Source organism: Ahaetulla prasina, chromosome 15 (assembly GCF_028640845.1).
Source record: "Ahaetulla prasina isolate Xishuangbanna chromosome 15, ASM2864084v1, whole genome shotgun sequence".
Taxonomy (NCBI): domain Eukaryota; kingdom Metazoa; phylum Chordata; class Lepidosauria; order Squamata; family Colubridae; genus Ahaetulla; species Ahaetulla prasina.
In genome coordinates this window covers 15,712,468-15,844,314 of record NC_080553.1, presented here as the reverse complement: position 1 = coordinate 15,844,314, position 131,847 = coordinate 15,712,468, and the positions used below count along the sequence as shown (strand labels likewise).

Below are 131,847 nucleotides of genomic sequence, written 5' to 3'. Positions count from 1 at the left end.
TATCTATCTATCTATCTATCTATCTATCTATCTACCTACCTACCTACCTACCTACCTACCCTGTTTCCCCCAAAATAAGACATCCCCTGATAATAAGTCCAATCGGGCTTTTGAGTGCATGGCAATAAGGCCGAGCGCTTATTTCAGGGTTCAGAAAAATATATAAGACAAGGTCTTATTTTCAGGAAAACACGGTATCTGTCTGTCTGTCTGTCTGTCTGTCTGTCTGTCTGTCTGTCTGTCTGTATCTATCTATCTATCTATCTATCTATCTATCTATCTATCTATCTATCTATCTATCTATCTATCTATGGCTGAATCCCATCTATCTATCTATCTATCTATCTATCTATCTATCTATCTATCTATCTATCTATCTATCAATCTATCTATCTATCATCCATCTGTCTGTCGATCGATCGATCGATCGATCTATCAATCTACAGTATCTTTTTATCTATCTATCTATCTATCTATCTATCTATCTATCTATCTATCTATCTATCTATCTATCTACCTATCTACCCTGTTTCCCCCAAAATAAGCCCAATCGGGCTTCCTCCCAATACAGCCTTATTGTTCTAACCAAAGGTAAAACTTCCCCTCGCACATACGTGCTAGTCGTTCCCGACTCTAGGGGGCGGTGCTCATCTCCGTTTCAAAGCCGAAGAGACAGCACTGTCCGAAGACGTCTCCGTGGTCATGTGGCCGGCATGACTCAACGCCAAAGGCACACGGAACTCTGTTCCCTTCCCACCAAAGGTGGTCCCTATTTTTTCTACTTGCATTTTTTTAACCTGCTTTCGAACTGCTCACCCTGTTACGCGGGAGCGGGAGCTCACCCCGTTACGCGGCAGCCAGGGGTGGGTTCTACTTATCTTTACTACCGGTTCGCAATGGGAGAGCGCTGAGGTGGGCTGGCCAAAGAATGATGGGCTGGGAAAAGTCACCCACCCCTCTTTCAGGCCTAAGGGCAGGACTAGAACTCACAGTCTCCTAGGCCCAAAGTCGCCTAGCCTGCTTTGAGGTCTAAGGCGGAATAGAAGTCTCTAGTTTCCTGGTTTCTAGACTAGAATAGAATAGAATTTTTTATTGGCCAAGTGTGATTGGACACACAAGGAATTTGTCTTGGTGCATACGCTCTCAGTGTACGTAAAATAAAAGATACCTTCATCAAGGTACAACATTTACAACACAAATGATGGTCAATATATCAATATAAATCATAAGGATTGCCAGCAACAAAGTTACAGTCATACAGTCATAAGTGGAAAGAGATTGGTGATGGGAACGATGAGAAGATTAAAAGTAGTGCAGATTTAGTAAATAGTTTGACAGTGTAGAGGGTTTCTAAGCCAGCGCCATAAGCCCTACACTAGTGGCTTATCAGGTATTGAATCAAGTGACCTGCCACACCTGGGAAACAAACCTCTGGAAATCATTTGGAACCCATTAGCCCCTGTGATGAACAGTTCAAAGAACTTTGACCGGAAGTGTCCTGAGTTATCTATCTCCTCTGCATCAAAGCATGATACGATTGTACAATGAAGGATACTTCATCCATCCACAGATCATATAGCACCTGCTCTACGAAAAAACAAACAACCAAGATCAAAGAACGCTCACCTAGATAATAATATTTGAAAGCCACGGTTGTCATGGCGTCTATGACAACCCGTGTTTTACCACAAGCCACGGCAAGGCACGGAGTATAAAGGTAAAAGTTCCCCTTGCACATAGGTGCTAGTTGTTCCCGACTCTAGGGAGCGGTACTTACCTCTGTTGCAAAGCCAAAGAGCCAGTGCTGTCCGAAGACGTCTCCGGGGTCATGTGGCCGGCATGACTCAACACCAAAGGTGCACAGAACACTGTTCCCTTCCCACCAAAGGTGGTCCCTATTTTTCTACTTGCATTTTTTTTTTACCTGCTTTCGAACTGCTAGGTTGGCAGAAGCCGGGACAAGTCACGGGAGCTCATCCCATTACACGGCAGCACTAGGGATTCAAACTATTGAACTGCCAATCTTTCAATCGACAAGCTCAGCATCTTAGCCACTAATAATAATAATAATAATAATAATAATAATAATAATAATAATAATAATAATAATAATAATAATATTTTAATTTGTATACCGCCCTTCTCCCGAAGGACTCAGGGCGGTGAACAGGCAAATAAAATATACATACACACAATAATTAAAAAACATCCCTTAAAAAACCAATTTAAATGCCCAAAATATTAAAAAACGTACTTCCCCACCACATATATTTTATCTCAATACAGTCTGGTTCTAGTCTTCCTGTGGAATCACATCCTCCAGCCTAAGTCGACACCTTGTAGAGCCAGCCGGCTGGCTCAGTGTGACGTGTTATCCAAACCAATCTGGCTTGCTTGGCAAACCATGATTAAAACTACAGACCATCTGTTGATAGTTACGAAATCAACACAGCCTACTGCCTTGAGTGAAGATAATCTCAGGCTGTGCATTCTTTGAAAATGAGGTCAGAAGACTTCATCTCAATTCTCCTCAAAGCCCTAGTAGAAACCATCAACCAATGTCCAAGTATTTTGATGGCCCATAATCTGGCTTGCTTGCGTACCCCAACATTTGCCGCTTGTAAACTTGATACGTTGGGGCCAAGCTCAGACAATTGTGGCTTCCTCAATAAACCCTGGCTTAGCATGAGATGGTAATCCACCTGCTCATAAATTTCCTTCTGTGCCTTTCATAAAAGCATTTATAGCAGAGGTCTCCAACCTTGGCAACTTTAAGACTTGTGGACTTCAACTCCCAGGATACCTCAGCCAGCAAAGCTGGCTGAGGAATTCTGGGAGTTGAAATCCACAAGTCTTAAAGTTGTCAAGGCTGGAGATTCCCTGATTTATAGCACCAACTACTAAAGGTAGAACAATAAATGGTTGTGAAATGAAGAGGGACAGTCGGTGGCTGACTAATTTGAAAAACCATTGTAAATGGGTCACCGATCCAGCTGATATGTCATTCTGAGCAATGGTTAATTAAACCCTGGCTTGTCAAATCAAAGTTGACTGCAGGGTTCATATATCACACTAAGCCAGGGGCTCTCCAAACTTGGCAACTTTAAGCCTTGTGGACTTCCACTCCCAGAATTCCTCAGCCCTGCTTTACCTTCTAAAATGGCTTCAAGCCATTTCTATAACAATAAAATCATTCTTAGAATAGAATAACCGAGTTGGAAGTGACCTTAGAGGTCTTCTAGTCCATCCCCCTGCTTAGGCAAGAAACCCTACATCACTTTAGACAAATGGTTATCCAACCCCTTCTTAAAAATTTCCAGTGTTGGAGCATTCACAACTTCTGGAGGCAAGTTGTTCCACTGATTAATTGTTCTCACTGTCAGGAAATTTCTCCTTAGCTCTAAGTTACTTCTCTCTTTGATTAGTTTCCACCCGTTGCTTCTTGTCCTGCCTTCAGGTGCTTTGGAGAATAGCTTGACTCCCTCTTCTTTGGGGCAGCCCCTGAGATATTGGAAGACTGCTATCATGTCTCCCCTAGTCCTTCTTTTCATTAAACTAGACATACCCAGTTCCTGCAACCGTTCTTCATATCCAGTTCCCTAATCATCTTTGCTGCTCTTCTCTGCACTCTTTCTAGAGTCTCCACATCTTTTTTTACATCGTGGTGACCAAAACTGGATGCAAGTATTCCAAACGTGGCCTTACCAAGGCATAATAAAGTGGTATTAACGCTTCACGCGATCTTGATTCTATCCCTCTGTTGATGCAGCCTAGAACTGTGTTGGCTTTTTTGGCAGCTACTGCACACGGCCGGCTCATACAGTATTTCTAACTGTCAAAAAAACCAAATCAACATTTATTTTTCTCCCCCAGTTTTGAGTAACCTGTCATCCTTTTTTGATCAGCCTCTTTGCTGGCCCCTCCAGACCAAAAGAGCCTTCAGCTTGGACCCTCCTTATATTTATTTTATTTTTTATTTATTTATTTTATTTGTCACAACATTATATATATAAGCATAAGCATGAAATAACTATACGATATATAAGCATATATATAACCGTAAGTATGTAATAACTATATGAAATTGGATACAATCAAAGGGAACATTAGGACAGGGACGGTAGGCACCTTGGTGCTCTTATGCACGCCCCTTACAGACCTCTTAGGAATGGGGCAAGGTCAATAGTAGACAGTTTTTGGTTAAAGCTTTGGGGATTTTGGGAAGAGACCACAGAGTCTGGTAGTGCATTCCAGGCATTAGCAACTCAGTTACTGAGAGTTACTGAAGTCATATTTTCTGCAATCAAGATTGGAGCGGTTCACATTAAGCTTAAATCTATTGTGTGCTCATGTGTATTGTTGTGATTGAAGCTGAAGTAGTCTTCGACAGGAAGGACGTTGTAACAGAATAGAAAATGAGGCTGGGTTCTCCAACACCTGTGTGCCTCTGGGTGGGGCTTTCTGTGGGGAGGAGATAAAGAGATGGTCAGGAGACAGCACCTGGATTCCTTCTTCTGTGTTGCGAAGTGGAGGGCCAGCAAAATGGGGCTTCAGAAGACCATTTCCACACTATTGGTCTGGATACTGCTGGAAGCCACAACAGCTCAACAGGGTAACCATGATGTTTTCCTCTAGGTCAAAACTGTGTTAGGAGGAGGAAGTGGTTGGAGGTCCTCCCCACACCTCCAACCAAAGTTTCTTTCTGAATTGGAGAAAGATGGTGGTGAAGTAGAAATATATCTCCTGCTCCTTCTCTTCTTCTGATGGAGTTTTAAGGAGGAACTGAACCTGGAATTGTCCACCATAAACCATCAAATTTGCTTTGGGTGTATTGTGTGACACACACACCTTAATCTATGGTCTAGTACAGGGGTCTGCAAACTTGGCTCTTTTAAGACTTGTGGACGTCAACTCCCAGAGTTCCTCAGCCTGATGAGGAACTCTGGGAGTTGAAGTCCACAAGTCTTAAAAGAGTCAAGTTTGCAGACCCCTGGTCTAGTATGCCTTGAAAAGCTTAAAAAAAACAAACCACCAACCACCCTAGATTAATGGAATAAACTGGTTTAACTAATTATAAGCATGTGTGGCAAGTGAGTAGAAATAGTGGCTGGACAATTTACACCAAGCCATAGTTTCCAAATGCTACTAATTTGTGGTTTAACCACGGTTTATTGAATTAACTCAAGTGACCAGCTTCATAATGCATGTGAGATAAAACTTCCCTTGAGTCCAGCTTGAAATCTGATGACTACATGAGCCCAAGAAAAAAAAAATGTTTGCCCCCCCCTCCCAAAAGTCTGTAGTTTGTAGGTTGTTGTTCAACCATGGTTTATTGAATTAACTCAAGTGACTAGCTTCATAACGCATGTGAGATAATTTCCTGACAGTGAGAATAATTAATCAGTGGAACAACTTGCCTCCAGAAGTTGTAAATGCTCCAACACTGGAGGTTTTTAAGAAGATGTTGGATAACCATTTTGTCTGAAATGGTGTAGGGTTTCCTGCCTAAGCAGGGGGTTGGACTAGAAGACCTCCAAGGTCCCTTCTAACTCGGTTATTCTACATTATATAACCATAACACAGCATGTGTTGCCTTCTGCTTAGGGTGTATTTTGGTCTTCTTGGGTGGATTACGTTCTAGGATTCCTTGATGTTCTCCATCCAGACCCGTGATGATAATAATAATAATAATAATAATAATAATAATAATAATAATAATAATAATAATAATAATAATAATAATAATAATATCAGAGTTGGAAGGGACCTTGGAGGTCTTCTAGTCCAACCCCCTGCCCAGGCAGGAAACCCTACATCATCTCAGTCAGATGGTTATCCAACATTTTCTTAAAAATTTCCAGTGTTGGGAGCATTTACAACTTCTGCAGGCAAGTTGTTCCACTGAATAATTGTTCTAACTGTCAGGAAATTTCTCCTTAGTTCTAAGTTGCTTCTCTCCTTGATTAGTTTCCACTCGTTGCTTCTTGTTCTACCCTCAGGTACTTTGGAGAAGAGCTTGACTCCCTCTTCTTTGGGGCAACCCCTGAGATATTGGAACACAGCTATCATGTCTCCCCTAGTCCTTCTTTTCATAAGTTTTGTCTCAAATCAACCTTGATCTTTCCCATAGTCCCTGAAAACTCCGTTATCTACACGTGCAACAGGACCGGTATCCACCTGGCTGTCAAAGTAGACCTGTGGGGAACAGGCCTCGGGTTGGACTCAGAGTTTCTATATCTGGGCAGCTGCCCTTCTTCACATGCGAATGATGCCTTGGGCTTCTTCCATTTTAAATATTCATTCAAGGAGTGTCGCTTCGCCCGACTGGTAAGGGGATGTTCAGATTTTCCCTTGATGTCTGGAATGGGAATTTGGGGAAAGTTGGTACCGAAACTCAAAGGCTGGAGGTAGACTTGGGCATCTCAGTCTTAGGGCCCTTTCCCACTTGTGCCCAAGACCCTCTCCTAGGTCTTCATGAGGTGGATCTATAATAAAGTGGAGAAATACACAGGAAGACAGAAAGAAATCTTGCCTTTCTTTTAGTCCCCAGTGAGAGATTTAAGATCAGGGATGAAATCCAGCAGGTTCTGGAGAACCGGTAGCGGAAATTTTGAGCAGTTCAGAGAACCGGCAAATACCACCTCTGGCTGGCCCCAGAGTGGGGTGGGAATGGAGATTTTTCAGTATCCTTCCCCTGTAGTGGGGTGGGAATGGAGATTTTGCAATATCCTCCCCCCAGGAGTGGGGTGGGAATCAGAGGTGGGTTTCAACATTTGTCGTACCGGTTTGCTCGTGGGTGCACGCGTGCAACACTTTGGCTAATGCACAGAAGCAGTGGTGGGATTCAAGTAATTTAACAACCGGTTCTCTCCCCTAATGATTCCTTCCAACAACCAGTTTGCCAAACTGTTCAGAAAGTTAATAACTGGTTCTCTCGAAGCCGGTGCGAACCGGCTGAATTCCACCACTGCACAGAAGCATCTGGGTGGGTGGGCGGAGCCTCCCACCACCGCCGCTATCGGTTCGGCCGATCCGGGGAGAACCGGTAGCAATCCACCACTGGTGGGAATGGAGATTTTTGCAGTACCCGTCCCCTGCCACGCCCACAGAGCTAGTAGTAACAAAATTTGGATTTCACCACTGTTTAAGATGCCCTTAGCTCTACTAGGTTAAATAGAATAGAATAGAATAGAATAGAATTTTTATTGGCCAAGTGTGATTGGACACACAAGGAATTTGTCTTGGTGCATATGCTCTCAGTGTACATAAAAGAAAAGATACGTTCATCAAGGTACAACATTTGCAACACAATTGATGGTCAATATATCAATATTAATCATAAGGATTGCCAGCAACAAGTTATAGTCATACAGTCATAAGTGGAAAGAGATTGGTGATGGGAACTATGAGAAGATTAATAGTAGTGCAGATTCAGTAAATAGTTTGACAGTGTTGATGGAATTATTTGTTTAGCAGAGTGATGGCCTTCGGGAAAAAACTGTTCTTGTGTCTAGTTGTTCTGGTGTGCAGTGCTCTATAGCGTCGTTTTGAGGGTAGTAGTTGAAACAGTTTATGTCCAGGATGCGAGGGGTCTGTAAATATTTTCACGGCCCTCTTCTTGATTCGTGCAGGATACAGATCCCCAATGGAAGGCAGGTTGGTGGCAATTATTTTTTCTGCAGTTCTAATTATCCTCTGAAGTCTGTGTTTTTCTTGTTGGGTTGCAGAACCGAACCAGACAGTTACCGAACCAGTAAAATGAGTTTCCCCTCCTTTACCATGACATTTTCAAGATGGATCAAATGTAGTTTGTCCCACATTATCTAGGAAGGGACTCTGGGGATTGCCAGTCACGGGGACCAAACTAAAGAATTTGCAATTAGTTTCCAACACAGCTGAAGAGAAGGGGTGTTTCGGGGCGAGGGGGCATTTGAGACCGTGCTGGCTGGGGAATTCTGGGAATTGAAGTCCACCCATCTCCAAGTTACCAAGTTTGACAAACCCTGGTTCAGTAAACATCCTGACATTCACATAAAGTTCTGGTTCTTGCAGACATCGGGCCTCATGGTCGAGTACACAACCCATCTGGTGTACAGGCCAGTATCCAGCCAGGACAGCCCTTTCACAAAGAGGATTAACTGTACAACCTATGAGTAAGTGCTGAGTTTGCAGAATTGTACTCAAGGGGTAATTGATGGGATACTGGGCAGCAGAGCTGATCTGGAAGAAATCATTCCAAATGTTCCTTTTCAAAAACGGCTTAACCAAATTGCTGCTGCTGTCCAATCACATCTTTTTGGCTTTGCAAATTTTAATCTCTGGAAGTTGTGGATCAATAAAAGTGTTGACATTCATTGTTGAAATGTATTTTTATGCAACAACAACAGTAGTATTAAGCCAGTAGATGGCAATGTTTACAAGTTTAGATCTATGGTATATGTTCTACCCCTTTTTGTTCTAAGAACAGTTAGCTGTTAAAGTTACAGTTAAAAACCGTTGAGCAGTAAAGGACATGGTGATTGTACTCTTTGTTTGCTCTGTGCTGCTATATATAAATAGAATTTCTAACAAAAAAAAAACCCCTGTAAAATGCAAAATGTTGGAATTGATTTCTTTTTTGAATAAACCACAATTGGCAGGGCTCACTGAAAATTAACACTAACATTTTGGGAGTTGAAGTCCACAAGGTTTAAAGTTGTAGAATACCCAGAGTTCCAGCATTTTTTGGCCTGCCTGTTTGCTGAGCTGATCAACTTTGTCCAAACACCCTGTGATCAGTTCATGTTTTGGTGGACAAATCTTTTTTCCTCCCCTCCCCTGCCTTCTAGGACACAACGCCCAACTCCTGCCCAAGTTACGGGATCTGGCTTGCTTTCTGCTTCCAGTGGATTAATGTTCCAAGGGACATTTATGAATGGTAAGCAGATATGTATTTAATTACTTATTCATTGAACCCCAGAAGTGACTTTGGGCAGTATACCACAAATACAACAATGATCATTAAAAACAATCATTAAAATACAATCATTACTAACAGAATAACAGAGTTAGAAGGGACCCTTGGAGGTCTTCTAGTCCAACCCCCTGCTCAAGCAGGAGACTCTATACCATTTCAGGTAAATGGCTGTCCAATCCTCTTGTTAAAAACCTCCCGTGATGGAGCTTAAAAATTACTAAAAAAAAAAAATTAAGAGTATTTAAAAATAAGAGTACGTGTCATTAAATAAACTATTGATTTAGGGCTCCCTGCATACGGTGGGTTTTTTAAATTTTGTTTTTATTTTTATTTATTTTGTCATAACAATATATGTAGGTATCATACAAAAAGATTATATAGTATATAAACACATATATGAGTAAATATTAGGTGGTATAAGCATATATATATATATATATATATATATATAGGAAGAAGAAAAGAAAAACAATAGGACAGGAACGGTAGGCACATTTGTGCTCTTATGCACGCCCCTTATGGTCCTCTTAGGAATGGGGTGAGGTCCATAGTTGAAAGTTTTTGGTTAAAGCTTTTGGGATTATGGGAAGAGACCACAGAGTCAGGTAAAGTGTTCCAAGCACTGATGATTCTGTTACAGAAGTCATATTTTCTGCAATCTAGCTTAAAGCGGTTAACATTAAGTTTAAATCTATTGGCTGCTCTTGTATTATTGCAATTAAAGCTGAAGTAGTCTTTAACAGGAAGGACATTACAGTAGATGATTCTATGTATCCCCTCGGACTCACCTATGTATAAGTTGGGCAGCTATATATAAATGGGTTCAATCAGAAAATTAAAACCTGTTGCAATTCTCTTGGCTTCCCTCCGACTGCAGAGGACTTCAGTGGCCCTTCGGATCTGTCGGTGTTCCTCTTGGGGTCACAAATCCATATTGAATTTGCAGTCCAACAGTTCTTCCATCAGCCGCTTCGGCTTTTTGTGGATGAGTGCATCGCAGCCGATGGGGAAGAACTGGGCAGCTCCTTCAGAAATTACACCGTTATTGCCAACCACGGGTGAGCACCTTTCTGGAAGCTTCTTGCTTTTTGGCTGGCAATGAAAACGAGGCATTCACACGTTCAAGATTTGTTTGCTTAACCTTGGTTGGTTGAGTAAGCCATTGATTGAGTGTGCATTTCAGGCTATCTCAAGTTTTAACTTGAGTTGGAAGAGACCTTCCAGGCAGTGGTGGGATTCAATTTTTTTTACTACTGGTTCTGTGGGCGTGGCTTGGTGGGCGTGGCAGGGGAAGGATACTGCAAAATCTCCATTTCCTCCCCACTTCAGGGGAAGGATACTGCAAAATCCCCATTCCCTCCCCACTTCAGGGGAAGGATACTGCAAAATCCCCATTCCCTCCCCACTCCAGGAGAAGGATACTGCAAAATCCCCATTCCCTCCCCACTCCAGGGGAAGGATACTGCAAAATCCCCATTCCCACCCTACTCCAGGGGAAGGATACTGCAAAATCTCTATTCCAATCCCACTCCAGGGGAAGGATACTGCAAAATCCCCATTTCCTCCCCACTCATGGGGGAAGGATACTGCAAAATCCCCATTCCCTCTCCACTCCAGGGGAAGGATACTGCAAAATCCCCATTCCCACCCCACTCTGGAGCCAGCCAGAGGTAGCATTCGCCGGTTCTCCGAACTACTCCAAATTTCCGCTACCGGTTCTCCAGAACCTGCTGGATTTCACCCTTGGTTGAGGATGCATGTGAGTTGATCCCTCATCCAGCAGAGACAAAAAAATTGATTTGTTAAGCTAAGATCACTCTGATTCTTCCTGATGTAAAGTAACCTGAGACACTGCCTGTAAGTTGGATTTCTGGGAAGATGTATGAATGCTGATGAGTGTTTCTTCCCTTGCTTTTTTTTTTGGTGGCAGCTGCCTGCTGGACAGCAAGTTTGCAAATTCGCGGTTCCTCCCTCGACACGCTCCCGACGTGCTCCGTCTTTCTCTGCAAGCCTTCGAATTTGCGGGGAGAAATACCGACGTAAGGAACCGATTTCATCGGTTTTTTTTTTTTATCTTTTCTTATTTTTATTTATCGATTTTTTCTCTTTTTATTTATTTTTTATTTTATCTTTATTTTTTGTTTTATCTTTTCTTATTTTTATTTCTTATTTTATTTTTATCTAATTTTTATCTTTTTATTTTTTATTTTATCTTTATTATTTATTTATTTTTGTTTTGTCTTTTTTATTTATTTTATTTTTATTTATCTAATTTTTATCTTTTTTATTTTTTTATTTTATCTTTATTTTATTTTTATATTATTCTTTTGTTTTTATTGATCTAATTCTTATTTTATCTTTTGTTTTCTGTTTTCTCTTTTCTTGTTAGTAGTTACTTTTTTAATTCTTTTGTTTTTATCTAATTTTTATTTCATCTTTATTTCTTATTTCATCTTTATTTTTATCTTTTATTTTTTTATTTTTTCTTGTTTTTATTTACTTTTGTAAATTTGTGATTCACTTAATGAGTGTTGGTGCAGGGGAAAGATAGTAAAATTTAGTGTTACTCACTTAACAAACACCTCACTTAGAAGTTCCGGTTCCCAGGGTCATAAGCCAAGGACTGGACTATCTGTAGGGGGATTGATTTGGATAGGTAGAGTCCCAAACCAACTTTATTCTCTCAGCTGCTATTAAAAATCTTTGTTTAAATGCTGTGGATAAGACACAAGTCAGAATACAAGGCTGCATAAAGGTAAAGTTCTCTTCACACATACATGCTAGTCATTCCTGACTCTAGGGGGCGCTGCTCGTCTCCGTTTCAAAGCCGAAGAGCCGGCGCTGTCCGAAGACGTCTCCGTGGTCATGTGGCCAGCATGACTCAGCGCCAAAGACACACGGAACTCTGTTCCCTTCCCACCAAAGGGGGTCCCTATTTTTCTACTTGCATTTTTTACCTGCTTTCGAACTGCTAAGTTGGCAGAAGCTGAGACAAGTCACGGGAGCTCACCCCGTTACGCGGCAGCACTAGGGATTCGAACCGCTGAACTGCTGACCTTTCGATCGACCAGCTCAGCGTCTTACCCACTAAGCCACCGCGTCCCTGTTACAAGGCTGCACAGAGCCGGACAACCAGACAAGAAAGGATGGCAGCTCTGGATGAAAATCTAAAAATGAGTTTTCTCGAATACCCTTTAATTTTCAGATTTACCTGCATTGCCAAGTTCTCGTCTGGGAACCAGCAGTGGTGACTAATCCCACGAGGAAGGCCTGCTCCTTTAACAGGGATACAAACAGGTAAAAGTGATGGGAAGAAAACCAACCTTCTCTTCTTGAAGGAAACAGGCTTTGCGTTTATAGTGTTATATAATGTCTCCAAATTAAGGTAGTTTTACATTCTGGTAAACAGGTCGCCCTCAACTTACAATGGTTCATTTAGTGATCGTTCGGAGTTACAACCATGCTGGAAAAAAAATGACTTCCCGGTGTTTTTCACACTTACAATCCTTGCAGTATTCCCTAACGGGCCCTAGTGGCACAGTTGTTGGAATGCAGTCCTGCTGACTGCCAGCAATTTGGCAGTTCGATCCTGACCGGCTCAAGGTTGACTCAGCCTTCCGTCTTTCTGAGGTCGGTTAAATGAGGACCCAGATTGTTGGGGGGGCAACATGCTGACTCTGTAAACCTCTTAGAGAGGGCTGGGAAGCACTGTGAAGCGGGATATAAGTCTAAGTGCTATTGCTATTAAGAGCTGAGGTAGCGTAGTGGTTAGAAGGCAGTATTGCAGGCTAATTCTACCGACTGCCAGCAGTTCAATCCCAACTGGCTCAAGGTTGACTCAGCCTTCCATCCTCCTGAGATCGGTAAAAAGAGGACCCAGATTGTTGGAGGGCAAGAGGCTGACTCTGTAAACTGCTTAGAGAAGGCTGGAAAGCTCTGTGAAGTGCTATATAAATCTAAGTGCTATTGATATCTTCCTTCCTTCCTTCCTTCCTTCCTTCCTTCCTTCCCTCCCTCCCTCCCTTCCTCCCTCCCTCCCTGTGGTTAAAAGTCAGTATTGCAGGCTAACTCTGCCAACTGTCAGCAGTTCGATCTTGACCGGCTCAAGGTCGACTCAGCCTTCCATCTTTCCGAGGTCGGTAAAAAGAGGACCCAGATTGTTGGAGGCAAGAGGCTGACTCTGTAAACCGTTTAGAGGGGGCTGGAAAGCGCTGTGAAGCGGTATATAAATCTAAGCGCCTTTGCTGTTGCTAAGGAGGGGGCGCAGCAAGCGAGGGCTTTGTCACAGGGGTGTCTTAAATTATTCACCCCCAACAAAATCTTTGGGATCTGAAATGGTCTCCTCTCTTGCAGCTGGGAAGTTCTGGATGGGACGGCCAATGAGGTCTGCAGGTGCTGTGACTCGGTGTGTGAAACTGCTGGTTCTCGTCACAAAAGAGAAGTGAAAGGTACTTTTCCCCTTCCCTTCCCTTCCCTTCCCTTCCCTTCCCTTCCCTTCCCTTCTCTCCCCTCCCCTCTCTTCCCTTCCCTTCCCTCTTGTCTCCTTCCCTTCCCTTCCCTTCCCTTCCCTCCCTTCCTTCCTTCCCTCCCTCCCTCCCTCCCTGGGGTTAAAAGTCAGTATTGCAGGCTAACTCTGCCAACTGTCAGCAGTTCGATCCTGACCGGCTCAAGGTTGACTCAGCCTTCCATCTTTCCTTGGTGGATAAAATGAGGGCCCAGATTGTTGGGGGCAAAAGGCTGACTCTGTAAACCGTTTAGAGGGGGCTGGAAAGCGCTGTGAAGCGGTATATAAATCTAAGCGCCTTTGCTGTTGCTAAGGAGGGGGCGCAGCAAGCGAGGCTTTGTCACAGGGTGTCTTAAATTATTCACCCCAACAAAATCTTTGGGATCTGAAATGGTCTCCTCTCTTGCAGCTGGAAGTTCTGGATGGACGCCAATGAGGTCTGCAGGTGCTGTGACTCGGTGTGTGAAACTGCTGGTTCTCGTCACAAAAGAGAAGTGAAAGGTACTTTTCCCTTCCTTCCTTCCCTTCCTTCCCTTCCTTCCCTTCCCTTCTCTCCCTCCCTCTCTTCCTTCCCTTCCTCTTGTCTCCTTCCTTCCCTTCCCTTCTCTCCCTCCCTCTCTTCCTTCCTTCCTCTTGTCTCCTTCTCTTCCTTCTCTCCTCCCTCTCTTCCTTCCTTCCTCTTGTCTCCTTCCCTTCCCTTCCCTTCTCTCCCCTCCCCTCTCTTCCCTTCCCTTCCCTCTTGTCTCCTTCCCTTCCTTCTTCCTGTCCCTTCCCTTCCCTTGACTCCCCTCCCCTCCCCTTTTGTCTCCCTTCCCTTCCCTTCTCTCATATCCCCTCCCTTCCGCTACCAGTTCTCCAGAACCTGCTGAATATTACCCCCTGAATGGACCCCAGGTTAGATAGACTTCAGGTGGGAGCACGGGGAAGAATTCCCTTTTTCAATCTTGTTCAATTTCAGATCCGGTTTCAAAAGTCGATCCCTTGCAATCCAACTGGTTGGTGGTTGGTCGCTTGACGGTTCGGCGATCTGCAGCCAGTGGGGGCGACTCTGAGTGGGGTTCCAATCACACCCTCCTCATTGAGAGCCATCAAGACAAGATAAGTGAAGAGCTAACAATTTAGAGGTCAGGGTTTTTTTTGCTTTGATTGTTTCCTGATTGCTTATTTGAACCCTATGACTATCATTAAGTGTTGTAAGTGTTGTACCTTGATGAAGGTATCTTGTCTTTTATCTACATTGAGAGCATTTGCACCAGGACAAATTCCTTGTGTGTCCAATCACACTTGGCCAATAAAGAATTCTATTCTATTCTATTCTATTCTATTCTATTCTATTCTATTCTATTCTATTCTATTCTATTCTATTCTATTCTATTCAAATAGAGGAGAATATAAAAGGGTCCTTTTTGCAGTTTAGTTGTCTGTATTCTGTTCTCAGCCACTGTGGCTCAGTGGCTAAGATGCTGAGCTTGCCGATCGAAAGGTTGGCAGTTCAGCGGTTAGAATTCCTAGCGCCGTGTAACGGGGTGACCTCCGGTTACTTGTCCCAGCTTCTGCCAACCTAGCAGTTCAAAAGCACTTAAAAAAATGCAAGTAGAAAAATAGGGACCACTTTTGGTGGGAAGGGAACAGCGTTCCGTGCGCCTTTGGCATTGAGTCATGCCGGCCACATGACCACGGAGACTTCTTCGGATAGCGCTGGCTCTTCGGCTTTGAAACGGAGATGAGCACCGCCCCCTAGAGTCGGGAATGACTAGCACCTATTTGCGAGGAGAACCTTTACCTTCATCTATATTCTGTTCTCCGGGTGTCCATAGGTTATGATAAAAAGAAGTCAGGTGAAGTATGACAAAAGAAATACATATTTGATTTTACATGTACTAACTACAGCCAGAATTGTATTTGCCCAACAATGGAAAAGCAACAGATGATATTTAAATATTTAAATATTTATGGAAGCTACGACTGATGACATATTAACACGGGCAGTTGTGGCTTATTCCACAACTGTTCAAATAAAGCATTATTGATTCCATTATTCAGTGGAATAATTTATTCAATGATCCATTATTCAGTTTAATCATATTTTCCTCTTCTTTTAGCAGGAGGGAAACAAGCTCTGATGCCACCCAGTGTGGGCACCCTTCTTCCCGGAATCGTTGCAATCGCCATTCTCGCCTTTGGCCTTCTGCTTTTACGACACTTTTCAGAAAATACTGGGCCTACCCAGCAGGGATGTTGTTGATTTGGGAGCTGGACAATCCTGACCGGAACTGTGGCTATATCTATCTATGCTGCTGGGAACAGACTAAATTAAAAGCAATTGAAATAACTTTGCTTGAGTTGATAATGATATCCTTTCTTTTCTTTTCTTTTCTTTCTTTCTTTCTTTCTTCCTTCCTTCCTTCCTTTTTCTTTCTTTCTTTCTTTCTTTCTTTCTTTCTTTCTTTCTTTTGTCAATCATCTATAAGATAACAGGTAAAAGCATAAACATAATTTGGATACAGGAAAAGAGTAAGTTAAAAAAAGGAATATTAGGACAGGGACGTCCCAATGCACAAAACACATTTCTAGAAGGCACCCAGCCACCAAAGTTTTTAAAAAGTTTACCTAATTTAATCCTGATTTCCAGTTTCCTTTGCCTTCACTGAAGGAGAATCCTAGAATACTAAACTTCTCAAGAAACCAGCTGCACCAATTTTGTGAATCTGTTTTGCACACCAAACAAAACATCGAAATCCAGCTATTAGGTGCCCATGTCACACAAATCATTTGGTTATTTAATTTCTGCTTTGGTTTGTTGTATGAAGGTGACAGTGGGTTGGTAACATGTTGGTGAGCCCAACCAGTGTAGCTTGTAAATCACAGTTTAGTGCATTATGTAAAGGGAGCCAATTCTGGCATTCAACAAACTTAACTTTTAATTTTTTTTATTTCATTACCTTTTTTTAAAAAAAAACACAAAAAATGAACTAATGAAAACACAAAAACTATCAACACAAAAATTAATAAATAGAAGCCAAACGAAAAGCATCATCAGGCTATTTATGGATCAAACTATATACGTATGAACATTTCAAGTTTTTAAAGATGTAAAACACCATGAAATTTATGCCAAAGGGAGACAGAGCACATCATTTTTAATTAATAGAAAATAATGCCTTTTTGGTAGAAACAAAAAAGTTAGCCATCATTAAAACAAACCAGCCATTGTGCGAGAGAACTGATCAGGGCTAGAGACCCGGTTCTCTTCAGATAACATGGATCACGATTCCCAACATTTCTTCACATTGGCCATGTTGGCTGAGAACCATGGGATATGAAGTCCAACATTTTGGGAAGGAGCAGAGTCACTTTGTCTTGCTCCAGTGTAAAAGCAAAATGTACACACACAGTAGCAGAATTATTGTATAGTTGCACATCTTTCACAATTCAGGGATAGGTTAGGGTTAGGGTGTTAATATCACTTTATCAGGCCTTGGCAAGTCCACTTTTGGAATACTTGCATCCAGGTTTGGTGGCCACGATGTAAAAAAGATGCTGAGACTCTAGAAAGAGTGCAGAGAAGAGCAACAAAGAGGATTAGGGGACTGGAGGCTAAAACTTATGAAGAACGGTTGCAGGAACTGGGCATGGCTAGTTTAATGAAAAGAAAGACCAGGGGAGACATGAGAGCAGAGTTCCAATATCTCAGGGGCTTCCACAAAGAAGAGGGAGTCAAGCTATTCTCCAAAGCACCTGAAGGCAGGACAAGAAGCAACGAGTGGAAACTAATCAAGGAGAGAAGCAACTTAGAACTAAGGAGAAGTTTCCTGACAGTTAAGAACAATTAACCTGTGGAACAACTTGCCTCCAGAAGTTGTGAATGCTCCAACACTGGAAGTTTTTAAGAAGATGTTGGATAACCATTTCTCTGAAATGTTATAGGGTTTCCTGCCTTAAGTAAGGGGTTGGACTAGAAGACCTCCAAGGTCCCTTTCAGCTCCGTTCTTCCCTTAGAGGGATTGACCAATCAGCATTGAGAGAAGCAGCATCAGGTGAACTCGTTTTGTTCCAGGCAATCAATGGTCATTTAAGGAAGCCCGAAGAGGACAGCTGGGTTTTGGATAGGAGAACTTCCTTTGGAGGCAAGATGGTGCTTTGTAGAAGAGGACTCTATGGAGTTTGGGGTCTTCTATTCCTGGGTGAGTCCAAAATGGGGTTGCGGTCAAAAATTAGTGTTTTTTTTCCCCCTCCCTCAAGTTCTGAATTTATTTGGGAGCTGCCTGTTGGTCTACACTGTCTTTGTTGTCTCCAAGTTCTTTGCTATTTGTGGATTATATATTTTTGGGCCTTGTTTTTCGGTAGATATGGGGGTGGGAAGCCAAAAGTTTGATGTAAGTTTGTAGTTTTTGTTGCTTTCTTTTTCTTTTCTTTTATGTACACTGAGAGCATATGCACCAAAACAAATTCCTTGTGTGTCCAATCACACTTGGCCAATAAATTCTATTCTATTCTATTCTATTCTATTCTATTCTATTCTATTCTATTCTATTCTATTCTATTCTATTCTATTCTCCATCCTTCTCTTCTCTTCCTCCTCATTCTATTCTATTCTATTCTATTCTATTCTATTCTATTCTATTCTATTCTATTCTATTCTATTCTATTCTATTCTATTCTAGTTATGTTAACAACAGCCACCAGGATGTATAGTGGTATCTCTTGATTTTGTCTAATTGGAGAAGGTCTCTATTTCTTGGGTCTGTGATAGTCCAGAGCAGGGGTCTCCAACCTTAGCAACTTTAAGACTTGTGGACTTCAACTCCCAGAGTTCCTCAGCCAGCTTTGCTGGCTGAGGAACTCTGGGAGTTGAAGCCAACAAGTCTTAAAGTGGCCAAGATTGGAGACCCTTGGTCCAGAGAAGGGGGGAACACAAACGTTGGGAGATGCTACCTTAGATGAGAAGGTGGGTGGTGATGGGATCTTGCCATGCATTGGACTTAGCGGTGGAGACACCAATATGGTGGAGGAGCAGATACCATCTGCTGCTTGAGTTCTTTCTTTGAGCCCTATTATGAGACAAACTTCCTTGTTTTCAACGCCTCGCTGAACTTTCCAGAGAAATGTCCCCGAAGTGCTTGTTCCAAAAGCCACTTGGACTTCCTTGGGGTTTTGTGTGTGTGGATGCAACTGCTGAATTTTTAAATGAAATGCAATATTTTTTTACATCCAATTTGCCTCCTGGGTTGGTATGGAGATGTTAGGCCTTTTGGCCTCGTCAAAATGGATTCTTTCCTCAAATGTCCTTTCCCCCCCCCCCCCCCGTAAGACTCAACCGGACTTTCTTGTTTTTAGAATAGAATAACAAGCGTGGGAAGGGACCTTGGAGGTCTTCTAGTCCAACCCCCTGCTTAGGCAGGAAACCCCTACACCCTACATGTGCCTTAAACACTGTTTCACATCCCTCATGGCTTGAAGTTGCGTGGACTTCAACTCCCAGAATATCTGGCTGGGGAATTCTGGGAGTTCTAGTCCACGCCTCTTCAAGGCGCTGAGGTTGGGAAACTCAGCTTTAGTGGTCTATCTGCAGCATCTTTAGTTAAACCAGTTCCTTATCTTTTGGGATGATTTAAATTAAAGATTAGGTGGCTTTGCACCTCCTTCTGTTCACCTTGTTGAACTTGCTGCTAATCCTGGCTTACACACACCATGCTAAGTGGGAAAATGTGTCCGCTGGTTGCTCTTGGCTTAGTTTGCTGTGAAAACTCCACCTCAAAAAATAAATTTCTTTTGGGGGTTGGACTAGAAGACCTCCAAGGTCCCTTCCAACTCTGTTATTCTCTTCTCTTCTCCAAAGCACCCGAAGGCAGGACAAGAAGCAACGGGTGGAAATTAATCAAGGAGAGAAGAAACTTAGAACTAAAGGAGAAATTTCCTGACAGTTAGAACAAACATAAACAGAGGGATAGAATCAAGATCACGTGAAGTGTTAATACCACTTTATAAGGCCTTGGTAAGGCCACCCTTGGAATACGGCATCCAGTTTTGGTAGCCACGATGTAAAAAAAATATTGAGACTTTGGAAAGAGTGCAGAGAAGAAACTCAGCTTTAGTGGTTTAGTGGCATCTTTAGTTAAACCAGTGCCTCGTTTTTTTGGATGATTTAAATTAAAGATTAGGTTGTCTTTGTACCTCCTTCTGTTCACCTCACACCATGCTAAGTGGGAAAGTGTGTTTGCTGGTGGCTCTTGACTTAATTTATTTATTTTATTTATTTATTTATAATTGAATTTGTATACCGCCCTTCTCCCGAAGGACTCAGGGCGGTTAACAGCCAGTTTTAAAAAAACATAATAAATACAAATTAAAACCACAATAAAATTAATATAATTTGTGGCCGAAATACTAAAAAAGCTAACAATAGTAATAAAACTAAAACCCCATTAAAACTACATTTTTAGGCTATTCATTTGATGTGAAAACCCCAGCTCAAGAAAAAAAAAAAATCGGGGTTGGACTAGAAAACCTCCCAAGGTCCCTTCCAACTTCTGTTTTTCTCATCCTAATTCAAATTGTCCTTTATAAACCACGATGGATGGTGTTTCTAAAGGAGAAGGTTAAGTCTTGGTTGTGACAAGAGAAGCAGGCTGAGGGAGGGAGTGAAACCACAGATTCCGGATTGGCCATTTTGTTCCTTTGTCTTTCAGTAACTCAATTTTTGGGCCAAGGAAATGGTGGCTTTTCCTCCCCGGCCACGACTCCCAACTTTCTTCCGAAGACCACGGAAGAAATGAGCTTCTTCAAAAAAATCTATCATGGTAAGCAACCTGTTCCGCAGGCACAAGAGAGCGTGAATTTTGCGTGCAGGAGGGGCTCGGCTCTGGCTGATGAGCTGCGTTGCGTCTCACGGAAGGGATGGGAGACCACTCAGTGCAGTGTCAACCAGCCAATCGGCATAGAGCTGGAAGCAAGGGTGAAACTCAGCAGGTTCTGACGGGTTCTGGAGAACCCGTAGCAGAAATTTTGAGCAGTTCGGAGAACCGGCAAATACCACCTCCGGCTGGCCCCAGAGTGGGGTGGGAATGGGGATTTTGCAGTAGCCTTCCCCTGGAGTGGAGTGGGAATGGGGATTTTACAGTAGCTTTCCCCTGCCATGCCCACCAAGCCATGCCCACCAAGCCACGCCCACAGAACCGGTGGTAAAAAAAATTGAAACCCACCACTGGCGTGGATAATGTTCATGAAGGCCCATCTCTGCAGGGCCACTGTGTTCCCCCGGCTTTGAAAATGGCTGCGAACATCTGGTCCAGTTAACCACCTCTTTTTTCTTTTTTTTTTGCTACCCGCTTTTTCATTTCCAGCTGCAAGAGGACTGGTGTGGCGGGATTCCCACGGTGCCACCAAACCTACAGCAAGCGGCTTGCTGATTCTCCCAAGTCCCACCAGGAAACCAATGGAAAGGCAGTTCTTGGAAACTCTTGAATTCAACGCAAACCTGACTTTCTCCCTGAGAGTCCTGAATGGTAAGGCTGGTTTTTTTTCAGAGATCCTGGATTCATACAAAAAGCCATAAGCTGCAACCCAATTACGCCGTTCCATTTACTGTTCTCTCCGTTAGACTAGACATACCTTGTTGTTGTTAGTTGTGAAGTTGTGTCCGACCCATCGCGACCCCATGGACAACGTTCCTCCAGGCCTTCCTGTCCTCTACCATCCTCTGGAGTCCATTGAAGCTCATGCCGACTGCTTCAGTGACTCCATCCAGCCACCTCCTTCTTCGCCGTCCCCTTCTTCTTTTGCCCTCCATCTTTCCCAGCATTCGGCTCTTCTCCAGGGAGTCCTTCCTTCTCCTTAGTGTCGTGTCCCACTCCTCCGCTGACAGCCGGGTCAGGGAAATCCGAATCAGGTGTGCCTCTGCAGCTCTGCCAAAGTCCTAGCAAAGTCCTCAGGGCAGGCAGGAGACCAGAAAGTGACTTCAGCAAGATATGTTTAGACTTTGCCTGACTCAAAGAATGCCAGAAAGCAGATCCTTTATATAGGCCATGGGGTGTGGCTCCATGACTCAGCACTTATCCAGGCCTGCCCCTCCCTTCCTTCTGTTGCCTCCGTCTATCAAGTCTTCTGACGCGAGGGTCACTCCAGTCTGCAGCTGTTGGCAATTGACCTCCCTCAGGCTCACATGCTGTGGAGGAGGGGGAGGGGTCTAGTTGCTCCGTTTGCCTGGGCATGGAGCCAGGGCTGGGGGCTGGAGGTATTTCTTCCTCTTCAGCCTGTCTGGGCATGGAGCCGGGGCTGGGGCCGGGAGGCATACTAGGACATTCCTCCGTGTTCGGAAGCAGATAAGAAGGCCCCGGCTGTGGTGAGATCGGACGAGACACAACACTTAGGTGGCCAAAAGATTTGAGTTTCCTCTTCAGAATCTGGCCGTCGGCTGAATAGGTTGTAAAAAAAAATGCTTTTAAAAGATTGCGCGCCACAGCTGATCACACCCTCCCCTGCGCTGTTCTACTTACCCCGTGCCTCCTTTCATTTGGTGCGTGGTGCGCCCTGCACACGCAGTGCGAATGCGCAGCCAGCGAACCGGTAGCAAACTGGTCCAGATTTCACCGCTGGGTCCATCTCTATTAATTAACCTCTTTATCCCAGATCTTGGTTTAAGGAGGGGGGGGGAGACGTGTTAAAACTTGTTTTCTGGCTATCGCTTGCCGGTTGGTGGAGTTGAAGGTTTTGTGGTTTTGGTCTCGCCCTCCAGACGACTTCAGCGCTGAAGCGGTCCCTGAAGAGGTCCACATGGAAGGTTCCGTGATCCACATAGAAGCGAGCCTCCAAGCGAGCCCAGGCGTGTTCCCCAAACTCTTTATAGAGGAGTGCTACGGAGCCGACGCCCCACATCATAGCCATGCCAGAAGGATTGACATCATTGTGAACAACCATGGGTGAGGAACCGTGGATTATGGGGCCTGGCTAGTGGTCTTTCTCTCTAAACACAGTAGTGGCCAAAATTGTGGAAACCTTTTTGGGAAAAGTGTATTTTGGAGGTTTGATGGCTGCTAATACCACTCTTTTTTTTTTTTTTTTGTGGAGTTTCAAGTTAATACTATTCCATTGCTGGAATGGCCTAGGAATAGCCCAGACCTTCACCCAATGGAAAATCTATGGAGACGAAACTGGTTAGTCAGAAGCGACCCAGCAATAAAACCCCGTTAATCGAAGCCATCATTCAATCTTGGTTTCCTATTAGAACAGCTGCAGCAGAACCTAAAAGACTCGGTTCACTCCATGGGACGACATTGTAAGGCCGTCATTCGTGCTAAACTAAGTATTAACTGACATGGCGATCATTTTTTTATATAGCTCGTTTTTTCAATGGCGATCATTTTTGTATAGCTCGCTTTTTCTGTATGTTTTGTTTTTCTTCTTTGTAATGTTGTAAGGCCATGAATTACTTGGGGGTAATTCATGCTACCCCCCCAACTAAGGATTAACTGACATGGTGATCATTTTTGCATATCTCGTTTTTTCCGATGGCGATAATTCTTGTCTATCTCGTTTTTTTCTTTGCGTTTCACTTTTCTTTATGGCGTAACCGCTATTCTTAATAGCAAATCCTTCATCGAAGTTATTGCAGTACATTCTTGATTAAATTATCTTTCCATTGATATATAATTTTATGGTACTACTCCCCCCCCCCAAAAAAAGTGGTGTTATTAGCTAGTTTTAGAAAAAACACTTTTCCCCAAAGGTTTCCACGATTTTGGCCAATACTGTATATTCTCCAACAAGGCAGCTTTTGGTGAAATTGAAGGAGACCCAAGAGAACTACTCTGCATGGTGCTGAGGAGTGCAGTCTTCCCTTGAGCCCACCTTCCCTTGCCCTGGTGTCTTGTTATAGAGGCTCTCTTCTTCCATCTCCCATCATCCCCTGCTGTTGGCTACCGTTGGGTGGGAAGATACAACAAAATACCTTATGCCACCAGACTTGAAATCCTGGGTTTAGAAAACTTAGAACTCTGCCGCCTCCGACAGGATTCTATGTGTTTAACTCATAGAATCATCTATTGCAATGTCCTTCCTGTCGAAGACTACTTCAGCTTCAATCGCTACAATACAAGAGCAAACAATAGATTTAAACTTAATGTGAACCGCTCCAATCTTGATTGCAGAAAATATGACTTCAGTAACAGAGTTCTTAATGCTTGGAACGCACTACCTGACTCTGTGGTCTCTTCTCAAAATCCCCAAAGCTTTAACCAAAAACTATCTACTATTGTCCTCACCCCATTCCTAAGAGGTCTGTAAGGGGCGTGCATAAGAGCACAAACATGCCTACCGTCCCTGTCCTACTGTTTCCTTTCATTATATCCAATTAATATAGTTATTACATGCTTATACTCGTATATGTACTTATACATTGTATAGCTACTTCATGCTTATGTATGCTGTTATGGCAAATAAAAATAAATAAATAAAAAATAAAGTTGGAGTGCAGTGGGTCATCTAGAAAGCACAGATCCCCTGATTTTACTATTAAAAGGGCCGCGGTGTGGCTCAGGCTGTAAGAAGCCTGTTATTAAAACACAGCTGCCTGCAATTACTGCAGGTTCTAGTCCCACCAGGTCCAAGGTTGACTCAGCCTTCCATCCTTTATAAGGTAGGTAAAATGAGGACCCAGATTGTTGGGGGCAATAAGTTGACTTTGTATATAATATACAAATGGATGAAGACTATTGCTTGACATAGTGTAAGCCGCCCTGAGTCTTTGGAGAAGGGCAGGATATAAATGTAAATAAATAAATAAATAAATAAATAAATAAATAAATAAATAAATAAATAAATAAATAAATATGCTTCGGCCCTTGCGCTCTGGACTTCGCAGGTGTCTGCAGGCTGGGGACCCCGAAGTAACCTGGTTTCGTAAAACAGACACTTCCATCATGTTCAAGCTACCCGCTTTCCTGTTGACAGATGACTCGGAAGAGGTAGGTAGGAATTGGTGGGACAGCTAGGTCTCTTGTCCTCAGATGGAGATTGGGGGAAAGAGATGCAAACTGGGAGTAGCTAGGGAAACGCACATTCTTCTCAAACGCAGCCCTGCACAACCACCTGGGGTGACCGCATTGCAAGCTGAACTGTATACACACATACACACACACACAGAGCGCCGCAGGGGTGGAATGTAAAATTTGTTACTACCGGTTCTGTAGGCGTGATTTGGTGGGAGGGGGAGGTAATGTGGCTGGGTGGGCGCGGCCAACTTTTTTTTTTTTTTTTTACTTTTAAAAGCATTTTTTTCTACAACCTCTTTGGCAGAAGAGGCCGTTTAAAAGAATGCTTTTAAAAAGTTCTGGCGATCGGGCAACTCGGCTGGGATTGCCAGAGGAGCCTTTTAAAAGATCGTCGGAACTACCGATTCGCCCGAACCGGTAGCATTTACTACCGGTTCAGGCAAACCGGTCCGAACCGATAGCATTTCACCCCTGATCGCATGATTTCCCCCAGGACACTCACAACTGTCTCATATCTGTGTCAGTTGTCATGCACAGCCGGATGAGGAATTCCGGGTTGCATTTTGAAGTCCACCCCATCTTAAATGGATAAAAGTTGAGGGCTGCCTCGGCTGTAAGATTTGGGTCTGGGGAACCAGCCATGGTGGCGTCTCCTAATCCCAAGGGCTTGATTCTCTTCTCTTCCAGATCTATCTTCACTGCCTTCTCACCGCGTGGAGTCAGAAGCTTCCCACAAACCCTGGGAAGAAGATGTGCATCTTTGACGGTGCCTCCTCCAGGTGAGCTCCCAACCCTGAGCATTTGAGGGTGAGCAAAGTCACGTGAAGTGTTAATACCACTTTATATTGCCTTGGTAAGGCCACACCTGCATCTAGTTTTGGTCGCCACGATGTAAAAAAGATGTGGAGACTCTAGAAAGAGTGCAGAGAAGAGCGACAAAGATGATGAGGGGACTGGAGGCTAAAACATATGAAGAACGGTTGCAGGAACTCGGTATGTCTAGTTTAATGAAAAGAAGGACTAGGGGAGACATGATAGCAGTGTTCCAATATCTCAGGGGCTGCCCCAAAGAAGAGGGAGTCAAGCTATTCTCCAAAGCACCTGAAGGCAGGACAAGAAGCAATGGGTGGAAACTAATCAAGGAGAGAAGCAACTTAGAACTAAATTTCCTGACAGTGAGAACAATTAATCGATGGAACAATTTGCCTCCAGAACTTGTGAATGCTCCAACACTGGAAGTTTTTAAGAAGATGTTGGATAACCATTTGTCTGAAGCGGTGTAGGGTTTCCTGCCTAAGCAGGGGGTTGGACTAGAAGACCTCCAAGGTCCCTTCCAACTCTTGTCATTCTGTTCCTCTTCTCTTCTCTTCTCTTTTTTTTTTTGTTTGTTTGTTTACATTTATACCCCGCCCTTCTCCGAAGACTCAGGGCGGCTTACAGTGTATAAGGCAATAGTCTCATTCTATTTGTATATTTTTACAAAGTCAACTTATTGCCCCCCCAACAATCTGGGTCCTTCTCTTCTCTTCTCTTCTCTTCTCTTCTCTTCTCTTCTCTTCTCTTCTCTTCTCTTCCCTTCCCTTCCCTTCCCTTCCCTTCCCTTCCCTTCCCTTCCCTTCTCTTCTCTCTTCTCCTATTCTATTCTGTTCTGTTCTGTTCTATTCTCTCTTCTCTCTTCTCTTCTCTTCTCTTCTCTTCTCTTCTCTTCTCTTCTCTTCTCTTCTCTTCTCTTCTATTTTCTCTCCTCTCCTCTCCTCTCCTCTCCTCTCCTCTCTTTTACTCTCCTCTAATCTACTCTACTCTACCCTATTCAATTCATCTCTTTGACCCTCCATTTCTTACCCAACCAAGGGCAGCTACAGGAATAGGTAATGTCTCTCATGGACCAACTATAAGCACCTGACAACTTGGCAGCCCCGTGGATGAAGTTTTCATAGCAATAACATGGAAGTTCCTTGCCACTTTCGCCCCTTCCCAAGGTGTGTGCTGTTTTCCGCAATCCTGGCCAACAGCCTAGAAATTGTCTGGAGTTTCTCGTCTGAGTAGCCATCAAGTTTAGCTTTTCAAGATCAGTCTGCGGAGATTCTCGGTCATTCAGGTCATCCATTGTCTCAAAAGTGCATTCCCCCCCCCCCCCCCGCATCTCTCTCACTTCAAAAAGCAACTTTTTTTTCCCCTCGAGGAAGAAAACATTTCGCTTCTCATCCAAGAAGCTTCATCAGTTCTTACAGCGAGTGGGCGGGGAGGGGGGAGATGGAAGGATAGCAGCTACTAACCTAATACCCGCAGCGCTTCGCTTAACCCCTGCAGCAGGAAAGGTCACAAACCGGGACCGAACTCATTCCACCACTGTCTCGCTTAGTGAACAGAAATTGTGGGCTCAATGGCAGTCGTAGGTTCGAGGACTATCTGTACACACAAGGACTTCCAGAGAAGTCACGACCTTCCGGAAGGCCACAAGGGTTGGGAATTAGCGTTGGGATTCAGAGGATAAGTGTTTCCTGGGGATTTTTCTGCCTGTGCGGCTTTTTTTGACAATGGCCTTAGAAAATAGTAAGAGAGTTGCTTGGATTATTTTCCAAAGGTGGAAGAATCTGGATGAGCCGTCCAAGTCGTCCATCTGCAACTGTTGCGACAGCTACTGCCGCCACGAACCCCCACCTCGTGGGCATCTCAGAGGTACCCGCCGGTCTTCTGTATCTTATCAATATTCACGCCGCGCGGCAGCAAGTTTCACCCAACGTGCAAAATTACGAAGCGATTTCCATGTTCTGAATTTTGTGTGTGGTGTGAACATCATGCCTATGGTGTATAAGCCATGCTTTGTGTCGTCTCCTTCCCCCCCCTCCCCTTCCTTCTCTCCTTCTTTTTTTCTTCTCCTCCTCCTCCTCTTCCTCCTCCTTCCTCTCCTCCTCCTCCTTCCTCTCCTCCTCCTCTTCTCTCTTTCCTCTTCTCCTCCCCCTCCTCCGCCTCCTTCTTCTCCTCCTTCTCCCCCTCCCTCCCTCCCTCCTTCTCTTCCTTCCTTCCTCCTCCTCCCTCCCTCCTTCTCTTCTTCTTCTTCTCCTCTTCCTTCTCCTCCCTCTTCCTTCTTCCTTCCTCCTTCTCCTCCTTCTCCTTCTTCCTCTTCTTCTCCTCCTCCCTCCTCCTCCTTCTCTTTTCTTCTTTCCTTCTCCTCCCTCCCTCCTTCTTTCTTCTTCTTCTTCTTCTCCTTCTCTTCCTCCTCCCTCTTCCTTCTTCCTTCTTCCTTCCTCCTTCTCCTCCTTCTCCTTCTTCCTCTTCTCCTCCTCCCCTCCCCTCCCTCCCTCCTTCTCTTTTCTTCTTTTCCTTCTCCTTCCCTTCCTCCTTCTTCTTCTTCTCCTCCCCTCCCTCCCTCCTTCTTCTTCTTCTTCTTCTCCTTCTCCTCCTCCCTCTTCCTTCTTCCTTCCTCCTTCTCCTCCTTCCTCCTTCTTCCTCTTCTCCTCCTCCTCCCCTCCCTCCCTCCTTCTCTTTTCTTCTTTTCCTTCTCCTCCTCCCTCCCTTCCTTCTTCTTCTTCTCCTCCCCTCCCTCCCTCCTTCTTTCTTCTTCTTCTTCTTCTCCTTCTCCTCCTCCCTCTTCCTTCTTCCTTCCTCCTTCTCCTCCTTCCTCCTTCTTCCTCTTCTCCTCCTCCTCACCTCTCCCTCCCTCCCTCTTTTCTTTTTTCTTCTTCCTCTTCTTCCTCCTCCTCTTCTTCCTCCTCCTCTTCCTCTTTTATCATTCTTGGTGTTGAGGAAATCCTTATATTTGGATCTGGTTAAGAACCAGTTTGGTTATTACTGTTAAAGGCATCGGGCTAGATACTGGGAGACCGTGAATTCTAGTCCTGCCTAAATTCAGCTAGGTGACCCTGGGCCAGGTCACTTCCTTTCAGCCCTAGGAAAAATTGTTTCTCACCCTTGACCCCCGCTTTAAGATGTGTGGACTTCAACTCCCAGAATTCCCCACTCAGAGCTCAGAATTCAGCTTTAGTTCCTACAGAAATTTAGGCAAATATCTCATGCTGTGATTTTTCCTCAGTTTTCCCTTCCCCGCCACTAAGTGAGGTGTGTTTTGTCTCATTCAGGGTTTCCAGGTGAAGGGATATCGCACCGAGAACTCCTTGGTCCACTCAAAGTCCACAAAGAAGATGTCTCGTGGGTAGAAGGTTGGCATCTTTCCGGATTTTTACTTATTGGTCACTTATGGGGCGAGATGGAGGCAAAAGAACTGAACTAGGAGGTCTCTGTGGGGACATGGAGACCATTGGAGGAACCGATGTAGCAAAATGACCCACGGCTTGGATCTGAACCAGGGGTGAAATACTCCCGGTTCAGACCGGTTCCCCCGATCCGGTAGCAATGGCGGGGGGGGGGTGATTCGTAGAACCGGTTGCAAAAATCCCTGCCCCCCCCCCATGCCCAGCTGAGCTGCGTGATCATCAGAGGGGTGTTTTTTTTTTCACTTTTAAAAGCATTTCTTCAGCAGCCGAAAAAATGCTTTTAAAAGTTTTTTTTTAAAAAAAAGCCTCTGACGATCGTGCGGCTCAGCTGGGATCCTCAGAGGCTTTTAAAAGCATATATAATCCCTTGCTGCCGTTAGTAACACTAAATATGCGGTGGTTTTATCATAATTTTCCGACAGTATACCTAAAAGGCACGTTTCTGGTTTAAACTCAATATTTTGCTCAGTTATCATTTCCAGCCGGTTATGTATTTTCTCCCAATTGCTTTACTGCATGTCCACTACATGTGATAGTAGGTGCCTGGAGTCTGGTTGCATTTCCAGCATTTAGTGGACAGCGAGAAGAAATTTAGTTTAAGTTTTTTGGTTATACCATTATAATTAACTGTTGTTATATTATTCTTATTATTAGTTTGTGTGTTAAGATCTACTATCAACTTTTCTTTGGTTTTGCCCTATTTGTAAATGTTATCTCGACTGTTTTTCGAAAATGTTTATGAATAAAAAAAAATTTAAAAAAGAAAGAAAAACGGGGAAATATAAGAAATGGACCAATGAAAAAAGGGAGTTTTGTTAAAATGGATAAGCAAGCATTATGATGAGGATGAGGATGATAGAATTAATATCAATATAATGAACACTGAGAGAGACGCGGTGGCTTAGTGGCTAAGACGCTGAGCTTGTCAATGGAAAGGTTGGCAGTTAAGTGTCGCCTAGTGTCGCCTAACGGGGGTGAGCTCCCATGACTTGTCCCAGCTTCTGCCAACCTAGCAGTTCGAAAGCAGGTAAAAAATGCAAGTAGAAAAACAGGAACCACCTTTGGTGGGAAGAGAACAGCATTCCTTGCGCCTTTGGCGTTGAATCATGCCGGCCACATGACCACGGAGACGTCTTAGGACAGCGCTGGCTCTCCGGCTTTGAAACGGAGATGAGCGCCGCCCCCTAGAGTCAGGAACGACTAGCACATATGTGTGAGGGGAACATTTACCTTTGATGAACACTGTGGCAAACACTTTTGATGATTATTTCCTAAAACCGTTTGTACCCGGACAATTTCTCCCTCCTTCTCCTCCACAGGGAAATGCCGCACCGTGAAGAGGATGTTACTGGTGACCGTGGCCTTTGTCTGCAGCTGCATCTTGGCTGCCTTTTTTGTCGGGCTCCTCGTGGCTTTGATCCTGGCTGTGCTGCGCTATTACGGAGTGGTGGCAATGCCCAGGCGCCTGAGGACCCAGAAGGAGCAGCCTTTCCACACGGAGCTGCAGACGATGGTGGGCGCTTGCATAGAGACGGAAGAGATCGAGAAAGAATCCAACGTGGATTACTGCAAGCTGAAGACCGAGAGCCCAGAGAAAGAATAACGGTGCGGGTGAGAATTAAAAAGCACCAGGCCGAAAAATCACGCTACCTAATAAATTCCCCCGGGGAGGGGGGATGTTTCATGGCTCCTGCGTCATTTTGTCTGGACCCCCTGCAACACATTCAACCATAATCTAACTGATAACCGCCCCCCCCTTTTTTTTTTTGCTGAACTTCTCGCAGGAATGCAGCCAACTGTGGTTTATTTAATATACTACGACATAAATCGATATACTACAGTTTTTTTGTCGGTTCTGTTCTTCGAGGGGAGACTGCTTTTTATTGTAGTTGACACGTTCCCCTTAACCAGAGGTGGCATGCATTTATTCATTTATTTTATTTATTTCTTTGGTCAAGCACAACAATATATATAAGTATAAGCATGAAATAACCATACAAGTTGGATACAACCAAAGGGAACATTAGGACAGGAACGGTAGGCACACTGGTGCTCTTATGCACGCCCCTTACAGACCTCTTAGGAATGGGGTGAGGTCAACAGTGGGCCTCTGGTGGCTCAGACTGGTAAGACAGTCTGTTATTAACAGCAGCTGCTTGCAATTACTGCAGGTTCAAGTCCCACCAGGCCCAAGGTTGACTCAGCCTTCCATCCTTTATAAGGTAGGTAAAATGAGGACCCAGATTGTTGGGGGCAATAAGTTGACTTTGTATGCAATACACAAAAGGATGAAGACTATTGCTTGACATAGTGTAAGCCGCCCTGAGTCTTCAGAGAAGGGCGGGATATAAATGCAAAAAACAAAAACAAAAAACAGTGGATAGTCTTTGGTTGAAGCTTTGGGGATTTTGAGAAGAGACCACAGAGTCTGGTAGTGCATTCCAGGCATTAACAACTCTGTTACTGAAGTCGTATTTTCTGCAATCAAGATTGGAGCGGTTCACATTAAGCTTAAATCTATTGTGTGCTCGTGTATTGTTGCAATTGAAGATGAAGTAGTCTTCGACAGGAAGGACATTGCAGCAGATGGTTTTACGAGTTATGCTCAGGTCATGCCGAAGGCGGCGTAGTTCTAAATTTTCTAAACCCAGGATTTCAAGTCTGGTGGCATAAGGTATTTTGTTGCGAACAGAGGAGTGGAGGACTCTTCTTGCAAAATATTCCTGGACACATTAATGTCCGAAATGCAGTGTGGGTTCTAGACAGATAAGCTGTAATTTAGCTGGTTCGTACCGGTTCGGGCGAACCGATAGTGGAGATTGCGAGTCGGCCCGCCCATCCGCACTGGTTCTATGCCGTCCTATTTAGGCATGGTTTTGAGATCGGGCGCATGGTTGGAAGACACACACACGAGCAAAGGCGTATGCGTGTAAGATGCGCACACGGCGCGAACCGGTAGCAAGAAAATGTGAAACCCACCGCTGCCGTTAACATTTTTTGGGGTGGCTGGAGGGGTATATGGAAAAGACATTTTAATTCGGGAAGGTGGGGAGGGAGAAGGGAGTCTTCCCTTTTCTCTATTATACAGGCAGTCCTTGACTTACAATTGTCCGTTCGGTGACCGTCCACAGTGGCAACGGCGCTGAAAAATGTTGACTTACGACCGTTGTTCACACTTACGACCTCTGCAGCATTACACGATTCAAATTCAGATGCTTGGCAAACGGTTCGCGTTTATGACGGTTGCAGTGTTCCCGTGTGCGTGTGCGTGTGTGACGTGACTCCCTTTTGCGACCTTTGGACAAGCGAAATCAACGAAGCCAGTTTCACTTAATACAACCGGGTTACTCACTTAACGACGGTTGCAAAAACAAGGTCGTGAAATGGGAGCAAAACTTCCAACGGTCTCACCGTTGGCAGCAGACATTTTGGCTGTAAGTCGAGGACCACTTGTACATGACAGAAATCTGTTATTCTGCGCTACGGTGCTACGATGTAATGCAGTGGTAGTCAACCTGGTCCCTACCGCCCACTAGTGCTGGGCAGTAGAGGTTTTGTCCGATACTGAAGCACTTTCCTTTTCTTTAATTTAATTGACTATTTTTAAAAAAAATTCATAGCATTATTTAAAAACATTTTCATTAGGTTTTCATAAAATTCCCCGTGACAATTTAAATTTCTGAAAATAGACTATTTGTATCGCCCGCGCATAAGTTTAGTTCACGTTACGTAAGTGAAACTAAATGGCGCTATAGTGCGACCGCAAACAAGAGAGCCTCGTCCCAGAATAGCTCGCGCATCTCCCCCCACACCATCCAGCTGTAAAAAGACAAGCAGAGCGGGTAGCCGGCGCCCCCCACCCCCAAACCCAATCCACGATGCGTGAGAGGCATCTGCAGACGACGATACACGGCGCATTACTGTGGAACTGGTGGGCGGTTAGAAAATTTTACTACTAACAGAGATACAAACAAATTTTACTACTAACAGAGATACAAACAAATTTTACTACTAACAGAGATATAAAAAGGTTGACTACCCCAGATGTAATGCAAGGAACAGCCGATGTCAATTTGTTTTCCCTTTATTTTTAAGACCGCTAAAAGAGAGAAGAAGAAAAAAAACCCCCACCAAACTACAGCGAATGTGGGTGAAAAATCAGTGGCCCTGAAACAATTCCATTTGTTGCAAATTTCAGGGCAATTAAATCATTAGCTAATTAGTGCGATTCCCCAGTGGACTTCACAGTGTAGGAGAAACTAGTGTGCTGCTTTCTTGCTCAGTCCTGGCTACCAGATACTTATTTCACAGAATTTAAAGGTCCCCCAACTCCAGGTAAATTTGGGTGGCTTACGTTAAAAAGAAAAAGAAAAGTAAAAAACAAAAAAATAAATCGATAAACATGTGGGAGCCGCTGCTCTAAAATCTCGTTCTCAGAACTGTACCTTATTTTTATTTTTAAATTAAGTAAGACCCGTTTCTTGAAACAAGATCTGAAGATTGGAGCTGAAATCAACATCCGGCTCTTTGTTTTGCTCCCCAGCACCTGAACATAGTTTGAAGGAAAATCTCATCCAATGCTTGATTTGCTCCCGTCCCCAAAACCCAACCGAACGGATCTGTTCCTCTGATCCGCCACCGAATCCGTTTCTGTGTGGATTCTAGACCCTGGAAGGAGAGGTAGTGCAGGTAGATCTATAGAAAACTGGACCGGCCCTCTCAAAATGAAGGCGGCTTCTCGTCGCTTTTGTAAAGTTTACGGAGGCTGGAATCCATTAAGAAATCGACGGACCTGTATGACAGCCAAGGAGAGGGGGGAAAGAGAGAGAGAGGGGAGAGGGAGAGAGAAGGAATTAAAAGCAAGGTTTCTCTTAAAAGGAATTCATACTTCCAGAAAGACAAACTACAGTATATAGGTAAAAGGTAAACGTACTACGTGCTAGTCGTTCCCGACTCTAGGGGGCGGCGCTCATCTCCGTTTCAAAGCCGAAGAGCCAGCACTGTCCGAAGACGTCTCCGTGGTCATGTGGCCGGCATGACTCAACGCCAAAGGCACACAGAACGCTGTTACCTTCCCACCAAAGGTTTTTAGCACCTGTTTTTCTACTTGCATTTTTTACCTGCTTTCGAACTGCTAGGTTGGCAGACGCTGGGACAAGTCACGGGAGCTCACCCCATTAAGCAGCAGCACTAGGGATTCGAACCGCTGAACTGCCGACCTTTCGATCGACCAGCCCACGTCTTAGCCACTGAGCTACCGCATCTCTTTATTATATATCAACTAACTAACTAACCATACATACATACAAAAGTATCCCACACCATATGACGAATTCCAGAATCTGGGAACGCAATTTGGCCTACAGCAGGGTTTCTAGACCTCAGGAACTTTTAAGTGGCGTGGACTCCAACTCCTGGAATTCCCCAGCACGACTGGCGACTGGTGGATGCTGGGAGCTGAAGTCCATACCTCTGAAAATTCCTGAGGCTTGAGAGATTAGTGCTGCAGTCCGGATATCGCAAGCTCAGGAACTTGAGAATCACTGCAGTACAAACAGTTCTTCACTTACAACGGTTCGTTTAGTGACAGTTACAACGGTACTGAAAAAAGTGGCATAGGACCGTTTTTCACACTTGTGGCATCCCTATGATCAAAATTCAGATGCTTGGCACAGCTCTTGAGGCCCGTCGGCTGCCGGACCCTCCAGCAGCCGAATCAGAGAAGGAGGAGGTGTGGGGGTCAACATCAGGACAACCCGAGGGGGAAGAGGGAATGGAGCTGTGTGAGAGAGAGAAAGAGACAGAGGCGGAGCCTGGGCCGTCCGTCAGCCCTCAGATGGAGACTCAACAGCCCTCAGGTCTGGAGGTGGCTGATGAGGAAGAGCTGGGTCCAGTGCCTGACGCGTGGATGTGCAGAAGGCAGAGGAGAAGAGAGCAGTGGAAATCTATGGGCCGGTCCTCGGGACGGAAGAGCCACCACTGCTAGCGAAGCCCCACCCCTAGCTCTGGGGGTTAAAGGCAGGGGGGCGGAGATGAATAGATGTGGCAAACAGCTATTCATCTCCCGGGCGGACGGACTTGTTAGCTTGCGGTGAGAGGAAACTTTTTGCTGGCGGCTCCTAACGAAGGCATCATTGCTTCAACTACAGAGGGTTTGTCGTGTTTGGGGAGCTGGGTCAGAACAGCTCTGCTCCTCTTAACCAAGAGGCCGGCCCAGCCCATACCTGTCGATAGGTTTGATGATGAAGGGAATGGCCGTCAGTCCGACGGCCGTCGTCGTCCATTTCCGAACAGGGAGGGGCCAGCGGGTCAAGGTGCCCATGAGGTAGAGGGACCCTGCGCAGATGCGGTTGATGGTGAATCCGGGGATGGCCACCGAGGCCAAAGCTTGCCAGATGAACGTGTCTACCACGGCCACGGCCGCCTGCGTGGCCCTCCCTTCCTCCTGAGGCTTTGCCTGGTCAGAGAGAAAGATTTAGAGACTTTAGTCCTTTTTTTTATTTTTTTATTTGCATTTATATCCTGCCCTTCTCCGAAGACTCAGGGCGGCTTACACTGTGTTAAGCAATAGTCTTCATCCATTTGTATATTATATACAAAACTTTTTATTGCCCCCCCAACAATCTGGGTCCTCATTTTACCTACCTTATAAAGGATGGAAGGCTGAGTCAACCTTGGGCCTGGTGGGACTTGAACCTGCAGTAATTGCAAGCAGCTGCTGTTAATAACAGACTGTCTTACCAGTCTGAGCCACCAGAGGCCCTTATTTCTCCTTATTGAACTAATCACCGCAGCATCCTTACACGGTGGTCTCACAAGCGCCGGCTAGGGAATTCTGGGAGTTTGGGGGTTTAATAATTTTTTTTTATTATTTATAAACAAACAAACTTTTATAATAACATTGGTCATTTCTTCCGTGTGACATCTTGGGTGATTATTCCATTTTCTGACATATTTATCCATTTACTTATATCTTTTTTTTTTTCTAAACAATGCAGGGGTGAAATCTAAATTATTTTGCTACCGGTTCTGTGGGTGTGGCTTGGTTGGGTGTGTGTGTGGGGGGTGTGTGTCATGTGACTGGCTGGGCGTGGCTATGTGACTGGGGGATTCAAAAGACAGAAACTCACTAGCAATGTCCTGCTGGAGCAGGGTTAGATTAGATGACCTCCGAGTCCCTTCCAGCCCTGGATTATCCTCTGAAGCTGCGTCTAGTGCCAGATTTGTACTCACTCCTTCCTTCCTTCCTTCCTTCCTTCCTTCCTTCCTTCCTTCCTTCCTTCCTTCCTTCCTTCCCTGCCTCTCTCTCTTTCTCTCTCAAAAACTGCCCCCCACGCCCCGTTTTTCCTCCCAGCAGGCTTCCCTGATAGCCAAACTAAAAAACAGGGAGAGTCCGTTTTTCCTCCCAGCAGGCTTCAGGGAAGCTTCAGGGAAGCCTGCTGGGAGAAAAAACGGATCCCCCCCCCTTTTTTTTTGGTTTGGCTAGCAGAGCCAGCTGGGAAGAAAAATGGACTCCCCCCCCCTTTTTTTTTGGCTAGCACCCAGCTGTGCCACAGAGGCTGTTTTTTCACTTTATCAGAGGCTCTTTTTTCACTTTTAAAAGCATTTTTTTCGGCCGAAGAAAAAATGCTTTTAAAAGTTAAAAAAAAACCTCTGATGATCGCGCGGCTCAGCTGGGCATGAGGAGGGGGGGGCAGGGATTTTTGCTACGGGTTCTCCGAGCCACCATCGCTACCAGATCGGGTGATCCGGTCCGAACCGGGAGCATTTTACCCCTTGAACCAATGGTGAAATTGATCCCCATATCTTAAAATATTCTGAAGCCTCTCTTTTTTTCAATCATCAAAGTTAATCTACTCGTTTCTGCACAATCTAAAAAAATTGTTTTTTATAACTTCTTCTTCCAGGTAGGTGCCTTTCCAGTTTTGTGCAAAGACGATTCCTGCTGCTGTTATTACGTGTATAATCAAATAAATCTTTTCTTTACTAGTTTTCTCTTTCCCAATAAGAAACAGCTCCGGTTTTAAATCAATATATTGTTGGGTCATTTCTTCTAACCGTATCTTTTATTTTATTCCAATAATTTTTAGCTTCTGGGCACGTCCACCACATATGAAAATAAGATCCCGGTAACTGGTGACATTTCCAAAATTTAGCTGATTTATCTTTAAACGTTTTTTTGCCAGTTTCTCAGGAGGCATGGGGGAAATCTGGGAGTTGAAATCCACCCCTATTAAAACTCGCCGAGGTTTAAAAATATGATTTTCCTGCACTAGGAAACCTGTCCAAAACCAGGATGTGTGTCGTGTCCCACTCCTCCGCTGATGGCCGGGCAGGGAAATCCGAATCAGGCGTGCCTCTGCAGCTCTGCCAAAGTCCTAGCAAAGTTCTCAAGGCAGGCAGGAGACCAGAAAGTGACTTCAGCAAGATATGTTTAGACTTTGCCTGACTCAGAGAACGCCAGAAAGCAGATCCTTTATATAGGCCATGGGGTGTGGCTCCATGACTCAGCACTTATCCAGGCCTGCCCCTCCCTTCCTTCTGTTGCCGCCGCCTATCAATTCTCCTGAAGCAAGGGTCACTCCAGTCGGCAGCTGTTGGCAATTGACCTTCCTCAGGCTCACATGCTGTGGGGGAGGGGGAGGGGTCTAGTTGCTCCGTTTGCCTGGGCATGGAGCCAGAGCTGGGGGCTGGAGGCACTTCTTCCTCCTCAGCCTGTCTGGGCATGGAGCCAGGGCTGGGGCCGGGAGGCATGCTAGGACATTCCTCAGCGTTCGGAAGCAGATAAGATGGGCCCGGCTGCGGGGAAAGCGGACGAGGCACAACAATGTGACCCTCCGGCCTTCATACTTACAGCTGCTGTGGCTTTTTTACCCTTGTCGACCGCGTCTGCTGTCACGTAAGCCATTGCCACGCCGTAACTGGCCCAGACCATGGAGACGGGCACCAAGGCCCGGAAGGATTCTCCCACCTCATTAGCGTAGCCTGCAATAAACACCAAAACCCCCTCTCAGCTCTTTTTCCCCCCCCCACCCTCATCCGCATTTTAATCTGCTTCACAGCCCTGCAAAGTAGGCTGTCCTCAGCCGTCGTGACCCGGATCTTCCTCCTGCTACGCCATGCCTCAGTGGCTAAGACACTTGAGCTTTTTCGATCGGAAAGGTCGGCACTTCGGCAGTTCGAATCTCCTGCGTGCGCAGGGGGTTGGACTAGACGACCTCCAAGGTCCCTTCCAACTCTGTTACTCTTTACCTTGCTTCTTGGCTTAGCAGAAGGTGCAAAGCCAGCTCCTTCGCGATTCAAAATGCAACCACGAGCCCTAATGGGGGCTTGGTTGAACAAACCACGATTAAACAAATGATGATTGAGAACCTGATTATTTTTCCCCACGGAGGTTGTCACCTTGCCCTTTGGGTCTAGCAAACCAGTTCTTTTGTTTTCAATATTCAACAGTTGTTTAAGTTTACAGGTAGTCCTTGACTTATAATAGTTCATTTAGTGACCAAAGTTACCATGACATTGATAGAAGTAATTTATGGCCCATTTCTCACACCTATGACGGTTGTGGCATCCCCACGGCCAAGTGATCGAAGGTCGTAAAAGGGGGCAAAGCTCACTTAACAAAGGGCTCACTTAACAACAGAAATTTTGGACTCCACTGTGGTTGTAAGTTGAGGACGATCTGAACAGCCGCTACTTAAAACCCCCCGAAAATAGAGAACCTGTATTCAAAATAATGCTTATTGATTGACGGATTCTGGGGCCAACAAGTCAATGTCACCATCTTTTGTGAGCACATACATTTCTTTCACGAAATAAAATTTATTCATCAAGCATATATGACTGCCTTTAATAACCATTTATAGATAACTTTGGCCACTATTTGACCTATAATTTGTTTAGACAAGGGTTTGTCTACTCACCTACCTCCATGGGTTCAAGGCAGTTTGGAATATGTCAATCAAAGCATAAAATAACAAATATCGGTTCTGATAGAATAAGTGGGCAAACAGGCCCAGTCAGGGGTGAAATCCAGCAGGTTCTGACAGGTTCTGGAGAACTGGCAGCGGCACTTTTGAGTAGTTTGGAGAACCGGCAAATACCACTTCTGGCTGGCCCCAGAGTGGGGTGGGAATGGAGATTTTGCAGTATCCTTCCCTTGCCATGCCCACCAAGCCACACCCACAGAACCGGTGGTAAAAAAAAATTTGGATTTCACCACTGGGCCCGGTCCACGCTCCAATTTAATTTAATAATAATAACAACAACAACAACAACAACAACAACAATATCAGAGTTGGAAGGGACCTTGGAGGTCTTCTAGTCCAACCCCCTGCCCAGGCAGGAAACCCTACACCATTTCAGACAAATGGCTATCCAACATTTTCTTTAAAATGTCCAGTGTTGGAGCTTTCACAAGTTCTGCAGGCAAGTTGTTCCACTGATTAATTGTTCTAACTGTCAGGAAATTTCTCCTTAGTTCTAAGTTGCTTCTTTCCTTGATTAGTTTCCACCCATTGCTTCTTGTCCTGCCTTCAGGTGCGTTGGAGAATAGTTTAACTCCCTCTTCTTTGGGGCAGCCCCTGAGATATTGGAACACTGCTATCATGTCTCCCTTAGTCCTTCTTTTCATTAAACTAGACATACCCAGTTCCTGCAACTATTCTTCATAGGTTTTAGCCTCCAGTCCCCTAATCCAGTCCCCTAATTTCTCCTATCCCAATTCAGCGATCAGCAATTTCAATTTCAATTGAATTAAAATCAGAAATCGAATCTGGATTGGACAGCTGCTCTTACCCTAAGGGGGCATCCTTATAGTAGGAGCAGCTGTCCAATGCAGATTAAATTTCGTGATGTAGTTGCACAAAGAAATGTATCAACTCTGCCCTCTGCTGTGCCTTTCAAAACACAGCCTTTTCCTCCTCCTGCCTCATGCAGAGCCCTTCTCGGGATCGAGAAAGTCACCTTGAGCCACACTTCCACGTCCAGCTGTCGCCAAAAATCCAATTCTCACACTTCCTGGGCCTTCTTAAGTTGCACTCCAATGCCATCCTGTCTCCTGCCCCAAACGGTGCCTGCATCTTGCCTGATTTTTGTTTTGTTTTTTTAACCTCCGAGGTTTTCTTTAAAAACAAACCACATTCACACAACCCAGCCAGAGGTGGGTTTCAGCAGGTTCTGACCAGTTTCTGGAGAACCGGTAGGGGAAATTTTGAGTCGTTCGGAGAACCGGTAAATACCACTTCTGGCTGGCTGCATCTAGTCTCTGCCTCCCGAGTCCCAGCCGATTGGGAGGAAATGGGGATTTTGCAGTAACCTTCCCCTGGAATGGGGTGGGAATGGGGATTTTGCAGTATCCTTCCCCTGCCACGCCCACCAAGCCATGCCACGGCCACCGAACTGATAATAAAAACAATTTTGAAACCCACCATTGAATTTACCCAGCCAAGAAATCTAATTAAGGAACTCTGGAGTTAAAGCCAACAAAGGGTTCAAGCTACACACAATCACACACAAACACACACAGAGGCACACACACAATCCCAATCAAGGTTAAAACTAATTCAGTTCCAGACGTGCTCCAAGAATAGTTAATCCTCGACTTACGACCACAACATTTTTTTTTTATTGCCAAGGGAAACATTCGTTTTAAGGGAATTTTGGCCCCTTGTGGGCCACAGTTGTTAAGTAAGTAACCCGGCTGTTAAGTGAATTTGGCGTCCCCATTGAGTCTGCTTGTCAGTAGGTCTCAAAAGGGGAATTATGTGATATTTTTTTTAATTTGCATTTATATCCCGCCCTTCTCCGAAGACTCAGGGCGGCTTACACTATGTTAAGCAATAGTCTTCATCCATTTGTATATTATATACAAAGTCAACTTATTGCCCCCCCAACAATCTGGGTCCTCATTTTACCTCCCTTATAAAGGATGGAAGGCTGAGTCGACCTTGGGCCTGGTGGGGCTTGAACCTGCAGTATTGCCTGGGGGAATCTTGCAACCGTCATAAAAACGAGCCCGCAGCCAAGCATATCATAACCCAGGCATCCTAAACGGTCATCAATATAAATCCGAGGCCAAGCATCCAAAATTGGATCGCGGGGATGCTGCAACGGACGTTAAGTGCGAACGGCGGACTGCAACGGACGTTAAGTGCGAACGGCGGTCCTAAGTCGTTTTCCCCCCCCCCACGCCATCGTTACTTCGTCAGTAACCGAGCTGCTGTAAGGCGAGGACTAACCTGCGCAGCAGATTTGATTCTAACGAGGCTTAGGGGGGAAAAAAAGTAAAAAGATTTGTCGTTCGGCGGTTCGAATCCCTAGTACAGATCTCCTGCGTGAGCAGGGGGTTGGATTGGATGACCTCCAAGGACCCCTTCCAACTCTGGTACTGATTTTTGCCTCTATCATCTTGGGGAAGGTCGGTGAAAGTCTCCTGATTACAAAAGTGAAAGCAACACCGATCCCCTTTCACTTTCGGCCCAAACAACCCACCACCACCACCAAACTCTCTTTTGCTCTGGAAGGGTCCCCAATAGACCCCCACCACCACCTCCCCTCATTCCTTGCCCGGGATCCACTCGGGTTATAGGATCTCCCCTTCTGCTCGCACCCCGGGCGCCTCGTTGTTTTTTTCTCCCCATCGCGGCGGGCACCGGGCCAGCCTTTCTGGCCCCGCAGCCGCGGAGAAAGCGGCGCCTCTTCGCGGAACACTCACCCAGGTAGCGCACCCAGGTGTCCCGGTAGAGGTCAGGCGGGGGATCCGGGGCGCCTGGCCCGGCCATGCTTCCCTCCTTCCTTCCTTCCCTCCCTCTCTCGGGCTGCCAGAACGCGCCCCGCCGCCTCTCCACGGTGCGCCCTGGGCGCACGGCGCACCGAGGAACCAACCGGCTCCAAAGCCCGGCCCAAGCCGCTGCCCACCGGCCGCGGAGAGGGCGGGCAGAGGCGGAGGAGGGGCGGTCTCGCCGCTGCTGGAGGACGGCTTCCTGCTCGGCCCTTCTCGGGCAGCTGAGCTCCAGCCGGCCGTCGCCGGGAATGGCACAACTCAGCTTGGCCAATTCGCCACGGCCGCCCAGCTGGCTGCGGGACAATTTCAAGGATTGGAAATCATTTTTTTAAAAAATATTTTATTTTATTTTATTGCCGTTCGTATTGATATATTGACCATCATTTGTGTTGTGTAAGTGTTGTACCTTGATGAAGGTATCTTTTCTTTTATGTACACTGAGAGCATATTCACCAAAGACAAATTCCTTGTGTGTCCAATCATACTTAACATAACATAACATCAGAGTTGGAAGGGACCTTGGAGGCCTTCTAGTCCAACCCCCTGCCCAGGCAGGAAACCCTACACCATCTCAGTCAGATGGTTATCCAACATCTTCTTAAAAATTTCCAGTGTTGGAGCATTCACAACTTCTGAAGGCAAGTCGTTCCACTTATTAATTGTTCTGTCAGGAAATTTCTCCTTAGTTCTAAGTTGCTTCTTTCTTTGATCAGTTTCCACCCATTGCTTCTTGTTCTACCCTCAGGGGCTTTGGTGAACAGTCTGACTCCCTCTTCTTTGTGGCAACCCCTGAGATATTGGAACACAGCTATCATGTCTCCCCTAGTCCTTCTTTTTGTTAAACTAGACATACCCAGTACCTGCAACCGTTCTTCATATGTTTTATCCTCCAGTCCCCTAATCATCTTTGTTGCTCTTCTCTGCACTCTTTCTAGAGTCTCAACATCTTTTTTACATCGTGGCGACCAAAACTGGATGCAATATTCCAAGTGTGGCCTTGGCCAATTTTACTTGGCCTTTACTTGGCCAATTTTACTTGGCCTTTACTTGGCCAATTTTACTTGGCCTTTACTTGGCCAATAAAGAATTCTATTCTATTCTATTCTATTCTATTCTATTCTATTCTATTCTATTCTATTCTATTCTGTATACTGAGAGCATATTCACCAAAGACAAATTCCTTGTGTGTCCAATCACACTTGGCCAATAAAAAATTCTATTCTATTCTATTCTATTCTAAAATATTCTATTCTATTCTATTCTATTCTATTCTATTCTATTCTATTCTATTCTATTCTATTCTTTTATGTACACTAAGAGCCTATGCACCAAGACAAATTCCTTGTGTGTCCAATCACACTTGGCCAATAAAAATTCTATTCTATTCTATTCTATTCTATTCTAAAAAATTCTATTCTATTCTATTCTATTCTATTCTATTCTATTATGTACACTGAGAGCCTATGCACCAAGACAAATTCCTTGTGTGTCCAATCATACTTGGCCAATAAAGAATTCTATTCTATTCTATTCTATTCTAAAAAATTCTATTCTATTCTATTCTATTCTATTCTATTCTATTCTATTCTATTCTATTCTATTCTATTCTATTCTATTCTATTCTATTATGTACACTGAGAGCCTATGCACCAAGACAAATTCCTTGTGTGTCCAATCACACTTGGCCAATAAAAATTCTATTCTATTCTATTCTATTCTAAAAAATTCTATTCTATTCTATTCTATTCTATTCTATTCTATTCTATTCTATTCTATTCTATTCTATTATGTACACTGAGAGCCTATGCACCAAGACAAATTCCTTGTGTGTCCAATCATACTTGGCCAATAAAGAATTCTATTCTATTCTATTCTATTCTATTCTATTCTATTCTATTCTATTCTATTCTATTCTATTCTGTACACTGAGAGCCTATGCACCAAGACAAATTCCTTGTGCGTCCAATCACACTTGGCCAATAAAAAATTCTATTCTATTTCGTTTGGCCTCTCTCCTTTTGCATCCTTGCGTTCGTGGATTCTATTCTTTTAGTTTTGTTTCCTATGCCATCCATCTGGTAAGCTGGCAAGATTTTTTTTCTCGCCAGGTACTTCTGAACTAGATAGACTGTGTTGTTTCTGTCATATAATATATGTGGATAGAGGGGGGGGGTATATGGATACTTTTGTGTTTAGGGTTATGTAGCATATATTGGAGGTGGTAACTCTTTGAGAGCTGAACGCAGCAAAATTTCATTTTAATGTATGCCGATGAGTGACAATAAAGTTATTCTATAGTTCTTCAATATTAGCGTAACTCTTGTCCTGTAGCAAGTTGATCCATGGTGAGTTGGCCATGGCGAGTTGGGCTGTGGCAAGTTGGCCATGGCAAGTCAGCCATGTGAGTTGGCCTATGGTGAGTTGGCTGTGTGAGTTGGCAAGTTGGAAGCTAGCAGTTCGAAAGCACGTAAAAAAATGCAAGTAGAAAAATAGGGACCACCTTTGGTGGGAAGGAAACAGCATTCTGTGCACCTTTGGCGCTGAGTCATGCCGGCCACATGACCACCAAAGGAAAGGAAAAAAGGAAGGGAAAGGAAAGGAGGGAGGAGGAAAGAAAGGAAGGGAAGGGAAGGGAAAAGAAAGGAAAGGAAAGGACAGGACCTTGGAGGTCTCCAAGGTAATCCTCCAAGGTAAGCCATTCTACGGATTAATTAAATTAGTTTTTAATTCACTGGAGAATCAATTGCCATAATTAACAAATATCACTATAACTTAGTATAATTAAATAATAATTACTAATAAATCAAAGCAAGTGACTTGTGCATAAAAATGTGAGACAATGGTAGCAAAAAAATAAAAATAAAGAGAACAAGCAGTTCCAAAATTTTCTACGGCGCAAGACAGACTCGGACCAATTCGCCCACCATTTATTAGCTCCATTGATTATTATTTTTTTTTTAATTAAATTATCGTTTCTCCTGTACAGTTGTGAATTTGGGCAGAGATATTGAAATATAAAAGGTTTGTACTTGTCCTCCAGACCAGACATACATTCAGATATACTGTATACAGTTCACATGCAGTCCCAAATATATTCAGGTTTTTTAAAAAAAATATTCTTGGTTTTTTTTTATCTTTCTTGTGTTTTAATTCCTGCTCTGTATGAATGGCATACTTTGGGGAAGAGGGGAGGCTCCATCCTGCAAAAAAATTAAGCCTGGAGAAATTTGTGCAGGCACCGCCCTCGTTCCAAAGGTGGTCAGGAGGCAGTGGTGGGATTCTACCGGTTCGGACCGGTTCGGCCGAACCGTTTGCTCTGATTTTCAGCCTGGAGGGAACTGGTTCTCTCTATCATTGAAGTGGGCCTGCCTGCTCGCCCCTGTGTTATACTTACCTATGTTTCTGCTTCCGAAACCCAGCTGATGGGGCGACAGAGCGGATTGCCGCTCCTCAGCTGGTTTCCTTGCTCTCAGCAACGCGGAAATTCAATTTTCTGCAAAGTGCGCAGACCAGTTGCTAAACCGGTAGGTTTTCACCACTGTCCTTTTATTCAAACTGCATGAGACCAGTGGTGGGATTCAATTTTTTTTTTTTTTACTACCGGTTCTTTGGGCGTGGCTTGGTGGCCATGGCAGGGGACTGAAACTGCAAAATCCCCATTCCCGCCGCACTCCAGGGGAAGGATGCTGCAAAATCCCCATTCCCTCCCCACCCCTGCTTTCCAGCTCCATTCTCCTGTGTAGGGCCACAAAAGTAGACCCAGCTGATCACCTGGGAGGCAGCAAATAGATTAATTGGGTGCTACATCTCTCCTGCATCCAGGGGTAAGATTCAGCCGGTTCGGACCAATTTGGGTGAACCGGTTCGCTCCGCCGATCAGCTGAGAGTGAACCGGTTCGCTCCGACGATCAGCTGGACCTTCCCGCCGGCCCCTGTGCTATACCGACCTATATTTCCTTTGTTTGAAGCCCAGCTGATAGGCATGGCAGAGTGGATTGCCGCACCTCAGCTGTTTTAACTCACTGGGGCTGCAGTAGAAGGTAAGTTTTAGAGCTGTTTTCAAACACACTGCACCCGTGCGGAGCACGTGTTTGGTGAGCATGCACTCAGCGAACTGGTTGTTCCATCGGTTGAATCCCACCACCCGCCTGCGTCCTGAGCCGATTGGCGCTGGGGGCCAACGGGGACCCCTTCCTATAAAACTCTGGGGTTCAAAGGAACGATTCGCCATTCGCTGCCAGCATCGTTGGAAGTCCTGAAGCCCCCTGACTGCCCGAGCAAGAATTACACCCCCGAAGAAGACCTTGGGGGGGATTGTGCCCATCCCTGCAAACACCGCCCCCTCCCCGGGCGGCTAGGACAGCGGAGATGCCATCTTTGTCATGCGAGGTTGTTCTCCATCTTTTGGGTTTGTCCGTCCAACTCCTGGAACTTCTCTTCCGATTTCTTATCCGGGAGTAAAACCTCCACTGTGTAACTGATTTTCTTGGCGTGGAGGTAGCTGTAAGTATTGTCGAAGCGGAGGACATCTGTGGGGTGGGGGGGGAGAGGGCAGAAGAAAGAGACCGTCAGGCAAGGACTCCACCTGAAATACGGCATCCAGTCACCGCATGATTAAAAACAAAATAAAATAGAGGTTGAGACTTTGGAAAGAGCGCAGAGAAGCGCAACTAAGAGGATTAAAGGCCTGGCGACAAAAAACGTATGAAGAACGGTTGCAAGAATTGGGTTACGGCCAGTCTAGTGAAGAGAAGGACCAGCGGAGACACGATAGCAGTTCTTCCAATATCTCAGGGGCTGCCCCAAAGAAGAGGCAGTCAAGCTATTCTCCAAAGCACCTGATGGCAGGACCAAGAAGCAACGGGTGGAAACTAATCCAAGGAGAGAAGCAACTTGGAACTAAGGAGGAATTTCCTGACGGTGAGAGCAATTAACCGGTGGAATGGTTTGCCACCAGGAGCTGTGGGTTCTCCCTCACCGGAGGCTTTTAAGAAGAGACTGGAGTGCCATCTGTCAGAGATGGTGTAGGGTCTCCTGCTTGAGCAGCGGGGTTGGGCTAGATGACCTCCAAGGTCCCCTTCCAAAGCTATTCTTCTAGGTTTCCAACGTTCCTTCCAAACCGTTGCTTTTCCAAGATCTGTCAACTGAGCAGAACCTTTGGAAGCCACCTTTCTGCCTAAAGCATCTCCCAGGACTTGAGGGGCTCTCACAGAGATGGGGGGGGGGTCCATCTATTCGCCAAAGCACCTGAGGGCGGGGCAAGAAGGAAGGAAGGAAAGATCCTGACAGAAAGGGCCTCTGGTGGCTCAACAGGCTAATGCAGCCTGTTATTAACAGCAACTGCCTGCAATATTGCAGGTTCAAGTCCCACCAGGCCCAAGGTTGACTCAGCCTTCCATCCTTTATAAGGTAGGTAAAATGAGGACCCAGATTGTTGGGGGGCAATAAGTTGACTTTGTATATAGTATACAAATGGATGAAGACTATTGCTTGACATAGTGTAAGCCGCCCTGAGTCTTCGGAGAAGGGTGGGATATAAATGCAAATAAAAAAAAAAAATATCCAACCTAGAACTAAGGAGAAACAATTCACCAGTGGAACGGCTTGCCACCAGAAGTTGTGGTTGCTCCATCAATGGAGGGCTTTCAAGAAGAGACTGGACAGCCACCGGTTTGGATTTAGGGCCAGAGTCTCCTGCTTGAGGAGAGGGTTGGACTGGATGACCTCCAAGGTCTCTTCCAACTCTGTTTTTTCTGTTATTAAGGACAGGCGTCCCTTCTGCAAACCATCCTTGAGTTGGGAAAAAAATTAGGGAAGGCAGGTGGTCCCTGAACTGGAGGCTAAATGACATGTCAAAACATATTCTTTGCTGGGTTTTATATCTTCGCTTTTATTTTTTTTTTAAGAAGGGTGCTGGACTTCACGCTATTCATTTAGTGACCGCTCGGAGTTACAACGGCACTGAAGAAAGTGACTGACAACCGGCCCTCGCACTTACGACCGCCGCCGCATTCTCATGGTCACCTGATCAAAATCCAGGCGCTTGGCAACCGGCACATAACGTGGCAGGGAGGCTGCAACGGTCGTAAGTGTGAAAAACGGTGAAAAACGGCCGTGGTCACTTCGAACGGTCACTAACTGAACTGTCGAGGACCGCCTGTATGAAATGCGCAAGGGGAGGAAAAGCGTCAGGCGTGGGGGAGAGGCGACTCACAGATTCCGGCGTCTGGGCAGGTGAGGCTGCCGTCTTCGGGGACCAGGTGTGCGTTGTAGCGCTGGTTGGGGTATACCTCCGTCATCTCCCCGGCGTGCTGGCGGGACCCCACCTTGGTCTTCAGGTAGATGCCGAAGCCTATATCGGCCCCGTCAGACATGAACTGCCACCTTCGATTTGCAGCAGAAGACAAATCAATCAGAAGGAGAGATCGGACGACCGTTCGTCTGGAATGGTGTCCAGGGCAGGGGTCTGCAAACCTGACTCTTTTTGAGACTTGTGGACTTCAACTCCCAGAGTTCCTCAGCCAGCAAAGTCCACAAGTCTTAAAAGAGCCAAGTCTGCAGATCCCTGGGCTAAGGTTTCCTCCCCGAGCAGGGGGTTGGACTAGAAGACCTCCAAGGTCCCTTCCAACTCTTCTCTTCTCTTCTCTTCTCTTCTATTCTATTCTACTCTATTCCATTCCATTCCATTCCATTCCATTTCATTCCATATTTTCTATTCTATTCTATTCAAAGTACTATACTATACTATACTATACTATACTATTACTATTACTATTATACTATTATACTATACTATACTATACTATACCATTACCATTACCATTATACTATACTATACTATTACTATTACTACTATACTATACTATACTATACTATACTATACTATACTATACTATACTATACTATACTATACCTATACCTATACCTATACCTATACCTATACCATACCATACCCCATACTATACCTATACTACACTACACTACACTATACTATTACTATACTAATGCTATGCTATGCTATGCTATGCTATTTTATACTATACTATGAGGAGCCAGATTGTTGGGGGCAATAAAAGTTGACTTTGTATATAATATACAAATGGATGAAGACTATTGCTTAACACTGTGTTAAGTCTTCGGAGAAGGGCGGGATATAAATTCAAATAAAATAAAATAAAATAAATAAACTATTTTCTATTCTATTCTATTTTTATTCTAGAATTATAGAATAGAATATTGCTGGAAGGGACCCTGGAGGTCTAAAACTGATTTTAGTATTTTCTTTTAATAAAGTCTCGATGTTTTCATTGACCCACGCTTGTTGGTTGAATTCATTTCCAACGAAGCTGAGGTGCAGAAGACCATCATGTCCAGCTCACCGAATTCTTCGAAGGCCCCCAACCCTCCTTCCTCTTCTTCCCCATGCTGCCGAGTTCCCCCTTGACCTACCTCAAGACGCAGTTCGGAAAAAGGATCTCGTATTCCAGCTGCTGGGAAGAGCCCCGGTTCACCATTACCGAATGCTCGTACTGTTGCTTCAGCTGATCTCGCACGTAGTATTTTTCGGGGACATCGCCCCCAAAGCATATCTAGAACGCAGAACGTATCTGTGAAAAACGGAGATCAGGAGCCACCAGAAAAAAAACATAACCTTCGTGTTTTACGACCTGGGCATCTTTAAGATGTGCAGATCTCAACGCCCAGAATTCCCCAGCCAGGTATTCTGGGAGTTGAAGTCCACCCATCTTCGTTGTTGTTAGTTGCAAAGTCGTGTCCCACCCATTGCAACCCCATGGACAACATTCCTCCAGGCTTTTCTGTCCTCTACCATCCTCTGGAGTCCATTTAAACTCATGCCGACTGCTTCAATGACTCCATCCAGCCACCTCGTTCTCCGCCGTCCCCTTCTTCTTTTGCCCTCCATCGTTCCCAGCATTCGGCTCTTCTCCAGGGAGTCCTTCCTTCTCATTAGGTGACCAAAAGATTTGAGTTTCCTCTTCAGGATCTGGCCTTCTAAAGAGCAGTCAGGGTTGATCTCCTCTAGGACTGACTGGTTGGATCGCCTTGCGGTCCAAGGGATCTCGCAGGAGGCTTCTCCAGCACCAGAGTTCAAAGGCCTCCATTCTTCGGCGCTCAGCCTTCCTTATGGTCCAACTTTCCCAGCCATCCATTGCAAACTGGGAAAACCAGAGCCTTGACTATACGCACTTTTGTTGGCAGGGTGATATCTCTGCTTTTTAGTACGCTGTCTAGATTTGCCCTGGCTTTCCTCCCCAGGAGCAAGCCTCTTTTAATTTCTTGGCTGCAGTGCCCGTCTGCGGTGAATCTTCGAGTCCAGGAAGATAAAATCTGTCACTTCCTCCATTTCTTCCCTTGCCAACTCTGAAAAATATTGGCCTATCCCATCGTTTTCCTGATGTTAAGTCAGGAAAGTAAGCGACTACCACCCCTGGCTGGAAGGGACCGTGGAGGTCTTCTAGTCCAATCCGCTGCTCAAGCAGGAGACCCTGTATCATTCCAGACAAGTGTCTGTCCAGCCTCTTCTTAAAAACTTCCAGTGATGAAACACCCACAACGTCTGAAGGTTGGTTAATTGTGAATAGTTAATAGTTCTCACTGTTAGGAAGTTTCTCATTCATTCATTCATCTATCCATTCATCCATGTACCCATCCGTTTGTTCGTTCGTTCGTTCTGTGAACGGTGACTTTTAGAAGTCCCATTTTCCAACTGCCAGCAGCTAATTTTGCTAACGTGGACTGGACTAGACTTTTTAAATTTTGAATTTGGTTTTAATGGGGTTTTATTATTTGTATTTCTATTTTAAATATTCGGCCTTATTTAATAAGTTTTTTAATTGTTGTTTTATCCTGTATTTATATGTATTTTATTCTGGCTGTAAACCGCCCTGAGTCCCTAGGGAGATAGGGCGGTATAAAAATGCGAAAAATAAATTAAAAAATTAAAAAATTAAAAACGTGTCTGGTTTTAAGTGGCCGATAAATATTCCATACCTTGGATTCACATTTGGGGTTTCCATCGGGGTCCGTGAGGGTCCCCCCATATATCATGGGGATCTCTGCGGGGTCAATATATTTCTGTAATTCCTCCTTCCAGTTTGCTAGGAAAAAAGTAACAAAAAAAATGATGCTCTTTTCCATATAAGCTGCTTGGTTTGGATTGCTGGGTAGCTCCAAACCATTTTGAACATTGACAAAATCGTAACGCAGAACCAACAATCAAGATTAAAAAAAAACCTGCAGGCAGTGAGGTTTGGAAATGCATAAGGGGACAATGGTAATCTTAGCTGAACTAACATGGTTTTAAATATTCGTGTTTACAGCATTGTTTTAACTCTGTAACTGTTAAAAGACTGTTAAAGACAGAAATGACCCACTAGGCACTAACGTTGTTAATATAACTTAAAATATTAAAGCCAAATATGAATTAATACAGACCAGGGGTGAAATGTAAGATTTGTTACTACCGATTCTGTGGGCATGGCTTGGTGGGTTTTTTTTTTTTAATGTGACTGGGTGGGCGTGGCCAACTTTTTTTTTTAACTTACAAGCCGAAGAGGTTGTAAAAAAAATGCTTTTAAAAGCCTCTGATGATCAGGCAACTCAGCTGGGATCGCCAAAGGAGCCTTTTAAAAGCATTTTTTCTACAACCTCTCCCGAAGAGGTTGTTAAAAAAAATGCTTTTAAAAGCCTCTGACGATCCCAGCTGAGCCGCGCGATCATCAGAGGCTTTTTTTCTAACTTTTAAAAGCATTTTTTCAGCCGAAGGAAAAAATGCTTTTAAAAGTAAAAAAAAACCTCTGATGATCGCGCGGCTCAGCTGGGCATGGGGGGTGGGTGGGCGCAGGGATTTTTGCTACCGGTTCTCCGAAGCACCCGCCGCCATTACTACCGGATCAGGCGATCCGGTCCGAACCGGGAACATTTCACCCCCGATACATACCCACTATAAAAAAAGGGGGGGAATGCAATTGTCACTGGTATGTTAGAAACGGGAAATTAAACGAGCAAAGCGCAATAATAATAATAATAACAACACAACTCACCTCCCAAGACAATTAACTTCCTCCGAGTATCTTCACTCAGAATGTGCTTCACCATGTTGTAAGCTACAGGGAACAGTTTTGGAGCTGTATGATGGGCAGGAGAAACAAAGAGGATTATTTTTTAAATTTATTTTTATTTTATTTATTTGTCACAACAGTATATCTAAGCATAAGCATGAAATAACTATACGATATATAAGCATATATATAAGCATAAGTATGTAATAACTATACGAAATTGGATACAATCAAAGGGAACATTAGGACAGGAACGGTAGGCATGCTGGTGCTCTTATGCACGCCCCTTACAGACCTCTTAGGAATGGGGTGAGGTCAATAGTAGAAAGTTTTTGGTTAAAGCTTTGGGGATTTTGGGAAGAGACCACAGAGTCAGGTAGTGCATTCCAGGCATTAACAACTCTCTTACTGAAGTCATATTTTCTGCAATCAAGATTGGAGCGGTTCACATTAAGCTTAAATCTATTGTTTGCTCGTGTATTGTTGTGATTGAAGCTGAAGTAGTCTTCGACAGGAAGGACGTTGTAACAGATGATTCTATGAGTTAAGCTCAGGTCACGTCGAAGGCGGCGGAGTTCTAAGTTTTCTAAACCCAGGATTTCAAGTCTGGTGGCATAAGGTATTTTGTTGTGATCAGAGGAGTGGAGAACTCTTCTTGTAAAATATTTCTGGACACGCTTAATTGTATTAATGTCCGAAATTATGTTGACAGATAAATGACCTCAAAATGCATACTCCCAACAGGGAAGGACTGAGGCTTACCTTTAATGACAAATAAATGTTTAAGGCATTCGGGGAAGTTGTCTTCGAACATGGAAAGAAGCTGGAAAGGTAGAGAAAGAATTAAATTGCGATACTTGATAGTATGATAGATCATGATTTCATCCTAACATATCTTAACAGCAGGATCCAAAACCGAAATGAGACATTTAGGGTATAAAATAGCATTGCTAACCCTTGGCCTCTTGCAGCTATGTGGACTTCAACTCCCAGAATTCCCCAGTCAGTATGTTTTAAGATATGTGGACTTCAACTCCCAGAATTCATCAGCCAGAATGTTTTAAGAATGCTTCTCAATCTTGATAACTTTAGGATGTGGACTTCAAGTCCCAGAATTCCCCAGCCAGCATGGCTGGCTGAAGAATTGTGGGAGTTGAAGTCCACACATTTTAAGGTAAAGGTAAAGAGCTTCCCCTCACACATATGTGCTGGTCGTTCCCGACTCTAGGGGGCGCTGCTCATCTCCGTTTCAAAGCCGAAGAGCCAGCGCTGTCCGAAGACGTCTCCGTGGTCAGGTGGCCGGCATGACTCAACGTCAAAGGCGCACGGAACGCTGTTCCCTTCTCACCAAAGGTGGTCCCTATTTTTCTACTTGCATTTTTTACCTGCTTTCGAACTGCTAGGTTGGCAGAAGCTGGGACAAGTCACGGGAACTCACTTGTCCCATTATGCGGCACTAGGGATTCGAACCGCTGAACTGCCGACCTTTCAATCGACAAGCTTAGTGTGTTAGCCACTGAGCCACCACATCCCACACACACATCTTAAGAGTTGCCAAAGTTTATACACTGTTTTAAGATACGTGGAGCAACTCCCAGAATGTGTGCCCAATATGGAAAGACATTCTTGTTGATCAGGAAAAATTCTCCATGCAGGAGACTTAAAACCTCTCTGCCCGGCTCACCTCTACGTAAACCTCAACGGCGGGTTTCCAAAGATGCTTCAAACCGAGTCCTTCAAAATCATAAATCATTACAATCGTCTCAACTCTTCTGCCCAGCTTAAGAAAAAGGGAGAGAAGAAGAGGGAAAGAAAGAGAGATGGGGAAAGAAAATTAAAGACATGAAATAGGAACAGCAGCCGAAGTCCCATTTTTATCCCTACAGCTTTGGAAAAGATAACAAGAGTAGGATGGGACCAACCCCCTGCTCAAACAGGAAATCCTCTACCATTTGGACAAATCTCTTCTTAAAAAGTGATGGAGCACCCACAACTTCTGGTGGCAAGTTGTTCCACTGGTTAATTGTCCTCACTGATAGGAAGTTTCTCCTTAATTTCAGGTTGCTTCTCTCCTTGATTAGTTTCCACCCATTGCTTCTCGTTCTGTCGTCGGGTCCTTTGGATAATAGGTTGACACCACCACCCCTCTTCTCTGTGAGAACCCCTCAAATATTGCAATGCTGCTAACATGTCTCCCCTAGACAGGGGTGAAACCCAGCAGGTTCTGACAGGTTCTGGAGAACCGGCAGCGGAAATTTTGAGCAGTTTGGAGAACCGGCAAATACCAACTCTGGCTGGCCCCAGCGTGGGGTGGGAACGGTGATTTTGCAATATCCTTCCCCCAGGAGTGGGAAGGGAATGCGGATTTTGCAGTATCTTTCCCCTGGAGTGGGGTGGGAATGGGGATTTTGCAGTATCCTTCCCCCAGGAGTGGGAAGGGAATGCGGATTTTGCAGTATCTTTCCCCTGGAGTGGGGTGGGAATGGGGATTTTGCAGTATCCTTCCCCTGGAGTGGGGTGGGAATGGGGATTTTGCAGTATCCTTCCCCTGGAGTGGGGAGGGAATGGAGATTTTGCAGTATCCTTCTCTTGAAGTGGGGAGGAAATGGAGATTTTGCAGTATCCTTCTCCTGGAGTGGGGAGGGAATGGGGATTTTGCAGTATCCTTCCACTGGAGTGGGGAGGGAATGGGGATTTTGCAGTATCCTTCCCCCAGAGTGGGGTGGTAATGGAGATTTTGCAGTACCCTTCCCCCAGGCATGGGGTGGGAATGGAGATTTTGCAGTATCCTTCCCCTGCCACGCTAGTCCTAGTCCTTCTTTTCATTAAACTAGACATACCCACTTCCTGCAACATAAGTTTTAGCCCTCAGGTGCCTTTTGATCAAGAACCCTAGGATTTTTATTCAATTTTACTTTACATCGAATAAATTCCACGGCCTGGGGGGGGGGAACACCTTTAAGCATGTCTGGATCATGGCCTTTGGCCCTCCTGTCTTACTTTTTTGGTCTGATTGTCGCACATCTCCCGTAAAAGCTCGCAGTCCTGGAATTTTTTTCTGATCAGGTCCTGTTTCGAAGCCGAGAAGAGCATCCCTTTAGGATCCAGGGTCCCGATGATCTCGTAGCGAACCGGGCATCCGTCCCGATCGAAGCCACAAGTACCTCCAGCCATGTACTTCTGGATCACCTGCAACGAGAAGCAGACGGGCAGGTGAGACGGGCCAGTCTCCAAGGGATGGAACCCTAGCCAAACAACGCTGAAAGGCATCTGACCCAGTTTATAGAATGGCCCCCACACTGTCAGGCCCCCGTCGGAGACTGAATCGGTGGAGGAAGATGAGATGGAGATCGAGGGGGCGGCTTTGTTGGCTCGGGAGGAAAATGGGGAGGAGCAGGACCAGTCAGCCCACGGGCTTTCAGGATTGGGACAGCTTGTAGGCAGGGAGGAAGGGGGAGCAGGATGACCAGGAGAGGCTAAGCAGTGGACATGAGAAACAGAGCTCAGGTGACCAGCAAGAGCCACCCCCTCTTGATCCTCGAACACGGAGAGTGGAGAGAAGGCGAGAACAGCACAGACAGACCCAAATACTTAGGAAGAGAACGTCCCGCCCCTCTTCACAAGGCACACCTGGGGCCTGAGCCTTAAGGAGACGCCATTCGGAGGGGCATTTGTCAGGAACAAACGCTGAATTCCTGCAGTGTTGTGTGCCGGCGTTTGAACTTTCCTGGATTTCTTGCTGTGCAGCCGAGGCGCTCACAGCATTGGGCTGGACTACTTGCAGCCAGAGGCTGCTTGAGGTGTGGGTGTGTGGGCATCATCACTTTTCTCTGGGACTGGCTAGAAACGTGGGAGCGTTTGGGGAAATTTGAAACAGCAAAGGGGCAGTTTGAACTGCCAGCTGCCTGTGTCGCCTCTGGGCTGTGACCCGCTCCAGTGGCGGGATTCAGCCGGTTCGCACCACTTCAGGAGAACCGGTTGTTAACTTTCTGAGCAGCTTGGCAAACTGGTTGTTGGAAGAAATCATTAGGGCAGAGAACCCTAATGTTGTGACTCCGACTCCCGAGCCTGTCCTCACGGAAGAAGATGACTCTGAAAGTGATGGGGAGGAGCTGACAAGGCCTCCCTCTCCAGGACCCTCCTTTCTGGCAACGCCTCAGGTTCCAGCCGAAGGCCAGGAGGAAGGCATGTCAGAGCACCCACTAATAGGGAGTGATGAAGATCAATCTTGGATTGATCCCAGGCAGCGTTGGAGGGAGAGGCATGTGCAGCAAAGGAAGAGATTTGAAAGGGCCAGAGATTGCTGAGTCACGGAGCCATGCCCAACAGAGGATAAAAGTGGGTGGGGTTGCTCTGCAGGCTCTGTGACGGACAAAAACTGCATATCGTGAGCTTTAGATGGGATATTTTTCGGAATTAAGGCTTGGACTTTGTGGATGACTTCTGACTACTCTTTGAACCCTTGGTTGCCCCAACAATGGACTACAGATACGCTGACTCCTATTTCTAGAGGTAATAAGAAACTTGGCAGGCATTTGGAAAGTAGCTGCCAGAACTTTTTATCTGCTAAAGGGATTCAGGTCGGCTTGTAAAAATAAATTACTGGTAGACATCGTTTGCTCGTGTGTCTTCCTATGTGAGGTGGGTGGGACAGAACACCTAACGTTAAATTAGTTGAATCCCACCACTGGCCCCAGGTCTTCACACGTGCTTTTTGAGGTAACCAAGATGGCGCATCATGGAAGCCAAGAGTCGGGGGAGAGCGTACCATTCTCGGGAGGAACCGGCATCACCTGAGATCACCTGAGACTCACCTCTGGGGCTTTCCACTCCTTAATGTGGTCAGAATCCATGTACTTGCGCATCTGCACATGCTGTTCCCAAGAAAAAAGCAACAAAAAAAAAGACGAGAATGAATGAGTGATTGTTCGAAGTTACAATAGCGCTGAAAAAAGTGACCGATAACTGTTTTTCACATGATCATTGTCGCATCCTCCTGGTCACAGGATGGACATTCGGTAGATTGGCAACTGGGTCATCTTTATGACGGTTGCAGTGATGTGATTCCCCCTTTCGTAACCTTCTGACAAACTAAATTAAGGGTTGTTTTTACTAAGGATATTGGTTGCAGTAAAGTCAAGCCAGCTCTTAGATCTCCCGGGCTCACTAGATCAAAAAAATAAGGTGTGGGTTTGCCCACAGCCCAGCCCTCCCCGCTGTGACCAGTCCATTTCTAGCCAACTGGAGTTCTCCAATATGTTTTGAGAACTCTGAGATGTTTGGGGCAGGGGTGAAATGCTCCCGGTTTGGACCGGATCGCCCGATCCGGTAGCGATGGCAGCGGGTGGTTCGGAGAACCGGTAGCAAAAATCCCATGCCCACTGAGCCGCATGATCATCAGAAGTTTTGTTTTTTTTTAACTTTTAAAAGCATTTTTTCTCTGGCCAAAAAAAATGCTTTTAAAAGCAAAAAAAAAAGCCTCTGATGATCGTGCGGCTCAGCTGGGATCGTCAGAGGCTTTTAAAAGCATTTTTTCTACAACCTCTTCGGCCGAAGAGGTTGTTTTAAAAAAATGCTTTTAAAAGGCTCTGACAATCCCAGCTGAGTTGCCTGATTGTCAGAGGCTTTTTTTCTTTTGAAGGCAAAAAAAAAATGCTTTTTTTTAAAAAAAAGCTCTGTTTGGAGGCTTTTTTTTCCCGAAGCTCTGTTTGGAGGCTTTTTTTCCCCGAAGCTCTGTTTGGAGGCTTTTTTTTCCCGAACATCTGTTTGGAGGCTTTTTTTTCCCGAAGCTCTGTTTGGAGGCTTTTTTCCCCCCGAAGCTCTGTTTGGAGGCTGTTTTTTTCTGAAGCTCTGTTTAGGGGCTTCTTTTCCGAATGCTTTTTTCAGCCACCATTTGAGAAGCTGGGCGGGGCTACATTCGGAGTATAAGACGCACCCAGATTTTCACCCTCTTTTTTTGGGGTGGGGGGAAAGGTGCATCTTACACTCCGTAAAATACGGTATTTTACGGTACAAGCAGTTTGGCAAGATTTCTGCCTAAAAGTGAGGTTTTTAATAAAAGTTTCCGAGGCATCTCAATGTATCTTTCTTGGTTTGGGGGAACTGACGTGCATGAACCAAAAAAACCCCCCCAAAATGGATCCTAGCTAGTCTACAAACACAGCCTAGTAAAACAGGCAGTTTGCTAGGTGTCCCTAGTCCCAGGTATATACAAAAACATAAGCCAAACGTATTGCTTCTTACCTTCCGGAGCATGGCTTCCGACTTCTGCAGGTCAAAACACCGGGCTGAAAAAAAAATCACGATGGTTAGGAATAAAACGTCACCTTGGACCATCTCAGAGGCACCAACGGGATTGGGCGTCCTCCTGGATGAACGGCTGTCTTTTGAAGACCATTTGACGGCCGTCTCCAGGAGAGCTTTTTACCAGGTTCGCCTGGTTCGCCAGTTGCGCCCCTTTCTAGACCGGGATGCCCTATGCACGGTCACTCACGCTCTCGTGACATCCCGTCTGGACTACTGCAATGCTCTCTACATGGGGCTCCCCTTGAGGAACACCCGGAGGCTCCAGTTAGTTCAGAATGCGGCTGCGCGGGTGATAGAGGGAGCCCCTTGTGGCTCCCATGTGACACCCCTCCTGCGCAGACTGCACTGGCTACCTGTGGTCTTCCGGGTGCGCTTCAAGGTTTTGGTAACTATCTTCAAAGCGCTCCATGGCACAGGGCTGGGTTATTTACGGGACCGCCTGCTGCTACCGAATACCTCTCACCGACCCGTGTGCTCTCACAGAGAGGGACTCCTCAGGGTGCCGTTGGCTAGGCAGTGCCGGCTGGCGACGCCCAGGGGAAGGGCCTTCTCTGTAGGGGCTTCCACCCTCTGGAACGAACTTCCCCCAGGACTTCGTCAGCTTCCTGACCTCCGAACCTTCCGCCGCGAGCTTAAAACACATTTATTTATCTGCGCAGGACTGGATTCGATTTTAAAATTTAAATTGGTTTTAAATGGGTTTTATTATGTATATTGTTATTTTTAATTATTCGGCCATTTCTAATAAGTTTTTTAACTGATGTTTTATTTTGTATTTATATGTATATTTTTTATTTGGCTGTGAACCGCCCTGAGTCCCTAGGGAGATAGGGCGGTATAAAAATACGAAAAATAAATAAATAAATAAAATAAATAAACGGTAGGAATCCACCATCATCACAGCTGGTCACACTCCTCTCCCCGCGCTGTTCTACTTACCCCATGCCTCCTTTTGGCGTGCGCGGCACACGGGCGCACCTTGCCAGCAAACCGGTAGCACACCGGTTCAAATTTCACCACTCCTTAAAATGCCTAGTAAATTCTTTTAAAAAGGAGTGAAATCAAACAAACAGTAAGAAGAGTTGGAAGGGACCTTGGCGGTCATCTAGTCCAACCCCCTGCTCACGCAGGAGACCGACGCTAGGGATTCGAACCGCCGAACTGCCGACCTTTCTGATCAACAAGCTCTTAGCATCTTAGCCACTGAGCCACCTTGCCAGAGGCTAAATTAGTGGACCTTGCATTTTTTTGCGAGCGAGCGCATGTCTGCATTGACACCCGATGCTCGCTTACCTCTGCGGGTGGATATTAAATATGACTATCTGAACATTAAAAGGAATTTCGTTTTGTTCCCATTGTTCCTCGCGGCAGCTGATATAGAAGCTACTCTCTTGGCCACGGAAAATACACCCGCTTTCCTACGGCCATGCTGCAGATTTGTTTCTTACCTCGAAGCCATTTCAACAAGTAGTAGTCTTCCTGTGTTGGAAGGCCTGGTAAGATATCTTGAATATTCTCACGGAACTATAGAAAAGGAAGAGGAAGGGGGAAATGGGTGTAGGTCAGTGGTGAGATTCAACCGGTTCGCACCTATTCGGGAAAACCGGTTGTTAACTTTCTAAGCAGTTCGGAGAACCAGTTGTTGGAAGAAATCTTATTTTGTTTTTTTCCCGCTTTCCAGGGCTAATCCTGTAAGGAAGGCAGGAAGGAAACATTCTGGTGTTATTTCTAGCCTAATCTTTATTGCCCTGCTTACAGAAACTGCCTCTCTGGTTAACCCTTAGTACATTGTACCAGCTAAGGCGAAGCGCCCATTGACGTGAGTGATGTTGAGTTAGCCACGCCCACCCAGTCACATGACCATTAAGCCACACCTACCCAGTTGGTCATTAGGGCAGAGAACCAGTTGTTAAATTATTTGAATCCCGCCACTGCTGTAGGTGTGATTTACATGCAAGTTGCAACCTTTCGTTTCTTGCTCACGCCACAGGTAATGTTTTCATGGAAATCAGTCGAAATAAAATAGGGGTTAGGTTTACCCGGCCAGCAAGTGGGAAGTTGGGAAGCGAAAGGCATACTTTTCAATGGGAGGCACCCTAGTGGCGCAGTGGTTAGAAGGCAACATTGCAGGCTAAGTCTGCCAACTGCCAGCAGTTCGATTCTCACTGGCTCAAAGTTGACTCAGCCTTTTAACCTTCCGAGGTTGGTAAAACGAGGAGCCGGATTCTTGGTGGTGGTGGGAAATATGCTGTCTCTGTAAACCGCTTAGAGAGGGCTGGAAAGCACTGCGAAGCGGTATATAAGTCTAAGTGCTATTGCTATTGACCTTCCTTCCTTCCTTCCTTCCTTCCTTCCTTCCTTCCTTCCTTCCTTCCTTCCTTCCTTCCTTCCTTCCTTCTTTCCTTCCTTTTCATTTCATTTCCTTCCTTCCCAGTGGTTAGAATGCAGTACTGCAGGCAAACTCTGCCCACAGCCAAGCGTTCGATCCTGTCCAGCTCAAGGTTGACTCAGCCTTCCATCATTCTCAGGACCCAGATTGTTGGGGGCAAGAGGCTGACTCTGTAAACCGCTTAGAGAGGACTGAAAAGCACTGTGAAGCGGTATATAAGTCTAGGTGCTGTTGTTATTGACCTTCCTTCTTCCTTCCTTCCTTCCTTCCTTCCTTCCTTCCTTCCTTCCTTCCTTCCTTCCTTCCTTCCTTCCTTCCTTCCTTCCTTCCTTCCTTTTCATTTCCTTCAATTTCATTTCATTTCATTCCTTCCCAGTGGTTTAGAATGCAGTATTGCAGGCTAACTCTGCCGACTGCCAGGAGTTCGATCCTGATTGTCTCAAGGTTGACTCAGCCTTCCGTCCTTCCATAAAACAAGGACCCAGATTGTTGGGGGGCAAGAGGCTGACTCTGTAAACCGCTTAGAGAGGACTGTGAAGCGGTATATAAGTCTAGGTGCTGTTGCTGTTGACCTTCCTTCCTTCCTTCCTTCCTTCCTTCCTTCCTTCCTTCCTTCCTTCTTTCCTTCCTTCCTTCCCTTCCTTCCCTTCCTTCCTTCCTTCCTTGGAGCACCATGGAGCAGTATATAAATCTAGGTGCTACTGCTATCGCCTGATGATTGCCCAGAGTCACCCACTGCCATGCCTAAGACGGGACTAGAACTCCCCATCGCCTGGTTACTAGCCTGGTGCTTTCCCTACCAAACCACTGGTCTACTGGACGCTGCAGTCATGAAGGAATTTTGAGCACGTGTGAACCCATCCTTCGCGACAAGAAGGACGTGTGGATGCAGCCCAGGGATCGTGGCATGGGAGTGGCCCTGGGCTATCAAAATACGCTTAATCCCATTTAATCACACCCAGGGTTGCTGTGGAAAGCAACTCACGTTCAGTGAGGTTATTCTAGTTCAGTTGCTCTTGGTTTCATCTTATCGCACGAGATCTTTGCAAGGTCAGAATCTGCAAGCAAACATTATTATACCTTGACACTATTATCGCTGTCCCATCTCTTCTAGTGCCCCTTATTACGAAATAACAGTTAATAAGCAGGTACATTAAGAAGGGAGTGTAGGAAGGCCAGGAGGAGCAAACCGGTTGTCCATAAAAAAAAATAAAAAAAAATTAGGTCAAGAGAAGCACCAATTCCTAAAAAGAAATAGCTTTCCCCCCCCCTTTAAATGCACTTTTTAATTTCAAACTATTTGTTGTTGTTGTTGTTTTTGCAAAGCAAAGCCCTATAGATATTTTCTTTTTAGAATAGAATAGAATAGAATAGAATTTTTTATTGTCCAAGTGTGATTGGACACACAAGGAATTTGCCTTGGTGCAGATGCTCTCAGGTTGACTCAGCCTTCCATCCTTTATAAGGTAGGTAAAATGAGGACCCAGATTGTTGGGGGGGCAATAAGTTGACTTTGTAAATATATACAAATAGAATGAGACTATTGCCCTATACATTGTAAGCCGCCCTGAGTCTTTTATAAATGTAAAAAAAAAAAAAAAAAAAGTGTACATAAAAGAAAAGATACCTTCATCAAGGTACAACATTTACAACACAAATGATGGTCAATATATCAATAAAAATCATAAGGATTGCCAGCGACAAAGTTACAGTCATACAGTCATAAGTGGGAAGAGATGGGTGATGGGAACGATGAGAAGATTAATAGTAGTGCAGATTCAGTAAATAGTTTGACAGTGTTGATGGAATTATTTGTTTAGCAGAGTGATGGCCTTCGGGAAAAAACTGTTTTTAGCCCAGCTAGCTCACCAAGGTTGAAAAATTGAAGTATTGTTCGATGCAGGGTTCAGGTCAGGGGTGAAATCCTATCGGTTGGCACCAGTTCTGGCGAACCAGTAGCAGCGACCGCGGGTGGCGTTTATTTATTAATTTATTAATTTATTATTTTAATTCATATACCGCCCTTCTCCCGAAGGATTCAGGGCGGTTTACAGCCAAGTAAAACAAGAAATCACAAAAATTAAAAACATTTTGGCAAACTTGTAGCGGCGACAGTGGGTGGTTTGCGAACTGGTAGCGGCCGCAGCACGAGGCTCCGCCCGCCCACCTGGACATCATTACTTCCTGGTTTTAACCAGGAAGTAACCTGTTTTTGACCCTCTGCGCATGCGCAGAAGGCTTTGCCCATGCGCAGAGGGTCTAAAATTGCATGTGACTTCCAAACTGGTAGGGAAGGTAAGTAGATTTCACCCCCGATTCAACTGTTGGTAAATAAAAATGTGACTTAAGTCCTGACTGTTATAAAAATCCGACGATGCAGCGTGCATGGAAATATATTGGTTCAGCTAGAAACAAACGCAAGCTTACTTGATCAATAAAGAGACATAGATCACTAAGGAAGGAAGGAAGGAAGGAAGGAAGGAAGGAAGGAAGGAAGGAAAGAAAGAAAGAAAGAAAGAAAGAAAGAAAGAAAGAAAGAAAGAAAGAAAGAAAGAAAGAAAGAAAGAAAAATTGAAGAAGGCATTTCTCTATCCTTTAGCTGGAAAAGCAGGGATAAATCTAATACGTTAATAAATCCGACACCCTGAAATGCAACGAATTGTTCTCTTCTGGTTAAGCACAACTGTTGGAAAGAGAGCAAAGCAGGCAAAGGGAAAAAAAATATGCCAGGCCACCTCAGCACAAAATCATTTTGCAAACAACTCTCCAAAAGTGCAAAGGTTGCACAGCCGAGAATTATCCGGGCTGAATGGAAAGGGTCAATAACCTTGGACTAAATTCTTGACAACGAACACGAAGAATTGAATCCAGATTTTCTGGCTTTCCTCTGGAGTCAGGCAGACTTAGAAATGTGCATGGGTGTCCGTTTTCGTTCTAGAAGCCATGCATAAAATAAGGGAAATAAAAGAATGCTTTTTTAAAAATAATAATAATAATAATAATTACTTTTTATTTTGACGTGCAAAGATTCGTTTCCTTTTTTAAAAAAAAATAAAGCATAGGAAGTAGCAAAAGAAAGCTTAAAAGTAAAGGTTTCCCCTCGCACATCTGTGCTAGTCGTTCCCGACTCTAGGGGGCGCTGCTCATCTCCGTTTCAAAGCCGAAGAGCCAGCGCTGTCCGAAGACGTCTCCATGGTCATGTGGCCGGCATGACTCAACGCCAAAGGCGCACGGAACGCTGTTCCCTAAGACGCTGAGCTTGTCGATCGAAAAGTCGGCAGCTCAGCGGTTCGAATCCCTAGTGCTGCCGCGTCACGGGGTGAGCTCCCGTTACTTGTCCCAGATTCTGCCAACCTAGCAGTTCGAAAGCAGGTAAAAAAAATGCAAGTAGAAAAATAGGGACCGCCTTTGGTGGGAAGGGAACAGCGTTCCATGCGCCTTTGGCGTTGAGTCATGCCGGCCACATAACCACGGAGACGTCTTCGGACAGCGCCGGCTCTTCGGCTTTGAAACAGAGATGAGCAGCACCCCCTAGAATCGGGAATGGCTAGCACGTATGTGCGAGGGGAACCTTTACCAAATCCTAGCACGGCCACACCTGGAATACTGTACTACTACGCCGTACTACAAAAAAGGTGTTGAGATTTTGGGAAAAGTGCAGAGAAGAGCAACTAAGATGATCAAAGGCCTGGAGATTAAACCATACGACGAACGGCTGTAGGATTCAGGTCTGGCTAGTTTAAAGAAAAGAAGAATTAGGGGTGACGTGATAGCAGTATTCCAGTATTTGAGGGGCTGCCACAAAGAAGAAGGTGGTCAAATTATTCTCCAAAGCACCTGAAGGCAGGACAAGAAGCGACGGATGGAAACTGATCAAAGAGAGAAGCAACCTAGAATTAAGGAGAAATTTCCTAACAGGGAGGACAATTAACCAGTGGAACAGCTGGCCACCAGAAGTCGTGGGTGCTCCAATACTGGAGGTTTTTAAGAAGAGACTAGACAGTCCCTCGTCCGAGATTGTACAGGTTCTCCTGCTTGAGCAGGGTGGCTGGACTAGAAGACCTCCAAGGTCCCTTCCAGCTGTATTCTAGTCTAGTCCTTGACTTACAACTCTTGGAAGTATATTACCAGATCAGGGAACTTGAATCACACAAACTAATGCGACTTGTGTGTAGATGTGGTTGCTTTGGTTTCCAAGTCCCAGGAGAGCTAACACTTTCTCTGCCCTGTTGCCCGGGCAACCGCCTTCCCCTGGGCAGGGATGCCAATTCCTGCATGGCAGGTACCTGGAGACAAAGGGAAGGTGATACACCTGTGCAGGCAGTTCTCGACTTACAACTATCGTCGAACCCAAAATTTCCACCGCTAAAAGCAAGAGAGTTGTTAACGGAGGTTTTCCCCCCCCCCATTTGAAAATCTTTCTTGTCAACGTTGGTAAGCGAAACACTGCCGTTCTTAAGTTAGTCAGATGGCCGTTAAGCGAATCCATCTTCCCCCCCTCCCCCCCCCAGGGACTTGGCTTGTCCGAAGGTCGCAACGGGGGAATCACGTGACCCTAGGGGGACATCGCAACCGGAGCCTCTGGATTTGGCTCAGGTGACGAGGGAGGTGTTGAAACGGTCGTTAAGTGTGAAAAACGATCCTAAGTCACCCTTTCCAGGGTCGTCGTTAACTTTGAACGTTTCGCTAAACAAATGGTTATAAGTCGAGGATTTTGGACATGCCTGAAATGGAATCCAGCCACTGTCGGGGCAGATGGTATTGAACAAGCCTCTTCTCTTAAGCCAAAGATGGCTGGTTTGAAGATGGCATGTTAGGTCAACACAACAGTGAGGAGAATTAACCAGTGGAACAGCTTGCCTCCAGAAATTGTGGGCGCTCCAACACTCGATGTTTTTAAGAAGAGCCTAGACAGTCACTTATCTAAAATGGTGTAGGTTCTCCTGCTTAAGCAGGGTGCTGGACTAAAAGACCTCCAATTCTTATTCTGCTCTACTCCATTCCACTCTATTCTAAATTCTTACTCTACTCTACTCTACTCTACTCCACTCCACTCTAAATTCTTATTCTACGTTACTCTACTCTATACTTTACTCCACTCTATTCTAAATTCTTATTCTATTCTATTCTACTCTGCTCTATTCTAAATTCTTACTCTACTCTATTCTACTCTACTCTACTCTATTCTAAATTCTTATTCTACGTTACTCTACTCTATGCTCTACTCCACTCTACTCCACTCCATTCCACTCTATTCTAAATTCTTATTTTATTCTATTCTATCTACTCTATTCTAAATTCTTACTCTACTCTACTCCATTCTCCACTCCACTCCATTCCATTCTAAATTCTTATTCTACTTTACTCTACTCTACTCTACTCTACTCTACTCCACTTCACTCCACTCCATTCTAAATTCTTATTCTACTTTACTCTACTCTACTCCACTCCACTCCACTCCATTCTAAATTCTTATTCTACTCTACTCTACTCTACTCTACTCCACTCCACTCCACTCTATTCTAAATTCTTATTTTATTCTATTCTACTCTACTCTATTCTAAATTCTTACTCTACTCTACTCCATTCTAAATTCTTATTCTACTTTACTCTACTCTACTCCACTCCACTCCACTCCATTCTAAATTCTTATTCTACTTTACTCTACTCTACTCTACTTTACTCTACTCCACTTCACTCCATTCTAAATTCTTATTTTATTCTACTCTACTCTACTCTATTCTAAATTCTTGCTCTACTCTACTCCATTCTAAATTCTTATTCTACTTTACTCTACTCCACTCCACTCCACTCCATTCTAAATTCTTATTTTATTCTATTCTACTCTCCTCTATTCTAAATTCTTACTCCACTCCACTCCATTCTAAATTCTTATTCTACTCTACTTTACTCTACTCTATTCTACTCCACTCCACTCCACTCCATTCCACTCCACTCTGTTCTGTTTGTTCTGTTCTATTTGTTCTGTTCCGTTCCGTTCTGTTCTATTCCAACCATTGGGGCCTGTGTCCCGTGGCCTTAGCTCTTAGTGAGGAAGCGGAACCCAGTTCCAGGGCTTTAGCACAAATCTCACTGTAATTCCTTCAAATATGAAAGCTGAGAGGCTGGTGCCATGCAAGGGATTGGACTATAACCCCTCAGCATCAAGACGGATGGATCAGCCTGCTGGGAAAACCTTAATCAGGCAGGCAAAACCTCCAGTTTTTAATCCAAAAATTTAAAAATACACCCATAAGGGTAGATTTCCCAGGAATCACATAATGGCTGTAGTCAGACTGAAAGAGCCACGCCGTTCCCTAATTAATTAACCCCGTTATCTGGATTCAGCATAGCTGATTTTTTTTTTAACCACACAAGGCTAAACTGTGGCTAACCTATTTTTGTGGATCTCAAGAATTGTGCAAATTCTTTCAGGGTTGTGCCACAATAGAAACAATGGAGACTATACAATCCAGGAAATGAGATAGGTAGATAGATAGATAGATGGATGAATGGATGGATGGATGGATAGATAGATAGATAGATAGATAGATAGATAGATAGATAGATAGATAGATAGGTAGGTGGGTGGATGGATACATAGTAGATAGGTGATAGGTAGATAGGATAAGTAGATAGATATACTTGGATGGATGGATGGATGGATGGATGGATGGATGGATGGATGGATAGATAGGTAGATAGGTAGATAAGTAGATAGATGATAGATAGATAGATAGATAGATAGATAGATAGATAGATAGATAGATAGATAGATAGATACATGGATGGCTGGATGGCTGGATGGATAGATAGATAGATAGATAGATAGATAGATAGATAGATAGATAGATAGATAGATAGATAGATAGATAGATAGATAGATAGATACATACATACATACATACAGTACATACATACATGGATGGATAGATAGACAGATGGATAGATGGATGGATGGATAGATAGATAGATAGACAGACAGAAAGACAGAAAGACAGAAAGACAGACAGACAGATAGATAGATACATATATACATACACACATGGATGGATAGATAGATAGATGGATAGATGGATGGATGGATAGATAGATAGATAGATAGATAGATAGATAGATAGATAGATAGATAGATAGATACATACATACATACATACATACATACATACAGTAAATACATACATACATATATGGATGGATAGATGGATGGATGGATGGATGGATGGATGGATGGATGGATGGATGGATGGATGGATAGATAGATAGATAGATAGATAGATAGATAGATAGATAGATAGATAGATAGATACATACATACATACATACATACATACATACTGTACATACATACATACATACATACAGTAAATACATGCATACATACATGGATAGATAGATAGATGGATGGATGTGTGACTCCACCCTGCAATCTTATGTCACCCTGGAAAGAAGCTGGATGATCAAAGAGCAAACCTCCTGGTCTTGGAGGGCACAATCTCTCATTTGCTTTTTACAGTAGCAAAGGAAGCAAGAGAGCCAGGAAAACTACTGCCTGCTTTGGCAGCCACTGCCTTCAGAAACCCCATCCCAAAATGAGGGGGCTAGTTTCCAAATGCTAGGGAGATTTCCCTCGGCGTTGCAGGCGAAAATCTCTTTATCCATTTTTAAGAGTCCCCAAACGATGCTCCCGTTTCTGCATTTGCTACAGGAAACCAACCTTTCCCCTATAGCAGCCACCCTATGTGGCTCTTTCACCCCTCTGCTGCAGCTCCCTGTCACTCAAAATATGCATCACAACCACCAATGTGCGACACCCGCCGGCACGCAATTTATTGAGTTTTTCAACCCCTGGTAGGCCAACCGTGGCTAAATCCAAGAAAAGAAAAGTTTCAGAAGAAAACAGAACATTGAATTCAACTACATCTGCTAGTTTTGTGGCCGCTCAAGAAATAGTCAGGCACGGGAAGAGTTTTGTGGCTCCCGGTGTTTTCTTTTCTGTGGGAAACGGGTCCAAATGGGTCTTTTGAGCGTTTAAGGTTGCCGACCCCTGCCCTAAAGCAATATTTCTCAACCTTGGGAACTTGGACATGTGTGGACTTGGATTCCCAGAATTCCCCGCTCCAGGAATTCTGGGAGTTGGAAATCCACACATCTTCAAGCTCCCAAGGTCGAGAAGTAAGGAATATAAAATACAGAATAACAAGAGTTGGAAGGAACATTAGAGGTCTTCTAGTCTGACCCCCTGCTCCAGCAGGAAATCCTATACCAGTGATGGCTAACCTTTTTGCCACCGTGTGCCAAAAGCGGGGGGGGGGAGTGCGGGGGGAGCGGGGGTCACACGCACGCGTGCCCACACCCATAATTCTATGCAATCCACCCCCCGCACATGTGTGTCCGACCCCCTCTCCCCGCTCCCCCTGCTTTTGGCACAGTGGGCCTGGTAGACCCGTTTTTCACTCTCTCCAGGCTCCAGAGCCTTTCTAGGAGCCTAGGGAGGGCAAAAATAGCCTCCCCCCCCACCGCCAGAGGCCCTCCAGAGGCCGGAAATGACCTGTTTGCTGACTGGTGAGCTTGGAAGGCCTGAAAATCAGTTGGCCGGAGCTGAGCTCACGTGCCCACCAATATGGCTCCACATGCTACCTGTGGCATGCGTGCCATAGGTTCGCCATCACGATCCTATACCACCCTAGACAAATGGCTCTTCTAAAACCCTCCAGTAACCCTAAAAGGACCCAGAATTTTCTAAAGGAAAAAAAATGTTCAATTCACAGGGGGAATTGCGCTGCGTTGCACGCAGAATATAGTAACCGGTTTGCACCCTGCCTTACGCACGCTTAAGTGAAGCATGCACAAGAATGAACATGTTCTTGCAAGCGGGGTAATCTTTTGAAGCCAGACAGTGTCTTCCTTTATTGGTTAAAAAAGAGCGATAACAATAACAACAACAGAGTTGGAAGGGACCTTGGAGGCCTTCTAGTCCAACCCCCTGCCCAGGCAGGAAACCCTACACCATCTCAGACAGATGGTTATCCAACATTTTCTTAAAAATTTCCAGTGTTGGAGCATTCACAACTTCTGCAGGCAAGTCGTTCCACTTATTAATTGTTCTGACTGTCAGGAAATTTCTCCTTAGTTCTAAGTTGCTTCCTTCCTTGATCAGTTTCCACCCATTGCTTCTTGTTCTACCCTCAGGTGCTTTGGAGAATAGCTTGACTCCCTCTTCTTTGTGGCAACCCCTGAGATATTGGAACACAGCTATCATGTCTCCCCTAGTCCTTCTTTTCATTAAACTAGACATACCCAGTTCCTGCAACCGTTCTTCATATGTTCTAGCCTCCAGTCCCCTCATCATCTTGGTTGCTCTTCTCTGCACTCCTTCTAGAGTCTCAGCATCTTTTTTACTTCGCGGCGACCAAAATTGGATGCAATATTCCAAGCGTGGCCTTACCAAGGCCTTATAAAGTGGCACTAACACTTCATGTGGTCTTGATTCTATCCCTCTGTTTATGCAGCCCAGAACTGTGTTGGCTTTTTTAGCAGCTGCTGCACACTGCTGGCTCATATCTAAATGGTTGTCCACTAGGACTCCAAGATCCCTCTCACAGGTACTACTACTACTACTACTAGATCTTTGGAGAGATTCCAGGCAAAGATCAAACTTTCTCATTGTAAAGAATCTACTGCAGGGGTCTGCAACCTGCAGGCTCTGGAGCCATAAGTTGCCTTCGGAAGTTGTGGGAGCTTCATCCCTGGAGAAGAGTCAAGAAGAGACTGGCCTGCCATCTGTCAGGAATGGTGTGGGGGTCTCCTGCTTGGGTAGAGGGGGGGTTGGACTAGATGACCTGCAAGGTCCCTTCCAACTCTATTAATCGCTAATCTCTTATCTACCTCTCTAGTTGTCCCTGTAGGTCGGAATTGCTCTTGGAACTCAAAGACCTTTAGCCCAAAGTTCCTGCCCGCTGGGTGAATGACCTTGCGCCATGGCAGGCATTGCCGGCTAGAGAGGCGTCCAACAACTACAACTACCATCACCCACACCGGCTGAGAACCATGGGGCTTTTACCCGTCTTCTGAGCGGGAGCCCCAAAGATAGCTTCTCTCTCTCTCTCTCTTAACATACAGGCAACCCCGGATCCCTCTTCACTCTCCCACCCCCACTCTCCTGCACTTCAAAGCAACAACCCTGCAAGGGAGGCCGGTATGAGTTACTGCCATGCAGGATCCAATCTGAGTCGACCCTCGGTCCTCAGGGATCTTTCCCCCCACTCTCTCCAGAACGCAAAACGGGCTCCAACCTGACTAGGTGGCTCAGAGGCTAAGACACTGAGCTTGTCGATCAGAAAGATCAGAAAGTTCGGCGGTTCGAATCCCTAGTACAGGTCTCCTGCGTCAGCAGGGGGTTGGACTAGATGACCTCCAAGGTCCCTTCCAGCTCTGTTACTGTTAACTGAAACGAACTTACTGTTACTTTACTGTTACTGTTAACTGAAACGAACCCCCAAAACTTGGGAGAATAAACCTCTGGCCACCGGTGACCCGACTCAGATTGGATCCTGCCTGCCACGTTTATTACCCCGGGTCATTCCTTCGCGAGTTACGGTACTTCTACGGACGCCGCGCAGAGGCTCCGATCCCTGGAGGGGCAAGTGGAAACTTGCAAGCGAAAGGATTCTGCTGCGGAACGCTGCTGCCCGGAGGGCTTGCAAGAGCGCTTTGAGCAAAGGCGCTGGCGAGGGTCCCCCGGCTTGAAGCCGGCTTGGGGGGGGGGAGATGGAGAGAAGCAGCCCCCCCCAACACCCCCAACCCCCAAGAACGATGCTGGCTGGGGCTGAGCGGCTCTGGAGTCTCCCCGGAGGCTTTGCGCAAAGAGAACTTCGCCTTTATGCGGCTGGCTCGGCGGAGGAGAAGGGGCTCTCCTCGCGTCGGGGGATGGTGGTGGGGGCTTCTTCTCTGCCAGGGAAGGGAAGGGATTCAAGGGAAGGCAGGGCAGGTGCTCCGCTCACCTTGGCCAGCGCCGCCTCCTGCTTGGCGCTCAAGTCACCGACGTGCCCGCTCATGGTCGCAGCGCTAGCTGGTTTCTCACTCCCCGGGCACCGGTGCCGGTGGCTTTCAGGGGCAGAGGGCGGGCAGGAAACGCCTCGCTCGGAGGGGAGGGGTCAAGAGGAGGAGGAGGAGGAGGAGGAACATCAGGGGATGAGAAACTACTAACTTAACTTACCAACTCCCATCAGGCGTCCTTGGTTTCATGACCCAAACTAGGTATCATCAGTGCCAGGAGGAGGAGGAGGAGGAAGAGGAGGAGGAAGACTAGGTGGCTCAGTGGCTGAGCTTGTCAATCAGAAAGATCAGCAGTTCGGTGGTTCGAATCCCTAGTAGGCCTAGATGATCTCCAAGGTCCCTTCCAACTCTGTTACTGAGGAGGAGGAGGAGGAGAAGGAGGAGGAGGAGGAGAAAAGAAAAGGAGAAGGAGGACCACTGTGGGGTCCTTAGTGCTCTGTGAGCTTGCTTGTTTTCTTTTGAAGACGTTTCATGACCCATCTAGGTAACATCATCAATGCTGGCGGGCTGCTAGCACTAGCGCTGATGGTGAATAGAATAGAATAGAATTTTTTATTGGCCAAGTGTGATTGGACACACAAGGAATTTATCTTGGTGCATACGCTTTCAGTGTGCATAAAAGAAAAGATGGAGGGCAAAAGAAGAAGGGGACTGCGGAGAACGAGGTGGCTGATGGAGTCACCGAAGCCATCGGCATGAGCTTCAATGGACTCCAGAGGATGGTAGAGAACAGGAAGGCCTGAAGGAACGTTGTCCATGGGGTCGCGATGGGTCGGACACGACTTCGCAACCAACAACAACAATGTTTGAAGCAGGTACTGCTGCTCCCATACTCCCCAGCAAGAATTTCAGAGAAATCTCCTGCCCAATCGGGAAGGCCCCCAATGAGATGATGGGGCCAAGAGGAAGAAATGCATTTTGCCACCTGTCAAGGAACTTCTCTTTGATTAACTTGGATGTCACCCTGGGATGAAGAGCTGGTGGAGTTGTGCCCGGATTTGGGTAGGCAGGACGGGAGGTTGGCAGCTTGGGAGACTGGAAGAATTGGAGGTTAAAAAAAAAAAGAGAACATAATAGAACTTATGTGGCTGGGCAACTCTGCATGGTAGATCAGGTTGCATTTTGTCCAGCCCTTCTTACATAACCCGACTCCCTGAGTGTTGACATTGCATTTATAGCAACATTTCTCAACCTTGGCAAGTCGAAGATGGGTGGACTTCAACTCCCAGAATTCCACAGCCAGTGTGGAATTCTGGGAGACATAACATAACATAACATAACATAACATAACATAACATAACATAACATAACATAACATAACATAACATAACATAACATAACATAACATAACATAACATAACATTCCATTGAGGACCTGTATACTGCACGAATCAAGAAGAGAGCCGTGAAAATATTTGCAGATCCCTCGCATCCTGGACATAAACTGTTTCAACTCCTACCCTCAAAACGACGCTATAGAGCACTGCACACCAGAACAACTAGACACAAGAACAGTTTTTTCCCGAAGGCCATCACTCTGCTAAACAAATAATTCCCTCAACACTGTCAGACTATTTACTGAATCTGCACTACTATTAATCGTTTCATAGTTCCCATCACCAATCTCTTTCCACTTATGACTGTATGACTATAACTTGTTGCTGGCAATCCTTATGATTTATATTGATATATTGATCATCAATTGTGTTGTAAATGTTGTACCTTGATGAACGTATCTTTTCTTTTATGTACACTGAGAGCATATGCACCAAGACAAATTCCTTGTGTGTCCAATCACACTTGGCCAATAAAATTCTATTCTATTCTATTCTATTCTATAACATAACATAACATAACGTAACAACAGAGTTGGAAGGGACCTTGGAGGCCTTCTAGTCCAACCCCCTGCCCAGGCAGGAAACCCTACACCATCTCAGTCAGATGGTTATCCAACGTTTTCTTAAAAATTTCCAGTGTTGGAGCATTCACAACTTCTGAAGGCAAGTCGTTCCACTTATTAATTGTTCTAACTGTCAGGAAATTTCTCCTTAGTTCTAAGTTGCTTCTTTCTTTAATCAGTTTCCACCCATTGCTTCTTGTTCTACCCTCAGGTGCTTTGGAGAACAGCCCGACTCCCTCTTCTTTGTGGCAGCCCCTGAGATATTGGAAAGCTGCTATCATGTCTCCCCTAGTCCTTCTTTTTGTTAAACTAGACATACCCAGTTCCTGCAACCGTTCTTCATATGTTTTAGCCTCCAGTCCCCTAATCATCTTTGTTGCTCTTCTCTGCACTCTTTCTAGAGTCTCAACATCTTTTTTACATCGTGGCGACCAAAACTGGATGCAATATTCCAAGTGTGGCCTTACCAAGGCATTATAAAGTGGTACTAACACTTCACGTGATCTTGATTCCATCCCTCTGTTTATGCAGCCCAGAACTGTGTTGGCTTTTTTAACAGCTGCTGCACACTGCTGGCTCATATCTAAATGGTTATCCACTAGGACTCCAAGATCCCTCTCACAGGTACTACTATTGAGCAAGGTACCACATATACGGTACTGGTGCATTTTGTTTTTTTGGCCTAAATGTAGAACCTTACTTTTTTCACTGTTGAATTTCATTTTGTTAGATAGCGCCCAATGTTCTTGTGGATGTGAGTTTCAGGGTGTGCAATGCATGTCTCAATGTAGGGATTTACAAATATCTATTTACAAACACAATTAAGTGCAAGGATTCTGATAGCTCTGATCGTTCTTCTGTAGCCTCTTTCCTAAAGATATCAAACTTGCATTTCCAAAATCTTTCTCTGCCTGGAGAGGCGTAATATCTCTTTCATTTGCACTACTTCTCAGATCTTTTGAATCGATAGAGGAGGACTAAAATAAACACCCAGTTCTCCCAATTAAAAATTAACTTTCCCAATTAAGATCGACCACCCACTGATTATACAAGCAGGAAAGGATCCCCACCCCCCCCAGCCCCACTTAATCTTTCTCTTAAAATCATCAAAGACTCCGGCTCTAATTGGAGATTGGTTTGAGAACAGAATTTCAGAGCCCGGTTACATAAAACTCCAGGCAAAAAAAACAAAACGAGATCTTCCGTTAGGAGCAAAAAGGATGGAAGGAGATCAACTGAAGACAGGGAGGTTTCTCAAGAGAAGCTTTTTCTCATCTCTCCTGGGCGACTCCAGGAAAAAAACGACGAAGAGGCAGCCCTCAAATTACAGCCACAACTGAGCCTAAAAATTTCTGTCTCTAAGTGAAACATTGGTTAAGCGAACCAATTAAGGAAACATTGGTTCGCCCCCATTGGACGACCTTCCTTGCCGCCGTTGTTAAGCAAATCACAGCAACTGTTAAAAGAAGTCAAACCATTGTTAAAAATGAATCTGGCTTCCCTACTTGACTTTGTTCATCAGAAACTCACAAAAGGGGATCACGTAACCTTGGGACACCGTCATAAGTATGAGTTCATCGCCAAGCGTCTGAATTTTGATCGCGTGACCGCGAGGATCATACAGTGGTCCTAAGTGCTCCTTAATTCCTTCTTCTTGGTCCTTAAATCCTTTAACCTTCTCTTTTATTAATAAAATATATATATATTAGAATGTGCTGAGATGGATAGATTGACGCTTAAGATAAAAGAAAAGGAAGAAACGGAATATTTTTTTAACATGGGATTTATTTTACCGACGGTTAACTGATAGAAACAGAGGTTAGAACCTTTAAAGAGAATTCAAAAGGAGAGTGAAACTTTTTTGCAAATCTTGTAAGATGGATAATCTAATTGTATTATTACTTTGCGATTAATACTGATACGTTTTATTAAGATCACCAGTACGGTTACGGTTACTTAAAATTAACTGCGCCCAGACAACACGCTGTTCAGATAGACATGGAATTTTTTTATGATGTTTTTTAAAAAGGGAAAAAAAGGGGGGACACGGTGGCTCAGTGGCTAAGATGCTGAGCTTGTCGATCGAAAGACTGTCTTGCTTAGCAGCAGCGATTTTGGGCTCAGTTTTGGTCATAAGTCGAGCACTGCCTGTATCAGCAAACTGGTTTCTGGCTACTTCCCAGTTTTATTTACTTCCTATGATTTACTTTGGGATGCGGTGGGCTCAGTGGTTAAGATGCTGAGCTTGTCGATCGAAAGATCCGCAGTTAGGCAGTTCGAATCCCTAGCGCTGTGTAACAGGGTGAGCTCCCGTGACTTGTCCCAGCTTCTGCCAACCTAGCAGTTCGAAAGCACGTAAAAAATTCAAGTAGAAACACAGGGACCACTTTTGGTGGGAACAGCGTTCTGTGCGCCTTTGGCGTTGAGTTGTGCCGGCCACGTGACCGCGGAGACGTCTTCGGACAGTGCTGGCTCTTCGGCTTTGAAACAGAGATGAGCACCGCCCCCCTAGAGTCGGGAACAACGAGCACCGATGTGCGAGGGGAACTTTTACCTTTATTAAAAGAAAAATGTAAAACATATATTAAAAAAAACCCTTCTCTTCCCCACTACCATTTTGCCAAATTGCACACACACACACAAATCTGTTTCGCAACAGCCCCCACAGGCCACAGTCCTGAACGAGAATTGGGAGTCGACGTCCTACACACATCAAGCGAATTTCCATCTGGGCTTCTTGTCTTACCGGTTCTGCTGAAATCTGGAAACGCTCCAAATTGAAAAAGCGTTCTTTTTCCTCTTTCTTTTTTTTAATTTAAAAAACAAAATTGTGTGTGTGTGTGTGTGAGTGAGCCTGTTGTGCAACCGCTCGGGGCTAAATCCGTTTAAGATCTCTTCCGTTAAGTGTCAGGCCAGGCGATTAACAATTGCCAGTTGTTCATCGGTACCATTGGCGTGGCTGGCACGGTGTGATATCGGGAGGGTGACAATAATAAAGGCAAACACAGATTGGGTGAAGAGATAAAGGAGATGGCAGATCCTCCCGCTCTCATCAGCCGGTGTAGCACAACGGCAAATGAGAACGCCGATCTCATTAAAGCTGCTGCTTAGGTAGAACAGAATAACAGAGTTAGAAGGGACCTTGGAGGTCTTCTAGTCCAACCCCATTTGGGAAGGAAACCTACACCACTTCAGATAAATGGTTGTCCAACCACTTCTTAAAAACTTCCAGTGTTGGAGCATTCGCAACTTCTGGAGGCAAGTCGTTCCACCGATTAATTGTTCTAACTGTCAGGAAATTTCTCCTTAGTTCTAGGTTGCTTCTCTCCTTGATTAATTTCCATCCATAGTTTCTTGTCCTGCCTTCTGGTGCTTTGGAAAATAGTTCGACACCCTCTTCTCTGTGGCAGCCCCTCAAATACTGGAACACCACTAACATTTTTAAAATTTTATTTTATTTTATTTGTCAATCATATAGAAGATAACAGGTAAAAGTATAAACATAATTTGGATACATGAAAAGAGCAAATAAAAAAGAAATATTACGACAGGGTAGGCATGCGGGTGCACTTATTACCTTCTTTTCTCTAGACTAAGCTAAGGTAAAGGTAAAGGTTCCCCTCGCACATACGTGCTAGTCGTTCCCGACTCTAGGGGGCGGTGCTCATCTCCGTTTCAAAGCCGAAGAGCCAGCGCTGTCCAAAGACGTCTCCGTGGTCATGTGGCCGGCATGACTCAACCCCAAAGGCGCACGGAACGCTGTTCCCTTCCCACCAAAGGCGGTCCCTATTTTTCTCCTTGCATATTTGATGTGCTTTCGAACTGCTAGGTTGGCCGAAGCTGGGACGAGTCACGGGAGCTCACCCCATTACATGGCAGCACTAGGGATTCGAACCGCTGAACTGCCAACCTTTCCATCAACACGCTCAGCATCTTACCCACTAAGCCACCACATCCCTATATTTCACTAGCCTAGAGATGCCCAATTCCTGCCATCGTTCTTTTGAGGATTTAAAAGGATATTGAGGATTAAAACCATTGCGGGTCACCGAACTAAGCCAGGTAAGCAAACTTGCAAAATAAAGAATAAAAAATTAAAAAAATACTAAAAATAAAAGGACCGCCCACCTGCCTATCTGCAAGCAGAGCTTTGATCACCGCCGAGATTATGAAACCTTCCCCCATTTCTCACAACTGGGCTGCCCAGAGCTGAGATGATGAAGAAACAGCAGCTTCAATTTTCGGACCTGGCGCTCTGCACTGCACGTTGCCCAATCGGGTTGCCCAATCAGCTCTTGAACAGGTGAGGGAGGGGTGCCTTCTCGGCCAGGTGGGGAGGCTCCCAGAACTCTCACCCGCCGCATACAACCGACTGCCAAGGTTTTCTGAAGGCTTTTATCTTTTCTAGACAAAGAAAAAACTAATAACAACGGATGGAAACCGAGCAGGAAGAGATTCAACCTGGAAATAAGGGAGAAATTGTTTTCTTGACAGGGAGAGCAATCAAGCCATGGAACACGAGTTGCCTTCGGAAGTTGTGGGAGCTTCATCACTGGAGGCTGTCAAGAAAAGACTGGACTGCCATCTGTCAGAAATGGTGGAGGGTCTCCTGCTTAGGCAGGGGGGGTTGGACTAGATGACCTACAAGGTCCCTTCCAGCTGTGTTAATCTGAGACGATCAAAGGCCTGGAGGCTAAAACATACGATGAACGGGTGCAGGAACTGGGCCTGGCTAGTCTAGTGAAGAGAAGGACCAAGGGGGACATGATAGCATCTTCCAATATTTGAGGGGCTGCCACAGAGAGGAGGAAAGGGGTCGAGCTATTTTCCAAAGCACCCGAAGGCCAGACAAGGAATAATGGATGGAAACTGACCAAGGAGAGATTCAGCCTAGAAATAAGGAGAAATTTTCTGATACTGAAAACAATCAACCGATGGAACAGACATTGCCTTCAGAAGTTGTGGGAGCTTCATCACTGGAAGCTTTCAAAAAGAGACTGGACTGCCATCTTTCGGAAACGGTGCAGGGTCTCCTGCTTGGGTGGGGTGGGGGAGGGTTGGACTAGATGACCTCCAAGGTCCCTTCCAATTCTGGTAATCTTAAAAAACCCCTAGAAAAACGGGAGAAAAAGCGCAGAGGAAAGCAAGAAAACCGATAAAAAGGTTTGGAAGCTAAAATCAATTGAAAAATAGAGCTGGAAGGGTGAGAAACACAACAGGTCAGGATGCTTGCAAAAATGGCAGGTGGCGGAAGTATTTAAGGAATTTAGCAAACAAACCTTCCCACTCGGTCTTCTTGTGATCTGGCAGGGAAATCTAATAGCGAAGGATGTACCAGGGTCAGAATGGAACGAGAGGAAGATAGATAAAGCAAAAAAAAAATCGAGTAGGAAAGTGGAAAGAAAAATACAGCGGTGGCCAAAATTGTCGAAACCTTTTTGAGAAAAGTGTATTTTTGAGGTTTGATCACTAATAACATCACTTTTTTTTTTTTTTGGGGTGTTTCAAGATCATCCTATTCCACTGCTGGAATGGCCTGGGAATTGGGCAGGGCTGTTATCACGCAGCAAGGAGCCAGGTACGTGATCAACAAGCCCACCTGAGTCCTACGACCCCACTTCACAAAGAGGGACTCACAGCCGGCAATCCGAGGCACAGTGGTCTCCCTCGGTTCTAGACTCTCCTTAATAACAACCGCCACCCCCCCATCCCTACCTTGGGCCCTCGGTTAATGGAATGCTCGGAAACCCGGTGGGCACATTTCGACAAGGGGCACCCCCCCACACACACCTTCCATGCCCAGCCAGGTCTCCATAATGCCCTGTAGAGTTTTTGGAAAAGAAGCTGCGTAAAAATTAGGTTTACAACTTTTCAAAACCGCCGTTAAGCAGATCAGTCGTTATTGAGGACTATCAAATCCCTGGAATTTCCACATGTTTATTATCCCTCTCATCTGATAACTAGATTTAATCAGGCCCATCTTTTTTGGGATGAGCCGGGAACACACCTTGTGCGTCGCGTTCTCTTTATCGCAACGGAGTCTGCAGAATAATCAACGCACCAGGTTCCACCCAGAGATGCTCCAAATTAACGCTGCCAAGGCTAGACATTGGTGAAGTTTTGTCCCGTTTTACGACAGTTCTTGCCACCGTTGTTAAGTGAATCCCTGCAATCGATAAGTTAGTAAGCCGGTTGTTAAGTGGATCGGGCTTCCCGCATTGAGTTGGCCTGTCAGAAACTAGGCAAAGGGGATCAGTTGGCCCCGAGACCCAGCAATGGTCGTAAATATGAATTAGTTTGCAAGCACCTGAATTTTAATCACGTGATCCTGAATGCTGCAAAGAACTGTGAAAAACGGTTGTCGGTCACCTTTCCCACCCACCCCACCGCCGTTCTAACTCTGAATGGTCCCTAAATGAAGAACCGAAGAAGCTTCTTGGATGAGAAGCGAAAGGACTTCAAAGAAAAAAAAATCCCCAGAAAGACCAGTTGCCTCTCGGGGGGGGGGAAAAACAAACAAACCGTGACCTGGAGGTCAGAGAATCTTCCTAAACATCTGGAATAGAATAGAATAGAATAGAATTTTATTGGCCAAGTGTGATTGGACACACAAGGAATTTGTCTTGGTGCAGATGCTCTCAGTGTACATAAAAGAAAAGATACGTTCATCAAGGTACAACATTTACAACACAATTGATGATCAATAAATCAATGTAAATCATAAGGATTGCCAGCAACAAGTTATAGTCATACAGTCATAAGTGGAAAGAGATTGGTGATGGGAGCTATGAAACGATTAATAGTAGTGCACAATGCACTATAATCAATATAATCAATGCACACCTGGAGGGAGAAACCTTTCGACGTTTTATTTTCAAGCACGGTTTATTTCAACATGAACAGATTTATTTCAACATTCTGTTTTCAACCTTGGGATCGGGATTACTATTATTCTTCTTTTAATGAAAAGCAGGACACGAATAAGGCTAAAGAAACAAACACGCCCGAACAGCCTTGTGGTTAATAATAACAAGTATCACCCTAATTAAGTTTTATCATCTATCATAGAGCATGTAATCCTGATCTTGTTGTTCCTGGCAGCCGCTTTTAATGATTATGTTCTCACATTATATAGAACGGGAACTCCTAGGTCTACACACAGCCTTCTGGGGCGGGCAAGATACGTAAAACGGGATGTTGAGCAACGAGATCCAACCCTCGGGCAGACTCAACCCGATCGATCGCAGCTACCGGAGTCTCGATTCCCAGTTTCAGCGCCTCGAAATCGATCGGGCTTTATTTCACGAAACGATGGCACAAGAGGCTGTATCAAATTTCAGGCCCGAGATTCCTTGCCCTGCTTAGGAACGTTTGCTGCAAACAGATTAAGCTTTTTAAAAAAAATAATAATAATATTAATAATATCTACCTTTTCTTTCTCACCCTTCTTAAAATTCTAACCCGAGGGTTGAATTACCCTGCTCGGATTTCTGTTGACAAGCTTGAATGGGCAAAGGGAGCTGCATAGCAGGTGAGTGCTCGTCTTCTCTCCCCCCCGCCCCCCCCGTACACGTTTATTTATTTATTTATTTATCAAATTTATATACCGCCCTATCTCCCGAAGGACTCAGGGCGGTGTACAGGCATTTAAAACACATAAATACAATGTAAGAAATATAAAAACAGTTAAAAAACTTATTCTAAACGCCTATTAATTTAAAATTAAAAATATAAAATAAAAGCCAATTTAAAAACCAGTAATTTAAAATTTAAAATTTAGCTCAGCCCTGCACAGTTAAATAAATGTGTTTTAAGTTCACCGGAAGGTCCGGAGGTCCAAAGCTGACGAAGACCGGGGTAGTTCATTCCAGAGGGTGGGGGCCCCACAGAAGGCCCTTCCCTGGGCGTCGCCAGACGACATTGCCGCGCTGACGGCACCCTGAGGAGACCCTCTCTGTGAGAGCGCACGGGTCGGTGAGAGATATTCGGTAGCAGTAGGCGGTCCCGTAAGTAACCCGGCCCAATGCCATGGAGCGCTTTAAAGGTGGTCACCAGCACCTTGAAGCGCACCCGGAAAGCCACAGGTAGCCAGTGCAGCCTGCGCAGGATGGGTGTTATACGGGAGCCACGGGGGGCTCCATCTATCACCCGCGCAGCCGCATTCTAATGCCACATTAGCAATGTGGCATTGCTAATGCCACACAATACAGTACACACAATACACAATAAGTCAAGGGAGTCCTTGACTTACGGCCACAACTGAGCCCCCAAATTAAGGGAAAACATCGTTCCGTGAACCTTGCTCCGTTTTACGACCTCTCGTGCCACGGGTCTTAAAACGAATCACAGCGGCGGTTACGTTAGCAACGCGGATCTGGCTTTTGCCATTGGCTTTTTGCTTGTCCGTAGGTCGCCAAAGGGGGAAACCGGGGATGTTGCAACCATCATAAATATGAGTCAGGGGCCGAGCGGCCTGATTTTGATCACCCTGACGCTGCAACGGTCGTTAAAATGTGACAAGTGGTCCTTAGGTTCCTTTTTTTCAGTGCTGTTCTAACTTCGAGCGGTCCCTAAATGAACTGTGGTAAGTCGAGGACTATCTGCATTTGCTTCCCGATGTCGAAAAGAAAGCAAGATGGGTTTGAAAGAGGAAAAAAAAAAAAAAAAGACCGGACAATCACTTGTCTGAAATTGTAGAGGTTAAGGGTCTGCAAACTTGGCTCTTTTAAGACTTGTGGACTTCAACTCCCAGAGTCCACAAGTCTTAAAAGAGCCAAGTTTGCAGACCCCTGGTATAGGGTCTCCTGCTTGAGCAGGGGGTTGGACTAGAAGACCTCCAGGGTCCCTTCCAGCTCTATTCTGATCGCTTGGAACAAGGCAGGGCTTGGCTAACCAGCTGACAATTTTGTTTACCGCCACAATAATGTCCCCTACCAGCCACCGTAGAACAGGCAGCACATCCTTCTACAATCCCAGGCGTGACCTCTAGAGGGCACCTCAGCCCACCAGCTGTTCTCCGGCCGGAGCCTTCTGGGAGTTGAAGTCCACACAGTTTTAAAGGGGCAGAGAACTCGAAGCTCTGTAGAAGCAGGGCCAGATGTCAAGGGCCACATCTGGAGGCCAACAGCTGGCTCGGCTTCCTGAGCGGGTGCGGTCATGAGATGTTGTGTCTGCCTTCTCTAAAACATTGGACACAATTAGGTGGTTGAGTGAAGGGTTGCATTTCTGCAGAGTCCCAAAATTTATCTTCATGTTTGCAACACCAAAGGCAGTCCTCGACTTATAACCATTCCTTTTAACGACCATTCAGCATCGATGCCCGATTAATATTGGGGACTGCGGGGGGGTCCAGTTACTGAAGCAGATGTTGCTTAGCCCCTCTCCTGCGCAGGCAGCGGGCTCACCTCTGCAACAAACCATGGCTAAGAGGCAGTTTAATGAGAGCAGAGCCTCCATGCATCCGGCTTAGCCCCTCTGTGACAAACCCTGGCTAAGAGACAGCTTAGCGGAAGCAGATCCCCCATGCAAACCACAGCTTAGCTCCTTTCCTGTGCATTATCAACGGTTGCAAATCTCCAACAACCCCTGGCTAAGTGGCGGCTTACTGGGTGCAGAGCCCCCATGCAAACCATGGTTTAGCTCCTCTCCAACAAACTCTGGTTAAGAGGTGGCTTAATGGGTGCAGAGCCCCCATACAAACCATGGTTTAGCCCCTTTCCTGTGCATGCAGCCCGTCTCCAAACCCGGGTTAAGAGGTGGCTTCGTGGGAGCAGAGCCCCCATGCAAACCACGGTTTAGCTCCTCTCCAACAAACCCTGGCTAAGAGGTGGCTTAACGGGTGCAGAGCCCCCATGCAAACCATGGTTTAGCTCCTCTCCAACAAACTCTGGTTAAGAGGCGGCTTAGGGAAAGCAGAGCCCCCATGCAAACCATGGTTTAGCCCCTTTCCTGTGCATGCAGCCCCTCTCCAAACCCCGGTTCAGAGCCGGCTTGGCGGGTGCAGAGCGCCCCCATGCAAACCATGGCTTAGCAGCCCCTCTCCAAACCCGGGTTAAGAGGTGGCTTCGTGGAAGCAGAGCCCCCATGCAAACCATAGTTTAGCTCCTCTCCAACAAACCCAGGTTAAAAGGTGGCTTCATGGGAGCAGAGCCCCCATGCAAACCATGGTTTAGCCCCTTTCTTGTGCATGCAGCCCCTCTCCAAACCCAGGTTAAGAGGTGGCTTAACGGGTGCAGAACCCCCATGCAAACCATGGTTTAGCTCCTCTCCAATCAACCAACCAACCAACCAACCAACCCGGGCTAAGAGAGGCGGCTTAGCGGGCAGCGCGGGCCAGCCGAAGCTCAACCGGTCGGCGGCGGGGCTGCAGCCGGGCGGAAGGCAGGAAGGCCGGGCGGTCGGGCGGCCGGGCGAGGGGCGGCCCGAGGGAGGCGGGTCGGGGCTGGGGCTTGGGCGCGTGGCAGCGGCGGAGGCGGCGATGGCGATGCCGGGGCTGCTGGCGTGGCTGCTGGGCGGGCTGCTGGCGGCGGCGGCCGAGGCTTCTTCTCCCTCCTCCTCCTCCTCCTCCTCTTCCTCTTCCCCGGGCTCGGCGGCTGCAGCAGCGCAGGTGGAGGTGACGCTGCCCGGCCGGGGCTGCTGCTGCACCTTGCAAGGCGCGTTGCTGGGCCGGCCCGGCTTGGAGCTGCAGGCGGCGGCCGCCGTGCGGGGCAGCCTGGTGCTGGTGAGCCTGCGGGGCGCCCAGTGGGGGTGGGTGGGTGGGCTCCCACGCCAGAGACCGGGAGCGGCGGGTGGGGAGGCGAGGAACCCCCCTGGGAGAATTAAGCGCAAGTGGGGCTAGGTCTCTGGGGAGGGGGCTGTAAGGATGGGGAGGGGGCAGACGGAGAGGGGGTGCTGATCTTCTAAATTGTGGGAGAGGGGCTGTTTGGGAGGGGCTCTTGGTGCTCTAGGGACGGGGAAGTGGGGGTTCAACCTCCTTCTGAGCTGCGTGGGGCTCTTTGGGAGGGGCTCTAAGGATGGGGCAGGGGCTCTAAGGATGGAGGAAGGGGTTCTAAGGATGCAGGGCTCTAAGGATGGAGTAAGGGGTTCTAAGGATGGGGAGGGGCTCTAAGGATGGAGGAGGAGGCTCTAAGGAGGAGGAGGCTCTAAGGATGGGGGCAGACGGAGAGGGGGTGCCGATCTTCTAAATTGTGGGAGAGGGGCTGTTTGGGGAGGGGCTCTTGGTGCTCTAGGGATGGGGAAGTGGGGGTTCAACCTTCTTCTGAGCTGCGTGGGGCTCTTTGGGAGGGGCTCTAAGGATGGGGCAGGGGCTCTAAGAATGGAGGAAGGGGACTCTAAGGATGGAGGAGGAGGCTCTAAGGATGGAGGAAGGGGTTCTAAGGATGCGGGGCTCTAAGGATGGAGGAAGGGGCTCTAAGGATGGGGAGGGGCTCTAAGGATGGGGAGGGGCTCTAAGGATGGGGGAAGGGGTTCTAAGGAGGGAGGAGGGGCTCTAAGGAGGGAGGGAGGGACTCTAAGGAGGGAGGAGGGGGCTGCGATGGGGGCAGATGGAGGGGGTGCCAACCTTCTAAACCGCGTGGAGGAGGCTCATGGTGTTCTAGGACAGGGCAGGGGGTGTCAACCATCTTCTGAACTGCGTGGGGCTCTTTGGGAGGGGCTGTAAGGATGGGTGGCAGGGGCCTCTTGGGGGCTCTAAGGATGGGGGGCAGAGGGGTGGTCAGCCTTCTAAATCGCGTGGGAGAGGGGTTCTTTGGGGAGGGGCTCTTGGTGTTCTAGGGATGGGGGGGGTCAACCATCTTCTGAACTGTGTGGGGCTTTTTGGGGAGGGGTCTGTAAGGATAGGGGGCAGAGGGATGGTCAGCCTTCCTCTGAACCGCGAGGGAAAGGGGCTGTTTGAGGAGGGGGCTCTAAGGATGGGGGGTGGAGGGGGGCGGTCAACTTCTGAAGGGTTTGGGAAATGAGCTGTTTGGGGAGGGGGCTTTTGGTGCTCTAGGGAGGGGCTGAGAAACGGGGTCAACCTTCTTCAACCACGAGGGGCTGTTTGAGGAGGGGGCTCTTGGTGCTCTAGGGATGGGAGAGGGCAAGACGGACAGGTAAAGCCCGAAGCCAACTTCGGACATGTTTCACTTAACAACATAATCATTGGGCTCAATTGTGGTCGTAACTCGAGGACTACCTGTGCTTAGGACAGTGGAAGTATCCCTGGGGGTCATGCCACCTTCCCACTGGGCAGGTTCACTTAACGACTTCACTGCCACGATTCATGTAACAACCAGGGGGGGCAAAATGGGTCGTCATATCAGCTGCGCTTCCCTTAACTTAGCCTAACTTAGCCAGGGCAGTTCTGGTCCCCAAGATGTTCATTCAGGTGAAGTCTACCTGTGCAGCTAAACTCCCGATGCGTACGAGGTCATGGTGGCTTGTTCCAGATTATTTTTGGTTGGAAAGCAAAGGAGAGCGGACGGAGGTCACCTTGTCTTCCATCCCTTCTTTCTCAGGTGAATGACACTGAGCCCAGGTTGGAGGATGACGACACCTGGATTGGCGTGGTTCCTGTGGAGGAGGAACAAACAGAGACTCCCAAGGGCCACAAAGAGGAGTCTTTTGCCAGCACTGTGGTCGACAAGGTACCGTATTTTTCGGAGTATAAAGACGCACCTAAGTTTTTTGGGAGGAAAATTGGGGGGTGGAGGGAATTCTGCCTACCAGGTATTCATCTGACTAGCATCCTTAGCCTGGTCAGCTTCAGCAAATTAGTTCGTTCGCTGGGTTTGAGGTTGGGCCTGAAAAACAGTTTCAAAAGCACAGCTGATCTTTGGAGGGAGCAGCAATTAGAAAAGCAGGCAAAGCACAGAAGATCACTTCACTCATGTTGGGGGCTGAAAAACAGCTTCAAGAGCACAGCTGATCTTTGTAGGGAGCAGCAATTAGAAAAGCAGGCAAAGCACGGAAGATCACTTCGCTCGCGTTGGGGCTGAAAAACAGCTTCAAGAGCACAGCTGATATTTGGAGGGAGCAGCAATTAGAAAAGCAGGCAAAGCACGGAAGGTCGCTTCACTCACGTTGGGGCTGAAAAACAGTTGTCCTGATCTTAGAACCAAGCGGTCACCGTCCTCTTCCTGGTTCCTGATTCCTCGGTGGGTTTTTCTCCCTGCAGATGAAACGGGCCCTTGTCTTGGGGGCTTCGGCCCTGCTCATCCTTGCCCTGAACCAGAACAGAATCCGAGAGGTAGGTATGGATGCCCTTGATGGTGCATGGAGAGATAATGGGACCCCCTGCCCTCATCCCCCCCACCGATGGTCTTTTCGTTGCCTTCCCTATCCTACAGCTGGACGTCTCCCAAGTCGTTTCGAAGCCCGTGGTGATAGTCCAGACTTCAGAAAACGTGACCAAACTCCTTGGGGCGCTGCTGCGGTGAGCTGGCTGGGTACCGGCTGGGGGTGGCTGGGTGGCTGGATGAGGAAGCACTGGAGTCTGTGGGTGAAGTCTTAATTTTCTCTGAGGCTTCTGACAGTCTGTATGCGTTAAAAAATAAGTCACAGATCACGTTTCTTTAAAAAAAATAAATAATCCCAAAATACCTGACCGTAAACAGCAGGGGACTCCAAATTGTGGCAACTATGAAGACTTACGGACTTCAGCTCCCAGAATTCCCTAATCAGCCAGCATGGCTGACTAGGACATTCTGGGAGTTGAAGTCCGCAAGTCTTTAAAAAAAGATTTTTAAAGCCCTCGATTTACAGGCGAGTCCTCCATTTGTGACCGCAATGGGGAGCAAAATTTCCTGGGGCTAAGCCAGGCGATCGTTTAAGTGAGCCACGTCCGCCTCTGTTATTCTGTCATTCATTCTTCCCCTCTCCTTCCCTTTTTTTTTTTTTTTTTTTGCAGAGGTCTTCGGGCCACAGCGAAGATCACATACCAAGCAGGGCTGCTGGAGAACATGGTAAGTGGGCTGGCAAGGGAAGAGGGAGGTGGCACAGTCCTGGGCAAGGAAGCAGGAGCCAAGTGGCCCATTCATTGAAAACTGTTGTGTGGCCCTTTCATAAGGATTCTCACACACACACACACAGAGTTCGCTGCTGCAGCTTTGTGCCCCGAGAGATTCCCTTTGCTGTCAGAACATTGTCCTCTTTCGACCTTCAGCCCTCCAGACAAGCCCCTTAAGTGACTCCTGGCAAAACAGAAAAGATCTTTGGTGGCATCTCAGCCCCCAGGCCAAATGGTCAAATGCCCATCTCAGCGGCCTCCATCCTGACCAGTATCTGCCCTCCCAACAGGACCCATTTCCTAGGTTGGTTAACAGAGTTGGAAGGGGCCTTGCAGGTCATCTAGTCCAAGCTGGAGACCCTATACCGTTTCCGACAGATAGCGGTCTTGAAAGCCTCCAGTGATGAAGCTCCCACAACTTCTGAAGGCAACTTCTGTTCCACGGGTTGATTGTTTTCACTGTTAGAAAAATTCCTCCTTATTTCCAGTTTGAATCTCTCCTTGTTCAGTTTCCATCCATTGTTCCTTGTCTGGCCTTCGGGTGCCTTGGAAAACAGTTTGATCCCCTTCCTCCTCTCTGGGGCAGCCCCTCAAATATTGCAAGGCTGCTATCGTGTCTCCACTGGTCCTTTCTCTTCACTAGACTAACCAGGCCCGATTCTTGCAACCGTTCATCGTATGTTTTAGTCTCCAGGCCTTTGATCGTTTTAGATAGATTCAGATTAACAGGGCTGGAAGGGACCTGGTAGGTCATCTAGTCCAATCCCACCCGCCAAAGCAGGAGACCCTACACCACTTCTGACCGATGGCAGTCCAGTCTCTTCTTGAAAGCTTCCAGGGATGAAGCTCCCACAACTTCCGAAGGCAACTTCTGTTCCATTGCTTGATTCTTCTCACCATCAGAAAATTCCTCCTTATTTCCAGGTTGAATCTCTCCTTGGTCAGTTTCCATCCATTGTTCCTTGTCTTCAGGTGCTTTGGAGAATAGCTTGAACCCACGCCTCCTCTCTCAAATATTGGAACCCCGTTATCTTGTCTCCCCTGGTCCTTCTCCCATTTCCTGTCATATCCTTCAGCTGTCTGTCAAGGAGAGCACCAACCTAGAAGCAGGGAGAAATTTCCTGAGTTAGCAAATCTAACCAGTGGAACTCCTTGCCTCCAGAAGTTGTGGACGCTCCATCCTTGGAGGCTTTCGAGAACAGCCCCTTGTCCGGAATGGCATAGGGTCTCCTGCTCGAGGAGAGGGTTGGACTAGAAGACCTCCAAGGTCCCTTCCAGCTCTGTTATACTGTCAATCAGGGGTCTCCAACCTTGGCGACTTTTAAGATTTGTGGACTTCAACTCTCAGCAAAGCTGGCTGAGGAATTCTGGGAGTTGAAGTCCACAAGTCTTAAAAGTCACCAAAGTTGGAGACCCTTGCTGTAAAATCACTGCCATTTGTGTTGCGTTGTGTAGTTTTGATTGTCTCTGTTGCCGGTTTTAGCCTAACCTCAGTTGTTCTCTCCCCTTTTCTCTTTCCAGGGGGTGACCCTGACCCTGTGGTCGACCTGTGGCCTCTCCCGGGGTGGCATTTATGCCGAGTGGCAGGGCGTCATCTGTACGGGCGAAAACAGCTCAAAGGTCCAGGTTGGTGAAAGGAGCCCCATGTTCTATCTGTTTGAATAGAAATGAATTCTTATTATGAAACACGGAATAAAATGTACCGTTGGCTCGAAAATAGAAACCAGAACAGGAGAAATGTTTAACGTAATACTGATGAAACTTAAATTGGAGTAACTGAATAACGTTAAATAAAGAGATGTAAATATAAGCAAATATAAATGTGTAGATAAGAACAATGAATATTATAACGTGTGTTTGCGTGTATATGTATGTATGTATGTAGGTCTTTGGTTATTCGGGTTTTCTCCCGCGTAAAATTGGAAGTGTCTTGGCGACGTTTCGACGAAGTCTCATTCGTCATCTTCAGGCGGGTTTTCTCCCGTGTAAAATTGGAAGTGTCTTGGCGACGTTTCAACGAAGTCTCATTTGTCATCTTCAGGCTGGTGTTTTCAAGATGATGAATGAGACATCGTCGAAACGTTGCCAAGACACTTCCAATTTTACGTGGGAGAAAACCCGAATAACCAAAGACCTACATACAAACACCATACTTCCAATCTTACAAGGGAAAAGACCCGAACATACCAAAACCTGTATATATATGTGTGTGTGTGTGTGTGTGTTGGAGTAACACTATTATACTACTATTGAGAAGTAAATAGAAATGATAGAATAGAGAACAACAAAAGCAAAATGCATATGTCGATACGAAATGCTATAAAATTACCGTAGACGGTATGTAATGTTCAATACGTTACGTTTTGATGTGTTTTGTTTTTTTTTATGTATGTGTACTTGTTTTTTGTGTTGTTTTTTAAAGACAAACTCTTTAATATTTTTTGTAAATAAATAAATAAAAATAAAATGCATTTTGCTAAAGCTTGCTGAGCCCCTAGAAAAAAGACCAATGCATCTAAAACCAACCCAGATTCACAAGTTGTGTAAAAAGTGGCTGCTAGGTTGTTGTTGTTGTTTTAACTAAACCCGAGTAAGCAGGTTGTACCCCACTCGTCAACTCAAGAGTGACGAGTGTTCCTTTTGGGGTGGGTCTCTCTTTGCAGAAATACCTCCAGCAGCTGTGGAACGCCATCCTGCTCATCGCGTTGATCCTTTGCACAGGTGTGATTGTGCAGGCACAACGACAGTCCCGGCATAGTCAGTTGGACCAAGAATCTGAGGTGAGCCAGCTCTCGGCCTCGGGTGTAGTTTAGTTTAGTTTAGTTCAGGGGTCTCCAACCTTGACAACTTGTGGACTTCAACTCCCAGAATTCCTCAGCTAGCTTCTCTGGCTGAGAAATTCTGGGAGTTGAAGTCTACAAGTCTTCAAGTTCTTCAAGACTTTAAGACTTGTAGACTTCAACTCCCAGAATTCCTCAGCCAGAGAAGCTAGCTGAGGAATTCTGGGAGTTGAAGTCCACAAGTTGCCAAGGTTGGAGACCCCTGATTTAGTTAGTTGTCATTGCACCTTGTACAACAAAATTAAACGCCATCTTCGGTGAACATTATACATTAAACAAACAAACAAACCACAAATACACATCCTTCACATTCTATACAATTGAATTGAAAACCGCTGATATTTCATTAATATTGCAATATACAGTAGAATTCAATATAGTTACTGCTTTGGGGTAGAAGCTGTTTTTCAGCGTATTTGTCCTTGTTTTTTTCATCCTGTACCGGCTGCCAGATGGTAATAGTTCAAAAAAAAAGGGGGGGGGTGCCCAGGATGAGATGGATATTTAAGAATGTTTTGAACTTTTCTTAAGGCAGCAGGAGCTCTTTCAAAGAGGGGAGAGGGCAACCAATGACCCTCTGGGCAATGACGTTGACCCTCTGGAGCGTTATCCTATCTGCCACTGTGCAATTGGCAAACCAGACACAGTTACAGTAAGTTAAAATACTCTCTATGGTGCAGCGCTAGAAGGTCACTAGCGGTTTTCCATTCAGTTCTTGTTTCCTGAGAAGTCTCAGGTAGTATAATCTCTGCTGGGCCCTTTTGTCCAGTACTGCAACGCGAGCACTCCAGGTCAGGTCCTCTTTTTATGAAAACACCCAAAAACTTAAAACTGGCCACTTGCTCCACTCCATTGATAAGCAAGGGCCGGATGTCTGATCTATTCCTTCTATAGTCCACCCTTGCAGAGTGAGGATCGTATCGGTCGGCCTAATAGTAATCTTCCGCCTTGCAGCTGGATCTCAAGCAACACATTACCCAGAAGCTGCTGGCTTTGAAAACCCGGCGTTACCATCCTGGCAGGGCACCCCACAGCTGGGCGCACGAGATTGACAGCTGTGCCATCTGCCTGGACCAGTTTCAGAAGAATCAGGTAAGACTCAGGGATAAATCTGGTTGCAGCTGGTCCCTCCAGCTTACATCCACCCGTTGTTAAAAAGGCCTCTGCTGTTTGTGACCCAGGCCCAAGTAGGTAGTAGGAATCTCAGTCAGTGTAAAAACAAACAAGCTTTATTCGAGCAGCTGAGAATGACTTCATTCCCAGCGTAGTTCGACTAAATTAAAGCAAATTCCTTCCAACACAAATTCCTCAGTCCTATCATCACCCTTAGTCCAATTAGGCAAACTGCCAAAGGCCTGCCTTGGCAAACGTTCAGAAGACACTGATACAAAATAAATGCAACAAGACAAAGCTATCAACGTTGTTTTCCGGCAAAGAGCCCAAACACCGTTGCTGGTCTTTTAAGCCTTATGGGAGGGGCAAATCATCTCTTGGCCGTACTCCCAAGTCGTCCTTTTTGCTTGAGCTGCTCTTGCCTTCTGGCAGCTCTTCTCATGCGTGCATTAGGAACAGGATCCTCCTGTTCCTCTGCCTCACTACTGTCCGCCTCTGGAGGCTCCGGAGTCTGCACCTCACTCCCCGATGGCCCTGCTCCCATCTCTGTCACCGATGCAGAGCCCTTATCCGGGCCTTCCCCAGCCTCCAGGACTGGCCCATGCTCTTCCTCAGCCTCATGCGCAGCCAGCAAACCGGTAGTAAACCGGTTCAGATTTCACCACTGCCTGGAGGTGCTAAGATGGAGTCGAGATGTCTAAACCAGGGTTCTCTTCAAAAGAGGCTGAACCATAAAAGGTTATAGATTAATAAATTAGAAAAGGTATAAGTGAATGAGAGAGAAGACAAAAAAGATAGAGAAACCCAGATGACACCTGTGTAAATAGAAAAGGGGGAAAGGAAAAAAACGTGATTATATAAATGTACGATTTATGATGATACACGTGAAATCAGTGAAATAGAAAAGGCACTGAAAAGAAAGTAAATATAAATAGAATAATCGGGGCTGCTCGGATACCATTTTGGAAAATACTGAATTGAAAATGAATACAACAATGGAGAGAGAACGGAAGGAGGGGTAGAGGGATAGATAGGAGGGGAGAAGAGAGGAACAGAAGAAAGGGAAAAGGGGAGGAAGAAAGGGAGGGGAAATTAAGAGTGGGAGGGAAGGTTAGAAGGGAGGTGTAGGGGAAGGAGAGAAGGGGAAGGAGAGGGAAGAAGAGAGGGAAGGAAGGGAAAGAGTAGAGAAGAAGGATTGTTGTAAAATAAGGGAGACAGAATGGTAGAAGAGCAACCCACGAAGCTATTTTAAATTGTTGAATGAACTAATGTGAAAGTCCAAAGAGAACATGCATGATCAACAATAGATTAAAGAGACTGTAGGTTTAAGACGTGTTGATGAGAAATAAAAACAAACAACTTTCTCAAAAAGAAAAAAAGAGGCTGTACCATGTGGGCGCCTGTGGGGCCAGGAGGAGCTACCAACTCAAGAGGGGAAGAACGCAGGTGGACACCTGGCTCTCCCTCCTGCAACCCTGAGTAGATCTTGGCTTGCCCAACAGTGTCTCCGGGTGCTGCCCTGCCTGCATGAATTTCACCGGGATTGCGTAGACCCCTGGCTACTCCTGCAACAGACTTGCCCGCTCTGTAAACACAACGTTCTCGGTAAGAGATCTATACAATTCGCATACCCATTTATCTATAATAACGTACTGTATTTTTCAAAGTATAAGACGCACCTTTCCCCCCCCCCCAAAAAAAGAGGGTGAAAATCTGGATGCGTCTTATACTCCGAATGTAGCCCCGCCTAGCTTCTCAAACAAGGTTTCAGAGGCTGAAAGAAGCTTCGGAAAAGAAGCTCCCAAACAGAGCTTCAGAAAAAAAAAAGCTCCCAAATAGAGCTTAAAAAAAAAAAAGCCTCCAAACAGAGCTTCAGAAAAGAAGCCTCCAAACAGAGCTTCAGAAAAGAAGCCCCCAAATAGAGCTTCAAAAAAAGCCTCCAAACAGAGCTTCAGAAAAGAAGCCCCCAAACAGAGCTTCAGAAAAGAAGCCTCCAAACAGAGCTTCAGAAAAGAAGCCCCCAAATAGAGCTTCAAAAAAAGCCTCCAAACAGAGCTTCAGAAAGGAAGCCTCCAAACAGAGCTTCAGAAAAGAAGCCCCCAAATAGAGCTTCAAAAAAAGCCTCCAAACAGAGCTTCAGAAAGGAAGCCTCCAAACAGAGGGTGAGAAAAAAAGCCCCCAAATAGAGCTTCAAAAAAAAGCCTCCAAACAGAGCTTCAGAAAAAAAGCCCCCAAATAGAGCTTCAAAAAAAGCCTCCAAACAGAGCTTCAGAAAAGAAGCTCCCAAACAGAGCTTCAGAAAAAAAGCCCCCAAACAGAGCTACAGAGGCTTTTTTTCTGAAGTTCTCTTTTGGAGGCTTTCAGAGGCAGAATTTTTTTTTTTTTCCTGAAATGGAGTTTCAGAGGCAGAAAAAAAAAGCCAGGCACAGAGCTCACAACGAAGGAACCTGTTGCTAAAATTCACCTCTGGGAACAGCTGATTGGGGGTATTCCGGGAGGCCGATTCACCAGCCAATCGGCTTTTTTCTTATTTCCCTCCCCAAAAACTAAGGTGCGTCTTATACTCCGAAAAATACGGTATACTGTCTGAGAACTCTTAAAAGTTGGAGAACTACTTTGCTGGCTGGGGAATTATGGGAGTTGAAGTCCTCCAGGCTTAAAAGTTGCCAAGGTTGGAGATCCCCTTACTTTAGGTGGTCGATCAAAATTCAGCAATGAGCGGTGCAGGATTTGAGGGGATGGAGGGGGACAGGAAAGGACCACCCAGATGTGCGGCCAATGACCACATAGATTGACGGCTTTTCTGGCCAACCCTAGAAAGGGCCGTGGTAGCTCAGGCTGTAAAGAAGCCTGTTATTAGAACAGAGCAGCCTGCAATTACTGCAGGTTCAAGCCCGGCCCAAGGTTGACTCAGCCTTCCATCCTTTATAAGGTAGGTAAAATGAGGACCCAGATTGTTAGGGGGGCAATAAGTTGACTTTGTAAATATACAAATAGAATGAGACTATTGCCTTATACACTGTAAGCCGCCCTGAGTCTTCGGAGAAAGGTGGGATATAAATGTAAATTAAAAAAAAAAAAAGATTTTCTTCCCTTCTAACAAAAAATTCCTCTTTTTTTTCCCTCCCTTCTTGTCTCCCTTCCAGGAAACTGTTGCTGAGACAGGTAGCAAAACCTGCCCTTCATACACTCCGAGGGAAGAGGCTGGCTTTCTGAGAAGCCATTCTCTAGAAAATAAATGTTTTTCTCCAGCTTGGCTGCTTTTTAAGAGGCATTGACTTCGACTCCCAGAATTCCCCCAGCCCATCTCGCCCGGAATTCTGGGAATTGAAGTTCCACGCCTCTTAAAAGCCGCCGAACTCAAGAAACACTGCCCTGGAGTTTCGGATCGTTTCTGGAGTTGCTTTGAGCAGAGAAGCAGCTACACTGACTATACTCCACCGGGACAAGAAACTACTACCGTAGTACGTGTAAATAATTTGTTCATAGCTACCTTCGGCCTGTTTGTGCATCGTCTCCTGCCACACACAAACACACACACACACACCCCAGAATGGAATCCGCTCCCTTTTTTTTGGTGTCTGTTCTTCGGACATTTTGTACGGCTTGGGTTGAACTTGCCCTTCTGGGAACTCGTCTTGGGGTCTTCTTCTCGGGAAGGGACGGAAGAGAAGGGCTGACAACATACGCGAGGCTTCCAACGAGCTCCCATTTTTGGGGGAAACGATTTGCAAAGGGGGAAAAAACGGAAGTTCAGCGGATGGAATTTGGAAAAGCTTCTTTATTTATACTAACTTATTCGGGCCAGGGTGGTGGAGGTCCTGGGACGACCTCTCAAGAGAGGGATAAGATAGTCCAGACTTCGTTGGGAGGTGTGTATATATATATATATATATAAAAGCCCCTTGTCCTAATTAAAAGAATTCTAGCAAACTAAAACAGGTGCCACTGGTTCTTTTTCTCGTCCTGTTTTTCTCCCCCACCCCACCCCATCCAGACGTTTCTTCCTCTTTTACAGCATGACTGTTGGGAGGGACCTTGGAGGTCTTCTAGTCCAACCCCCTACTCAAGCAGGAGACCCTAGACCCCTAGTGGTGGATCTATGGCACGCGTGCCTCAGATGGTACGCAGAGCCTTCTCTATGAGCATGTGCGCCGTTGTCCCAGCCCAGCTCCATTGGTTTTCTCCAGGGAAAGAGAGAGAAAAAAGAGAGAGAGAGAAAGGAAGGAAAGAAAGAAAGAGAAAGAAAGAAAGGAAAGGAAAGAGGGAGGGAAAGAGAAAGAGAGAAACAGAGAAAGAGGGAGGGAAAGAGAAATGATATTACAATTTTTTTTTTCTTTTTTATTGTTGCTAAACATAATATTTCAAAAGCGGGGGGAAAAATGAAAGGGCATTTATCACGTTTTTCTTAGAACAATCGGCTGAACTCTCTGCCTTATCGTTATTTTGGGTAGTAAAATTTTTCAGGTTACATTGCCATGTTGGCGCTTTGGGATAAATAATTGGGTTTTGGGTTCGAAGTTTGGGCACTCGGTCTCTAAAAGGTTTGCCATCATTGCCCTAGGCTATTTTAGACAAGTCTCTTTAAAAAAACCCTCCAGCGATGGAGCGCCCACAACTTCTGGTGGCAAGCTGTTCCACAGGTTCATTGTTCTCACTGTCAGGAAATTCCTCCTTAGTTCTAAGTTGCTTCTCTCCTTGATGAGTTTCCACCCGTTGCTTCTTGTCCTGCCCTCAGGTGCTTTGGAGAATAGCTTGACTCCCTCTTCTTTGGGGCAGCCCCCTTTGTATTTTTCAGGTTGATGATCTGATCTGCATCCACAGGAGGATAGTATCAAGGTCACGTGAAGCGTTACTACCGCTTTATACTGATTTGGTAAGACCGCATCCAGTTTTGGTCGCCACGATACAAAAATGATGTTGAGACTCTAGAATAGGGGTTGTTGTGGCTCCAGCCCCCCCGCCCCCCCCGGGGCCTGGCCCCCTGCCAGAAAGTAACTCAGAGAGTGAGGGGGAAGGGCCATCAGGGCTCCCCTTTGCAGGGCCAGCCTCTCTGGCTCAGCTCCAGGAGCCAGAGGCAGGCCAGGTGGAGGAGGTGATGTGGCCTCTGTCTCCTGTATCTCCCTCCGCCCAGGCAACGCTTCCAGACCCAGCTGTGGACAATCAGTCCTGGTTAGATCCCAGATTTCGTAGACAGGAGAGGCAGGAACAACAAAAAAGGGGTGGGGCAGGCCTAGAAAGTGCTGTCACATAACCACGCCCCACGGTATAAAAGCAGGAGGGGCTGCTCTACTACTTCGTGACGGACAAAACAAGCTGACTGGAGAAAACGAGCTGAACTGTTTGACTAAGCATTTGGCCTGGATTGCTGTTTGTTCCTGACTTCCTGGTTGCTCCGGTAACGAGCTGCTGTGATGCCGGCATCAGGGAAGATAAAGAAAACCTTGGCAGACGTTGGCTGGTCTGCTGGCAGAGCTGATAGCTGCCGTGGACTAAATTGCTGGCTAATTGAGTCAGTTCACGTGTCTCCCGGACTGAGGTGGGGGGGACAGAACAGGGGTCTTCAATCTTGGCAACTTTAAGACTTGTGGACTTCAACTCCCAGAGTTCCTCCTGCCAGAGGAACTCTGGGAGTTGAAGTCCACAAGTCTTTAAAGTTGCCAAGGTTGGAGCCCCCTGCTCTAAAAAGAGTGCAACGAAGAGGATTGGCAAAGCAACGAAGGGAGAAAGAGAGAGAATTATGTTCTTTGCAGACAGCTGGTCATTTGCATCCTTTTAGTGTTGTTGAGGCCACTTGGAGTTTTGTCTGTGTTCTCGGGGTCAAAGTGGCCATCGATGTCCAAATTGAACAGCCCCCTCTCAACCTGTTGTGGTCCACCAGCAGCCTGTGGAGCTGGCAATGGAGTCAGTGATGAGGCTGAGGAAGAGCGTGGGCCAGGCCTGGAGGCTGGGGAAGGCCCGAATGAGGGCTCTGCGTTGGAGGCTGAGGTGGGGCCAGGGCCATCGGGGAGTGAGGTGCGAACTCCAGAGGCTGACAGTAGTGAGGCAGAGGAACAGGAGGAGCCTGTTCCCAATGCACGTATCAGAAGGCAAGAGCAGCTAAAGCAAAAGACGACTTTGGAGTCAGGCCAAGAGATGATTGGCCCCTCCCATAAGGCTTAAAAGACCAGCAATGGCATTTGGGCTCTTTGCCGGAAAACAACACTGATAGCTTTGTCTTGCTGCATTAGTTTCGTATCGGCGTCTTCTGAACTTTTGCCAAGAAAGGCCTTTGGCAGTTTGCCTAATTGGACCAAGGTTGGTGATAAGACTGAGGAATTGCGTTGGGAAGAATTTGCTTTGATTTAGTTTGGACGACGCTGAGAATGAGTTAATTCTCAGCTGTTCTAATAAAGCTTGTTTGTTTTTAAACTGACTTGAGTTTGCTCCTACCTACTTGGGCCTGGGTCACAACACTACCAACGCCCTGCATCTCTCAAGACACCTCCCCCCCCCCCAGTGACGCTCCTGTAGTCCTTGAGCGCACTTCTCTTTATTTCTGGTGGTTGCGGTTACAGTAACCTGGCGGGGGCAGACGGCCTCTCCCTTTGGCCTGGGCGTAAGGGCTGCTCACTGCCTCCTTGTAGAAAAGATTGAACGGAGCAGGGCCCAAAGGGGTCCTGGGCGGCTGGTTGCCGGAAGTCCATTGGGGGCCCGGATTGAAGGCTGCAGGGCTGTTCGGAGGTCTGTGTCGCGAGGCGCTTCCCGTGGCGCTGCTGCTGTTCGTCGGAGGCCTGGAAACCTGTCCCTGAAAGCCGGACGCTGCGGGGTACCTGCAAAAGGAGCCATCGGAGAATCCAGCGCTTCAGAGAAGCCCGTTCCCCCACTCCCATTTCTAACAGATCTCCCAAATGGATCCCTTTGGGACCAGGCCACTTACCCCACAGGAGGCGGCCCCGCGCTGTCTTGAGGCCCAGGTTTTTCGGCAGACCGCATCCACAGCTGGGTTGGAAGAGCAAACTATGGAAAGAGGAATTCCCTGTTAGGTGTCCGTATCCTAAGAGACGGAACGAAGGCACTTCTGTTGACGCTATCCGAGGAGTGCAGACCAGGGGTGAAATGCTTCCGGTTCGGATCGGATCAGGTGGTTCGGACCGGATCTGGTGATCCGGTAGCAATGGGGATGGGTAGTTCGGAGAACCAGTAGCAAAAATCCCTCCCCTCCCCGCCCATGCCCACCCAATCGCCCAGTCACCACTTGTCTACTTGCTGCTTCTTTCGGGCTTGCAATCAGTTGCATCAGCTAGCAACTCAATCTGCCTGCCTGCAATCCATCTCATCGGTGAGCAACTCAATCTGCCTGCCTGCAATCCATCTCATCAGTGAGCAACTCAAATCTGCCTGCCTGCAATCCATCTCATCGGTGAGCAACTCAATCTGCCTGCCTGCAATCCATCTCATCGGGTGAGCAACTCAATCTGCCTGCCTTCAATTGGGTAAGTAACTGGGGGAGGGGGGAGCTTTAAAAAAATAAGTTAATTGGGTTTTTTTTAAGGAGTTTTATTTTATTCATTTTTAGACAGCAATTTAAAGTTAAGGAAGTTTTAAATTTGGCTGCTTTTATCTAAACGAGGTTGTAGAAAAAATGCTTTTAAAAGTAAAAAAAAAAAGTTGGCCATGCCTACCCAGTCACATTATCACCACTACCACCAAGCCACGCCCACAGAACCGGTAGTAACAAATTTTACATTTCACCGCTGTTCCTGGTTAAAACCAGGAAGTATAGACAGCCGGGCGGGCGGGCGGAGCGTCGTACCGCGATTGCTACCGGTTCTCCGAACCACCAACCAAGATCGCAACCGGATCGTGCGATCCGGTCCGAACCGAGAGCATTTCACCCCTGGGGTCTGGACCATCGTTTGAAATGGGATAGAATTGGGACCAATGGTCTTTTCTCACGGCCCCCCGGTGATGTCCCAAGTGGCTGATAGCCTGGTGCCTTTGGACTGCGCCCCTCCCCTCTGCCCCATCCGGGGTGCCCTGGGAACCCCCTCCTCTACCTTCTGCGTCTCCTGTTGGGGCGGCTCTTTTATTTTGCCTATCGCGTTTCGGAGACGGGAGTTCTCCTCCTCCAGGACGCTGATGCGGATGTTGTTGGCCTGTAGCTGCTTGCCCATGTCTTCCATGACATTCCCGGACACTGCGAAGAATTAAGCCAGGTTGGGGATCCGTGCCGGAATTGGAAGGAATGGAGTTTTTGGAATTGCTGTGCTCGAAACGAGGATAGTTGAAAGATCCCAGGTGGCCCTTTGTTGCTAAAACTGACTTGCTGGCAGTGGTGAAATCCAAATTTTTTTACTACTGGTTCTGTGGGCGTGGCTTGATAGGCGGGGTGTGGCTTGGTGGGCGGGGCTTGGTGGGCATGGCAGGGGAAGGATATTGCAAAATCTCCATTCCCTCTCCACTTTGGGGCCAGCCAGAAGTGGTATTTGCCGGTATTTGCCAGCGCTGTCTGAAGACATCTCCGTGATCATGTAGCCAGCATGACTCAACGCCAAAGGCGCACGGAATGCTGTTCCCTTCCCATCAAAAGTGGTCCCTATTTTTCTACTTGCATTTTTTTTAACCTGCTTTCGAACTGCTAGGTTGGCAGAAGCTGGGACAAGTCACGGGAGCTCACCCCGTTACGCGGCGCTAGGGATTCGAACCGCCAAACTGCCGACCTTTCGATCGACAAGCTCAGCGTCTTAAGCCGCTGAGCCACCGCGTCCCACTTCAACCTGTCTATACGTTGTGAAATCAAAACGTGCTTTGCTCACCCAGATTAACCTCATGTGGGGAGAACATTGGTTGCGAGGGGGGGGTGTTAATTGGCAAGCCCTAATACTCCCCCGTCCCCTTCCGGGGACTTACTTTCAAACTTGGTCTCGACAGGGATGTGAAGATCTGGGAAGAAGACCAAAAGTTTCTCCTTCTCCTTCATCTGGTGGATCAGCTCCCCCAGCTCGGAGATGGTCCTCTGTAGTTCGGAGGCAGATTGCTCCAAGCTCTGCTTCTCCTGCCTCAGTTTCTCGGTGAGCTTCTGGGTGGAGAGAGCGGTGCAGGTGACCTTGCAAGCTTTCTGAATTCTACAGCAGAGCTCCTACGGGGAGACGGAAACTAAGCCTGGCCTCGGAACTGGCGAGCGACGGGAGGAAAGTGCAGCAAAGAGCAATTGCATTTAGGCTTAAGAGACCGCCTCGTAAGGCTTTACGGCACTTTTATACAGAGCCGGCATCTGGGTCTTCGTTTTACCGACTTCGGAAGGAGGGGAGGCCGAGTCAACCTTGAGCCGGTCAGGATCGAACTGCTGGCAGTGAGCAGCGTTAGCTGCTGTGTCTCGCCCAATCTCACCACAGCCGGGGCCTTCTCATCTGCTTCCGAACGCTGAGGAATGTCCTAGTATGCCTCCCGGCCCCAGCCCTGGCTCCATGCCCAGACAGGCTGAAGAGGAGGAAGTATCTCCAGCCCCCAGCTCTGGCTCCATGCCCAGGCAAACGGAGCAACTAGACCCCTCCCCCTCCTCCACAGCATGTGAGCCTGAGGGAGGTCAGTTGCCAACAGCTGCCGACTGGAGTGACCCTCGCGTCAGAAGACTTGATAGGCGGCGGCAACAGAAGGAAGGGAGGGGCAGGCCTGGATAAGTGCTGAGTCATGGAGCCACACCCCATGGCCTATATAAAGGACCTGCTTTCTGGCATTCTCTGAGTCAGGCAAAGTCTAAACATATCTTGCTGAAGTCACTTTCTGGTCTCCTGCCTGCCCTGAGGACTTTGCTAGGACTTTGGCAGAGCTGCAGAGGCACGCCTGATTCGGATTTCCCTGACCCGGCCGTCAGCGGAGGAGTGGGACACGACATTAGCCTGCAATACTGCACATTCACTGCACAGGAAGGAAAGGAAGGAAGGAAGGGGAATAGGAAGAGCAAAGCAGTAGCACTTAGACTTATAGACCGCTTCACAGTGTTTTCCAGCCCCTCTCTAAGCGGTTTACAGAGTCAGCCTCTTGCCCCTAGTAATCTGGGTCCTCATTTTACTGACCTCGGAAGGAGGGAAGGCTGAGTCAACCTTGAGCCGGTCAGGATTGAACTGCTGGCAGCGAGCAGAGTTAGCCTGCCATACTGCCTTCTAACCACTGCACAGGAAGGAAGGAAAGAAGGAAAGAAGGAAGGGGAAAAGCAAGAGGAAAGCAATAGCACTTAGACTTATAGACCGCTTCACGGTCCTTTCCAGTCCTCTCTAAATAGTTTACAACAGAGTCAGCATCTTGCCCCTAGTAATCTGGGTCCTCATTTTACCGATCTCGGAAGGATGGAAGGCTTGAGACAACCTTGAGCCAGTCAGGATCGAACTGCCGGCAGTCGGTAGAATTAGCCTGCAATACTGCCTTCTAATCACTGCGCCACCACAGCTCTTAATAGCAATAAGACTAAGACTTATAGACCGCTTCACAGCGCTTTCTAGCCCTCTCTAAGCAGGGAGCCAGCCTCTTGCCCCCAACCATCTGGGTCCTAATTTTACCGACCTCGGAAGGAGGGAAGGCTGAGTCAATCTTGAGCCGGTCAGGCTCGAACTCCTGGCAGTCGGCAGAATTAAGCCTGCCGCCCAGGTATAATCCCCAAACTTACGACCACAGTTCCTACCCCACTGCCTGTCCCCAGACCTTCTGGGCCTCCAGCCGGCTTTGCATCTCCCACTTTTCTTCCTGGATCTCCTTTAGCCTCTCTCTCATCATCTGTCGGTCGTCTTCACTGTCAGCCATGCTGGTCTTCAGCTGCTCGTACTCTTGATCCAGGCTGTCCAGCTGCTGCATTAGATTCTGTTGCTTGACCTGGAGGGACTGCAGGGGGAAGGATGGAAGGGCGATATGATGGGGGCTGAAATGCCAGTAAAAGTATAATCAATAAAATAAAAATAAATGCCAAATCTTCAATCGGTCAGCTATGGGGTTCCGTGGCTGACCGTGAGCTTCAAGAAATTTTTCACAGCAAGTTTCCTATTTTTCTTGGCATGAAGACAGAAGGTGCTTCTTGTTCCTTCTTCCAATTCCCAGTCTAACTTAGTTATTTTTTTATTTATTTTACTTGTCACAACATTATATCTAAGCATAAGCATGAAATAACTATACGATATATAAGCATATATATAATCACAAGTATGTAATAACTATATGAAATTGGATTCAATTAAAGGGAACTTTTGGACAGGAACGGTAGGCACGTTGGTGCTCTTATGCACGCCCCTTACAGACCTCTTAGGAATGGGGTGAGGTCAATAGTAGACTCTGGTGGCTCAGCAGACTAAGTCTGTCTGTTATTAACACAGCTGCTTGCAATTACTGCAAGTTCAAGTCCCACCAGGCCCAAGGTCGACTCAGCCTTCCATCCTTTATAAGGTCGGTAAAATGAGGACCCAGATTGTTGAGGGCAATAAAAGTTGACTTTGTATATAATATACAAATGGATGAAGACTATTGCTTAACACAGTGTAAGCCGCCCTGAGTCTTCGGAGAAGGGCAGGATATAAATTCAAATAAATAAAAATAAAATTAAAAATAAAATAAAATAGTAGACAGTTTTTGGTTGAAGCTTTTGGGGATTTTGGGAAGAGACCACAGAGTCAGGTAGTGCATTCCAGGCATTAACAACTCTGTTACTGAAGTCATATTTTCTGCATTCGAGATTGGAGCGGTTCACATTAAGCTTAACTCTATTGTGTGCTCGTGTATTGTTGCGATTGAAGCTGAAGTAGCCTTCGACAGGAAGGACGTTGTAACAGATGATTAAGTTAAGCTCAGGTCTTGTCGAAGGCGGCGGAATTCTAAATTTTCCTGAATTTTCCGGAAAATTTTCTTACATTTTCCTGGCGGAAAGGAAAGGGAAGGACACACCACCCCCTTGGTCAGCCTCTCTGCCCCACTCCTAGCCCCTCTCACCTCCTGGTGCAGGAGCATGCTCTCCCCTCTGGCCCTCTCTTTGTTGAGCTCCAGGGTGGTCCAGTTTAGCTGCTCCTCCACCCTCTCCAGCTGGCTGCCCAGGGCCTTCAGCTGCTCTTCCCGCTTGTCTATTTCGCCCTTGTCCACCATCTTGGACTCCATCTCCTCTTGCAGATCCTTTCGGGCCTGTTCTGTGAAAAAAAACAACCGTTCGGGAGCCTGGGGTGGAAACAGCTGAGGGGCTCAGGAGCTGGGTGGCTCCTGAGGCCCGTTCTTGCCTGTGTTTTAGCCTTAGAATAACAAGAGTTGGAAGGGACTGTTGGGACCCAGGCCCCAGTAGGTAGTAGGAAACTCAGTCCGTGAAAAAACAAACAAACTTTATTCGAACAGCTGAGAATTGGCTTCATTCCCAGCGTCGTTCAATTCAAATTAAAACAAAATTCCTCCCAACACAAAGTACTATCGCCAACCTTGGTCCAATTAGGCAAACTGCCAAAGGCCTTTCTTGGCAAACGTTCAGAAGACTCCGATACAAAATAAATGCAAGAAGATGAAGCTACCAAAGTTGTTTTCCGGCAGAGCCCAAACGCCGTTGCTGGTCTTTTTTAAGCCTTATGGGAGGGGCCAATCATCTCTTGGCCTTACTCCCAAGTCATCCTCTTTGCTTGAGCTGCTCTTGCCTTCTGGCAGCTCTTCTCATGCCTGCATTAGGAACAGGCTCCTCCTGTTCCTCTGCCTCACTACTATCAGGCTCTGGAGGCTCCGGAGTCCGCACCTCATTCCCCGATGGCCCTGGCCCCCACCTCAGCCTTATCGCTGTCTGACTCAGTTGCCAGCTACGCAGGCTGCTGGCGGATCACAACAGGGACCTTGTAGGTCATCTAGGCCAGGGGCCTCCAACCTTGGCAACTGCCATGTGGTGAGTTCTGTTGCTAGATGGGTAGAGGGCTAATCCTGTCTTTGTTGGATCTTGGGGGAGGGCATTTGCTTATGAATAGACCTAGCTAGCTAGACAGAGAATGAGGTGGCTGGATGGAGTCACTGAAGCAGTCGGTGGGAGCTTCAATGGACTCCAGAGGATGGTAGAGGACAGGAACGCCTGGAGGAACGTCGTCCAGGGGATCGCGATGGGTCGGACACAACTTTGCAACTAACAATAACAAAGGTAGTCCTGGCTGAACGACTGCCCTATTTAGTGGCCGTTCAAAATTACGACGGTGCTAAAAAAAAAAAAAGAACTTTTCAACTGGAAACACCCGTCTCAGTTCCGTGTGCAGTTTCTTCTTACCCAGTTCCTGGATTGTGCTTTCCTGCACCTGCAGCTTTTCTTTCAAGGTGGAAAGACTCGTCTCCAGAGAAACAGCTCCTGAAAGAAGCCACACGAAAGACCAGCTAAGAGGAGAAGCTGTTTCGAAAAGAGAGGAACGGGTTCTGAATTGGGGCCCGAAGAACGGAGAAACGCCATGCCGCCATTTTAATTTATTCACTTATTAAATTCACAGGAGAGGTTGTAGAAAAAATGCTTTTAAAGGTTAAAAAAAAAAATAAGTTGGCACGCACAGCGCACACCAAATGCACACTGCGCGTGGAAAAAGGAGGCTTAAGAAGGTAAGTAGAACAGCTGTGCCGCGCGTTTTAGGAAATCCTGCTTTCTAGCAAATATAAATCGCACGGCACAGCTGTTCGCCGGAAATACCCTTACAGATGAACCACCGGTTCGCCCGAACCAGTAGCTTTTGTTGCTATCAGTTCGGCCGAACCGGTGTGAACCGGTAGCATTTCACCCCCTGCTTCCAAAAACTTCCCGACCTGCGTGCCTAAGGTGGCACCGGTGGCAAAAGCGGGGCTTAAAATTAAGAGACTAGAGAGATATTCACGGTTTCCGAGGTCCTCCTTAGCCTTCTGCAGCTTGGCCATCAATTGCTGGCTTTCCTTCTCCTTTTTTTGTAAGAGCTTCTCGGCCTCTTCCCTCTGTTGCCTCTTGGCTTCTTTCTCCTTCTGCAGACAACCGTCCAGGTTCTCCAGCTGCTGCTTCAGCTGGTTCTTCTGCTTCTCAAACTCTTCCAGTTCCCCCTTCAAAGGGTTGATGAGGCCCATCAGCATCTGGATATGTTTGTTGATGCGGGAAAGGTCCTTGCTCTGTTCGGTGGCCCAGTAGCTGACATCCATGACTGTGAGCAGCTTCCCTCCGAGCCTTTCCTCCACCATCTTGAGGAACTTGCCCAGGGAAGACGAGATGTTCAGGGTGCCGCAGAGGTCCATGATGGCCTTGCCCACTTCCTGCAGGCTGGCCTGGGTGCTTTCGCACGCATCGCAGGGCACCAGAGCGCTCTCAATTGTCTGGGAGTGGACACTCCGGCCGGGCAGATTAACCGAAGGATCCGAGCGGGAACTGAGGGCATTGTCCAGCAGCCTGCTGCCGGCGGAAGACGTTAACGGAGACGGAAACATGGGCAAAGTCACATCCGACTCAGGAGACCCGCTTTTCAAACGTTCGTTCTCAGCTTTCGTGGCCCGGGAGGGATTTTTTAGATTAGAAGCATCTTTGGTATATTTTTTCTAGGCACAAAAGGAAGAAGAAGAAGAAGAAAAAAAGGCAGCCACTGGCATCTTAGTATGAATTATTATTTCACGCGGATCGCATTAATCAGGGGTGAAATCCAGCAGGTTCTGTCGGGTTCTGGAGAACCGGTAGCGGAAATTTTGAGTAGTTCGGAGGACCGGCAAATACCACCCCTGGCTGGTCCCAGAGTGGAGTGGGAATAGATGTTGCAATATCCTTCCCCCAGGAGTGGGCTGGGAATGGGGATTTTGCAATATCCTTCCCCAGGAGTGGGCTGGGAATGGAGATTTTGCAGTATCCTTCCCCTGGAGTGGGGTTGGAATGGAGATTTTGCAATATCCTTCCCCAGGAGTGGGCTGGGAATGGGGATTTTGCAATATCCTTCCCCAGGAGTGGGCTGGGAATGGGGATTTTGCAATATCCTTCCCCAGGAGTGGGCTGGGAATGGGGATTTTGCAATATCCTTCCCCAGGAGTGGGCTGGGAATGGGGATTTTGCAATATCCTTCCCCTGGAGTGGGATGGGAATGGGGATTTTGCAATATCCTTCCCCAGGAGTGGGCTGGGAATGGAGATTTTGCAGTATCCTTCCCCTGGAGTGGGGTTGGAATGGAGATTTTGCAATATCCTTCCCCCAGGAGTGGGCTGGGAATGGGGATTTTGCAATATCCTTCCCCAGGAGTGGGCTGGGAATGGGGATTTTGCAATATCCTTCCCCAGGAGTGGGCTGGGAATGGGGATTTTGCAATATCCTTCCCCAGGAGTGGGCTGGGAATGGGGATTTTGCAATATCCTTCCCCAGGAGTGGGCTGGGAATGGGGATTTTGCAATATCCTTCCCCAGGAGTGGGCTGGGAATGGAGATTTTGCAGTATCCTTCCCCTGGAGTGGGGTTGGAATGGAGATTTTGCAGTATCCTTCCCCTGGAGTGGGGTTGGAATGGAGATTTTGCAGTATCCTTCCCCTGGAGTGGGGTTGGAATGGAGATTTTGCAGTATCCTTCCCCTGGAGTGGGGTTGGAATGGAGATTTTGCAGTATCCTTCGCCTGGAGTGGGCTGGGAATGGAGATTTTGCAGTATCCTTCCCCTGGAGTGGGGTTGGCATGGAGACTTTGCAGTATCTTTCCCCTGGAGTGGGGAGGGAATGGAGATTTTGCAATATCCTTCCCCCAGGAGTGAGGAGGGAAAGGGGATTTGCGGTACCCTTCCCCTGCCATACCCACCAAGCCACGCCCACAGAACCGGTAGGGAAAAATTTTGAATTTTCACCCCTGGTATGAAGAATATGGAATGGAATGGAATGGAATGGAATAGAATAGAATAGAATAGAATAGAATAGAATAGAATAGAATAGAATAGAATAGAATAGAATAGAATAGAATAGAATAGAATAGAAAACAAGGAATGGAATGGAATGGAATGGAATGGAATGGAATGGAATGGAATGGAATAGAATAGAATAGAATAGAATAGAATAGAATAGAATAGAATAGAATAGAATAGAATAGAATAGAATAGAATTTTTTATTGGCCAAGTGTGATTGGACACACAAGGAATTTCTCTTTGGTGCCTACGCTCTCAGCATACATAAAAAGAAAAGATACCTTCATCAAGGTACAACACTTAAGAATAGTCATAGGGTACAAATGTAACACTTAATGATACAACACTTAATATACCTCTGGCTGCGCTGGGACAGACGGACATTTGCCTACCTCGGCCACCAGCTGTTGATAAAGGGCACCCATCTTCAGCATGCTGTTCCAGTACTTCCTTACAGTCAGCCCTATAGACATGGAGGGTCCTAACGCCCGGGAAGTGGGCACCGCATCTTCGCTGATGAGGCTCTCGGTGTATCCCGTGAAACTCTGGAGCAGCAACAGAAGCCTTTGGGAGCCAAAAGGAAATCTTGCTTTCATTTCATGGCAACTCCATGCCCCACTGCTCCTTCCAACACATTGCAGGACAAACAATATTTAAAAAAAAAAAATCACGGAGAATTAAATGTAATTGGCAATACAGGGGGACTAACAGCTCAATGGATCACACCTGTAGTGCAGGTGGTTCTCGACGTACGACCACAATCATCATCATCCTTTTAATGACCCCATAATCCCTTGCGGGGTGGAGCCTTGGCCAACTAAATGGAGCAGAGCGTTTGCTGGCCGGATGCCCTTCCTGTCGCCAATGCGGAGTTTTACCCGGCAGATAAATTCCCATCGTGCCGAGAGAGAGAGCAATATTTGCCTCTACCTAGGATTGAACTCACAGCCTCCCGATTGTTATGATGTTGGACCACAACGGAGCCACAAAATTTCCGTTGCTGGGTGAGACGCTGGTTCAGGGAGCTTTGCCCTGCTTTTCAACCTTTCTTGCCGCTGTTGGTAAGTGAATCGGCCATAAGCCGGAGACATGGTTGCTAAGGGAATCTAGCTTCCCCGTCGATTTTGCTTTGTCAGGTCGCAAAACGGGACCCCAGGAGACTGCAACCGTCATAACTATGAATCACAGGATCATAGAGCTGTTGGAAACGGTTGCAACTCCGAAATACGGTCCTAAGTCATTTTTTTCAGTGCCATCGTAAACTTCGAACAGTCACTAAATAAACTGTTGTTAAGTCCAGGACTATCTGAATTCACAACCAATGGATCAATTTATTTTATTTGTTCAATTGGCTATTGCCTGACTCCAGATTCGGTGGCTCGTGATAGGCCAGGCAATGTTAAAAAAGAAAACAGTAGGAAACAACGAACCAGACCACCAGCTATCAGCCTCAAAGGAAACTTGACCCAGAAGCAAGTCGCACTGGGGCTTAGCCCCAAAGAAGAATAGCCAAAGCAGAGGTAGTATTCAGCCGGTTCGTACCGGTTCGTGCGAACCGTTGGCGGAAATATAGCCAAGGTTGCCGAACCGGTAGAGATGGCCGGCTGGCCACGCCCCCGAAACCAGTCCCCTGGTCGCCGCTCGCTCACCCCGCCTGCCATGTTCGGCGCCGCCATGTTCTTCGTGCATGCACATCCCATTGCCATGCAAGTCCAATGGGATGTGCATGCACAAAGAACATGGCGGTGACGGGAGTAGGTTTTTCCGTGACCACCGGTACTTTGCCGCAGCTGCAAAGCGGCTCTCAAAGAGGCAGTAGCTGGGAGGCTTCTTTGCCAGCCGCTTTCCAGCTGGCTGGGGACCGCCGAAAACTCCAGTCAGCTTGCCTTCCGGACTCTGGATCAGCCGCCGCAGAAAGTAAGCAGCCCGAACAAAGAGGCAGTGGTAGGGGAGGAAGCAGGGCTAGGGCCAGGGCCGGGGCCGCTAAAGGAGGGAAAACGGGGGCGACTGGCGAAGGGAGAGCAGGGGTAGATAGGTGGAAATTCCCAAAAATTTCCTACCTTTTCCTGTGGGCGTGGCTAGGTGTATGGGGGTCATGTGACTGAGTGGGCGTGGCCATGAGTGAGCCATGCTCACTCAGTCACATGCCCCCCCCCAGCCCACCGAACCGGTAGCGGAATTTTTTGAAACCCGCCGCTGAGCCCAAGTTACTTCGGCTTTAATTGCAATAATAAAAGAGCAACCAATAGATTTTAAACTTAAATGTTAACCGCTTTAATCTAGATTGCAGAAAATATGATTTCTGTAACAGAATCATCAGTGCTTGGAACACTTTACCTGACTCTGTGGTCTCTTTATTATTATTATTATTATTATTATTATTATTTATTAAATTTTTATACCGCCCTTCTCCCGAAGGACTCAGGGCGGTTTACAGCCATAATAAAAAACAACAGCAATATACACATAAAACCATAATTTAAAAAACTTATTATACAAATGGCCGAATTAAAACATTTAGAATAAAACCCCAAATTTTAAAATGTTAAAACATTAAAACTAATTAAAATCCTATTAAAATCCTATGCCAGTCCTGCGCGAACAAACAAATAGGTCTTCAGCTCTCGGCGGAAAGTCCGAAGGTCCGGCAGTTGCCGAAGTCCAGGGGGAAGTTCGTTCCGAAGTTCTTCCCATAATCCCAAAAGCTTTATCCAAAAACTTTCTACTATTGACCTCACCCCATTCCTAAGAGGACCATAAGGGGCGTGCATAAGCGCACAAACGTGCCTACCGTTCCTGTCCTATTGTTTTTCTTTTTCTTCTTCTTCTATACATATAAGCTTAAACCACCTAATATTTACTCATATATGTGTTTATATATTATATAATCTTTTTGTATGATACCTACATATATTGTTATGACAAAATAAATAAATAAAACCTTTGGATGCCACTTCACCTGTCGATCACTATTTCCAGAAGAACCACGTGAGAATGCTGCGTGAATTCGGGGTCATTCTCCACGAAGTCGTATTGTCCCATCAAAGCCACCAAATCCAAGTCACAGGACACTTTATCCGGGAATTTCCAGGAAGGGAAACGCACCGCTCCAGCGTGGGAGAAAACACTGACGACCGTCCCCTGGAGATCCGTGATATCCTTCCGCAAGCTCTCCATGCAGTTTCGGTTAACCAACAAACTCACCATGATGTCCCCCCGCCCTCCTCCCCAGATGTCATTCGAACCATAAGAGAAAGCCTCTCTGGAGTCTTCAGACAGGTGTTCCTGGAGGGAAGCCGTTCAGGTAAGACGCTGGCATGAAAATGGCTTACCTGAAAGCAGAGGGGACAGCCACTGAAAGGGGAAGCCGAGGGAAAGAATAAAGTCCCTGTACGCGTTTAATACATATGCCCATTGCAATAGGCAGCTTTATCCGGGACAGCTCACACCCTGCAGGCACTTAACCCCAACAAACCCACACCTGCCTGTCCCACCTGCCTTTGGGAAGGACTCGATAGATGGGCAAAAATGCCGCAATTTAGTTTGGGCGGCTGGGCAACCCACCTTGTTGTACCTCGATGAAGGTATCTTTTCTTTTATGTACACTGAGAGTTTATGCACCAAGACAAATTCCTTGTGTGTCCAATCACACTTGGCCCATAAAAATTCTATTCTATTCCTATTCCTATACCTATTCCTGTTCCTATTCCTCTATTCTATTCTATTCTATTCTATTCCTATTCCTATTCCTATTCCTCTATTCTATTTTTTTTTTTAAATTGAATTTATATCCCGCCCTTCTCCGAAGACTCAGGGCGGCTTACACTGTGTTAACCAATAGTCTTCATCCATTTGTATATTATATACAAAGTCAACTTATTGCCCCCAACAATCTGGGTCCTCATTTTACCTACCTTATAAAGGATGGAAGGCTGAGTCAACCTTGGGCCTGGTGGGACTTGAACCTGCAGTAATTGCAAGCAGCTGCTGTTAATAATAGACAGACTTAGCCACCAGAGGCCCTGAGGAATATTCTATTCCTATTCCTATTCCTATTCCTATTCCTATTCTTATTCCTATTCCTATATTCTATTCCTATTCCTATTCCTCTATTCTATTCTATTCTATTCTATTCTATTCTATTCTATTCTATTCTATTCCTATCCCTATATTCTATTCCTATTCCTCTATTCTATTCTATTTCTATTCCTATTCCTCTATTCTATTCTATTCTATTCTATTCTATTCTATTCTATTCTATTCTATTTCTATTCTACAATAATTTTTATTATAAACTTTACTATAAACAAAGTTTATTATATTAGCTTCTGCAGCTCAGTAATAACTCAGTATTGCCAAGCTTGGAAGGGCGGTGGTGGTGGTGGGGGCAGCATATATATAATTATTTATATATATTTTTAAATTGTGCTGGTTTTAGAAGGGTGGCGGGTGCATTAGCTATCCTAACTGGGATTCCTTTCCGTTTTGATCTGCCCTTTATCGTTTTACAGGTAAACTCAAGGCGGAGAGCATACATAACACCCCTTCCTCCTCCTCCTCCTTCTCCTCCTCCTGTTTCCCCACAACAACCCTGCGAGGTGGGCTAGAGCTGAGAGAGAGAATGAGATCTGAAGCCACCCAGCTGGTTTTCATGCCTCAGGCAGGTCTAGAACCCGCACTCTAGCCTGGTGCCTTAACCACTAGGCCAAACTGTCGCCCCTTAACGTTGCCTATTGAGCTAGGAAGCAAAAGGCACTCTGCCCATGCCCAGAGGCACTCTCCCCAATGCTGCAGAATACCCCCCCAAACCCCCCCCCCGCCAGAGCAGCCGAGGCTTATGGGTTCCTTGCCTCTTAGAGACCCCTCCCAATTTGGGGAGGGGGCCACGGGCGGTGGAGGGGGGAAAGAAAGACCCACTTGCCGAATAAGCAGCCTCAGCCGCCGGCTCTCGCCAGGCGCCGCGCAGGCTTCCGCTGCCATGGCAACCGCGGGAGGCCTCCCCGGCGCACGCGCGGGCCCGGGGCCCCGCCCCTTTGGAACGCTGGCTCCCAGGCCCGCCCCGCCCCGCCCGTCTGCAGGAGAAGGGGGGGAATCCCGAGTGACGTAGAAGCGCTGGAAGGTTACGCAAGGGAAGGGGAGCTGTGGGGGGGGACAACCCAGGATTTTTTTATTTTATTTTTTATTTTGTCACAACAGTATACGCGAACATTGACATAAAAACAACAATATATCATACAAACATATAAACATGTATATAGGCCAAAACATATATAAAATATAAAATATAGGCTAAAATATGTATATATATATATATATATATATATATAGGTCTTTGGTTATTCGGGTTTTCTCCCGCGTAAAATTGGAATTGTCTTGGCGACGTTTCGACGAAGTCTCATTCGTCATCTTCAGGCTTCAGCTTCGTGCTTCTGGGAGCAATGTGTGATTGCAGTTGTTTCTTCCTTACCCCCCCAGCAGTTAAAAAGGAAGAAACAACTGCAATCACACATTGCTCCCAGAAGCACGAAGCTGAAGCCTGAAGATGACGAATGAGACTTCGTCGAAACGTCGCCAAGACACTTCCAATTTTACGCGGGAGAAAACCCGAATAACCAAAGACCTACATATATATATATATATATATATAAGCAAAGTATTAATTTGATATAATGAAAGGGAACAATAGGACAGGAACGGTAGGCACTTTTGTGCTCTTATGCCCGCCCCTTACGGACCTCTTAGGAATGGGGTGAAATCAACAGTAGACAGTTTTTGGTTAAAAGATTTTGGGAGTTTGAGAAGAGACCACAGAGTCAGGTAGTGAGTTCCAAGCGTTAACAACTCTGTTACAGAAGTCACATTTTCTGCAATCAAGATTGAAGCGGTTTAACATTTAAGTTTGAATCTATTGTTTGCTCTTGTATTATTGCGATTGAAGCTGAAGTAGTCTTTAACAGGAAGGACATTGCAATAGATGATTTTGTGTGTTAAACACAGGTCTTGACGGATTCCCCCCCACTAGCCTGGGAAGCTGATGGCATCCCGTATCCCAGGAAGGGGCCAGGAGGAGTCACCTCCAGTCGGGGAGAGTTTCCTGGAGGCCGAGATAGAAGCCCACCCACCCCAGCAGCCCCTTCGAGGCTTCCCCAACTCTGGTGGTGGCCGCCCTGTGGTCTCCGAGGTTAGGCAGGGACCTCCTGGATGGGAGATGATGGGGGGAAAAACATCCCAGAGGAAAAAAAAGAGGCTGCAATCTTTTCCTTCGGTCACCGCGGGCGGCTTCCCTTGGGACCCAGATCGGGGTTGGGGCTGAACCCCAAAGGAGGTCTCAAGAAGAGATTGGACTGCCATTTGTCGGAAATGGTGTGGGTAGGGTTTCCTGCTTGGACGGGGTGGGTGGGTGAGTGGACTGGATGATCTACAAGGCCCCTTCCAAATCTGTTTATCTGTATCTGTAGTCTAGCAGTGCTAGTAAGGAGTGTGGTTAGAAGAGAAGAGAAGAGAAGAGAAGAGAAGAGAAGAGAAGAGAAGAGAAGAGAAGAGAAGGATGGAGAATAGAATAGAATAGAATAGAATAGAATAGAATAGTGGAGACGAGAAGGATGGAGAATAGAATAGAATAGAATAATGGAGAAGGATGGAGAATAGAATAGAATAGAATAGAATAGAATAGAATAGAATAGAATAGAATAGAATAGAATAGAATAGAATAGAAAAAAGGAATAGAGTACAATAGAATAGAATAGAATAATGGAGAAGAGAAGGATGGAGAATAGAATAGAATAGAATAGAATAGAATAGAATAGAATAGAATAGAATAGTGGAGACCAGAAGGATGGAGAATAGAATAGAATAATGGAGAAGGATGGAGAATAGAATAGAATAGAATAGAATAGAATAGAATAGAATAGAATAGAATAGAATAGAATAATGGAGAAGAGAAGGATGGAGAATAGAATAGAATAGAATAGAATAGAATAGATAGAATAATAGAGAAGGATGGAGAATAGAATAGAATAGAATAGAAAAAAGGAATAGAGTACAATAGAATAGAATAATGGAGAAGAGAAGGATGGAGAATAGAATAGAATAGAATAGAATAGAATAGAATAGAATAGAATTCTTTACTGGCCAAGTGTGATTGGACACACAAGGAATTTGTCTTCGGTGCAGACGCTCTCAGTGTACATAAAAAGAAAGATCATCAAGAATTCCAAGGTACAACACTTAATGATAGTCATAGGGTACAATTAACCAATCAGGAAACAATCAATATCAATATAAATCGTAAGGATACAGGAGAGCAAACTGCACTCCCTACTACCACTGACAATGTTACGTTGTAGGGTCATAAAACGTCTGCAAGAAAACAAGCCAGCTCAGAAGGCACCAAGGATCCCAAACTCCCCCTCCTCCACTCTGTCCGACTCCCTTCTAGCACTGATGATGTTCCTTAATTTGGATCATGAAACATCTGCAAGAAAACACGCCGGCTCAGACAGCACCAAGGGCCTGCACTGTCAACCCTGAGCTACAAATATTCCCCTTTATAACGGTCTGGTTCGGTTCTGCAACCCAACAAGAAAAACACAGACTTCAGAGGATAATTAGAACTGCAGAAAAAATAATTGCTACCAACCTGCCTTCCATTGAGGACCTGTATACTGCACGAATCAAGAAGAGGGCCGTGAAAATATTTGCAGATCCCTCGCATCCTGGACATAAACTGTTTCAACTCCTACCCTCAAAACGACGCTATAGAGCACTGCACACCAGAACAACTAGACCCAAAAACAGTTTTTTCCCGAAGGCCATCACTCTGCTAAACAAATAATTCCCTCAACACTGTCAGACTATTTACTGAATCTGCACTACTATTAATCTTCTCATCGTTCCCATCACCAATCTCTTTCCACTTATGACTGTATGACTGTAACTTTGTTGCTGGCAATCCTTATGATTTATATTGATATATTGACCATCAATTGTGTTGTAAATGTTGTACCTTGATGAACGTATCTTTTCTTTTATGTACACTGAGAGCATATGCACCAAGGCAAATTCCTTGTGTGTCCAATCACACTTGGCCAATAAAAATTCTATTCTATTCTATTCTATTCTATTCTATTCTATTCTATTCTATTCTATTCTATTCTATTCTATTCTTTATTAGGAATCTTAGCAAGGGATGACTCCTGGCTCTGCATTGCCTTGGCTAAAAGCGAGGAGAGGGTTGGTTGAAGAAGGCTGCTGCACCCAGAGAAATACATGCAAAAAATGACATGCAAACTTTAAAATACAAACTAAGGACAGTTTATTAATAATAAGCCACACAGAAGTTGGCAAAAAAAAAAAAAGAGAGCGCCGCTCTATCCGTAGCACCTCTATGGTGCTCGACGTGTCTAGAAAGTACGCAGGCGCCGCTCCTTCTTTTAGGCTCCGCCCTCTTCGAAAAAGCGGGGCGGCTCCCCTGTGCGCGCGCATTCTGGCTGCGGCTGCCATTTTAGCGCCGAGGTTTACAGTCCCCGTTTTGCGCGGAGCTTCGGTCCCGGCCGCGGAGAAGGAGCGCCATGCCGGCCGGACCGGTGCAGGCGATGGCGCCCGCCCAACCAGCCCCTCCGGAACCCAACCAGGTACTTCGCGGCTTTCGTCTTCGGGATTGAGGACTCCCCCTCCCCTCCTTTGTCGCTCCGCTTCTCAGCCCCCGCTCCTGAGGGCCTCTCAGAGCGGAGGGGAGGGGGGGCGAGGAGGGCGTGGCTTTCTCCCAGAGTGCTTAGCGAGAGGCGCGGGGTGTGCTGGGAATTGTAGTGGGGAAAGGAAAACAGCTCTTGCTGGTAGCTCCGCCCTCCCATAGGTGGGGCTGCAAATCCCATGGTCCACAGCCAGTTTGGATAGGGAATTAAGCCAAGGGACGAGGGTTGCGTAGCACGTTAAAAAGGGCAGAAAACCCAACCAGGAGACTTTTAAAATTTTTAAATTCAAAAAAAATAAAATTTTAAAATTGCGAATTCTTTAAAAAATTTTGAACCGATTTTTTTTTAAAAAAAATTTGTTTGAAAATATTTTAAAATTTTGATGGAAAGTATTCTAAAAATGTAAATCAAAAATATTGTAAATAAGATCTTTTACATTTTTTAATTAGAAAATATTTTAAAATTTTTAAACCGAAAATACTTAAAAATTTTAAATCGAAAATATTTTAGAATTTTAAATCGTCAACATATTTTAAAATTTTAAATCATCCCGAATATTTTTTTTAATTTCAAATTGAAGTTGAAAATATTTTTTTAATTGACAATACTTTTTAATTTCAAATCGAAAATATTTTTTCATTTCAAATCGGACATATTTTTTCATTTCAAATCGAAAATACTTTTTTAAATTTCAAATTGAAAATATTTTTTCATTTCAAATCGGACATATTTTTTCATTTCAAATCGAAAATACTTTTTTAAATTTCAAATTGAAAATATTTTTTTAAATTTCAAACTGAAAACGTTTTAACGTTTTCAATTCACCTGGTTCAGCAAGTCAACATTTGATCTGGAGCTACAAAGGAGTTGCAAATCAGGAGCCCCTCCCTCCTTCCTGCCTTAAAGTCAGGGGTCTGGGGGAGACCCCCGTGTAGGCCTGCTGGGTGTCAAGAATTCCTGCTTGATCCAGCTAAAGCAGTGGTTCTCAACCTTTATAGTGCTGCGACCCCTTTAATACAGGAGACTCCTCCCCTATTAAGTTTCTCACGCCTGAAGCCAGATTAGGCTAGCGATTGGGAGTGATTGCAGCTGGCTTGAGAGGGAGACATCAGAGCAAAGATTTCTCTCTTTTTTAATTCATCGCGCCTGAAGCCGAATTCGGCTAGCGATTTGAAGAGCCTGCAGCTGGCTTGTGGAGTCAACCATTGGAGCGCGATTCCTCGATCTCGCAAGTATACTTCCCATATTTCCGGTGGTCTTAGGCGACCCCTGGCAAATCGTCATTCGACCCCCAACGGGGTCGCGACCCACAGGTTGAGAACCGCTGAGCTAGAGGAAGGAACGGGCTGCCCCAACCCCTGCCCCTACCGTTGGGCTATCAGATCTGTGGTTGTTGTCCCTCTTGAACAGAAATACAGGTAGTCGTCGACAGTTCATTTAGTGACCGTTCAAAGTTAACAACAGCACTGAAAAAAGTGACTTGGGACCATTTTTTACACTCACGACAATTGCAGCGTCCCTACGGTCACGTGATCAAAATTCAGATGCTTGGTAGCTGACTCGTATTTATGACGGTTGCAGTGTCCTGAAGGGGTCGCCTGATCCCCTTTTGCAACCTTCCGACAAGCGAAGGAAATGCACCAGCAGTCTCAACCAACTGCCCACTTGTATTCTTTGGGGCAGGGAGGGGCCTCTCGGAGACTTTTGTCTCCAGTGATAGAGTACCAGGAACCTGTGTCTCCTGCTCCCTCTGAAATTAGTTATTACGATGGGTGAGGTGAGGAGGATGTTTCTGTACCAAAGCAAGATGCCCGACCAAAACCTCCCTCCAAGGGTTTATTCAATCCTGCCCTCCTGAAACCTTTGTTAACTAAGGCTCGGGCTACAGCACGTATGGATCAGGCACCTGCAGCTTCTGGGTCCACTTTAGATAGCGGGGAACAGGATGATTTCCTGTTCACCGAGCAGGCGGTGGAGGCAGATACCATTCCTATCCCTAAGATGTTTTTGGACTTAATACAAAGGCAGTGAACCAAATAACCCAAATAACCCTAACCCTAACCAGTGCGATGATTTTGATTCTGAAAGTTGCCTTCTCAATGTCTCCATGCAGCCAGAAGATGAACCACAGAAGGAAGAAACCACACCTGCCAAACCGGTTGTGGGAATTATATATCCGCCGCCGGAGGTTAGAAATATCGTGGACAAGACAGCCAGCTTTGTGGCTAGGTGAGAAAGCTTAGACGAAGCTCGCGAAATAAATTCCGTTGGCGGCACCACAAGCAGAAAGACATTGGGGCAGCCTCTGTTGGGTTGAACTGGGCTTATTATTATTTATTAGATTTGTACGTCGCCCAGCTCCCAACAATTCTGGGTAGCTCAGGGTAAAAAAACAGGGAAAAAATACAATAACTAAAAGATGGCAAGGATGACAAGAATCAGATCGCAAATTTTGAAACAACCCTACACTTGCCAAAGGCCCTACAAAACACCAGAGCAGGGGTCGGCAACCTTAAACACTCAGAGAGCCACAAAGGTCCTAACAGGAAGCCCCCTGCAGTTCTGGAACTGACCGGAAGTCCGGTTCACCCACCATAGAGTCTCTTCCTAGCGTGGTGTCCTTTTTTCCTCTGCCGACTGGAAGTCCGGTTCCCCCCACCATAAAGTCTCCTAGCACAGCATCCTTTTTCCTCTACCTGTCCTAACCGAAAGCCATTTCAGTTGTGGAGCTGAGAGGTGACGGAGCTGCAGCGGAGGGATGAAAGAGCCGCATGCGGCTCCAGAGCCGCGTGTTGCCGACCCCTGCACCAGATAGAGGCCATCCAGATTTCATGCACTAAGAACTCCCCGGTGGTACAAGTTGCTTTCTGATCTTGATGCCTTGAAATAATTTCTGATTTTGAACTCGGGCTGCCCCCCCTTAAGATAAGAATGTCTGATTAGACACAGAAAAACTGTCTGATGCTGTACTGACTATTCTGGAAGTGTCTGGAAACTGTCTCCCATCTTGGATGCCAAGATGCAAGCTTTTCAGGCTCAGAATAATTCAGCGGTGATTTTGTGACTTGGAATGTTTTGAATTTGACGTGTCTTGCTCTGAGAGAGATGCCGGGGTCATCGTTTCTGAGGAACAGTTTGGTTTGGTTTGGTTTTGATTCCTCCTCTACCATTTTCCAGAAACGGCCCAGAGTTTGAAGCTCGGATCCGCCAGAATGAAATAAACAACCCCAAATTTAATTTCCTGAACCCCAATGACCCTTACCATGCCTACTACCGGCACAAGGTCAACGAGTTCAAGGAAGGAAAGGCACAGGAGCCCTCGGCGGCCATTCCGAAGGTTATGCAGGCCCAGCAGAGCGCCCAGCAGCAGCTTCCCCAAAAGGTAAAAATAGCTCCTCTTTAGGCTTCGGCTTTTTGTGCAGCGTCTTCCTCCCTCAATCACACCCCTCCAAGTGCAGGGCAAGATGTCCTTGACTCTCTGAGAAAGGAATGTTATTTTGATTACATATCACCCCTGCTCCATACAATCCCCCCTCCCAGTTTCCCACAGCGGTAAACATGGCAGGCCTGAAGGCCCAAGGCCAAAGACGGCTCCCAGGCCTGACAGTAGAATTAATCAGTAATTAAATAAATTCAGTGGAGTGGAGAGAGAATCGGGAGTTCTGTGCCTCTTTCCTCCGCAGGTTCAGGCCCAGGTGATTCAGGAAACGGTCATTCCCAAGGAGCCCCCGCCAGAATTTGAGTTCATTGCAGACCCTCCCTCCATCTCTGCTTTCGACCTGGACGTGGTGAAATTGACCGCCCAGTTCGTGGCTCGCAACGGCCGGCAGTTCCTGACCCAGCTGATGCAGAAGGAACAGAGGAACTATCAGTTCGACTTCCTGCGCCCGCAGCACAGCCTCTTCAATTACTTCACCAAGCTGGTGGAACAGTACACCAAGGTGAAGATAACGCTCTTTGGACTCCAGGGGCGGGTTTTACAAAGGTGTTTTTGTACCAAAAAAAAAAAAAAAGTCCTGGAGAAATAAGAATTGATTTCATGAGAAATATTGCATATTAAAAGGATGCGTTTTTACAGATCTTGATCCCGCCGAAGGGCCTCATTATAAAATTGAAGAAGGAAGCTGAAAATCCAAAAGAAGTCTTAGATCAGGTAACTGAGGAATTTCTCTGTTTCTTTTTTCCTTTCCTTTCCTTTCCTTTCCTTTCCTTTCCTTTCCTTTCCTTTTCTTTTCTTTTCTTTTTGTATAATTTGCTTCTAACATTTAGATCCTTACACTTTTATGTCCCAGATTAAGAACTTTATAATCAGGCTGGGTACTGTTTTCTAGTTTGGCGCAACATTCGCTTTGGTTTTGGTGGGAAGGATTGAGTAAATCTGGATTCTGGTACAAAATGGGGGTATTTGTGGGCAGAGGCAGGGGTTTTTTCCCCCCATTTTTTGATAATTTTTTGGGGCGCTTGGATTTTCTTTCTTTTTAGGCTCATTATGCCTATTTAAAACCTACCCTGCTGTTTCCATTATTTCTTGCCTCAAAATGCCAACAATTTGAAATAACTCTTTTTATTTTCGTCGTTCTGACCCGGAAAGGGTTTGGCAAAAACCCTCAGGCTGCCTCTTGCTGAACTTAGAAATACGATTCGATCCCTTCCAGAGCCTTCCTGAATTTAACGAAACAGGGGAACTTTTCCTATAATCCTGTAAAAGAAAAGTGGGGTTCCCCCCCCCCCCCCGTGGCCTCTCCTCATTTATTTATTTTATTTATTGATAATTTAATTTCTATACCACCCTTCTCCCGAAGGACTCAGGGCGGTTTACAGCCATATTAAAACTACAAATACAAATAACAATTTAAAAGCGAATTAAAACCAAATATTTAATGGCCAGATCAACTAAAATGGCCAAAGACCGACATAAAACCCGTTTAAAATTACAATTAAAATTATACTTAGGCTAGTCCCGCACGATGAAATAGTAGAGTCTTCAGTTCACGTTTGAAGGCCCGGAGGTTGGGGAGTTGGCATAACCCCGGAGGCAGCTCATTCCAAAGGGCCGGTGCTGCCACAGAGAAGGCCCTCCCCCTGGGGGCCGCCAACCAACATTGTTTGGTCGACGGCACCCTGAGGAGGCCCGCTCTGTGGGAGCGCACAGGTTGTTGGGAGGCTATCGGTGGTTATCTCCTGGGAAGATAACTCATGACTCTCTGTTTCCCTTGGTTGGTGTCCTCGGCAGGCGTGCTACAGAGTCGAGTGGGCCAAATTCCAGGAGCGCGAGCGGAAGAAGGAAGAGGAGGAGAAGGAGCGCGAGCGGGTGGCTTACGCCCAGATCGACTGGCACGATTTCGTGGTGGTGGAAACGGTGGATTTCCAGCCCTCGGAACAAGGTTCGTTCCCTCATTGGTTTCGAAAGCGCCGTCTTATTTTTATTTTTTTCCCCCCAGAGGTTCCGTGCGTGCAGAGGGCAGCCTGGATCCACTACGGATACCAGGCAGGAGAAATCAGACGTGAAGACTTCGGGATGTGGGTCTTCCAGCATGGTTTCCCCCTTTGGTCCCAGCCAGCTTTTGAACAGGGAGGGGGTGAATAAATTAGGGTACTGAATAAATTAGGGTACCAAGATCATAGTTGACTCACAGCAGTCAAGACCTTGAAACTGAAGTTGATTATAGTTTTGCAAAGATACTTTTAAATCCCAATTTGGCTGGCCCAATATCTGCCTGTGATCCACTTCGTTACAATTAACAAGAATCCCCCCCCCCCGCCCCTTTCTTCTTTTTCTACTGAAGGAAATTTTCCTCCTCCGACCACCCCCGAGGAGCTCGGGGCTCGCATCCTGATCCAGGAACGTTACGAGAAGTTTGGGGAGAGCGAAGAGGTGGAGATGGAGGTAGAATCGGACGACGAAGACGACAAGCAAGAGAAGGCGGACGAGGCTCCCTCCCAGCTGGACCAAGACACCCAAGTGCAGGACATGGACGAAGTGAGTGGTGAAAACAGAACAGACCCCCCCGCCCAATTGGGAGGGTGCAGCTCGATGGGTTCTTCCAAATCTCACGCTGGGCAGGGGGGGAGTATGATCAGATCTGAGTGATCTTCGGGGCTTGGAAGTGGACAGGAGCAATTGGAGATTAATTATTGCTGTCTCACCCTCCTCTTCCTCCTCCTCCTCCTCCTTTTTTTTTTTTTTAACACTTGAAGGGTTCTGACGATGAAGATGACAGCCAGAAGGTCCCTCCACCTCCAGAAACACCAATGCCCCCACCGCTCCCCCCTACTCCAGATCAAGTCATCGTCCGGAAAGATTATGATCCGAAAGGTAAGGTGAAATCCAGAGCCTGTGTCAGTCTCTCTTAACCTTTGCCACCTGTTGTGACCCAGGCCCAAGTAGGTAGTAGGAAACTCAGTCAGTGTAAAAACAAACAAACTTTATTTAAGCAGCTGAGAATTACTTCATTCTCAGAGTAGTTCAACTAAATTAAAGCAAATTCCTCCCAACACAAATTCCTCAGTCCTGTTGCAAACCTTGGTCGAATTAGGCAAACTGCCAAAGGCCTTTCTTGGCAAATGTTCAGAAGACACCGATACAAAACAAATGCAACAAGACGAAGCTATCAACGTTGTTTTCCGACAAAGAGCCCAAACGTTGTTGCTGGTCTTTTAAGCCTTATGGGAGGGGCCAATCATCTCCTGGCCCTATTCCCGAGTTGTCCTGTTTGCTTGAGCTGCTCTTGCCTTCTGGCAGCTCTTCTCATGCGTGCATTAGGAACAGGCTCCTCCTGTTCCTCTGCCTCACTACTGTCAACCTCTGGAGGCTCCGGAGTCTGCACCTCACTCCCCAATGGCCCTGGCCCCATTTCTGCCTGTGACGCAGAGTCCTCATCTGGGCCTTCCCCAGCCTCCAGGACTGAGTCACGCTCTTCCTCAGCCTCATCGCTGTCCAACTCCGCAGGCTGCTGGCAGACCACAACATCACCTTATTAAAAAAAAGTCAAAGCCTTTATTGTTGTCATACTTCATGTATACAATGAAATTGGTTGCAACGCCTGGCGGGTGTAGACTAGTTTTTGCCCACACACTCCACTGTGACACCAAGAGCTCAAAACTGCAGCGTCTACTTTTCCCATACCATAAAAATCTGAAACATTCCTGTTGGGGATCTTGTCAGAAGCTTATAGTAAAGAAAATGTATTTTTTGATTATTCATGTAATAACCGCAGCTAGAATTTGTATTTGCACAAAACTGGAAAAGCGAAGAGATCCTTACAGATGAAAATGGGATTAAGAAAATATTAGAATGTGCAGAAATGAATAGATTAACATTTGCAATTCAAGGAAAGGAAGAATCAGATTATTATAACGTATGGGAGTTATTTTATCAATGGTTAGAGAATGAATACAAGAGTAAGGTATTGTAAAATCGGATAAGTTAAGAGAAATGTTAGGGTGATGTTATTTTATCATCATTATTACTATCTAGTATTAATATAAGTGAATAAGTAATGAACAGGGTGTTAAGTTGAATTGTTAAGACACAGAATTTTATACTCATACGGCACAGTTTAATGAAAGATGGAATGCTTGTATTAAAAGAAAATAATTTTTTTAAAAAAAACACAGCATCTATGTACGCCGCCATCTTGAATGATATCTTAGGATGAGTGGACTTCAACTCCCAGAATTCCCCAGGCAAGACTAACCTACTTGGAGAGGTTTAGTTTGCGCACTCTGATCTCCACAGCCAGTGGGGGGAAAAACCCAATTCCTAACATGTATCTTTTCTCCTCCCTCCAGCTTCCAAGCCTCTGCCCCCAACCCCAGCTCCAGACGAGTATCTGGTCTCCCCCATTACCGGGGAGAAGATCCCTGCCAGCAAAATGCAGGAACATATGCGGATTGGCCTTCTGGATCCCCGCTGGTTGGAACAAAGAGATCGCTCCCTCCGAGAGAAGCAGACGGATGACGAAGTATATGCCCCAGGTGAGTCCAGCCAGGATCTCCTCGCTAGCTGCCATGTGCTCATTTAAATAGTTTGGATTAGATTAAAATGGAATGTTGGTGAGGTAAAATTACTCTGCAGCAGCTCAGAGCGTTTGTGAATTTATTTCTAGCAAACTTGGCACCTGGGGTACATTGAACTTTTAAAAAGCGAAGAACCACCTACAGGCAGTCTTCAACTTAACAACTGTTTAGCAACTGTAATTCGTTGCTAATTTTGTTTAGCAGCAAAATTGTCTGACAATCAATCCTTACAGCCACAGCAGTTGCACTGAGACTTATACTTCACAGTGCTTTCCAGCCCTCTCTAAGCGGTTTACAGAGTCAGCCTCTTTCCCCCAGTAATCTGGATCCTCATTTTACCCACCTTGGAAGGACGGAGGCTGAGTCAACCTTGAGTCAGGAAGGAAGGAATAAGAAAAATAGGAAGGAAAAGAAGGAAGGAAGGAAGAGCAATAGCACTTAGACTTATATACCACTTCACAGTGTTTTACAGCCCTCCAAGTGGTTTACAGAGTCAGCCTCTTGCCCCCACTAATCTGGGTCCTCATTTTACCTTGGAAGGACGGAGGGCTGAGTCAACCTTGAGTCAGGAAGGAAGGGAAGAAGGAAAAATAGGAAGGGAGGAAGGAAGGAAAAAGAAGGAAGGAAGGAAGAGCAATAGCACTTAGACTTATATACCACTTCACAGTGTTTTACAGCCCTCCAAGTGGTTTACAGAGTCAGCCTCTGCCCCCAACCCCAGCTCCAGACGAGTATCTGGTCTCCCCCATTACCGGGGAGAAGATCCCTGCCAGCAAAATGCAGGAACATATGCGGATTGGCCTTCTGGATCCCCGCTGGTTGGAACAAAGAGATCGCTCCCTCCGAGAGAAGCAGACGGATGACGAAGTATATGCCCCAGGTGAGTCCAGCCAGGATCTCCTCGCTAGCTGCCATGTGCTCATTTAAATAGTTTGGATTAGATTAAAATGGAATGTTGGTGAGGTAAAATTACTCTGCAGCAGCTCAGAGCGTTTGTGAATTTATTTCTAGCAAACTTGGCACCTGGGGTACATTGAACTTTTAAAAAGCGAAGAACCACCTACAGGCAGTCTTCAACTTAACAACTGTTTAGCAACTGTAATTCGTTGCTAATTTTGTTTAGCAGCAAAATTGTCTGACAATCAATCCTTACAGCCACAGCAGTTGCACTGAGACTTATACTTCACAGTGCTTTCCAGCCCTCTCTAAGCGGTTTACAGAGTCAGCCTCTTTCCCCCAGTAATCTGGATCCTCATTTTACCCACCTTGGAAGGACGGAGGGCTGAGTCAACCTTGAGTCAGGAAGGAAGGGAATAAGAAAAAATAGGAAGGAAAAGGAAGGAAGGAAGAGCAATAGCACTTAGACTTATATACCACTTCACAGTGTTTTACAGCCCTCCAAGTGGTTTACAGAGTCAGCCTCTTGCCCCCACTAATCTGGGTCCTCATTTTACCTTGGAAGGACGGAGGGCTGAGTCAACCTTGAGTCAGGAAGGAAGGGAAGAAGGAAAAATAGGAAGGGAGGAAGGAAGGAAAAAGAAGGAAGGAAGGAAGAGCAATAGCACTTAGACTTATATACCACTTCACAGTGTTTTACAGCCCTCCAAGTGGTTTACAGAGTCAGCCTCTTGCCCCCACTAATCTGGGTCCTCATTTGACCGACCTCGGAAGGACGAGTCAACCTTGAGCCAGTCAGGATCAAACTGCCGGCAGTTGGCAGAGTTAGCCTGCCATGCTGCATTCTAACCACTGCGCCACCACAGTTATACTTAACAACTGTCACAGCATCTTTGTGGTCACATAATCAAAATTCAGCTGCTTGGCAACCAGCATGCGTCTATAAAGGACGCAGCGTCCCAGGGTCTATGGGGACCTCTTGTTTGTCCTATTTTCCCCTACAACGACAACAGCCTTGTGAGTTAGGCAGAGAGAAAGTGACTGGCCCAAGGTCCTCCTGCTTTTCATAGCCAAGGCGGAGACTTGAACTCGCAACCTCTGGCTTCCTAGCGAGAATGGTGCCCTCTGGAATGAGATCCTTCCTAAGATCCAGACTTTTCCTACCCTGATGGCATTTAGGAAGTCCTTTAAGTCCTGTTAGAGATCATTGATTTTTTTTTTCTGTTCTTGTGTTGATGTTGTGTGCTAATGTGTTATTTCTGTAATTTTACGTTTATGTTATCAGTAATGTTTTTTTCAGCTAGGTGGCCTTGTGGATCTCATTATAAATAAAGAAATCTTTTCTGGGAGTTGGGCGAACGCCCAGGGATCTTTGAATTGTGTCCCATCTTGGGGAAAACGAAACCTTTTCTCATTCGTGCCCGTTTAGGCCTAGATATTGAAAGCAGCTTGAAGCAGCTGGCTGAGCGCCGTACGGATATTTTTGGCGTGGAAGAAACGGCCATCGGCAAGAAAATCGGCGAAGAGGAGATCCAGAAGCCCGAAGAGAAGGTATGTCCCTGGCAGGGCAGCCAAGAGTAGCTCTTCCCTTCCGCACCTGGCCTGCCATTAGCTTGCAACCCAGAGTCCCAAAGGGGCTTTTTCAGGAGGCAACTGGACTTTTCTGGTTTTTCTTTGAAGACGTTTCGCTTCTCATCCAAGAAGCTTCTTCATCTCTGACTGGAAGGTTGGGAATGGAAGGATTTACACTCAGTTTAAATATATACAGTGTGTGTGTGTGTGTGTGTGTGTGTGTGTGTATATATATATATATATATATATATAGGTCTTTGGTTGTTCGGGTTTTCTCTCGTGTAAAATTGGAAGTGTCTTGGTGACGTTTCGACGAAGTCTCATTCGTCATCTTCAGGCTTCAGCTTCGTGCTTCTGGGAGCAAACTCTTGCTCCCAGAAGCACGGTTGAAGCCTGAAGATGACGAATGAGACTTCGTCAAACGCCGCCAAGTCACTTCCAATTTTACACGGGAGAAAACCCGAACAACCAAAGACCTATATACAAACACCCGTGAAAACCTCAGAAAACAAACATATATATATATATATATATATATATATATATATATATATAATATATATATGAGACTGGAAGGTTGGGAATGGAAGGATTTACACTCTAAATATATACAGTGTGTGTGTGTGTATACATACACACACACACACACACACACTGTATATTCGTTTCGACTTTGTCGAAACATCGCCAAGACACTTCCAATTTTACGCGGGAGAAAACCTGAATAACCAAATAACAATGTATATGTATATATATGTTTATGTATGTGTGTGTATATGTTCGGGTCTTTTCCCATGTAAGATTGGAAGTATTTAGGCAACGTTTCGATGAGATCTCACTCATCATCTTCACTCATGCTCACATAAGAACAAAGACAAAGCCTGAAGATGATGAGTGAGATCTCATTGAAACGTTGCCTAAATACTTCCAATCTTACACGAGAAAAGACCCGAACATACCAAAGCCTGCATATATATGTATGTATGTATGTATGTATGTATGTATGTATGTTTATGGAAGGGACGTGGTGCCTTGGGCTAAGACACTGAGCTTGTCGATCGAAAGGTCGGCAGTTCAGCGGTTCAAATCCCTAGTGCCGCGTCACGGGGTGAGCTCCCGTGACTTGTCCCAGCTTCTGCCAACCTAGCAGTTCGAAAGCAGGTAAAAAATGCAAGTAGAAAAATAGGGACCACCTCTGGTGGGAAGGGAACAGAGTTCCGTGCGCCTTTGGCGTTGAGTCATGCCGGCCACATGACTCTGGAGACGTCTTCGGACTGCTGGCTCTTCGGCTTAGAAACGGAGATGAGCCCCGCCCCCTAGAGTCGGGAACGACTAGCATATATATGCGAGGGAAACCTTTACCTAGATATTTATACTGTCCTTTGTTCCACGGTGGTGTTTCAGGTGACTTGGGACGGCCACTCGGGCAGCATGGCCAGGACGCAACAGGCAGCCCAGGCCAACATCACCCTTCAAGAGCAGATTGAGGCGATCCACAAGGCCAAAGGGCTGGTCCCTGAAGACGACACCAAGGAGAAAATTGGGCCGAGCAAACCCAACGAGATGCCTCCACCTATGTCCTCGGCCCCCAACATCCCAAGCGGTGCTCCGCCCATTGCCTCCGTGCCCCGCCCTCCTGCGGTAAGCCTTGTTCCCTGAGAACCTTCCCTCCTTCGTCCTCCCCGCCTGCCGCAGACACAGGTCGTCCTCGACTTACAACCGGTCATTTAGTGACCGTTCGCAGTTACATCATCACTGAAAAAAGTGACTTGTCACCGGTTTTCACACTTAACGACCGCAGTCACGGAACCAAGATTCAGAAGCTTGGCAAACGACTCCTATTTGTAACGTTTCGCAATGTCACGCGATCCCCCGTTGCGACCTTCCGACAAGCAACGTCAATGGGGAAGCCAGATTCACTTAACAGCCGGGTTATTAACAACTGCAATGACTTAGTCACTTATTTTTATTTTATTAATCCCCGGGTTATTAACATCTTAACAACCGTGGCAAGAAAAGTCGTAAAATGGGGCCAAACTCGCTTAACAAACGTCTCACTGAGCGAGCCACATTTTGGGGTCAGTTGCGGTCGTAAGTCAAGCACTGCTTGTAACTGACTTCATCTCATCAGTCAAAATGTTTGCAGGGTTATGTTTCTGTCCTGCCTTGTAAGTGTTCCCTCGTCCTTTTTTCCCCACAACCTCCAGGCGTTGGGCTCGTCGTCCAAGGCGACCCAAAGCCTCTGTTCCAAAGTGAAATTAGAAATATCCTGGTCTGGTCCCTTTCCCCCCACCCCCCAGCTCCCCCTTGACTCTGGTTTGCCTTCCAGATGCCCCCTCCAATTCGCACCACCGTCGTCAGCGCCGTTCCGGTCATGCCTCGCCCGCCGATGACTTCCGTGGTCCGTTTGCCGCCAGGTTCCGTCATCGCCGCTCCAATGCCCCCAATCATCCACGCCCCCCGGATTAACGTCGTTCCGATGCCGCCCTCGGCTCCGCCTATTATGGCCCCACGGCCTCCTCCCATGATTGTACCCACAGGTCAGTGCTCCTCTTCGTAGCCGTCACTGTAGGGGACACGGAAGGTCCTTAGAATCCAAGGTCTCTCCTTGGAGGTGCATCCTTCCCAACACTCAAACCTCCTCCCGCCTTGCCCTCAGCAACAGCATTAAACATTACAAGGTGTGGCTTTTTAAAGAAAGCATGCTTGCATATTTTTTTTTAATTGCATTTATATCCCGCCCTTCTCCGAAGACTCAGGGCGGCTTACACTATGTCAAGCAATAGTCTTCATCCATTTGTATATTATATACAAAGTCAACTTATTGCCCCCAACAATCTGGGTCCTCATTTTACCTCCCTTATAAAGGATGGAAGGCTGAGTCAACCTTGGGCCTGGTGGGACTTGAACCTGCAGTAATTGCAAGCAGCTGTGTTTATAACAGGCTGTCTTAGCAGTCTGAGCCACAGAGGCCCTAGAGCATTCCCAAGAGGCTCAACCTTTTCATTAAAAAATTCCATGTAAGATACATATATAAACACCAGCCTGAAGATGACAAATGAGACTTTGTCGAAATGTTGCCAAGACACTTCCGATTTTACGTGGGAGAAAACCCGAATAACCAAAGACCTACATATATATATATATATATGCATGTATGTATGTATGTAAAAATGAATAAATGTTACGTGCTGAAAGTAAAATATTCTTAATCGTGAGGAGGCCAACATTCGCCTACTGGCTACTTTCAAGCAAAATATTAAGCGTGAGCCAGACTCCAAACCACATTCTGGCTTGATAGGGCACGCATTGTGGTTTTAAACGGTAGAGATGCACGCACCTAGCCAGTTGTGATTACAGTCAGCAAGCAGGTAATTAAAAAGGAAACCAAATTACTTCAGTATTTATTCAGATACTGTTTGGCCACCCTGTGTTCCTTTAGAGGCGTTGCTCTAGTGGAGGGGTCTGCAAACTTGGCTCTTTTAAGACTTGCGAACTTCAACTCCCAGAGTTCCTCAGTCAGCAAAGCTGGCTGATGAACTCTGGGAGTTGAAGTCCACAAGTCTTAAAAGAGCCAAGTTTGCAGACCCCCTCCATAGTGAATGTTTGCGCTTCCCCAAGTTGCTTTCTGGGCAACTTTGGGTTGCTTTTATAAAGAACTGTATTCAGGCCACAGTCATTTTATACACTGTTCTTTTATCCAAAGTGTAGAAAGAGAGGATGGACAAAGAATTTGCCAACCTTGGTCTCAGCAGACCTTGTTTTGCAAAAAAATTAGCACACCTTGTCCTTCTCATCCAATCCGTCATCCTAATTTCCTTTCTTATTCCTTTTTTTTTTTTCGGGGGCCCAGGGGTGGGGACTGAATTTTCCATTGGTATGGAAGAAAGCACGCTACCCACCTTAAATCGTTAGGATTCAGTTAAATAAATGCATATATACTATTTGGCAGCCTCCTTGTGCAGGGTAAATTAACGGACTGGGATTTGCATTTCAGGTTGAAACATGAAAAAAAGCTAAACCATCTCTTTCTGATGATCATAGACGGCAGTTGAGCTAAGCTGTTTGACTAATGATATTTAATTGTTACAATATAGGCTACAGACAGGGACCGGTCGGCAATCCAGGTAACTTGTTAAATGTCACTTTGATCTCAGCTAATCGCTAACCTTCCAACTTCAGCTCTGATTTGCATGCATCCACTTCTTCTTGTCTGTCCGGCGTGCGGCAACTCTGGCAAGTCCTCACTGATGTCTGTCTGTCTATCTTGACTGTCAGTACTTCCGATCCTGTAGATTCCTTGGCCTGATTGTTGTTGCTGCTCTTCTAAAGTGTTGTGGTTGCATGCTAACTTGGGTACCAGACTCCACCTTGTCAGAGAGTCAGAGGCCTCCTACGACAGAGGGATCCATCGTAGGGGACATGCCCCCCCCCCCAAAAAATAAAAAAATTCGCTGAACTTTATTGCATTGCTATCGTTGTTGCGCAGCTGTTGAAGTTGGCTTGTCAAGATAACAAGTAGGAAAGTGGTTAAAAAAAAAGTGGAGATCGCAACCGCAATAATGTGCCACACTAACCAAATAGGGATGTGTTCAGATCGAAGCCGACCACCTCTATGAGATGGGATGGCTTCGAGTTCCCACTTTAAGCAAGGAATTGGATTTATTTGCATTTAATGGATTTAATTACCATATTTTTTGGAGTATAAGACGCACTTTCTCCCCCCCCCCAAAAGCTGAAAATTGGGGTGCGTCTTATACTCCCAAATGTAGCCCTGCCCACCTGCCGGCCCCCACCCTTTGGCCTCTGCCTCCCAGCAGTTTGCCTCGTTGCAGCAAACAGCCCGTTTTAGTTTCAGCTTCAGCACAGCCTGATTAGCACAAGCAGCTGATTGTCGGTTGGATCGGCCTCCCGACCATCAGCTGTTTCAGGCTACAGGGATTGCCATTGCCTATTGCCACCTCCACACGCTCCATTTTTGGCCTCCGCGCACCCCATTTCCCGCCCATTCCAATCAACAATCAGCTGCTTGTGCTAATCAGGCTGTGCTGGAACTGAAACGGGCTGTTTGCTGCAAGGGGGTAAATTGCTGGGAGGCAGAGGTAGAGGCAGATTTCCCCCCCACCCCTGTTTTCCTCCCCAGGTAAGGTGCGTTTTATAATCCAGACTGTCTTATACTCCGAAAAATACAGTGCTTTTAAAATGATCTCTGTCCCCTCTAAGAGTTTAGGACAGGTAGATATCTCGGCAGTGTAGGTTGCAAAGAGTCGATCAGTGCATCCTCTCTCTGGACACGCCACACAGGCAGTGTGGGAAGGGCATCTGCACCCTTTTGTGACAAGATACCTCATGGAGGCTTAGAGGCTTATTTAACCTTCATGTTTCTCCTGCAAAACCCACATGTTTGGTTTTTTTTGAGAGGGACTGAAGTTTAGGCTCCTGCCCGAAGAAAGTCCAGTTGCCTCTTGGAAAACGAACACCTTTTGGGACAACTATGACCTGGATGACCAAGAATCTCCCTAGACTTTTGGCCGACGGGATATTTGGCTTGTGCGGTGTTTGGGGAAGAGAAGGGTGCCAGGCCTCCCCGTAGCCTTTCAGCTGAACTGACCTAATTTTTAACACAGCTCTTTTTTTTTTTTTTTTTTTTTGGCTTTGGAGTTACGACTGGTTACTTTCCTCTTCTCCTTTTCTTGTGTCTTCTCCTCCTT

General features: G+C 46.2%; 5 protein-coding genes across 11 annotated transcripts in view; 2 read left to right on the top strand and 3 right to left on the bottom strand.

Annotated features, from left to right (window-relative positions):
- Positions 1-32,596: 32,596 nt before the first annotated feature.
- On the bottom strand, positions 32,597-41,671 carry MTFP1 (mitochondrial fission process 1). The gene is made up of 4 exons (XM_058158821.1): positions 41,378-41,671; positions 37,517-37,647; positions 34,887-35,119; positions 32,597-33,454 (listed from the first exon to the last, which is right to left on the bottom strand). The coding sequence occupies exons 1-4, from the start codon at positions 41,442-41,444 to the stop codon at positions 33,382-33,384; spliced, it is 504 nt and encodes a 167-aa protein (XP_058014804.1). The 5' UTR covers positions 41,445-41,671; the 3' UTR covers positions 32,597-33,381.
- Positions 41,672-44,385: 2,714 nt separating this feature from the next.
- On the bottom strand, positions 44,386-71,494 carry SEC14L2 (SEC14 like lipid binding 2). 5 transcript variants are annotated; one of them, XM_058158502.1, is made up of 13 exons: positions 71,227-71,279; positions 61,209-61,281; positions 59,283-59,358; positions 57,772-57,815; positions 56,343-56,402; positions 54,529-54,717; positions 53,213-53,308; positions 52,291-52,351; positions 51,511-51,594; positions 50,459-50,565; positions 48,896-49,035; positions 47,661-47,830; positions 44,386-45,975 (listed from the first exon to the last, which is right to left on the bottom strand). In XM_058158502.1, the coding sequence occupies exons 4-13, from the start codon at positions 57,781-57,783 to the stop codon at positions 45,827-45,829; spliced, it is 1,068 nt and encodes a 355-aa protein (XP_058014485.1). In that variant the 5' UTR covers positions 57,784-57,815; positions 59,283-59,358; positions 61,209-61,281; positions 71,227-71,279; the 3' UTR covers positions 44,386-45,826. The 5 variants fall into 5 exon arrangements, with proteins under 5 accessions (XP_058014485.1, XP_058014486.1, XP_058014484.1 ...); XM_058158503.1 differs by lacking the exons at positions 61,209-61,281; positions 71,227-71,279 and adding an exon at positions 71,442-71,494; XM_058158501.1 differs by lacking the exon at positions 61,209-61,281 and having other exon boundaries at positions 71,227-71,377.
- Positions 71,495-83,617: 12,123 nt separating this feature from the next.
- On the top strand, positions 83,618-94,418 carry RNF215 (ring finger protein 215). The gene is made up of 10 exons (XM_058158635.1): positions 83,618-83,901; positions 85,676-85,804; positions 86,335-86,406; positions 86,507-86,592; positions 87,067-87,121; positions 88,687-88,791; positions 89,829-89,945; positions 90,960-91,097; positions 92,621-92,723; positions 94,265-94,418. Exons 1-10 carry the CDS (start codon positions 83,659-83,661, stop codon positions 94,276-94,278), a joined length of 1,062 nt encoding a protein of 353 aa, XP_058014618.1. The 5' UTR covers positions 83,618-83,658; the 3' UTR covers positions 94,279-94,418.
- Positions 94,419-96,789: 2,371 nt separating this feature from the next.
- CCDC157 (coiled-coil domain containing 157) lies at positions 96,790-111,030 on the bottom strand. 3 transcript variants are annotated; one of them, XM_058158632.1, is made up of 11 exons: positions 110,520-111,030; positions 109,915-110,287; positions 107,348-107,519; positions 104,948-105,629; positions 104,359-104,436; positions 103,071-103,261; positions 101,799-101,975; positions 100,011-100,239; positions 99,158-99,297; positions 98,038-98,117; positions 96,790-97,930 (listed from the first exon to the last, which is right to left on the bottom strand). In XM_058158632.1, the coding sequence occupies exons 2-11, from the start codon at positions 110,160-110,162 to the stop codon at positions 97,651-97,653; spliced, it is 2,277 nt and encodes a 758-aa protein (XP_058014615.1). In that variant the 5' UTR covers positions 110,163-110,287; positions 110,520-111,030; the 3' UTR covers positions 96,790-97,650. The 3 variants fall into 3 exon arrangements, with proteins under 3 accessions (XP_058014615.1, XP_058014617.1, XP_058014616.1); XM_058158634.1 differs by having other exon boundaries at positions 100,011-100,176; positions 109,915-111,030; XM_058158633.1 differs by having other exon boundaries at positions 100,011-100,179; positions 109,915-111,029.
- Positions 111,031-115,370: 4,340 nt separating this feature from the next.
- The window catches only part of SF3A1 (splicing factor 3a subunit 1), a 21,322-nt gene continuing 4,845 nt past the window's right edge, over positions 115,371-131,847 (top strand). The window contains exons 1-13 of the mRNA XM_058158507.1: positions 115,371-115,588; positions 117,762-117,877; positions 118,826-119,030; positions 119,332-119,589; positions 119,727-119,801; positions 120,882-121,032; positions 121,435-121,628; positions 121,847-121,964; positions 123,440-123,625; positions 125,994-126,115; positions 127,541-127,777; positions 128,466-128,676; positions 130,234-130,263. Of these exons, the coding sequence (XP_058014490.1) occupies positions 115,526-115,588; positions 117,762-117,877; positions 118,826-119,030; positions 119,332-119,589; positions 119,727-119,801; positions 120,882-121,032; positions 121,435-121,628; positions 121,847-121,964; positions 123,440-123,625; positions 125,994-126,115; positions 127,541-127,777; positions 128,466-128,676; positions 130,234-130,263 (1,966 nt within the window). The 5' untranslated portion in view covers positions 115,371-115,525. The remainder of the gene's footprint in view (positions 115,589-117,761; positions 117,878-118,825; positions 119,031-119,331; positions 119,590-119,726; positions 119,802-120,881; positions 121,033-121,434; positions 121,629-121,846; positions 121,965-123,439; positions 123,626-125,993; positions 126,116-127,540; positions 127,778-128,465; positions 128,677-130,233; positions 130,264-131,847) is intronic.

Excerpts from the sequence above, each read along its gene's own strand:
- MTFP1 (XM_058158821.1), bottom strand. The coding sequence starts at position 41,444 with ATGGCCGGGCCAGGCGCCCCGGATCCCCCGCCTGACCTCTACCGGGAC. Across the intron at positions 37,648-41,377 it reads CACCTGGGTGCGCTACCTGG|GCTACGCTAATGAGGTGGGA; the intron begins GTGAGTGTTCCG and ends TGTTTATTGCAG. Across the intron at positions 33,455-34,886 it reads ATCATCAAACCTATCGACAG|GTCCGTCGATTTCTTAATGG; the intron begins GTATGGGCTGGG and ends GCTGTCATACAG.
- SEC14L2 (XM_058158501.1), bottom strand. The coding sequence starts at position 71,280 with ATGAGCGGGCACGTCGGTGACTTGAGCGCCAAGCAGGAGGCGGCGCTG. Across the intron at positions 56,403-57,771 it reads CGGAAGCCATGCTCCGGAAG|CATGTGCAGATGCGCAAGTA; the intron begins GTAAGAAGCAAT and ends TCTTGGGAACAG. Across the intron at positions 52,352-53,212 it reads CCGTTGAGGTTTACGTAGAG|CTTCTTTCCATGTTCGAAGA; the intron begins GTGAGCCGGGCA and ends CTACCTTTCCAG.
- RNF215 (XM_058158635.1), top strand. The coding sequence starts at position 83,659 with ATGGCGATGCCGGGGCTGCTGGCGTGGCTGCTGGGCGGGCTGCTGGCG. Across the intron at positions 85,805-86,334 it reads CCAGCACTGTGGTCGACAAG|ATGAAACGGGCCCTTGTCTT; the intron begins GTACCGTATTTT and ends TTCTCCCTGCAG. Across the intron at positions 86,593-87,066 it reads CTCCTTGGGGCGCTGCTGCG|AGGTCTTCGGGCCACAGCGA; the intron begins GTGAGCTGGCTG and ends TTTTTTTTGCAG.
- CCDC157 (XM_058158632.1), bottom strand. The coding sequence starts at position 110,162 with ATGGTGAGTTTGTTGGTTAACCGAAACTGCATGGAGAGCTTGCGGAAG. Across the intron at positions 103,262-104,358 it reads AAGCACAATCCAGGAACTGG|AACAGGCCCGAAAGGATCTG; the intron begins GTAAGAAGAAAC and ends TTTTTTTCACAG. Across the intron at positions 97,931-98,037 it reads GCGGGGCCGCCTCCTGTGGG|GTACCCCGCAGCGTCCGGCT; the intron begins GTAAGTGGCCTG and ends CTCCTTTTGCAG.